General features: G+C 40.7%; 1 protein-coding gene and 1 long non-coding RNA gene across 9 annotated transcripts; one reads left to right on the top strand and one right to left on the bottom strand.

The window, feature by feature from the left end:
* Positions 1–19,311: 19,311 nt before the first annotated feature.
* LOC144312140 (uncharacterized) lies at positions 19,312–47,372 on the bottom strand. Of its 3 annotated transcripts, none has more exons than XR_013377581.1 (4): positions 47,254–47,372; positions 45,941–46,108; positions 41,951–42,028; positions 19,312–19,583 (listed from the first exon to the last, which is right to left on the bottom strand). It is a non-coding gene; the product is annotated as an uncharacterized LOC144312140 (long non-coding RNA). The 3 variants fall into 3 exon arrangements; XR_013377582.1 differs by lacking the exon at positions 19,312–19,583 and adding an exon at positions 35,598–37,084; XR_013377583.1 differs by lacking the exon at positions 19,312–19,583 and adding an exon at positions 39,580–41,009.
* Positions 47,373–47,423: 51 nt separating this feature from the next.
* LOC144312139 (uncharacterized) lies at positions 47,424–84,017 on the top strand. 6 transcript variants are annotated; one of them, XR_013377578.1, is made up of 5 exons: positions 47,448–47,560; positions 51,643–51,872; positions 53,488–53,757; positions 71,611–71,678; positions 82,827–84,017. XR_013377578.1 is itself a non-coding variant. In XM_077894491.1 (4 exons), exons 1-4 carry the CDS (start codon positions 47,453–47,455, stop codon positions 82,899–82,901), a joined length of 372 nt encoding a protein of 123 aa, XP_077750617.1. In that variant the 5' UTR covers positions 47,426–47,452; the 3' UTR covers positions 82,902–84,017. The 6 variants fall into 6 exon arrangements, 1 of the variants encoding a protein (XP_077750617.1); XR_013377577.1 differs by lacking the exon at positions 51,643–51,872 and having other exon boundaries at positions 47,424–47,560; positions 53,488–53,713; XR_013377576.1 differs by lacking the exon at positions 51,643–51,872 and having other exon boundaries at positions 47,424–47,560.
* Positions 84,018–109,082: the final 25,065 nt, after the last annotated feature.

The raw sequence follows: 109,082 nt of genomic DNA, 5'->3' as shown, positions 1-109,082 counted from the left end.
AGGGGTCCCTGAGTGAGATGAAGAGCCTTCAAGTGAGCAGCAAGAAGTTTCCAGAAACAAAAACTAAAAGAAATGAGTAGGAGTCAAGTCAGTTTTACCAATCAAGGAAAAAAGAAAAAAAATATTTAGATTTTATTGTCACCTATTTAATATTCTAAAGGTTGGCAAAACTCCATATCCATATGACTAATTTGGGTATTTCCTCCAATTCTCGAGACATTTCTGGTATATATTTCCCAAATTCCTCTCTTCCCAGCTTCTGTCTGAATTCCAGTTCCACACAGGCCACCATCTCAAGCTGGATGGCCTCCCACTGCTCCCCCACCAATCCTATCCCCACCCCCTTATTCGGTCCCCCTGTCACCTCTCCTATTAATGACTAAAGTTCAGTCAACTTTTACATTTCTCTCTCCTCCATCCACAAATTCTCTTCTCCTGTCATGAGCCACTTCTGCTTTTTTCCTTCTCTCTGTCACCAACCTGATTTCGTCCTACTAACTTTCTCTAGAAACAGGGCAATAAACTCTTACTGGCTTTTTTCATCTCCACTTTCTTGTCTTTCTAATCCATCCTGTATTCAGCTGGGATATTAGGAATGACTTTTATATGGTTTGATATAGTTTTGTAATTTCCTAGGAAGATTCTGTGGGCTATGTGTGTGGTTTCTCCGACAATATTGCCTGCCCTTTTGTAAATAAACACATCACTTACTCATCAATGGGTCTTGGACCAGGGCCTAAGGGTAGAACAGGGGGCTCAGCTTTAATATCTCAAAAACAGAGGATGCAGAGAGGCAGAGTAAATCTTACCAATGAAATAACTCCCCAACTTCCGAGAGTGTAGGCAAGGAAATTCTATTGTAGCTAACATGTACGGACAACATGATTGTTCACATAAAAGACTGAATGCCTGTGTGCCTTTCCTTTAAATCCTCTACTATCAAGTTAGTGGGGGGGGGGGTCTTGTTCAGATGTGTGTTTCCCAGCTGAAGTGTCCAATAACTTTTAAGTCTGCTCTTGTCTATGAGAACATGGAATCCCTTGTACCCCCTTTTTGCTCCAGACTCATCAATGTGAACAAGCTGGAGCAACTCAGCCTGATATACAACTTTACCAGATTAAGTCTGAGCACAGCTCTGGTCTTGTACTTCTCTGCTTCAAACCTGTAATGGCATCTCCATCTATGCTTCTCCTCCATGACGGGCGAAGGTCTGACCTTCCACACTCATCTCTCCCTGTTCTCCAGCTGTCTTCTAGTCTCCAGCATGGTGTATCCAAGCATTCCTGCCATCTACCTTTTGCTCTGGCTACTTCCTCTGTTTGAATCATGTTCTTCCTTCTTAACAAAATCCAGTTCAAAAAAAAAATGTGCAACGTCATTTACTTAAGTGATTTATAAGAGAATAAACAACTTCTTCCTCTGTATAGTATGGGTTTATCCCAATGTCTTGGACAAATTTGGTACTCAGTGAATATTTGTTGAAAAAAATAGATTGAAGATCTTTCATCTATCAGCTCTTTGACAGACAAGTTCTAATTTAGAAAACATTTTCAATTGATTGCCTGGTTAATTAATTGTCCCCTGTAGTTTGTGATGCTACCACCTGCCATTTTGTATATTAGTGTTTGTCCTGCATTGCAGTTTATAATGATCATGCTGACATAAACTACCTACTGACCCACATGGGCCATTCCTGTGTTAATTTCTCCACTCCCGCATGCATCTACACACGTGGATATATGTAGAGTAGATCTCTAAGACCTCTTCTAGTGCTTAACACCACAACAGAAGTTCAGTATGAGGGGAATTTTAAAAGGTAGGTTACATAGATGACCACAGTTCTGCTTGCTGCATACAGGATGCGAATCACTGGGCTCTTCTGAGTGCCAGTCTTGGCCCTGATCTGTTTGGTGACTGAAGCAGACTCACTAGCCAGTTACTAAGGTGGATGCACCCACGAAATTAAGTCGGCTTATTTCTCTCTGGTTTTCAGCTAGGCCAAGTGGAAGCTTAGGCTGATTTGTGGTTATTAGATATAGTAAATGCCAACATTCATTCTTTTCTGCAGTTTCTCTGCCTTATATCAGCAGCTAGCAGAAGACTCCAGTCTCTCTCTATTTCAAAGCATGACCTTCCATTTGAATATCTTTCAAAGTTCTTAAGGAATCCTCTATTTCTAAATTTGCTCGCAAACCCATGAGGTCCCCAGGCTCCATCCTGCCTCAGAACTGTGCTAACACTGCCTCACGTCGGGATGCCAGCACTGCCTTTATTCCTGTACTATCTTGGGTCCTCATAATTTGGGAAGGGCTTCCAAGCCCAGGGGAGTTAATCTTGGAACACAAAGGCCACAGGCTTCACATTAAAATGACGTAGCTATAGCTAACAAAAGACCATCCCTTGCACTCCACAAATATGGTGCTCCTCCCTCAACATCAGGATACAGAGCATGTGAAAACAGAAGACAGCATAAACATTTCTGAAAACAGTATCTAATGGTAGCCTCTTGGTTAACCTTTTTCTGCCTCTATTTCTTTTTTTTTTAATTTTTATTTATTTATGATAGTCACACACAGGGGGGGCGGGCTGGGAGAGAGGCAGAGACACAGGCAGAGGGAGAAGCAGGCTCCATGCACCGGGAGCCCGATGTGGGACTCGATCCTGGGTCTCCAGGATCATGCCCTGGGCCAAAGGCAGGTGCCAAACCGCTGGGCCACCCAGGGATCCCTCTATTTCTTTTCTGTAGCTAGAATATTCTGCAGCTGCTGCCCTGAGAGGAACGGCTGAAGATTACAAAATTGATTTTAATTGAATCATTGAATCCTTCACATTTAGTGTATATTAAATATTATTGGTACTAATCAGCTTTATAACATAGTCTTCATAAGAATTCTCTTTCCTTCATGAACGTATTTCCTGGTGCCATCCCCCTACCCCACCTTTCTTCCTATAGCTCAAGTTAATATAATTACCCTAACTCAGAAATTAAATGACATAATGTCAGAACTAACACTAGTGAAAAATCAAATAATGTTAACTTTAGAGAATTCCCAATTAATTTAAGAGTTAACATAGACATCGTTCATGCTTAGAAGACACATAAATATTTTATGTTTCCATTTTATGCCTGTTATGTTAGTATTCTTTTATTCCTTTTTTTTTAATTTTTATTTATTTATGATAGTCACAGAGAGAGAGAGAGAGAGAGAGAGAGAGAGAGAGAGAGGCAGAGACATAGGCAGAGGGAGAAGCAGGCTCCATGCACCGGGAGCCCGACGTGGGATTCGATCCTGGGCCTCCAGGATCGCGCCCTGGGCCAAAGGCAGGCGCTAAACCGCTGCGCCACCCAGGGATCTCCAGTATTCTTTTATTCCTAAGCCTATATCCTTTGATACCTCCGGCTCACTAGCACTTACTAGTGCCTAATGTCCAATAAAAACCGAGTCACAATTTGTTGAATGAAGGAAGGAGTGAATAAATAAAAGCAACAATGAAAATGTCTGTGTATAACTTTTGTCATATGAATTCTAACCTAGGTCTCATGAAGCTTAATTTTTAAGTTCCATTAAGTTCCATTTGCTAATAATTTGAGACAATGAAAATCAGCTGCCAAAGTTTACATAGCAACATAGGAGTTACGTCCAGTACCCAGAAATATTTTAAACTCAAAATCAGAAAACATAAGCACACTCTTAAAATTCGAATGCCCCTATGATGCTCTTTGCATTTTCCATTTGAAGAGACTGAGACCCAGGGAAATTACAAATTTACTCAGAGGCACACAGTCAGGCAAGGTCATGCACCCTAGGTCTTTTTACTCCCCTGGCAGCCTTTAACCTATAAAATTTCTCTCCACCCCCAGCCCATCTGCTGATTCTGGGCATGGCATCTGTATTAGATCCAGCTTCTCAGAGCATATCTACTGTGAGCCAATTGGATATAAGTACAAAGAGAACAGAAAACTCTCTTTTCCCAGGCAGCTGGAAAGTTTCACTTGCAATTTATTTTTAGCATCTTGTGTGTGCTCAGGAGGAACCATAGTAACAAAGGCACCTGGGAGAACCTGCTGGAGATATTCGCATGGACAAGTGAATAGCCTCAGAGGGAGACTGCTCCATCTTTAGGGGGAATCAAGGACAAGCTGGACATGTCCCTGGTACTAGGAAAGCCATCACTAGAGTAGACTAACCTCAGAATCAGCAGGCCTCGCCTCTATAGAGGCTGTTAATGACTAATGAGATCATCTATGTAAAACTGTCATCTCTTCCCTTCCTTCCCTTCCTCCCCCAGCACCAATGCAGTGTGTAAACACAGCCAAGCAAGTGACTTCTGACTTTGAGGTCTGATCATGTGTGATGTTTTGTTAAGGACTTCACGAAACTTCTAAACCGCATAGCTGCAGGAGAGGAAGTGAACCATTCAAGACATCAGGCTACCATTTGTTGAATGGCTTCCAAGATGTTCATCCATCTTCACCATCCCAGCAAGGACAATATCAGAATCTCTTTTCTTTCTTCCAGGAGCAGGATATGAGGCTATGCACAGGGTGCACCTGCCCAGGAGAAGCCATGTTGCTGGAAGAAACTGTAGCACCTGATGGGAGCTAGCTTCATACACGTCTATTTTCCCATGCCAAACTCTCGCATTTACCCATGGGACAGAACCCAGAGCCAATTCAGGAAATGCTTCAGTTCTGGAATTTCTCTGTCTAGTTCTTGAATGCTGACAGATTCAGTCTGGTGATTTACGCAAGGTCACGCTTTGTATGTATGGCCTTTTAAACTTCACACCAAAGATGTACCCCCTTGCTATTCCTTCTCCAACATTCGGTGAAATGCTGTTCTCTCCCTTACACTTGTTGGAGAAATACTCCACCAAATGAATCTAATGTACACAGTCTGCAAGATGGTTCACCCAATGAAGTGAGGTATACTTCAGCCCAGTCTTGTTCATTTAGCATTTCTCTGCCTGGGTGCCTTTTCACTATGACTTTGGAAAAGCTTGAATGTTTCTAATTACATTTGGTACCTTTCCAAAGGATATAAAGATACTTATTACATTGCATTTGTGCTTCAGTGTTATCTTGAAACGTGATAGTAACTGATAAAATGTTTTTCATGGGCTTATCTTCTATAATTTTAAACACATTTTAATAAAATCCAAAGTTTCATGATGATATCACTAACCTGAGGCCCATACGCAGTCCTGTTATTCAATCATGCTCAAGGCTGAGGACAGTGTTATTCACAAAGAGGTATTTAATAAATGATAGCACAGGAAACGAAAACCATCATTCTAGTCACATGGTTGGAAAGACCTGTATCGATCTTTACTTCCCCACAAAACCACATAAATATATGATGGTGTTATTGAACCAGCTTCCTCCCAGCAAATGAACTATGGCATTGCTCAAGTGGTATTCGTCTTATTAAGAAACAAAATCCTAAAAATAAAATAGGAAGACAGCTCACAGAAAAACATAAGTATCCAATAGAGATTCTATATCAGTAGGAATGATGCAAGATATAGTTTTAAGAGAGGAGCCTATTTTTAATTTAGAATATTCACAATATATGTATTAGAAAGGAAAGCTGTGGGTGGAAATTAACTCCCCTATGTATTGCAGATTGGGAAATGACCTCCGTACAATCTCTCCAAAAGTGTGATGAGACTATATTTGCAGTTGTTCTTCTCTCTCTGCCAAAACTGAAAACTTCCTCTTTAACTTATTTTTTCTCCAAAGTAGATAATAGCTTAGAATTCTACATAAAATACTTCTATTTATTTGCATTAATTTTATTAATCTAACATTTAAAACCTGTTAGAGTATCTTCAAATCAACTCTAAGTGAATGAATAGAACATGGTGACATTTTGCCCAACCATGTGATTTGCAGGCCAAACTTAGCATCTCTGTGCCACAAAGTAAGGCAAAATTTGGCTAACTAAATTTTAGACATGAAGAAAAACAAAGAAAAACAACAGCACCAACTGAGAAGGTGAAGACAACCCTCAGGAAAATGCAGGCACTATGTACCTTGCTCCTGGATTGTCTCCATAAATAGAGAATATGATTGGTCCAGGAAAAGATTGTGCTGAAGAACAAACAAGCAAATAGAAATGAATTAGAATATTCCCCCTGAAGTCCACATTCCACCTGCCACTTCCCCTAAATCAGAGGGCTATCCACTTGTTCTGCTGTCTCAAACCCTGCCTTAGAGAGAGAAGCCCATGGGAGCAGTGTCTCTCTTGACATACATCACAATTTATTTATTCTTTACAGGCACTTATAAAAAGGGAAAGAGACATATATATTTCCACATATTTTGGGCAACATGACACAGCTGCAAATGCGTGAGAACTGTAATCAGCAAACTTGGGTTCAAGGCCAGATAACAAACTTCAGCTATCTGAGACTCGTTATCCCCATCTGCCACCAGGAACTAATGATCCCTGCATAATAGAGACACCTTGAGAGTTAAAGGTCCTGAAGTCTATCCAAATACTGGTTTAGAAAGGGTCATGAGAAACCACCATAGGCAGTCTTATAGTTCTCACCAGAATCACCTCTCAGTTTGCAAGGACTGAATTAAGAAAAAAAGTTCAGAGAAGGATCTATAGTGGAAAGTCCTCGGTAACATTCTAAGTAGGTGCTATCCAAACCTTCACACAGCCTAAGTCTTTATTCCTTTCTTCTCACCTCAGTAGAGATGGAAAATGTACCCTATAATTAATTAATGCCTGTTGTTTTCAAGAGGTCTTTCTTTTGAAGATCGAATCCTGCCAAAACTTCAACCAGGTTTTAAAATCATGCCTGTAGATAGGTGCTACACTGCCTACAATCTCTACAGCTCATTTTCTCCTGGGCCCAGAGTTCTGCATGTTTGAATTCTGGTCTCATTCTGATGCAGTGTTTCTTAGTTCCCACTGTGAAATTTGCTCAGCCTTCTTACACCACCGATGGAGAATCCGTTCTTTGCAACTATAACCTCTTGGTCTTCTCTTGCCATTAATCCATGTAGATGTTTTGTCTTATAGTCATGCATTGCTCTCTCTGCTTGCTGTAATGCTCCTAGTTCAAGCTGCGGATTTACCAAACCCACATTAAATTCCTATATTCCCGTATTCCAAAGTCTCTGTCTCATCTAATTTAGGATTAACTGCTAAACTAATGACGGCTGCTCTTACTCCATCATCCTGACATTATGCTGTGCTGGATCCAGAACCAACACCCCGAAACAACAGTCATTATGCAATTTTCAGTTGGTGTTGCTATTTAGAAAATACCCCTTTTGTGCATCAATTTCTCATGGTGTAGTCATGTAGTAGCTATGCAACTTAGCTCTTATAGTCCTCGTTCTCTAGTATAGTGCATCATCTGAATGCAGCTATGATACCCATGGCTTTTTCTGTCTGGTTCTCCCCAGCTGATTTTTGTTAGAGAAGAGTTCTTGATTGGCCTGACCAAGTTTGTGCTTCCTAAAGCTGTGTCACTGGCCACTCAGGAGTTTGGTCCTCTTCGAGGCAATTTAGAAGTGAGTTCTGGGATATAAGTTAAATGGTTAATATTTACTGAACAGAACAGATTCAACACTGACTCTTAAGGACTAGGAGCACTGTGCTTTGAGCTGATCTTTTGCTCACTTTCAGAAAGTAGGAGAGTGACTTAGGCAGAAATAAACATTCCCTGAGAAGTGGTACCTTTGAGCAGTGGGCTGATAACTGTGCTCTCCTGTGATGAGAGCAGAAGAAATGCATCCTTTCTCCATTTCCTCCCCAAGCTCTAGCTACTACAATCTTGTTAACAGATGAAATCAACTTTGACTTATTAATTTAGTGAAAGCCACATGCTCTGAATGAAATGAAGAAAAATAGCTTTAGTTAACACAGGGGAAACATTTTGAATTGGCTCCTGGCTCAGTAAGTCAGCTTTCCGCAGTGGTAACTGATGCCTTTTACAGACTTCCAAATGGACTTGACCATAATAGCAGAGGTAACTGTATAGCTTATTTGGAAAGAACTCCTCCATGAGCTGAGATTTCCCACTCAGGCCTCAGTTCTTGACCTACACTTTGAAATACAGAAAAAATATTAAAATCCCCACACTGAAGTCACCATTCAAATTAAGATGCAGAAAAAAGATTTAAGGCCTGGAAAGGTTAGGTCTATAAAAGACCCACTTCACCAAATTTTGGTGACTCTATTATATCATTCACTTATTCTCTCCCTCAAAAAGCACCACCATCAAAAAAAGCTTCTTACAACCTACACTAAAGTCTTCAACACATCTAGAGAGGCACTTTCCCTTGTTATTACAATTTATTCCTCCAGACTGATCAACTGTTTTTCAAAATGAACACAAAAATCACATTTTCCCTTCATATTCAAGATTCATTCTAACCAGCAGAGCATTCTGTAGCATTTAGACAGAGCTTCTTACTGAAATGTACCAGGATTATATCTTTAATACAATGCATTACATGTATGAAGCAGCTCTCAGTAAAGAAGCAATTTCTATAAAGTGATCTCTCACTGTGTTCCTCACAGGTTCAATGAGATAAACGTTACTCAGGAGGCTGAAAAGAGCATTCTCTTTTGTGAGTGAATACATTGAGACATTGAATAGGGAATAGTAACTTGTCTCAAATTCAACCCATTCAATAACTAGTGAACATTTAATATGTACTCAGTAATATGGGAATTACAAAGGAGCTATGTGATACGTCCCCTTCTCTGCTGGGTTTGCATTTATGTTGAAGGTGGCAAGACAAGCATGCATAAATAACAAGAAAAAGAAGTGTCACAGAACCTAATTCAACAGCAGAGAATGAAAGCAATGTTAAACATAAGGAAAAGTTGGTTGTTGCATCCAACATCCAACAAATAAGGAGATTTAAATGATCTCTATGATTCTGTAATTCCATGAAAGGAACCAGTCACAATATGCCAGATCCTATGGGTAGAGTCTGAGACAGAGTTCAAGTATTCCTAGTTTTAGATATAATGGCCCTCTGTCTATTCCTAAATGCTTTCAGGACCTCTGATTCTATTCAGCCAAGGTCATACTTAGTAACTGGACTTTATGAAGGGAGTTGTGGGAAGGGAGTTGTGGGAATCACTTGTGTGATTCTCTGACACCTCAAGTGTCAGAGAAGCCAGACATGTGACCCGAGAGCCCAGGCTTGCCTGAAGGAGGTGGTGTCTTTTCTCCTTTAACTGAGGAAGACCATTCTGCCTAATGCTACCAGAATTCCCCATTTTTCAGGACAAGCTCTAAGGGAAAACTTTATGTGAAATCTTATGATTTTAAGTATGTATTACTTTTGTGATTTTGTGACTTGTGCTTTGAGTAGTTCCAGTATTTTATGGTGACATATGTTAGCCTGAGATCTCAGGCAGTGAACATATGTGGTTTAGCAATGAATGATATATCAGGCTGTAAACCATTATCCTTTGGACCATTACATTGATATGAACTTATGAGTAAGTGATTATAAAGGGATTGTCTACCTGACTCAGCTGCCCTTGAGTATCCTAAGGGGTTTCTGTGGTGCAGAAACTATTGAGTTTAACAATATTCTACATAACCAAACTGCTGCTTGGCCAACAGCTATAATTTGCTATAATGGACAGAACCATCTAATATATGAATGATCTCAGGTTAGAGATATTTACCTTCCTAAACTCAGGCACAAGTCAAGTCACATTACATTAATAATCATAGAGGAGTGGTTTCTTTTCCCCCTAGAGTATAAGATACTCAGAAGAGAAAACTGAGCTTTGAAATAGTCTATGTGGAATTAGCAAGCCACTTGGAGAATGGCTATCACTGGGCTGCAGCACCAAACATAATTGACTGGAATTTTCGGTAAGGAATAATCCATTTGTGTGTGCTATTGCCCTAGTGCTTGGTGAGATAATCAAGAACTATCAGTGGAGCCACCTTTCCAACACATGCATTGAACAAAAGCACATCTGACATGAGGCTGGTGGACACAGCAAGCTGCTAAATGACTGCCAGAGCTCTGCTCTAAGTGACAGTCTAGGAATCAGCTCTTTTGCTGCTTGCTCTCATTTAAATATGAAGTTGACCTCCTATAGCTAATTAGAAATGCATATAGCATATGATTTATGTTAGGGGGAGAGAGTTTGGGAGAAAGGTCCATTAAAGAAAAGAATAATGGAACCCAAGTGCCTTAGGATTGGAGGAGATGTCAATTATCTCATTTAGTTCCTTTCTTCTGGAAGGGCCTATTACTACCATGTAATTTATGGGCCTGGGGAGAGCAGTAAAACCATGGAGAAGAGGAAACAGATGAATCCAGACTATTAACAACATGATGTAGGACTTATAGATTTTTACCTTCATTTTTGAAGGAGCTCACTAAAGTCCAAATATAGGGTACAAGAGAACAATGATGGTTAATTTTAAAGATTGTTCTATCTCCTCCATATGATTTTTTACTTATAAAAAATATACGCCTCCATCACCCAAGCCTTTTTTCTTTCACTGAACTTTTTGTACTCAATGTTTTTATATCTTTGATGATTAAATTATAACAGCCTAACATATGTGCTTTTTGATAGCAGGGCCCAGAAATAGAATGTTAATTTCATAGACCTGAAAAAAAAAATAAGCGAAAGATGAACCAGTGTTCATTTTCCCATATCCGAGCTAGAGATTTATTAAAAGTCTTTTGCATGCACATATCTCCACCTTCCAACCCATATTCCCATGACCCATATATGGATGGGAGGGAAAGCAGGCATGTATCTGTAGTTGGAGCCACAGTGCACGGAGCCAGGAAACAAGGACCAAATCATGTTCAAGAAAAAATACCAAGAATCAGTGCTGGAGCACTGCCTGCAAATGAGACTCAAAGAAGCAAGAGCCTGGACTGGTTTTGGGAAGGCTAGAATATAGGGTCAAGTGGCTGGAGATACATAGAGAGCCAAGAGCCGAGACAAGGACCTGGAGATAAAACACAGGAGAATGGAGGAAACAGTTGAGATTGCTCATTATTGCTCTTAGCAGCAAGTCCTCCATGGAACCGAGTCTCGGAAAGGCAGGCAGTAAGATGGAAGAAACACTCTATTTGGAAATCTCTCCTTCTTCTACTCGGTCTAGAGCATGCTTCTCTCCTAGAAAGGCATTCTCTCTAGGAGTGTTTTTCTCACCAGCTCCCTTCCATTTAGCCCAATTCAATGTTTATCTGAGCAAGCATGAGTTAGCTACTGATATTCTTAGCACAAATACTCTAGCTTTTTCCATATTGTCTTACCTTTATCCAAAGATAAGCTGTTGTAAAAACTATTACTCTCAATAAAAGTATAGTAAAATGAAAAGTAAATAAAAGCATTTTTTTTCATTTCTAAAAAGTGTTTCATTTCATTCTCTGGTTTTACTTATTTCATGCTTTTAAAAATTATTATTGTTTTTCCAAGTATCAGACTTTTTCATGTAAACTAAGCACTGGATTTCTTCCCTTTTTTCTTCCACAGTTCAGTGAATATTCATTCTGCTTTAGTCTGCAAATTTGCTGTGTGGGTCTATATGAACATATATGATGACTTTTCTTCAGAAGTCATTAAAGTGGGGGTACTGGGTGACTCAGTCAGTTAAACATCTGCCTTCCCCTCAGATCATGATCCCAGGGTCCTGGGATTGAGCCCCAGGAACCCCCACATTGCATCAGGCTCCCTGCTCAGTGGGCTTCCCCCTCTCCCTCCGCCCCTCCCCCTCTGCTTGTACACACACACACACACACACACTCTCTCTCTCTCTCTCTCAAATAAATAAAATCTCTAAACAAACAAAAAGGCATTAAAGTGTAGTTGGTCCTTTTTTTTTTTTTTTTTTTTTTTAGTGTAGTTGGTCCTTAAGAATGATTCTGAGAAGCATGAAGTTACCTTTAGACAACAAATATAAATAAAGAAAAAAGCAAATATATACCTCTCTACTAGATTATAAACTCCCCAAGAACAATTAAACACAATTTGCACATTTTGTATTGACAAAATTTAGTATACTAAGATTCTAATCACAAGTATGAATTATTTAGTAAATGAGTGAATATTTATTGATGAGAATGCACTGAATATAAAACCTTGTTCTTCCATGTGGGTGCATATCTCCATGTTTTGTTTCTCTTCCCTCTTCTGAATTCCCTATACTCCAGTCAAATGGGAGTACTCATTTTCATCTATATAATCTCATCCCTTCACTATTTTATTTATTGGTTCATTCATTCAATATTTCTTTTATTCAATCAGTTGTTTACTCAAGAAAATAATTGTATTTTCAAAGTGCTAAGAAAAAATATCCAGTGAAAAGGGCTCAAAAATTAAGGTAATAATATACTTCCAGATAAATAAAAAAGTGAGGGAATTCATCACCAAATAAAAGAAATCCATAAAATAAACTCAAATTTATCCATAATAAAGTAAATACAGAAGGAAGCAATCCTGGGGTGATGGAAATGATTTCATGTGGCAGCTCAGAGACTCAGGAAGTAACAAAAAGCAATAAAAATGGTAAATATGTACATAAACTAAATGACTATTGATAGCAAAAATCAACAATTATAATGTTTTATGGTTTAAAATATATGGAGAATTTGAAAACAGTAGGATATAAGATGAAATGGGGTAAGAGATGTTAAAGAATCCTAAAACACTTGTCCAGGAAGTGGGAAATGTGCTGGCTTTGCTTTAGTCAAGGAGGGAAGTTTTGTTTTTGTTTCTGTTTTTTAAAGATTTTATTTATTTATTCATGAGAGACAGAGAGAGGCAGAGGGAGAAGCAGGCTCCATGCAGGGAGCCCGACGTAGGACTTGATCCCGGGACTCCAGGATCAGCCCTGGGTGGGCCGAAAGCAGGTGCTAAACCGCTGAGCCACCCATGAATCCCGGGAAGTTCTAATCTCTAGATAACCACCACATAAGGAGTAGAACAGTGAGGTGGTAGGGAATAGATATATTAAAAAGAATCAATCCAAAAGTACGTGAGAAAGAAGAAAATAAAAACAGAGAAAGGTGGGATAAAACAAACAAACAAACCTAGTAATTACATTAAGTGTAAATGGACTACCTGCTTCAATTAAAAGACAGAACTATTCAGGTGGGATAAACAAAAATTATATTCTACTTACAAGTGATCCATCTCAAGTATAAGGACCTGAGAGGTTGAAGGTAAAAGGACAGAGGAAGATAAACTAAAAACTCCAGGGATCCCTGGGTGGCTCAGCAGTTGAGCGCCTGCCTACAGCCCAGGGTGTGATCCTGGAGTCCGGGGATGGAGTCCCACACCGGGCTCCCTGCATGGAGCCTGCTTCTCTCACTGCTTATATCTCTGCATCTCTTTCTCTGTGTTTCTCATGAATAAATAAATAAAATCTAAAAAAACCCTACAAACTCCAAGCAAGAAAAAATTAGAGTAACTACTTTATTAACAGATGTAATGAGCTCTGGGGCAAGAATTCTTACTAAAGGTAAAGATGAGGCAGCCCAGGTGGCTCAGCGGTTTAGCGCCGCCTTCAGCCCACGTTGTGATCCTGGAGACCCGGGATCAAATCCCACGTCAGGCTCCCTGCATGGAGCCTGCTTCTCCCTCTGCCTGTGTCTCTGCCTCTCTCTCTCTCTCTGTACGTCTCTTGTGAACAAATAAATAAAATAAAAGAGTTGGCCAGGCTTTAAAAACAAAAAGATAAAGATGGGTGCAATAGATATAAAATTTTACATTTGTATCTACCTATAACAATATATATTACTGTATAAAATATATTTAATATCTAAATTTAATATAGTTAAATATAAATAATAACAATATTAATATATCTAATACATAAAGCAAGAATTGATGGAACTAAAAATGGAAATAGAAAAATTGGAAAATTTTCAAATTTGAAGTAGTGGGAGATTTTAAAAACTTTTAACACTTCTTTCTCAGTTAACGATAGAATATACATATAAAAGGCTCTAAGGTATAGAAAATCTGTACAATGTGATTAACAGACTTGACCTCACAGCATGTCTATAGCACTGATCCTGGTGACTGAAAAATACACTTCCTTCTTAAGTTTATGTGGAGGATTTACCAAAATTGACTATTTCTTGAGACATAAAGCAATCTCAATAAATTATTATGTATTGTCATACAAATTACATTTTCTGACCACCGTAAAATAACAATAACAAATTAGAAAATCTCTATATACTTGAAAGCTATGCAATAACCTCTAAGCAGTGCATTGATAAACTAAGGAATCAAATTAGAAATTAGAAAATATTTTAAACCAAATGATAAATGATTATTACATGACAACACTTGTAGCATGCAACTAGTACATGCTTAAAGGGAAATCTCTGGCTTAATATTAGAAAAGAAGAAAGGCTAGAAGCAGTTTAGTCATTGATCTCCAGAAGTTAGAGAAACTCAAAATAAAAAAGATAAGGGGATATTTTAAAAAGAAAAGAAAAAAAACAAAATAGAATCAGCAAGTCAAAGTTTGGTTCTTTGGAACGAAGAGCAAAATATAACAAATCCCAATCGAAGTATAGATAAAAGAATAAAGAAGACACAAATAACCAATATCAAGACAAAACTACCTATTCTATAGATAACAAAACCATCATAAAAGGATAAAATGAACAACTGTATGCTGATGTGTTTGACAATTTAGTTGGACATATCTTTAGAAGAATACAACCTATCAAAACTGACACAAAAAGGAAAACAAATTGTTAAGAAAAACCTTCTCAAAACAAAAACTTCCCACCCAGACAACTTCACTAGTGAAATCTTCCAACATCCACAGAAAAGTGATCCCTCTTACATATGACTCCCCCTCAAGAATAGAAAGAGGAGTATTTCTACATTTTTTTTAAAGAGACCAGTCTACACCAAGACATATAACCATGATGCCAATAACATATAAAAAAGTCCTGGAGCGAACATCTTACTTAAAATAATAAAAGCTTTTCCCCAGAAATCAAGAAAGAGGCAAGGATGTCCACTATTAGCACTTCTATTCAATCTGTTCCTAAAGATTCTAGCCAGAGAACTAAGACAAGGAAGAGAAAAGGTATAAGAACTGAAAAAGAAAAAAAAAAAAACAAAAAAGTTATTTTCAACAAGGTATCAAGACTGCTATGTAGAAAGTCCAAGAGGATCTACAGATAAAGTATTGGAATCAATAATGAATTTATCAAAGGTCTTAATTAAATTCACTATTACAAACTGTTTTTCATAGATCAACAATAAGTAGAAAATTAAATTTGTAAAATGATATCATTTTTAGCATTAAAAACCAACATTTAGTAATATTTATGAAGAAATGTGCAAGGCCTTTTCACAGAAACCATAAAACTTTATTGAGAAAAATTAAATAAGAACTGAACAAATGCAGAAATATACCATCTGCATAAGGGGATAGCGTCTTTTTTTTTTTTTTAATATTCTATTTATTTAAGAGAGAGGGAACATGAGTGGGAGGAAGGGGCAGAGGCAAAGGGAGAGGGAGAAGCAGACACTCCCCACTGAGGTGGGAATCCTAGGTGGGGCTTAATTCCAGGGCCCTGGGATGATGACCTGAGTCAAATGCAGATGCTTCACCTACTGAGTCACCCAGGCACCCCAGCATGGGGTCTTCTGAGGGGCTGGTAATATTCTGCTTCTTGACCTGGATGGTAGATACTCAAGTGTATGAAATTATGGTAATCCAAGCTACAAATATATGATTTTTTAGGCTTTTCTACTTGTTTGCTATAACTAACAAGGTTTACCAAAAAGTACATAGATGAATAAAAGTTCTTTGTTCTACATTATTAACATATAGTTGTAAAATTATATATTTACATTTTCTCTTCTTGACTCTTTGTAATCAAGTTTGGTGTATTTGTGCTATTAAATGTGTTTCAAAGAACAGAACTACAATGATAACATTGCACATATAGGAAATGAGTTTTGGCTTGGATCCATCAACCAGAAATCACTTACCTTGAACTTGATAGGAATGGTCACACATATTTTGATCAATTTGCACTTTTAGACTGTATTGGAGGGGCATGACGTATGATTTAGTCTACACCTCCATACTACCAATTCAGCTACCATATTGTCTGAGTGGTCTGGGCTATATGATGAAGGATTTAACGTCACCATAGAACATAGGCCTAGACTGTCATTACAACATGGCTTCTGAAGGATTTGATTTTCAGTCCAAGAGGAGTGAGAAGCATTTATGGTTCCTTTAGAATGGCATTTTACCAACATATCAATGAAGTTTATCATGAAACTGCCGGGCTAAGCTGGGAGGGAAACTTAAATGGTGGAGAGGGTCTGACAAATGGTATTGAAGATTTTGGATCTAAATTCTTAACTTAATTTGATCCCCATGGTGCAATGTTTGAGTCTATTCGGGCCATTTCCCTGATACAGATCTGGTATTTGCCTCTGGCCATGTCAAGCTTCTTTATGGTTGTGATACTGATAAGGTAAAGATTGTCAAGTGACTTTTTACTTCTCTAGGAATTTCTTCAAATATTAGGCACATTATTTTTGATTGAGCCAGGATGCAATAGAGAAACGAGGAGCAGATGTTGATTGTTGATTACCAGTTGGTTCCATTTTCCATCAGCTGGTAACCTTCACGCACTTTCACTCAGGCTATATTTACCCATAAAACCAACACATTCAGTATTTAAAAAAAAAAAAAAAGGTAATACAAATTATATCAAAACATCTGGATATTTAGTGAGTTGGCCAGATGTTTTGGTGGTTAATAAATAAAGGCCGAAAAGAAAAAAAAAAAGAGTAAAAGAATGGACAAGGACTTAAATTAGCTACCCACTCCCATCCTCCACCTCCTCAGAGCAGTGGTGATGAAACAGTATGAATCACATTGAGAAGGTAAAATCAAAGGGATAATACATTTTGAAATTTAGCCCTGAACAAATAGAGGTGACCTTTGTCGTTTTGAGGAGAAATGGAAAGTTGCCTAAGCCTTTTTTGTATCTAGAAATTATTTCTCAATTGCTCATAATTTTTGAATTACATTTATATGGTTTCTCAGATCCAAGCCAAGATATGAATCCTCTAAGAGAGTTAGATGCTTTGCCAAATTGAAAATAGATTTGTTTTCCATGTTGGAATTACTGATGAAAACTGCAGGCACAAGTCCCCGCCCCCCCCTTCTTTCTCAAAGGTGAAACACATCTTGTTTTGTTCTATTTATTTCTTTCTCAACACAATATGCGTCATTGAATAATTCTCAGTTTCAGGAAGAGCTCCAGTTGGGAAATAAGTTTGTGCTCAAATTCATACTTTTTGCTTTTTGGCTTTATAACTTTGGGCCACTTAACTTTTTTGGATCTTCAGTTTCTACCTTTACAGGATGGAAATAATAATGACCTCGTAAAGTTACTTTCAGGAAAAAGAAAATAGTTTAAATGTAAAAGCCCTAGCACCTTTCCAAGTAGAACCTCTCCTCTACCGTTTGTGATTTGGAAGTGGGCAAGTCAGCTGGGGGAAACTCCCTCTTAGCTGGACACCTGAACACAAAGTTTTTTAAAAGGCTGGTTGTCATAGATTTCAGCAAAGAGAAGTGAGATCAGAGTGGAAAAGTATCTGGTATTTCTATATGCAAATTGACGTGACACCCTGAAATGGGAAATGCTCCATGTGTATTTTTATTTATTCCTTGAGCAAATATTCGCTGAGTACCTATGATAGCCAGGAATGATTCTAGATGTCGAGAACACAGACCTTAATCCCTATTCTCATAGAACATACATTCTGGTGGAGAGAGTGATAAAAACAGCAAAATGGATAAACTCTATGGAAGCTAAAAGGTGATCAGCCTATAAAATAGCACAGTTAAGGGATGTCTGGGTGGCTCAGCAGTTGAGCGTCTGCCTTCAGCTCAGGGCATGATCCATGGTCCCAGGATCAAGTCCTGCATCGGGCTCCCTGCATGGAGCCTGCTTCTCCCTCTGTCTCTGCCTCTCTCACTGTGTGTCTCTCATGAATAAATAAATGAAATATTAAACAAAAATAGCATAGTTAAGACTTTGGGAGGCCGAATGAATGAGTTTTAAATATCTTGGTCACTGGCAGATATTTCTGAGCTTTTTGAAAGATGTTGCCTCCATTGGATAATATTAATAAGAATAATAAAGTCTCTGTGAAAACTTGCCAGGGTGGCCCAGGGTAGATTGGGATTTTTACTTAGTTGCACATATTAAACCATAGTGGATGAGTTTCCATTTGGGCTAAGATATTATGCTTCTGCAGAGAAGAAACAGAAACCATTGCAATTTGAGAGCAAAATTTTCAGAAGGATCCCTACCCAGAGCTATACGTCAAACAGAATATTCTTTCCCAGGGTAACTAGCATCGCAAGGGGCTTGCCTCAGCAGGCTTGTACTTCCAGACATCATGTTCTGATTCTGAGTTCGATGTGTTCTGAAACGATTGCCCTATAAAATGCTATAGAAAGAAAATCTATTTCTGATAATGGTTAAATCTTTGCAGAAATATTTCAAGTTTCCAAAGTTTTTCTTTGATATAAAGAAATAATTAGTTGGAAAAGAAATTAATACCACAATGAAAGGGTCTATCAAAATACCAGAATAGGTTGCTTGAGAGTAGCAGTTAGTAAAGGACTTTGAAGTGTCTGCAGGGAAGGAACTATATAAATCAAAGCAAGCTTTTTATGACTAGGCAAGAATTTCAATATTTGTCCTGAGCGAATGACCCCCTCTCCCACTTCATACAGAAGATAAAGAAAGAGCAAGGACATGGAATACTTCAGTTCCTACCTCCAAGTCCCTTCCTCCAAAATGTAAGCATGTTTCTGAGAACATAGCCACATCCACCACTCACCCCCATTATTATTTTTTGCCCTCCATAGACACTTTGCCTTTCTTTCCCAAGTGAATCTATTCCCTGGGGCTCTGGATCCCGTGCCGTTCAAACCCTCAGGAATATTCTCTAATCTTTTGTCCTTCTCTGTCTCCTCTTCTTTTTCCTTTCTTCTTCCTCCAACTTTTCAGTCTGTACTACTGACTCCTTTTCTTGTGTATATACTGACGCCTTTCCCACCTTAAAAACAAACCAAACCCACCACCACCGCCACCACCATGACCACCACCTCTCACAACTCAATGTCTGCCTACAGGAACTACTTGCCCTCTTATCAACCATTCTTCCCACACTCTTTATAGGGGGCTTCGGAGCTCTCTCCACTACTTTGCCTCTCTGTTCAATCTCAGCACAATCTGTTCCTCTTTTGTTAATGAAACTTTTTTTTTTTTTTAATCAAGTCAATGATGACCTCTTGGCTATAGAATGCCAAGAATGCTTTTGAATCCTTCTATTCCCTGGCCTTTGATAACAGTAGACAGGTGACTACCCATGCAGCTTGTGGATACATGTTATCTGCCAGCATACTTGAAGATCAAGGACATATAAGAAGGTTCACATTGGGGCGCCTGGGGGGCTCGGTCGGTTAAGCGTCCAACTCTTGATCTCAGTTCAGGTGTTGAAGATCTCAGGGTCTTGACTCTGTGGTGGTGGTGGAGCCCACTTTAAAAAAAAAGAAAAAGAAGGTTCAGGTGATTTCTGTTTAACAGTTGTCTCCTCTAGGCTTCTATTTGCCCCTGGCTCTTTTTCTACCTCCCTGCTTTTCCTATCCCAATGTTTGCTGACTTCTCTTTTACCCTCTGTGTAAAGGTTGGTTTTCCCTGAAATTCCATAATTAACACTTGTTTTCACTCCCTCCTCCTCCTGTAGGCAGTCTATGGCACATGACCTGTGCAGTTGCAAAAGTCAGGTGTTCCAAAGGCCTCTGCTGTTGGATCAATGCTCTGCTGTCACCATCTTGAAATTCCTCGTTTTTGAACAGAAACCTCTGTCTTCTCGTTTTGCACTGGTTCCCACAAATTAAGTAACCTGTCCTACTCCAGGTGATCTCATCCACAACCAAGAATGCCAGCACCACCCATTACTGATGAACTTCCTAGGTGTTTATACCTAGTATGGAATACTACTAACTTCCTGCTCTGAGAAATGCATCATCAAATTCTAACTTCTTTTAACTTCTTATTAGCCATGGTGTGTGTGATGTATTCTAGCCTTCTGGTTTTCTGCCCCAAATGCTTTTACTCTTTCTTCCTGCAGGTAAAGCCACAGTTTTCCTCAGGAAGCAGTCTTGGGTCTGTTTCAGCAAATGAATAAGAGCTTGATTGTGTCCCTGAAATGCTACAGCAAAGAGTAAGGCTTGGGTGACACTGGCTTGGAAAATGTTCAAATAGGTTGTACTAATCTGTCCCCTCTGGAACTGTGGGAAAATCTTTACAATGCCTCTGTGAAATGTCTGCTGAGCAAAATCCATCAGCATGGATTAGTCGCAAAATGTGGCGCCAAGTAACTGAACAGGTAACAATGACAGGAAGTTACTTTGTTTCTGTTTTTTTAAAAAAGATTTTATTTATTTATTCATGAGACACACAAAGAGAGAGGCAGAGACATAGGCAGAGACATAGGCAGAGGGAGAAGCAGGCTCCATGTAGGAAGCACTATGTGGGACTTGATCCCAGGACCTGGGGATCATAACCTGAGCCGAAGACAGATGACAACCACTGAGCCACCCAGGTGCCCCAGCATGAAGTTATTTGATTAAAACTAATAGGATACTCAAAAATCTCTCCTGAATAATGATCTTTAAAAAGGATGGTTAGGTTGAGGCCATCTTGATGACAAAGTCACTTATAGAATCAAATGTCTTTTGAGATTGCTTTTGGTCAACTTGAGCATATAGGAGGACATTGCTTTGATGTTTCTATGGCAGTGAGTATAGGTCTCGCTCATCAGAGGGTGATTTCATATTATTAAAAAGGAAGTAAACTAGAAGGGAGTGGAACATAGCCTTGTCATATGCCATTGCTGATTGTTACCTGGAACCAAAAGTCTGTTCTTGCCAACTCTGGCTTTTGCAATGGCATTAAAATTCAGGATCTGTATTAGCATGAAAAAAATGACACCCACCCCTTTCCTGGTATCAGAGCCAACGGGTGAGGAAAAGTCATTAAAGACTGCATTACCTTGTATTGTTCTTTTCACATTTCTCTACAAGTTGATAGAAAGCTTAATGATGACCAATGGTAAAATAGTTATTCTTAAAAGATTCTTGTTCCTCAAATACAATGTGATAAGCCCAAACCTAAAGGATTTGTTGTTGTTGTTGTTTGTTTGTTTTGTGTTGTTTTTTGAGAAGCAAGTTAGCATAATAATTTGAAGAAAAGTAAGGGCTATTAGGGTTAAGGAATCCCAGTAACCGCTCTTTTCTCCTTGCCCCTGGAATGTTATCCCAGAAAACAGCCTCTTCATCTCTATCCCAAATGCTCCTTTTTGTTATAAGCAGTCTGGAATTGTGATGGTACCAAAGAAAGACAAAAAACAAACAGACAAAACAACAACAACAAACCAACAAAACCCTCCGGTTCTCTTCTTCAAAGTCCTTGCCTGTGTCTCCCACATATCCTGTCACTTTCCCACACCAACCCTGACTCCAAAGGCCTGTACTGGTCCCAATCTCCTTTCTGTTTGGTGGTCCTGATCTCTGTTATCTTGGCAATAACTTAAGGGAGACTAAAAGAATCTTAATTTTTATTTTCTTGCAGGACTGGATCATAATGAAAGAGCAGACACTTCAACAGCTCTCAGCCCACATGAAGAATGGAAACTGACACAGATTTTACGGGTGGCATCCTCGCCCAGCTTAGAATCGTATCTGCGATTCTCTCCTATTGCATATTCTTCCTCAATGGCACGTCTCATATCCAGTTAGAGAATTGGTGCCACTATCAGGAGGCAAAAGATGAGGACTTAGATATTTATTTTCCGGGCTCCCCACAGGCATTCTCACCGTCTTCTCTCTTCTCTCGGGCTATTGGCATCTAGAGATCCAGAACACCACCTGTTGGAACCAAAGGCACTGATACTGCCAGGCACTCCAGACACCTCGGAGCTGAATATGCTCTCCAAGTTCATGCCTATCCTTCCCTGATGCCTGGAATCCATATAACAAAATAAAAAGGGTATGTCAGGTCACCTAAACCTTCTACAACGCATGTAGAAGAGGAGCCACCATCTCATTGTGCCCTAATCACATACCAAAGCAACTCCAGCTCCATCAGATAGAGGAGTCCATTTAGATAAGGAAAACTCAGGATGTGAGAGACATTTTTTTCCATCACGAAAGCTTTTTATGACATCTTCATGAGTAAACGTTACATAGAAAAGGTGTTCTCTATCATCAAGGCTTATTCTCAGAGACCATGGGAGGAGAGGAGGCTCCAGCCAAGGCTGGCTTTAAAAGCATCTGCACCACAAGCGGCATGCCTCGTGAAGCAAACTGTCACCATGGTTTTGTCCCAGGCCTTGACCATACTTGAAAGGAAGAAAGAGGGGAAGAAAGGATGTCAGGAAAAGTGAACAAAGGGAGGGATGCCTGGGTGGCTCAGTGGTTGAGCGTCTGCCTTTGGCTCAGGTTGTGATCCCAGGGTCCTGGGATCGAGTCCTGCATCAGGCTCCCCATAGGGAGTCTGCTTCTCCCTCTGCCTATGTCTCTGCCTCTCTCTGTGTGTGTCTCTCATAAATAAATAAATAAACTTTTTAAAAAAAAATGTGAATGAAGGGAGCAGAAAGGGAGGAAGGGCTTGGGAAGCACTCAGACTTGCAGTCTCTGAACAGGTTTAATTCTGAGATCCAGCACCAGAGATGCCCACAATCTCACCCCCAGTGAGCAGCCAGTGGGGGCTGCTCGTGTGCACACGACCAGCAAATCTGTCTCCTTCGCGCATGCTTCACTGAGATAAGCAATCACCATCCCCACTTCAGCGGCTGTACTTACTTTCTCTACAAAAATATAACCCCTCATTAAGATCACAACATAATTTTAACGAAATGTTAATTGCTACTTTTGTTTAACTAACAACCCTTAAAGAAATAGACAATTTAGAGTTAGTTTGGATCAAGGTAAATATTGTTTTGATTCCCAAGGTAGCCAAAGGGCGGAGCATTTAGACCATCACTTTTATGGCTCCAGCGCCACCCAGCTCTGCACACAGGCCCCCAGGCTTCTGCACCCCAGCCCTCTCCATTCCTCACCGGTTCTGACCAGGGCATCGCAAGTGCACTGAGCCCCTGAACCTGGGGCACATGTATTTCATCTAACTTGCATCTTTCTTCACATTTCTGACTTCTCGACCGCATGTGCCTGGTTTCTGATCCGTAACCCTAGTCCTGCTGAATGCTGCAACCTGTCTGGTTGAGGCTCTGCTAGTTTGCCTGGCTCTAGCTAGTCTCCCTTCTAAGGAGGCTTAATTCTGTTCCCTGAACCCACAGCCACTGGCCGAGGTCCTCCCTCAGAACCCTAAGAACATTACCTGACTGAGAGGGAGCACCATCCTTCTCCAGCTGACGTTGCTTTGATCCATCTGCTGGATTGAATGGCCTGAAATTCCAGTCCCAACTCCCCACGCCCCGCTAGGTACTGCAGGTCAGACTGGCCACCCCAGGGGCCAGTCCCATCACTGACTTGACCTTGCGATCATTGTGGTACCTGGTCTTTTCTTCCTCAGTCTTCCTGCCTCAAGGGCCTTAGAGGTGTTATCCTGAAGCACAGCCAGGCTTGCCCAAGCTATGAAAATATCTCAGAAAATGACACAATGTGTTATTAGGCAGATGGTTTGTCAACATTCATAAAATACTGCATTCTTATCCTAGCACTGTCCTCCCACCAGTTCAGAAATAAGATCCAAAACAATAAGGAACCGGGAAGGTCTCTCTTTACTTGGTTAAAAAATGAAATAGAATAAAATTGAATGAGAATGTATGCAGAATGCTGTCAAGAGCTAGAGACAATCATTAAGAACTTAGTCAAATATTAGGTTATTCATGATCTCCTCTCATTATGTATATATCACATATATCTCACATATACATCACACACATATACATATATACACACGTACATAATACATGTATGGTCTGTTTCTCACTCTCTTTTTTTAAGATTTTATTTATTTATTCATGAGACACACACACACACACAGAGGCAGAGACACAGGCAGAGGGAGAAGCAGGCTCCATGCAGGGAGCCCGATGCGGGACTCCATCCAGGACCCCGGGAATCCCTGAGCCCAAGGCAGATGCTCAACCACTGAGCCACCCAGGCGTCCCTGTACAGTCTGTTCCTCATCATGATTAGCATTACAAAATATGAAGTATATTAAAAATCAGTTTCTAGGGGCACCTGTGTGGCTTCCTTGGTTAAGTGTCTGCCTTCAGCTCGGGTCATGATCCCAGGATCCTGGGATGGAGCCCGAGTTGGGCTCCTTGCTCAGCGGGGAGTCTGCTTCTCCCTCTCCCTCTGCGTTTGCTCTCTCTCTCTCTCTCTCAAGTAAATAAAATCGTTTTAAAAATCAGTTTCTATAGGCCTAGTAGTACTGTGAGTGAAGTTACAAATGCCTGCAAGTGGCCAGGTGCCAGCTAGGATCTAAATCCACCCCACCCACCGGGCACTCTTACTCTGCCCTCTGTCCAGAGTAGAGTAGAAGAGCTCTCTCCTTCTTCCTGGACAGCCTCATAATGGGGGCAGGGGGTGTACTGCACTGGCTCCCCCAAGACTGACGCATCTCAGCTGGAATGCAGTGACAAGGGGTAAGCCCGGAAGCCTCCTCTCTTCCCCTGCTTTATCAGTCCTCCCTGCACACTGTAAAGCCCAAGGGGACTGGACGGTCCAGGTCTCTGTTCACACAAGGTTGTGTTAAGAGGACCAGCCCTTTCCTCCCAACACTGCTGAACACATTTAGACAAACAGAACAATTTTTAAACAAAGTTAGAGCAAGGTCTCCTCGCACCTTGGAAAAGCTGTTTGGCCTTTGGGTGAGTCATTCCACCCACTGTGAAGTGGGCGGTTATAATAAACAGCACCTGCCTCCAGAGGCCCCTGCTAGGCTTTGCTGGCTGTTACGTTGTTTCTGTTGCCTCAGCATGTGTGTATCTTGTGCTTTGCTAAAGAGCAGATCTGCACATCTGAGTCACCAGTATGCGGGTGAGAAAAATATATGCAAACCATGTCTTCCTAGCTTGGCAATTAACTAATTAATTGAGAGCCAGGGTAAACAGTTGAGTCTAACATCTAAACTGCATTAATTACTGTTTATAGAACTCCAGGAAAAGCCTATGGGGAAAGGTACAGTCTAAGTGGAGGGCGGTGTGATTACAGTTGTGGCTGTCGGTGTGGGGAGGGAGGCCTGCGGTAGCTCTGCCAGGGCGCCCAGCTTCCTTGGGTCCCTGGCTCTGCCAGCCACTCATTTCGGTATTTTAAAGGAAGCTGCTTCATTTATAAATTGAATTCAATAAGCAAAATCATTGAAATACTTAAGATTCTTTGAAAGAGGCTTGGGATAACGAGAAGCTAGAAATGCATTAATTAGCACTCATGGTATATGGATGAGGATGGTTTAAACAAATGTCACATGTTAATGTTCGGTCAAGGGGTATCCTTTAAAGTAGTCACTCTGGATGGCTTTGCGGTTATTCAGTTCAATGCAATAAATATTTATTGAACACCAACTGGGCTAGACACTTAAGGGAATAAAAAAGATGAAAAAAATTACTCATTTGCAAGGAAGCTGCAATCTGTGGAGCTGACACATGAATGCAAACAACTAAGACCCTGAGATAAGTGCTAGAAAGTGCTAGAATCAAAGGTTCAGAAAAGATACTAAGATTGCCAAGCAGAAAGGTTAGTAACGAGTTTGGCTGGGACATCAGGGAGGGTTTGGGGAAAGACTTGTCCTTTGATAAAAGCTTAGAAAGCTGGTAATGTTTTGGGAGGAGGAGTTGGGGGGAGGAGTAGGATGTAAAATGCATTCAAAGTAGAGGCAACAGTAGATACCTGGAAGGCCCATCAGGGTACCCTAGTTTTCCTCCCTTCTCCCCTTCCCTTCTCATTTAAATCTTTCCCACCTTGAAATGATGATTGACATCCCACAGCTTCCTTTGTTTAGAGACTGTATGTTTACCTAGGGTGTGGACTGCAATATACAAACAATTTGCAATCTACAAGGCAAGGCAAGTGGTTGGAGGTAGAACCCGAAGTACTAATATGTAGGTGGGTTAGACAGAAGCTGCAAGTATAGCCAGGCAAAGGATCAAGTCTATATAACTAACTCATCCCCTTAGGTTTTCATTCAACACACATGTGTTTGGTGTCTACTATGTTCTTAGCATTATACTAGCCCTTGGGAGGTATAAAGAAAAGTAACAAATGGTCTCTGCCCTCAAGAACCTGTAGACAAGCAAAAGGGAGCCTCTAGAGAGGCAAAAGTGGGCAAACATATACATGAGCAGGACAGCAGATGAGGTAGGAATGACTAGATCATAGCAGGGACACACTGGTGGGAGGGGAGACATTTATGGACAGACAGGTACACAGGATTTAAGTAAGTGACAGATGGCATGGAATGACACAGTTGAGCTCTGCAGCCCTATCAGAAGTGGTGTTTCCAAGTGAATGTGTGATCAGTCATGGCCCACAGCTGTGGTTAATGGGATGTGGGCATGCTGAGACTCTGGTCAGGACAGATTTTAAGCCTGATATTCTTAAAGTTTATGTTCAGCATTCATTCATGAGAGACAGGAAGAAGTTTATTTTGCCTCAGTAAGGATTTTTTATATAGAAATACGTTAATTTACTAACCAATACACTTTGAGTGACTAAAACAGAATCAACAATCTCAATACAGTTGGCAAGACTTTCCCCACTTTCCTACAAATGGATTCTTAGATTTATTTTGTCTTTTAAAAAAATATTTTATTTATTTGAGATAGAGAGAACATGAGCAGGAAAGAGGAGTAGAGGGAGAGGGAGAAGCAGACCCCCCCCCCCCCACCAAGCAAGGAGGCTCGATGCAGGGCTTGATTCCAGGATCCTGAGTTCGTGACCTGAGCCAAAGGCAGACACCCAACCTACTGAGCCACCCAGGCATCCCTCTTAGACTTATTTTGATCTGAGTTCTTCTTGGGAGGCTCATTGAATAGTTGAACATATACGTATGATTCCCATCAGCGGTACAAAGGACCAACTTATATTTCAGCACGTAGGTAAGAAGCCATGTATGAAAACCTTAATTAATAAGCATCATCATCTAAATTTATCTCTATGGTAGTCTCTTCCTGGTGCAGATCTGCCTCTGAGGAGTGGTCCAGCTGGCCCTGCCTGAGAACAATTCCTATCCCCGAAGAAAGCAGAAACATATGTGCAAGTTATCTGCCCTGTCACCCCGTGAGGACAGTTTAGCATTCTGAGCACCCAAAGTAGATAAGTCTTCAGAGTACGTGGCCAGTTCACACCTTACCTTTGGAGCAGGTTTGACAGGAGAAATTGGAGAAGGTGTGAACACCCTCTGGTCCCACAGGGAGTGCTGATGGGACAGAACAGCACAGGCCAGAACGAAAAGATAGCCTGGGTCTCCCTCATTCTTTCAGTTGGATGGAGCCTAAACATAGGACCTTAGGTATCAGGACCTCTTTATTTTCAGACAAACACACCAAAAACCTCTCTATCCAGATCAATGCTGGGTCTTAAAAAAGAGTCACCTTCAGAAGTTCTCTAGTTAATTTCAAAATATATATATATATATAATTTGAAACTCTCCACGTGGAATAGACATTAAAACCTATGTCACCTTCTTTTGACCATTCTCAGTGAAGTTAGACTCTGACATTAAGTTAAAGAAGTGCAAAGTAGTGGGGGTGCTTACTAGGGGCCCTGATGTTTACCTGACATGGGGCACCCGAGTTACAGCAGGAGGAGCTAAGACACTGGCCAGTGCCAGAATGTGCTATAATACAAGGTTAAAAAGATGGCATAGGAGGAAATTGGCAATTCCTTCTGGCCAGAGTCATCAGAGATTTTTATGAAAGACTTTCTCTTTGAAAAACGCTTTGAATACTGGCAATGATTTCTTCCTCTTTTTCTTCGAGGGAGTGGGTCTTGAAAAGCAAAAATGAGATTCTTGGCCACATGGAGAAGGGAAGAAAATATCTGGGGAGAAAATCAAGGAGGGCAAGTTTTTTTTTTTTCCTTTACTTTCTGTGGTGGGAATAACTTTAGCAAAACAGAGCAAGTGGCTGCCTCAGGACTGTGATGAAAATCATTACTATGGTGCTAGGGACGTGTATCAATGCCAAAGGCACCTAGAGAATTGAGCCTCAGTGTGGGTAGGAGGCTACTCTCATAGTGGAGATCAGTTCAACCAAAATTGTATAAATCAATTTAATTCATTACTGAAGTTTCTCATCAAATATTAGAGGATGTTCCATGTATTTTACTTAGGAAAACACCTAACAATCTGTAGTCCCATAGAGACCAGCCCTCCTCCCCTAGAACCTTCTTTCCTTCTGTTTTCTTCCTACCTTCAAGCTCTACCCTTGAATAACTGACCTCAGGTCTATGTTTGGGGGTCAGTGGCTGGGCTGAGAAGAGTTGCCCTTTCGCCTGCTATGGCAAGTCACACATTGTTTTTGGTCAGTGCCCTGACAGCCCAGACACAGCCACAAGGGTCCCTCCCCACTGTGGGTCTAATATGGGCATCAGTGACCTCTGCTTTGTTTACCATTTCCTATGGAAGACTCCAGCTAGCCTGGAAGGTCTTGGCATCTGTGTGTTGCCTGGAAGTGGCATTTGGAGAACATACAACTGATATACCCTGCTTTTGCAAAGAAAAACAGAAAACTCATTATTTTCTATTTCTTTTAAACTAAGGTATAGGTGTGAGACCCAGGCTTCACCAATCAGACCCACTTGCCCAAGATTTTATTTGGGCATGAGAGTAGGGATATGCTATAGATCCATTTCCCTAGTTTATGCAGAGGCAGAGCCATCAAGCTTTTGAAGGTGGGATTGTTGATGAGATCGTGACCCTTAGGCAGAAGTAGGATCAGTGAATCAAATGAGTTCATTACTGAAGTTTCTCACCAAATATTGAAGGACATTTAATTCATTTTACTCAGAAAAGCACCTGATAATCTCCTTCTGCCATTTCTCTTTCTCTATCTCACATAGATGGCAATGCCAACTTAACGCATTCCTGTCTCAACGTTCTGCCCCAAATTCTCTCTCCATTCATCCAAGTAGCACCGACTTCACTTCTTACGCCCACCACACGCCATTTGGCTCTATTCCATCTTCCTCCACCATAACCCCTTGCCATTTTCAGTGTGAGCCCAGTCAAGCCAGTCTAGATTCCTTTCGGTTCTCTTCTTATAGAATCCTATTCTATAATTAAAATGCCCAGGAAAAGCATCCTATGTGATTTTGCAGAAGCCAAATGAAAAAAGTTTTATCCAATCCAACCAAAGGCCACAGAGATCAGTACTTTGTGCAAATTTATAAGATGGTCATAGACTAGACTGGAATTCAGGGTTTTGGGTGGTTAGTCCCGAGCACCCTGTGCCATGTCATACCTCTCTGCAGTGGCCCTGGAGGCTGGTGTGCCTTGGAGTTCTCCACACAACCATGGACCAGACCAAGGTGTCCTCAGCTTCCAGAGACAGATTGGGTTGAAAACTCTCAGAGTAGTATGGCCATGCACAATTGTGTGTAATCTAAAGAATTCTATAGAATAATGTAGTTTGGTGGATATAGGGAGTGCTGAGTGCTGAGCACTGTCCATAGAGGAACCAGGATGAACTTTTCTCTGGTGGAGTCCTCAGTATGACCTGAAAATACTTGCACAGGAAAAGTCCCCAAAAGTCCCAATAGAATCATCCAGGAGTCTCTGGCACCTGCGCGTTCCCTTCAGTCTCCACATTTTAGGTATTCATTGCCTCACCCTGGACTGTTGGCGTGTCTCCCTGACATGTCTATTGCTTTCCGGTTTCCCCCCCCCCATTATACACACAGCCACCAGAGTAATCTTTGTAAAGTTGGATCACTGATCACTTAGAAATCTTTTAGCCCACCAAAGGACACCTACGGTTTTGAAGCCCCTTGTATATTTGTCCCAACCTAGATGACCTGACATCTCTGCCCCTTCTCCAAATTATACATTCTATGAAATTGCTAAAGTGCCAGTTTTCAAACTTTACATTCTGAACTCACAACTACTTTATAAAGAATAATGTGACTTCTGGGTATTTATCTTAAGCATGTAAAAGTACTCAGAAAGAGCAGAAAATAAGTTCCATGTTTTTCTCATTGACATAGTCCACGTTTCTAAAACAGGACTGGGAACATAGGCGATGTTTAATAAATATTTATTATAGAATGAAATATGGGCAGTACTGGTTGTGTAAAAGGTATTATTGAATGGCTGTAGCAACTGGAGGCTGTATGGAAGCATACACATAAAGTGTTCGGTTTTGCGTGCATATGTCTGGTTGGTAATACAACTTTATTTCAGAAGCTCAAGAAGTCAGAAGGCAGTATATTTATTTATGCATTCATCCACTCATTCATGAATTCAATCAATTTATTCAGCATTGACTATAGAAATGGTCCTAAATTTTATACATCTCCATTTGAAAAAAATCAGATTAAGCTTTATATTGATCCAGAGAAAGCCACTTAAAAAACTTTAAAATAATTGGTAAAAGTAGTTCTTCTGGGATATACATAACTCTTTACACTACATGCCAAACTTAGTGGCTTCAGTGAAAGGAACTAAAAACCCAGGAGTTAATGTCTATACTCTAGATGTTCAGTGAGAACCAACATCAGATATGGACAATTTTTTAAAAGATTTTATTTATTTATTCATGAGAGACACAGAGACAGAGGCAGAGACACAGGCAGAGGGAGAAGCAGTCTCCTGCCCAATGCGGGACTCGATCCCAGGAACCCAGGATCATGACCAGAGATGAAAGCAGACACTCAACCACTGAGCCAGCCAGGTGCCCCAGATATGGACAAATTAATCACATCCATGATTTTCAAAGTTCCGAAAGTTCTATCCTATTTGCCATTAAGAGATTAAAAATTCACAGGAAAATGTATTGGCTTACCTGTTCATTGAGGAATAGTCATCAAATGTCTGCTATGGGCTGGCAAAAAGATGACTAAGACACAATCCTCATCCTCAAGAGGCTCCCTGTGATAGGGACAGCACATGAACAGATCTTCGGACAGTGTGAAAACCATGAGGGAGACAGAGTGCTCTCAGAATCAGAGCTGGGACACAATTTGTTTCCACTAATTATAAGATTTGCTTCCAATTGGGAAAACTGGATAACCACCTGCAAAAGAACGAGACTGGACTTTTTCTTTACACCATACACAGATATCATCAACTCAATATTGATTAAAAACTTAAGTGTAAAGACCTGCAACTGAAAGAGAAAATAGGGAAAAATCTTCATGACACTGGTCTTGGCAATGATTTCACGGACATGATGCCAAAACCACAGGCAACAAAAACAAAAATAAACAAGTGGGACTACATCAATCCAAAAAGCTTCTGCGCAGCCAAGGAAACAATCATAGAGTGAAAAGACAACCTAAGGACTAGGAGAAAATATTTGCAAACTGTTTACCTGTTAAGGAGTTAATATCCAAAATACAAAAGGAGGTCCTACAACTCAATACTAAAAACTCTAATAGGCTGATTAAAAATGAGCTAAGGGCTTGAAAAGATGTTTCTCCAACAAAGACATACAAATGGCCAACAAGGATATGAAAAAAATAAATGCTTGGGACACCTGAGTGGCTCAGTGGTTGAGCATCTGCCTTTGGTTCAGGTCATGATCCTGGAGTCCTGGGATCGAGTCCTGTATCAGGCTCCCTGTGGGGAGCCTGTTTCTCCCTCTGCCTGTGTCTCTGCCTCTCTCTGTCTCTCATGAATAAAAATAAATAAAATCTTTAAAAAAATAAATAAATGCTCAACATCACTAATCATTAGGGAAATGGACATCAAAATCAAAACCACAGTGAGGTATTACCTCACACTTGTCAGGGTGGCTATTATCGACAGAAGAAAAGACACTTAGGTACTGTGAGGATGTGAGGAAATTGGAACCCTCATGCACTGCTAGTGGGAAAGCGAAATGGTGCAGCCACTGTGGAAAACAATACTGAAATTCCTCAAAATATTAGAAACAGAACTACCATATGATCCAGCAATGTCTTCTCTGTATGTTTATCCAAAAGAATGGAAATCAGGATCTCAAAGAGATAGCACTCCAGTGTTCATTGCAGCTCTACTCACAGGAGCCAAGATATGGAAACCACCTGAATTTTCACTGACTGATGAATGGATAGAGAAAATGTGGTGAGCACGCATGTGGGAATATCGTTCAGCTATAACAGAGAAGGAAACTCTGCCACATGTGACAACGTGGAAGAAGCTTGAGGAAGTGATGCTAGGTGAAATAAGCCAGTCTTAGAAAGACCGATACTGCATGATTCTGCTTATATGATGCATTTAGATGGTCAAATTCATAGAATCAAAGAGTGGAATAGTGATTGTCAGGAGCTGGAAGGATGGGGAAATGAGGAGAAAAAGTTTCAGTTTATAAGATGAATAAGCTCTAGAGGCTGCTCTAAAACATGATGGCTACAGCCAATACTGATATACGCTTAAAATTCGCTAGGAGGATGGAACTCATGCTCCGTGCTCTCATCACAATAAAAATTTTAGAAATTAATTTTTTAAAACCCCGTTTTAAAAAATTCTTTTTTTTTAAAAAAAGCTCCTCTTTCTTACTTTTCTCTTGGCTGCCAGGAAGTTCAGTCAAGGTCTATGCCAGTTGCCTCCTCTTTGCTCTAGGTTTCTGGGATTCCCATTCTCCCCACTCCATTCATTACTCAGAGCTGAAACCACACATGTCACGTAAACCCTTTTATTGTACTTGTGCTTTTAACATTTGGGGAAATGGACAGGGCATAAATGGAAAATAAATGAATTCTTCCCAGAAGCATAACAGTGAGGAAGGCATTAGAGCCCAGGCTCCCTGTTTATCAAATTTGTGGCTCAGAGAGAAGCGCTCTTGCAGGAAACTGAATTGGTCAGAACTCTGAAAATCCAGAGCTTCTTCTGGAGACTTCCAGTGATATTTGCTTTATGAGTTGGAAGTGGGAGTGGAGTCAGGTGGGTGGGATATGCAAGGAACATCTTTATTGTGCTGGTGCAGTTGAGGGGGGTGCGAAGACAGGAATCGCAGAAAGTACCTTGCTTCCTTTGGAAACCTGCCTGCCTCTCCTCTATGCTGTTGGACTCTGTTGGCCTCCCAGCACCCTGTAAGTGTTTTAGGGGCTGGGATCATGCCTTTTTTTTTTTAAGATTATTTATTTATTTGAGAGAGATTGAGAGATTAAGAGAGAGAGCGCGAGAGAGAGAGCAGGCAGTGGGGCAGGGGGAGAAGGAGAGAGAGAAACTGAAGCAGATTTTGTGCTGAGTCCAGAGCCCAATGTGGGGCTCCATCCCAGCACCCTGAGATCATAACCTGAGCCAAAATCAAGAGTCAGATGCTTATGTGACTGAGCCACCCAGGCGCCCCCAGGACCATGCCTTTTGCCCTTGTGATCCCAGCACCCAGCACAATGCCCGATTTAAGGGGCACATATAATAAATGAACAGACATGAAACATTTCTTGTGAGCTTTGGCTTCAAGTCACTGAAGGAATGGCAATGGTGTTATTTAAAAATGGAGAAGCTTGGGGAAGAACAGGTGCACAGGTCAAGGGACGATGGAGAGTTTAGTTCACAGTGTTGAGCGTGAGGGGCAGGCGGTCCAGGTAGAAATGTCTACCAGCACATAGAAACTCCCTACAGACTCTATGTGTCTCAGTGTTCTCATCCGTACAATGATATCCTAATACAACCTCTCTCATGGGGTTATCGAGAAGGTCAGAAAAGATGATGTTAAGTAAAGTGTTTGTCACAGTGCTTGGTTCATCGAAAGCACTAAGCGTTAGCTAAGAAACATGCTACAGGGCTAATGTCGATCTCTTTCTCCACATATTTCATTTCATACTTGCTTAGTAAGTCTTGCTAATTTTCCCATAATCTATATAGCTGTGTCTGTTTCTCCCTTTCTACTTGTCTCTCACTTATTCAGACCCTCTTCCAATTTCAGAAAATGTATCTCAGTCTCCCCAGCTCTGTCAGACTTAGTGCCGCCAGATGTCCATCCTAGAGCATTCCCAGACGCCTCCTCTCCACTGGCACTCGTGACCTGCAGCAGCTCCCGCTGGGCACTGTAAAAAGTCAAAGTCAACTTGGTGCCCTAGGCCTGGCTTTACCCACTTTTCCAACCTGATATGCAAAGCCCATGATTTCTAGCCTTACCCAGACTAGGCTCTGCTGGCAGCAGCTACAGAGGACATCCTCTTCACTCACCCCAACTTAGTCACTCATTTATGCATGCTACTGAAACTGCCCTGAGCTCGGGAGCCTCGTGGGCTCTGCTAGCTTCTAGCTGCAGACTCCATGCAGGGTACCCAGCCCCTCCAATGTCAGCTTGCTTATCTTTCAAGATGAGGGAAGTAATGCCCTATGAGTATTTCGGTGTGACTGCAAATAAGCTAAGTGAAAGGGTCTGGCACACAGGAGGAGCTATAAACAAATCTTTTCTAAATAGCTTGCTGTTCACGTGTCTCAGGCCTGCTGGGAACCCACAAGCCTTCCCCCTCCCTCTTGCATTAAGGAGAGGGCAGCAAGCATCACATCCAAACAGCAGAGATGACATGACATTCAGGTCTCATGTTCAGCATTGCTCCGGGGGCTGGCGTTTCTCCTGAGGGAGTGACAAAGACCTGCCTTGGCAACTGCCTCCCCAAGGAGCACAGGTAGGTGTGAGGTTGGGAGGTCTAAAGTTGATGACCTAGTCCAGTCTTTTCTCATTTTGAGAAAGCAAAAGGCTGGGTCCTGGAACATGGAGTTTATCCTGGTCATGGAGTGAACAAGAACCATATTTCTCATGTTCCGAACCCAGCCCTCATCTGCATCACCAAACTTTCTCAGGGCAACTGGGTGGTTCAGTGGTTGAGCATCTGCCTTCAGCTCAGGGCATGATCCTGGGGTCCTAGGATTGGAGTCCCACACTGGGCTCCCTGTGTGGAGCCTGCTTCTCCCTCTGCCTGGGTCTCTGCCTCTCTCTCTGTGTCTCTCATGAATAAATAAATAAAATCTTTAAAAAAATGCTTTCTCATTATACAGGGTTTGTTCCCCTTTTAAAGTATTCAGTTAAAGATGTTTTAAGAGAGACTGTTCTATTTATCTTTGAGGCCCTAGCACTGGGTGCTAGGTACTTGTTAAATGTGTGATGAGTGAAGGAAGGAAGGAAATGGACTTCTGTCCCAGTGGACTGGGCCCTCCAGGGCTTCCCAGGGCCCCCTCAGAGGGATTCCCTGTTGTGCTGATGCAATGACAGGGTGTTCCAAAGCCTCTTCCCCTCTATGAACTGGGATGCACAAGAGGCACCAGAGCTTCTCATCAGACCTCCATACGAGGTCGTCAGAGCACCACAGAAGGCTCCAATGGGAACACCAGCCCAATGCTCCCCCAAATTAGACACTATTCTTTTTTTAAAAAAAAAAGATTTTATTTACTCATGAGAGACACACAGAGAGAGGCAGAGACATAGGCAGAGGGAGAAGCAGGCTCCCTGTGGGGAGCCCGATGAGAGACTCCATCCTGGGACCCCGGAATCATGACTTGGGCCAAGGGCAGGCTCAACCACTAAGCCACCCAGGTGCCCCAGACACTATTCTTATGATGCCTGTGAGCAGCTTACTTGGGGGAACAGCTCTTGACAAGAGATGTTCAAGAAGGGAAAGCTGCTCCTTGGCAGAGACCCGATCCTAATTGCAGGGAAGGGCTTGTCACCATTGGCTGCCTTTTCCAGGACTCCATAGTGGCAACCAGATGTCCCAGCCATATGCTGATTTTTCTGACTTCTGAAAATAAAAGATTGTCCCACCTCAAAGAAACCAAGTGTCCAGGTGGCCTAGTTGCAAGACTTCTTGATGCTAATCGTCTCTTGCTTGGGACATCACTGCAATGCATTTCTAAATAGGATACAAACCCTTAGGAAAAGCTGACCCCAGAAATAAAGAACATTTATTTTGGCTGGCAAGTGGAGTGCTGGCTCTGGGGACCCATGTTCTCCTCTGATCCTGACTTCCTTCCTTAGGAAGCCTGATGTTGCCATTTGATAACCTGTCCCAGAGAGCGTCATTAGAACCTGGGCTTACTGATGATGTTCCATTCTCCCTGAACACATACTCCGTCAAAGTCACCTCCACTAATGCAGAACAAAGAGGAAATGGCAGCTGTGCTGTCCCAGGCTTCCCTGGGGGCCACTGTCCCTGAGTCACTGCTGGCGACCAGGTCTGCTCTGATGCCGGTCCTTGTCAGCCCTATGCTTCTTTCAGGGCTGTGACTCAGCTCGGTGGCAGCAACAGTGGCTGGAAGGCAGCATTTGCTAAGCCCTGCTTCCCACCAACGTCGCCTGCCTCTGAGCCCAGGTGCAGACCTGTGCACAGCCCCGGGGCCCCGAAGCTGGCCGTGCGCTTGTGGCGTCTTTTGAGGAGCAATAGGAAGGTCTTGGTCCCTGTCAGATGTCATTTGCCCAAATTCCCTTTTGACAACTCACTCTTTCAATACTCCCCTGCCCTCTTGCCAGACTAAATGTCAACCGGAGGTTATCCAATAGAGTGACTAGTATTTCAGGTTGTTCCGATCTTTTCTATACAGCTGTCTGGGTGCTTCCTCCAGGCCTCTCACACACAAGGAGGAACCTACTTAATTTCCCTCAGGACCAGCCCTTCGTATCCTTAAAAATAGCATTCAATTTTTTAAATGACTCAGAATCCATGTGCGAAGGTCATTCACTGCACAGTGAAGGCAGCTTCTTCTGGCGGAAGGCTCACTTGGGAGACGGCATCTGGGCTCACCCAGCTCGTCGGTGGAGAGATCTGACCTCTGAGAGGATCATCCCCTCAGCAGAGACTGGGTTCTGCTTTCTGCTCTGTCACTTCACTATTTTTTCTCAGATGCACATCCAGATTGTTCCTGGAGCAGAAGGGGACAGAGCAGTGTGTTACTCATCGACCCCTAAACACACAGGCCATCTGCAGGCTGTGGCACTGTCCCATCTCTGCACCTCTGCTCACTCTGCTTTTGTCCTGTCACTTCCTCGTGGCACCTTTTTTAAAAAAAGACTTATTTATTTATTTGAGAGAGAGAGAGAGAGAGTCAGCACAAGCAGGGGGAGGGGCAGAGGGAGAAGGAGAAGCAGACTTCCTGCTGAGCAGGGAGACCGACATGGGGCTCAATCCCAGGACCCTGGGATCATGACCTGAGCTGAAATCAAGAGTCAGATGCTCAACTGACTGAACCAGCCAGGTGTCCCTTCCCTGTGGTGCCTTTAGAGGCAGGGAGGAACGTGGCCAGATCCTTCAGATTATCACCAAACCAGGAACCCCAAACAATCCAACAGAATTATGCCAGGTTGCCTTCTCTCCTTGTCCACTCGTCTTTTCCATGTGCTCAGATCCTGCATCTCATTGGTTCTGAGCAGTTTGGAGTTTGGGATTCAGTTCTGTGACTTCAAGGTTGCTCCCTCCCTCATTAGCTCTCCATCTAGATGCCTAGGGATTGACCCTGGAGCCCCCTTTGTCTGCCAGGCTGGTTTTGTCAGTCACAAGTGATGTTCTGCTGCTCACCCCAGGGGACACCACTTCCTTTCTGACCTACTCTGCCTTCTGGGAAGCTGATAAAGCAAGAACTCTCCTCCTTCATATCTTAAAATTCTACCCAACTTTCAAAGAAAAACTCTGCTTCCATGTGTGAACAAATCACTCCACATATCAGTAACTCATTTATATTTCTGTCCTGTTATTTACCCACCCCCCAAATAGTATAAGTTCTAGTTTTAGATGTGGATCTCTCTGAGCACAAACTTTTATTTGCTTTTTTCCCCCCTCCAGCAGCCTTTACTCTGCAGGAGAGCTAGAGGTGACCCAGTAAAGTAACCATTGAGTTGGAACAAGGTAGTCCACCGAGCAGGAAATTAAAAAAAACATACTCTGATTTCCTCACTTTAAATAAGTTTCTAACTTTTGGTGATATGACTATATGTGAAAAACCTCTACTTTCAGAGGGATGAGAATCAGAAGTATTAAGCTTATCATCCCAACCTTGTTTTTCCAATGGCAAGCATATTTAGGTTTCACTTTTCTCAACATTTTTTAAAAGGTTATTTAAGGGAGAGAGCTGAGGGTGAGGGGCAGAGGGAGAGGGACAAGCAGACTCGCCGCTGAGCAGGGAGCCCACGAAAGACTTGATCTCAGGACCCTGAGATTATGACCCGAGCCAAAGGCAGACACTTAACCAACTGAGCCACCAGGCACCCCTACTCTTCTCATCTTTTTTCTTATTTTTAAAGATTTTATTTGTTTATTCATGAGAGACACACAGAGAGAGGCAGAGACATAGGCAGAGGGAGAAGCAGGCTCCCTCCAGGGACCCTGTTGCGGGACTTAATCCTGGGGCCCTAGGATCACGACCTGAGCCAAAGGCAGATGCTCAACCACTGAGCCACCCAGGTGCTTCTACTTTTCTCATCCTGAACACAGCCTACACTGGTGTGTGTGCAAGTGTGTTATCTGTGCTCAGTGCTTCACAAGATATACTGGTGATCTCAGGGTCTTTAAATCTTTGGGCAGCACTCTAATCCCCATCACCTTGAAGGCTTACAGAACTCACTCCTGCTTTCAGTCAGGAATCTGTATCACATTGCATTTCTCCTTTTGGATGGAAATGAATGTTAATCAATGTAAAGGAAATTATAACCTTTTGAATTTCAGGCTATCACATGACTCTCTAGGCTGAAATCTCCTACAAAGGAAAATTATTGCTCAGGTGACAATTGCCAGGCCTACTCACTCCATTCACAGACCATTACAAAAAAAGTTGTTTTTACCTGTATTCATATATCTTCTATGCAGCAATCATGCAGGTTTTATGTGCCATTAGCTCCAAGAAGTGATGTTTAATTTTGTTAAAAGTAGTGATGGGTTTTGCCGCCCAAAGAATTGAAGGCAAAAGATTAGAGAATGCTAGCAAATGTATTATTATTTTAAGCAGCCGACTATGCATCAACCATCAGTAGGCTGATTAAGAACTTTTGTGCTACATCTCCCAACTTGTGAAAAGACTCTGTGGTCAAAGAAGCTTAGGAAATGCTAAATATTGATGTCTTACCCTTGGAACATTGCAGTGAAGTTTTAAATATGTATGCTAAGTTTATATAAAAGATGGAAAATCCCGCAGGTGAAGACACTGAGTTAATTTCATTTAATCGGGTATTTTCCCAAGCTTGGTTAGTCCAGGTAATGCATTATGATCTCAGGGAAGGCAGTCCTCTTAGTATATGTTGGGATTTGTTGCCCGGTGAATAGCCTCTTGGTGAATTAGAGAACCCCATACCTCTCTCTTCAGTAGGCAAGGCGTGTTTATTACTCCAGTAGAAGATAATAGCTCATGACAGATAAGCCTCCTAAGAGCAGACAAATTGATTGGTTCGTATTTAGGCTTTTTCTCAACTTCAAAAGGCCCAAGCCATAAGCAGCAGCACTTACTCAATCTGCTTCCAATTTGCACATTCTAAACACAATCTGGCTTTCAGGTAAAGGGATGATAAAAATTTTTTTTCCATAGAACTCTGCCTTTTATAAATGTCTTCAATTTTCTGGCTCCAGATAAATCAGAAATATCCCAAGAATAACTGTCTTGTGAGAAGTTTGGGTTTTTCATTATCGTCTCTGAGAAAACATCCTACGACTTGACTCCCAAGTTGACAGAGATTCAAGTTGGTTTAATTCCATCTATTCAGTCCTAATTCCAACATGGGAAAAGAGAATTAGGGAGAATGGAAGTGTTCTGAATAACATCTGGGTAGCAGAGAAAGAAGGAAGGGATCAGATTTAACTGTGCTATCGAGGAATTGATGCAGGAGACCTCGCGAGAGTAAATCATGCCTTTTGGTCACGTCTGCTCATGGTGAAATGGAAGAGGACTGGGGAATCACCCAAGGCTGGTCCCTTCCAGGCTCTGAGCACCAGGGTGGAGTAGGAGGAGCCTATTTTCTTCTGACCACTGTTTGCATCTGGTAACTTGAAATTCCTCCCACGATATCAGCCCCATCCAACTGCCCTCATCCTCTCTCACTTCGCATGGCCCTTTCTTAATCAAAACCAGCTTGTGGAAAAAGTGCTTTCAAACTACGGTTTGCATGCCTGATAAAGTTGAGGACTTTATCCTTTCTAGGAGTCTTCGTGAATAAATAGAAAGCATCTCCTAAGATTTCCCAGCTGGCCCAGCCATGGCCCAGTCTCAGCTGTTTACAGTGAGCACCCAGGCATTTTCATTCAGGCCTCTCCTTTAGTAATAACTTTTAATAAGATTGATCCTGTATTACTGTTTCTCTAGGTGGTAGGCACTGTGCTGAGTGTTTTCTGTTACTTAATTCTCTCAGTAACCTATGAAGTTGAGTAGTCACTCCATTTTAAAAATGAGAGTACAGTCTGAGAGTGGTTAATTCCTAACTGATGAGTGCCAGAGCTGGGATCCACACTGAGTAAGGTTCTGTCACTCTCCAAAGTGTGTGCTTTTGATGATGATTCCACATACACTCTGCAGGAGCCCAGCCCGCCTAGGTGTTGGTGGTTCTCACCTAGTAGCTGGAACAGATGGTGAGTGAATACAGAGGCTCACTGACCCCCTCAAGTCACCCACATGGGTCAGCCTCTTGGGCTCTCTCCATCCAGAGTCTTCTCAGTACACAAGATTGCTGTCAACCCCTGCCATCGAATCTCTGAAATCTGGGGTGACAGATCACAGCTTTCCCTTCCACTCTGGAATCTCTTCCTTCCTGGTCTCCTCTCCCAGGATGGTACCCTTGCTTCTGAGCACCTGCTTCCTGACACTTCTTCTTCTTTAAAAATTTTTATTTATTTGAGAGAGAGAGAGAGAGAGAACAGGGGGTGAAGCAGAGGGAGTGGGAGAAAGAGAGAATCTCTAGTAGACTCTGTGCTGAGCACAGAGCCCAACTTGGGGTTTGATCCCAGGAGCCTGAGATCATGACCTGAACCAAAACCAAGAGTTGGACACTTAACCAACTGAGCCACCCAGGTGCCCCTATCTGCCCTTCTTTTCCTCATGAGAACCATTCCTCACATTCATCTTTGGCTAGAGGAACGTAATAGGAAAAAATACTTTTAATAGAGGTTGTCTCAGTATTTCCTCAAATCACATTATACATGTGTATATGTGTGAATGTATATACATATACATATACATACTTACATGATACACACATATAAATCTCTCTTTGTGACTGCACATATATATGTGCACATTCACTCACACACACACACACACACTATATATATATACATATATATATATATCACTCAACGGTGGATGAATAGAACTTTCCTTGCCATTCAATTACCCCGAACAGTGTTCCAGTGATATTTCCTAGAGAATGAGGAGACGTTGGCTGATATTCATACTGTGACAGTCACATTATTCTGCTTCACCCACAGTATGCAACAGACTTCTGAATAGTTAAGTAACTGGCTGAAAACTCTTACTGCCCCACTGCAGTCTGCATAAAGAAGTCAGTTCAACCAACGGCAGCACTCAAAAAATTCAGCATCCAATAAATATTTCTAGAACACCTAGCAGGTAACAGGCATTGGGAAGGATCTTCCCAGGGAAGGCAAAGTTGAAAATACGTGGTTCCTTGCCTCAGTGAGCTTATCTCTGTAAGATGGCAGAGGAGCAAAGCATTACAATGTAATCAGAACTTGGCTCCCCAGTGTCTGAGGGTCTGTATAAGGGCAGTGGTCACAGAAAAGACTATTCACTTACTTATGAGTTGAAATTGGTTTTCTCTTTTGTCTTTTTAAAGTTCACAAACGCTTGGTTTCCCAAACTGGATATGAAGCCCTGGAGGAGAAAAGAATTCAGGTTTTTGAGCTCCCGTGCTCTCTGTTAGCTTTTAGCTCAGTCACCTACCCACAGCCAAGTGCTAAGTCCTAAGGCAGGCTACCTCTGTGTTGCATAAGGAACAATATTGAGACGCCTCCCAGAGGTGCTCTAAGGACAAGCTAATAGAAATGAGGCCAAAGTATTTTGTCAGTAAAAGTTTAAGAGACCTGCAGAAATCCTTTGCCACAAACTAATGGAGGAAAAATGGGCCAGGCTTCTAGAACAGCTTTCAGATCACCATGAAACTCTTTGGTTTGAGAAAGTATGAAAACCCATCAGAAGACACTGGCCACATCAATCAGTGACCAAGGAACCACAAAGTGAATACTGGAGAAACCAGAACTGCAGAAGGACACACTGCCTTTGGCTAGAGGAGACTGGCTACAGGCTGGTTCTCACTGCCGGTGTTTGAGAACTAATCAAAGGGTCAGGATGCTTGGACGGAACTTTGCTTATAGCACCCTTAGGTGGAGAGGTGAGCTCTTTGTCTAGCCAACACTCACTTGGCTCCCCAAAAGCAAACATAGACTCAAAAGACCAAGGTCTCTTGGGATGTATGGTCAGCTCCACTTGGCAACAATTGGGGGCAGTCTTCCCCAAATTAAGATTCCACTTCTACTAATCTCCACATAAGCCAACAGCACGTTGTTACAGAACCCTGACTAAAGACACCTTCGTTGACTGGGATCCTTGACAAAGTTGAATAAAAGGGAGCCGATGTCACTGGTATGAAGCCGACCACAGCTCTGAACCTCAGAAACCTATTCTGGCATCTACTTTAAAGAACCATTTAATTGTTTTCATGAAAATCTTAATAAATACATAAGTAATAATCCATGGAAGGAGAGACCTATAAATCATGTTTGTGAAAGGATATCATTTAACCTCATGGATTCTATGGACGTTCTATGCACCCTGCCTCAGAATTCTTTAAATGATACAAAAGGGTTGTATCATTTCCTATGAGTCAAAATTCCTGTCCTTTCTTTGCCCATAATTTGCTTTTAACCTCGCTATGTTGTAATTTTCTATTCACCTGCATTTATCTTCCACAAGATTGAATTTCTGGAGGGCAGAAAATGTGTCTTGTTCAGCACCTGCTTCCCAGCTTGGCACACACAAGATGGTGCTCCAGCTTTGATTGGATGAATGAATAAGCGGTAGTATGTTTAGATGATAAAGGTACGGTCTTGAGATTGTCATAAGGTTCTCAGGTAAGCCAAGACAGCTTTTGATTGTAATTATCTTTCCCATGAGGGAGTTCTTATGCTCCTAAATTGTGTTTATAGGGATCCCTGGGTGGCACAGCGGTTGGGCGCCTGCCTTTGGCCCAGGGCGCGATCCTGGAGACCCGGGATCGAACCCACATCGGGCTCCCGGTGCATGGAGCCTGCTCCTCCCTCTGCCTGTGTCTCTGCCTCTCTCTCTCTCTCTTTGTGACTATCATAAATTTAAAAAAAAATTGCGTTTATAGTCAACGAGCTATGGATGTTCTCACCATCAGAAATGCTCACTATGCATGGGCTTCTCTTTATATTCTGGACAATGAATTTACAACCTGATGTAAATTCCAGTCTTCTTATCTCATTTCAAAAGAAAAAGGGAAACTTTAGTCCTGTTTTGCAGAAAATTAGGCTATTTCCCCTTCACCTTGTGCCATCAACTTTGGATTGAGTCAAGTGCCACCTAGCTGGGTCCCAAGCTTCAGACCTCTTCTTCCTTTGGAAACTCAGCTGAGGAGGCTTGAGCCTCACATAAAGCTTCTAAGAATCTTGCACATGTGCTAAATTATTTGCAGTTAGGTCCTGGATCTCCAAGCTGGCACGTGAACAAACAGGGCTCCTGCTCATTATGGCATAAGAACACTTTGGAGAGTAGGAAGCCAGGCATGTAGTGAAGAGCTTCGCATAAAGTTGAACATAAACTATTTTGTGCATGCATTTCTGGTTTTCCAAAGTTTCCCCTTCCGTCTCCCCTGACTAGATAGAATCCCAAAGATCTCCTTCTGTTCACATTGTCACCTTTGGTTAGTGTCTAGCTTGCACTTTCAAATTAGAAAGAGAATCAACTCACACAGGAATGGATTTCCTCTAACCTGAAAAAATAAAGCAAATCACTTTTCATCCTCAGAATGTCTCTGTCAAGTGAGAATGACATGGATATGGCATGAATGAGATCAAGAGTTGTGGTTTCAGATGTAAATACTTGCTAATAACTATATTACCTTGGAGGATCACAAGGTCAAAATTGTCAGCTTTAAAGGCTTGTTGCATCATTAAATCTGGGCTGGGAAACAAACAAAAGAACTAGTCTCATTAGAATTGTGCCCAACAGGGTTTTCTCAGATGTGTTTCGGTTGTTTGTGGTGTGATTAGGGAAGAAGTTTGGAGATACAGGAAGAAGGGAACAAAGCCTTCATGATTTAGTGAATTTTTCATATTTGTTACTTGGAACCTGTATTAGTCAAGATAGGGTTGTGCACAGTACTGTAATGGATAATCCCCAAATCTCAGGGGTCTAAAGCCACAGAAGTCTATTTCTGTTTCTACCACATGTCCATCACTGACTAGCAGGGACCTTTTCTCTTCATAATTGTAAGGGACCCAGGCTGATGCAGGCTTTATCATTTCATGACCACCAGCTTCACAGAGTTTCTATGTTGCCTGGGGCAAGGTCACTGCTGCTCCTATGCTGTTAGCCATAGTGAATCACTCAGCCATATTCAGTCTCAAGGGAGGTGGAGATATGTACCCAGATGTGAGCTCGGGGTGGGATTTAATCCCCAAATCCTGTCTCAGGCAGCCTTTCCTATCCTGAGCCAAGTTTATTTATTTTTTTTTTTAGATTTTTTTTTTAATTTTCATTTATTTATGATAGTCACAGAGAGAGAGAGAGAGGCAGAGACACAGGCAGAGGGAGAAGCAGGCTCCATGCACCGGGAGCCCGATGTGGGATTCGATCCCGAGTCTCCAGGATCGCGCCCTGGGCCAAAGGCAGGCGCCAAACCGCTGCGCCACCCAGGGATCCCCTGAGCCAAGTTTAAAATACTCATGTGGCACAGGAAGAAACAAAAAGAAATGCAACCTTTTTTTTAATCTGATCTGGACTTGAATAACCATATTTACAATAGAGAGTTAAAAATGCCTCTACAAAGGACTCAAGTCTAAGGTCTGTGGAAGAATATGTTTGACAAGAATTTATTAACATGGTGCCTCCAAAGAGTCAAGAATATACTCTATGAGAAAGCATGTTGGTGATAGCTCACCCTAAGGTGTTGGTAAATGTTCAGACTTTATCTCAATAAAATGTGTGTGTAAGATTTATAATGCAGAGTTTCTGAGTGTTTTAGTGTGAAAAACTTGCATTAGGTTTAAAGTGTAGTTAGTTTGTAAGGTTGCTACTTGAACACATGTTGGTCACTTTCAGGCCTTCAGTGAACCCCTTTAAAATGTCATGCTGCTGTCTGGAGAGCCTTGTGGGCTCAATCAGTTGGGCATCTGACTTGATTTCAGCTCAGGTCATGATCTCAGGGTCCTGGGATTGAGCCCACAAGGCTCAATTCTCGCTCTCTCCCTCTACCCACCATTCCCACTCCCAATCTCTTTTTCTAAAATAAGTAAAAAATCTTTTTAAAACCTAAATATAAAGGGGCACCTGGGTGACTCAGTTGGTTTTGCGTCTGCCTTTGGCTCAGGTCATGATCTCAGAGTCCTGGGATTGAGCGCCATGTCCAGGACCCTGCTTAGTGGGGAGTCTGCTTTTCCTTCTCCCTCTGCCTGCTGCTCCCCCTCCTTGTGCTCTCTCTCTCATAGATAAATAAAATATTTTAAAAATTTAAATACAAATTAAATATCACAGTGCTGTACTCACTTGGGCTGAAGTAATCATTGAAAATGATACAGAGAAAATTGCCCGGAGCAAGGATGACATGCAAACTCCTGAAGCAGTGCTTTTACCAGGTAGGAGGAGATGAAAAATATTCTGTGGCTGGACGGTGGTAATGGTCACACAACAATGGGAATATACTTGATGCCACTGCTTTAATGGTTAAAATGGTAAATTTTATGTTACATATATTTTACCACAATAAAGATATCATGTTAAACTGGTAATATTTTGGATGTATTCAGTTAAAGTATTATTAGCATTTTAGAAAGTTGTAGTGCTGGTTAAACACAGCTGGGACAGACATCTGCCCTATGAAAGACCAAAATCATAACACTTTATTTTGAGCATCCAATGAATGACAAGTACAGGTGTAATGATTACAGACGCAGTAGCTCACTTATGCCGTATAAGAACACTGATGGAGTTATTAATCTCCCCATTTTACAAATGAAGAAACAGAGCTCTAAGGAAGTAGACTGGTCCAAGGTTACATGGCTGATCGGGACAGGTCCAGGATCAAACCCAGGCAGGCTGACTCTCAAGCTCTTTGTTGTTGCCCAGTCCCCAGCAAGGCAAGTTGAGGCTCCCATTGGGAGCAGCAAGCAGCAGCCATGAATTCAGGACTAGCACATGGGCTGGTGACCTGCATGCCCCTGAGCTCTGCTTGGTTACCATGGCAGGCATCCCAGCCATATCTTTGGAAATGGAGGATGGACGAAAAGAACAGGGAAACACTCATGACCAAGCCAAAGATTTAGGGACTTTTTTCTGTTGTTTGCTTACTTCTTTACTGGAGGAATGCTACTGTCCACAGCTACACATCACTGAACACATGCAGTGATCTCTCAGGTGAGTTCCTGGGAAACCCATCTGTGGGGGCTTTGGGACTCACTCCTTGCAGACAGAGTTGGCAAGCAGCCTGTGGAGTAAGAGTCCCAGGCAGGGCAGCTCACCATGGGCTAGGGAGTGAGTCTAGCCAATGCACTCAGTTTGGTGATGATCACAGCTAAACCTTGACCTTTGGCTAACTGTGGTGGTGATAATAAAGTCATTGGTGAGCAACCGAAGTTCCATCAGGAGGGTTGGGGCTGAGAGAACACACATCTACCCTCACCCACCTCCTCCCCATACCAACCCACACCCCTTCATCACCCAGTCTCTCCTTCCTTATTCGCACCTACACCCCCTTCCTTGGCTATTCCCTCCCCATGCCCACCTGCACTCCCCAAGTCCCTGATTTTGGAGTTCTAAGCCAGCTCTGCTGGGCAGTTGGGTGTCATCTGATGAACACTCACCCTCCCCTGGACAGCCTCCTCTGCTGCTGCTTCTGCTTCCACCTGCCTGTGTGCAGACTCTGCCCATGTATTTCTTCATTTCATCCTCACAGAATCGTGGAGGTGCAGTAACTATGACACACCTATGCAAGTGTGAATATGAGGTCACAAACCTTTAGACTCTAGATTGTAGCAATAATGGAAGAGATAGAAGACATTTATGTACAAATACGATTCCTTTTCCCAGCACCAATATACTTCTTTCTATCACAGCTTCCGTTTAAAAGCATTCAAGGAGTTTCTGAAGCCTACAGCTTGTGAAGAAGAGGTAGGTTGGGTTTATTTTCCTGTGGAAATTGTTTGTCCTCCTGTCTGCTTAGCTGACTGTGAGCTCTGTGAGGACCAAAGAAGTGGTTTTTACCTTTCATTTTCTTTTCCTTAAAAAGATTGTATTTATTTATTCATGAGAGACATAGAGAGAGGCAGAGACATAGGCAGAGTGAGAAGCAGGCTTCTCACAGGGAGCCTGATGCAAGACTCGATCCCAGGACCCTGGGATCATGACCTGAGCCGAAGGCAGATGCTCAACCACTGAGCCACTCAGGCCTCCCTTATCTTTTATTTTCATTGTCTGTTCCTTTAGTTACCCAGGCTTGCTCTTCTGTGAGCAGATCCCCAGGTCACACTGGTTCACCCCTCACTACTTTGAGAATTGCTGTGCCTTCCCTAACCTAATCACTTCCAGGTAGGAGGAGATGAAAAATATTCTGTGGCTGGATGGTGGTAATGGTCACACAACAATGGGAATAATTTTCCTTCCCTAACCACTGAGACCATATTTCCTCCCTACTCCCAACTTGCATCACTATCTCTGTCATTCCTGCTCTTTTTTTCTGACACACATTGTAATCATGTATTTGTTTCTTGTCCTCTTTTTTTTTTCCCTAGAACATTAGCTCCATGAGGGCACAGGTTTTTGTCTGTTTTGTTCACTACTATAACCCCAGTGTCTAGAACAGGGATTGTTGAATGAATGAATGAATGAATGAATGATTACATGCATTGTCAAGGCCTAAACAATCCATGTACTGAAACATTTACATTCCCAATTTCTCCCCTGAACTGCAAACAGTAGATTCACCTGCCAACCTGATAGCCTCGCTTGGCTAAGAACGGCCAGATAACATGGCCCCCAGAAACTGACTGCCATTGGCATTTCTCTCCCCACAGATCTAACTCAGTAAAAGGTACCATTATGCACCCAGATACTTAACCCAAAGTCTGGGCATTATCCTTAATTCCTTTCCCTCCCCTACACTCACATCCAATCCATTGGCACAACCTGTTAGCTTTACCTCCAAGATGAATCTCCTCTGTTAACTTCTCTCCATCTCTCTGTACCATTGTAGTCTAAGCCAAACTACTAAAATTTCTCACTTAGAATAGACACAGGCTTCTAACTATTCTCTCTGCCCTCATGTCCTTCTGTAATCCCTACCCTCTAAAGCAGTCAGAATGATCTTTATAACATACAGATCAAGTCATGTCACTTCCCTGCAGAAAATCTGTCCATTGGATGGTCAACCGTAGAACGTAGGCCTAGATTCAGACTCTTTACCATGGCTACCCAGACCCCACTCTGCAGGCTCTGGTTCTCACCTTACCTGTGATCACATTCCTGTTGAATACCTTCCTGTATCTACACTCCAACCATGCCTCCTTAAAGCAACTTGTTCCTACCCATAGACCCTCGCTCTTCCCTCTGCCTCCACTTCTTCTCAAAGCTGGCTTCCTTCCCACGGTGTCGCACTGAGTGTTGCCTCCTGGATGGGACTTGCTCTGACCTCTTCCCTCCCCACTATCTAAACTGTACCATCTAAACTCCCACTGCAGTCACTCTCTCTTAAATCATCCTATTCTACATTTCTTTGTTTCCTAACAGTAATCACTATCTGAAATTACCTCCATGTATATTTGTTTGCTTGCTTATTTTCCCATACCACACGTCTCACCCTTCATAAGGTATATTCATTTCCATGCCAGCACAAATCTTGTCCGTATACTTTATACTTTACCACCATATCCCTAGTGCCTTGAACAGTGCCAGGCTCAGAACAGATGCCCAAGAATATGAATATGCAGACAACAGTGGCAAAGAGAACTGGAATTCATAGGAAGGGAACCCAGGAGCTGGGACACCCTGGTGACAGGCAGAGGCAGGGTCTGTCTTGGAAAGACTGAAGTAGACATCAGGAGACCCTATCATTAGGGACGTGGAGTTTAGGCAGGAGTCCAGTCACGTACCAGGCTAGAGCATCAGAGACCTAGTGATCAGCAGGGAAACCAGATATTGAAGGAGTGGGAAATCCAGGGACTGGCCAGAAATCTTACTAATTGCCATCAAAGCCCCATCCCAGGGAATCGTTATATACAATCTGACCTAGGTCCGTGGCTGCAGATGGGGCAAAAGGTGGGCATCAAGGAAAGTGACCACCAGTGTCAGAAGAATGAAAAAGTGAAGATTCACACTCCCACAAGACTGGCTAACACCTTGTGCCTCCTCACCTGGCTCCATGTTTCTCATTTTCTTCCCCTGAATTGAAAGGCATCCTGTTCTTATCCTATCAGGCCATTTGTCCTCCCCAACCCCATGTCTCCCATTGCCAACCACGTTTTGGCATGACACACAGCAGAGTCACCATGTTAGAGTACTAACATAACCCTATGAGCAGAAAGTTTGTTTCTTGAGGGGCTGAATGAAATCAGAATGAAACAGTACCATCCATTGACTTGGTGCATGGGTGTGACTACTTAATCTCATGTGAGGACCAAATAGAGACAGAAAAAGAAAGAGAGAGAGAGAGAGATCAATTTAAAGGAGACTTGTTTGATCTGCCAATGGTGAGCAACCACTTATGGGGTGTAAACATTCTTGTTGCTGGGTTCAGGTCTCCAAAATAGTCAGCAGGCAGAAGGTCTTGTCTGTTTAATAACAGTCCTAGATCTGTCAGTTTGGCTGCCAACCCTCATTTGTAAGTTCTCTTCTATAAAGATTGCACAATTGTACTTGTTTTCTGATGACTGTGGGCTGGCTAATGGTTGCTAATGGATCAGCTGCCCAGTGACTCAGCATCGCTTCAACAGAGCAGATTCGTTCCTGCCTGAATCTGTTGGAGGAAAATTTTGCTTTCTTTGTAAGTTTGTTCCTTTTGGCCCCTGCTGAGAACTTACAACATAATGCATTGTGTAAAGCATCCCATCTTCAAAGAACCCACTCCTACCTTTTGAAACAACTTGGTTCAACCTTGAGGGCATTATGTTGAGTAAAATAAGCCAGAGAAAGACACATACTGTATGATCTCACTTGTGCAGGGATTCTAGAAAAGTCAAACACATAGAAATATGGAGTAGAATGGTGGCAGCCGGGGGTCTGGGGTGTGTGGGCCATGGGGCAATGTTGGTCCAAGGGTACAAACTTCTCACTAGAAGAGAATTAATGTGCAACACAGTGGCTATAATTAATAACACTGTATATGTACTTGAAAATTGTCAAGAGAATAGATCTCAAATGTTCTTACCACATATATAAAATGATAATTTTGTAAAAGGATGGAGGTGTTAATTAACATTATTGTGGTAATCATTTTGCAGTATATACATGTTTCAAAATCATCACATTGTCCACTTTAAACATGTATATATGTCTATATATATTATGTCAATAATATCACAATTCATCTACGGGGGAAAAAACCTACACAAAGCCTCTTCTACTTTGTCAACAATTATGAGATCAAGAGGAATAGTAGACATTTTTTTGTTTTGTTTTGTTTTCTTCACTTCAGAATGTTCACACTCGGATTTTGGCTGCTGAACTTGAAAGTCCCATCTTTCTCCTATGTAAAATGTGCTATTATATCTCATATTCCACAGGCAAGGGACAGAGAAGCTGGCCAGGCTTAGATGAGTCAGGGTTGGGGGTTTGCCACAGGTGCAGAGTACGCCCTAGCAGTGAAGAAAAAATCAGGAACATTAAACAATCCACTAGCACAGTGGAACCCTCATAATGTAATGGGCACTTGGCAATGCACATGGGTTCCTCTCAGAGAAAACTCAATATTCATGTACATTGGCAAAAGGTTACTTATAATGGTCTTCCTATCACTCATGAGATGCTTCACCTAATAAAAGGTCCCTTGAGGGTCACCTGTGTGGCTCAGTCAATTAAGCATCTGCCTTTGGTCCAGGTCATGATCTCAGGGTCCTGCTATTGGGTCCCTCTGCCCCTATCCCTTGCTCCTGCTCTCTCTCTCACTCTCAAATAAATTAAAAAAAAAAACTAAAAAAAAAAATCCCTTGAAACAACATCAAACATCATTTGAAGGGTGATTCACATCATACATTTCTCAGGATCTATGGGGAATTGGACATGGAAACAGGAAAACCGGGAACAGAAGACCTGAGGCAGGGACCAAAGTTAACCTGCAGAATCGAAGAGCAAGAGAAGCTGTAAACCCAATGAGTCTCGAGTGCATGAGCATTGGAATCCCAGACCTGGAGTTGGACAAACCAAATGTGGAATCAAAGGTGAACATCTGCCAGCCAAGTCAGAGGTCTGGAGAGAGGCTGCCTTGGAACCAGTAAGGGCTTCCTGCTCCTTCCTCCTCCTACATGGCCCTTGTTTTATGTACTCCAATATTCTGAATACAGGTCACAGATTTATTCTCCAAGGGCAAGTGTGTGTCTTTAGATTTTCTGCCTTCTTAGGAATAGGCCAGACCTAGTTGTATTAATACTTTTTGGTATGAAGAACTTTGAAATATAGAACCATAGCTCTAGGTTCTAGGATAAAAGTATAACCATCCCCCTACTTTGGGACAACACTATTGATGGTGTTATTGGGGTGACCACTTCTCATGAAGGTACGCACTCCCGCTTACCCCACTACTCATCAGAATCTCATTCCTTTTCCTTCCACTCAAGAAATACTGGAACAGGGCAGCCCGGGTGGCTCAGTGGTTTAGCGCCACCTTCAGCCCAGGGCCTGATCCTGAAGACTCGGGATTGAGTCCTGTGTCGGGCTCCCTGCATGGAGCCTGCTTCTCCCTCTGCCTATGTCTCTGCCTCTCTCTCTCTCTCTCTCTCTCTCTCTCTCTCTCGTGTGTGTGTGTGTGTGTGTGTCTCTCATAAGTGAATAAATACTTTAAAAAAATATTGGGACAAAAAAGTGATTCCTAATGAAATAAAAGGATTTCAAACCTCCATACTATCCCAATTGTAACAAATTCCTTGTTCCACATTCTGACACATTGTTAGGCCAATGCTGAGAACTGTCCTTCTAGAAGAAACAAATGAAGCTCAGAGATGTTTTGTGGATTTGCAGAGCTACCGCAGAAACCTGGGCACGCTCACTCTGATTCTGGCAGCCTGTCTCTGAGCCCCCTGGATTGTACATGTGACACATTGTGCAAATGGGCATGTGTTGCTGGGTGAGAGCCGACAGCCTGTGCGTTCACTTGTATGAGGACCACAGAATCTGAAAAGTCTTTTCCCATCTTGTATTTCACTTTCCTGTCTTCCTTCCTCCTGAATGCTCTTTCCCTACTCTCGTGTTTGCAACTTGGCTCATCACCTTCCCTACCCCCAAAGGCTCTCTTCACTCTTCTTCATTAACTCCAAGGCTTATGTGAACTGCTTTCCAAACCCTTCCCCTGCCCCAGAGCATCTCCCACACCTCAACCCTTGTCACCTGCCATCTCTCCCACTTATTCAGGGCTTTAAGAGTGTCCCTGATATTGTTAGATGCCTTCAAGGTATTGCTATGTTCTCCCATCATGATACACACCACTTTTTACAGGCAGGGTTTGTGTCTTATCCCATTAATTAATTCATTGTATTGATTTTATTAATTATTTCCTAAATCACTTATTAGTCCCAATATACAAGAGATTTGAGATTGCTCACAGAAATGAAGATAATCAAAGAAGATAAAATTAGCAGTTGAAGTAGTTCAAGTGAAGGAGTAAACCACAGAAGGAGGCCCATTTTTCCATCCCTAAAATCCCATACAGTGGCCAACCCTGAGCACTCACAAATACTTTGCTGCTGCAAGGGATCCATGAAAAACAAGGCATTGTAAAAATACTGGCCCATGCTATCTGCATATCACTTTATAATTTCTAAAGGTATTTTCAAATATTACATCATTGGGGTTAATGCATTCTCAGGAATATATTTTTGATCTTGATTTTCCAGACAAGGAAATCAAGACTCAGAGATGTGAAATGACTTGGCCGGGTTCACTAGCTGGCAAGTGGCAAGCTGGCACCTAAAACCAAATTTTCCTGATTCAAAATTCAGTGCCTCATCTGCTGGAAGAACACACTTTACATAAAAGAGGATGAGATTTGGAGAATGAGAACATTACTGGAGCCTGACGTGGGGGAAACCAACAAGCCAGGAAGGACGAAATCAGTTGAGGGTAAGGAACGAATGCAGATACTTCACATCCTCCCAGAATCAAAGGTAATGGGCCTCAGGGGAGAAGGATTTCTGAAATAGAATCGCAGAGAAACTGTCTCAGTGTCAGGCTTAGGGAACCGCTTGGTCTACCTGGGGAGCTCTGGAACGAATTACAGCTTAGGACCTTCACAGATTCAGGACATTTATTATCACCAGCCTTGTACCAATTGTCACTCTTGGTACAATCAGAATGTGATCTGACAGTTCTAGAGCATAAGAAAGCCATGAAAATCTGTTGACTCAATTCCTCCCACATCTGTTCTGAATGATGAGAGTGGAAAGTAGAAAAAGAGAATTGGATTGATGATCCATCAACATGCTGTCCTGTTGAAGGGATTAGTAGTAGTACCATAAAGGAGGTAAGTTCGTTTCCTTGGGTATCTGAAAGGAAATAAAACTGCCGATATTGAAGACAAGGCTTTTCATGGTTCACTTGAAACTTTTATCTTCTTCTGGGCCTTGTCTCTCCCAGCATCCTATCAGGTGAAGGGAGGTTTCTGTACTAGGGCTCCTGGTGCCTGTATTCTGAGAACCAGTTACGCCACTGGTGATCATGTACCTAGTATTCCAGACCAGTGCTGAGTGTTCCAACATTTTCAAGTCTTATCTACCCAGAGAAAAATGGATCTTGCTGCTTTCCATGAGACCACAGTGATCTTTCTCAAATGCAGCTTCTCAAAAAGCCCCGGAGCATCCGAGCAATAGGATAAGCATTAAAAAAAATTATTTGAAATTAGAGTAATAATGAAATTTACTTAGAATAGTAATTAGAATATTCTTAACAAATCAATATGAAAACATTAACTGTGCACATTTTTGCTCAGTATTGAGCAAGGTCCTACAGTGTGTGTGGAAGCCTAGCACCATGCCAGAGGGAGGGGGTTCCTTGCCCTTGGAGGGATTAGAGCTAGAGCTCGAACAGCACTGATTCCCAGCCTGCTCCTTCTTTTGAGTTTGGATTAGCTACTACTGTAGAATGGACAAGTGCATCTTACCTAGGTTCTGTTGGGTCCTTGGCTCTGCCCTCACTGCCCTCCCTGTGGGAAGAATGAATTAACCGAAGTAAAACAAGAGAAGAAAGCCAAAGATGGCAGAGCAATGAAAGCTGAATTGGGTGGCATGGGACACAGGTGCTCTGGTGATTTGGAAAGCTGAGGGCTGATGCAGATGAACATCCCTGGAAAAGAGGGCTGGGAGGGGTAGGGGTGAAGCCAGCATGGCAGGCCCAGTTCCCTACCCTCTGCGTGACCTTGGAAATGTTGTTTGACCTTTTATGATAGTCTCTTCAGTAAACATAGATCAAGGCCTAATGGCAGCTCTGAAGAGATGGCAACGGGCAGCATATATTTAGAACATGTTACTGGGCAGCAACTTAACATGTGGGAATTCACTGCTAGGGACAGCTCTGTGCTGGGGAAGCATTTATTTTTAGACATTCTAAACCTTTATAGTTCACTTCGGAGGATTCAGGGAGAGTATGAATTTTCCCGGTGGGATGAAGTGAGCTCCAAAGCGTGAGTCATCACTTGACCTGTGCGATCTACTTGAGCTGCTTGTTCGGTTAAATGTTCCACAGGGCATTTCCTTACTTCCTGACCACATTCACAGTTGGAGGGGTGAGGGAAACACTGGGGACCTCTTCTGGGAAGACTGTTGAGTAACTATGACCAGGTGCATCCCAGGCAACAGAGGCCCCGGGTGGGACAGATGTACCCTGCTTTAGCATTGCTGCGCTGCAGGAAGGGGCAGGGGCTCCCAGACAGGCAGGGCTGGGGCTGGGGTGGGGTATGGGAGGCAGTAGAGGGAGCCTCCCCAGAAACAGAGCAAGGAGCACATTGGCAAACTGAGATATGAGTTCTCTATGCTCAGTTCATTGGAAATGGTTATTCCAGGCTCTTCATGGAGACTTCTGTTCCCTCAGCCGAACTATGGGCCTGATTTCTGGGGGGGGCTCTGTAGCTGAAATGGAAACTGCTGGTGCAGCCTAATAGCCCATCCCAGCTCACTCAACTGCTGCAGCAGAGGAGCCCAGAGAACCCAACAGATGCTCATTAACCCATCAGGGCTTTAAATGTAGTAATAAAATGGTGGTTTAGGCCAGATTAATAGCAGCCTGATGCAATTTGTAAAAGGGACTTAGTCCCTATTAGTACAATATGAATTTTTTATTCACTCAAATGACCATATATTTCTGTTCCTAGAATCTGTATACCACAGAGAAAAGCCAAAGCATTACAACAGAAAAACAAAACAGAGTAACACAAACCACATTCCCAATAGGGTTTTTCTCACTTAGACCATTGAGGCTTTATTTGTACTTACTGAAATGCTTACTATTTTTCCAATTTCTCTCTCTCTCTCTCTCTTTCTCTCTCCACACACACATACACACACACACACACTCCCTCTATTATTTCTTTTTTTCTTTCTTTCTTTCTTTCTTTCTTTCTTTCTTTCTTTCTTTCTTTCTTTCTTTCTTTCTTTCTTTCTTTCTTTTTGAGAGAGAGAGAGAAAAGTGAGCAAGTAGGGGAGAGAGGGGCAGAGAAAGAGGGAGAGAATCTGAAGCAGGCTCCATGCTCAGCATGGAACCCAGCTCTGGGCTCCATCTCACAACCCTGAGATCATGACCTGAGCTGAAATCAATAGAGGCTTAACTGATTGAGCCACCCAGGTGCCCCTACATTCTATTTTTTTAAATAGAAGTATAGTTGACACACACTGTTATGTGAGTTTCAGGTGTATGACATAGTGATTGGATAAGTCTAAATATTATGCTAAGCTCGCCACAAGTGTAGCTGCCAGCTGTCACCATACAACACTCTCACAAACTATTGACTGTATTCCCCATGCTGTTCCTCTTATTCCTATGCCTTAACCATTCCATAGGTGGAAGCCTGTATTTTCCACACCCCTTAAGGCACTTTGCGCATTCCTCCACCCCTCCCCTCTGGCAACCATCAGTTTGTTCTCTATTTATAGATCTGATTCTGCTGTTTGTTTGTTCATTTATTTTCTCTTTTAGATTCCATATGTAAATGGGATCATATGCTATTGTCTTTCTCTGTCTGGCTTATTACGCTGAGAATAATACCCTCTAGGTCCATACATGTTGTCACAAATGGCAATATCTCACCTTTTTTTACAGTTGCATAATATTCCATTGTGTATATACATCACATCGTCTTTACTATCTGTCCATTAATGGAAAGTTGGGATGTTTGCACATATTATCTATTATAAATAATGCTGCAATAAACACAGGGGTGTATGTATCTTTTGAATATCTAATTTTCTTTTCTTTGGGTGAATATTCATAGTGGATTTTGAGGAAACTCCATATATTTTCCGTGGTGGCTACACCAATTCACCGTCCTACCAACAGTGCACGAAGGTTACCTTTTCTCTGTATCCTCACCGGAGCTTGTTATTTCTTATCTTTCTGATTCTACCCATTTCTAATTCATTCCTTAATTGCCACCTTTCTATAAACTGATGGCTACTGTGGCCTTGACTTTCAATAATAACTCTTTAATTCTAACTATCCTTAAGAGGCCTGGGTACAGTACTGCTTAGATTTTTTGAAATTACCTGCATTCTTTACTTGAAGTTTTCATGTAGGCTGCTTTCATTATTTGCTGTTCAATAGAGTCTTTAGCTGAGGAACTGTCAGATACCTTTTTCTAATCTAGTATCTACCTGTGATGTGTCCTGGTACTTTCAGCAAATCTGACGTCCCTGGAGCCATCCTCTGCCACCTTCCTTTGCGTCCTTCTGTTCTTTCACCTGCACACTGGAGCAGCTCTTGGGTAAACAAACATTTTCCCAGGTTCCCAGGGCCTTCCAAGACTCCTTCCTCTCCACCTTGTTGTGTGGATACATTTTCTTCCTTTTTAAAATTTGTCATCTTGACTTACCAATTATTAATCTTTTCCTTTTTTTATCTTCAGTTTTTGCCGTTTTAATGGTCTTCTCTGCTTCACTAAAGCCACATTTAACTAGTATTTTTATTTAAGTAAAAGCCAGTGAAAATATTTTTTCCAAATACAACTCAAATATTAATTAAAACCTAGATAAAACATTCTATTGTAACAAATTCCCCGAAGTAACATTGAAATGGCAAGCATCACTTACACCTTTTCTTTTAAGGAAAAAGTCAGTACATAAAGATTTTAAGGTATGAGTGTCAGTTGTCCATTGGGGAGGGACTTGGTTGGGTCACATCTCTTGGTGACACTTAGTGGGAGTGATCAACAAGCTCAAGCATGGCAGCAAAACCCTCCCTTCATCTCTTTCCTAGAACTGGTTCTGTGAGTTGTAATCCTTGGTTTAGCAGCCTTAGGCCCCAGTATTACTTACTCTTGCTCAAATTCTCTTTCTCAACTCCTCTTCCTCTTTTGTTCTTAGGCTTTGGCTTTCTCTCTCCTTTGTTCAATGCAAAGGCAGTTCTGAAAAAGACCAGTTGATTTCACAGAATATACCTTCATTGTTTCTCATTCTCTTCCCCTTGAAATCTACAACCCAGTTAGGAATCTAAAAATGCATTGCTGTGTGGATATCCTCCTTACTCAAAAGGTATGAGAGTATCTGTCAAACTAAATTGCTCATAAGACCCTTCCTAAGTGATGTATGGATTGTGACATCTTCTTATTTAATTTTCATGTGCTCATATCTTCCCTAGGAGATTGCTCAGTTTTTTGAGCCTGCAACCTATTCTTTTTTATAAGCACCTCCCCACCCAGAGTCTGGCACATGCTTTCTACTTAGATGCTCATTATGTCTTTATTGAATGAATAAGTATCCCATTTAGCTACAACAATTTTCTTCAAATCCAAGTGGAAAATTTCCAGTTTTAGACCTCTATTTTATATCCTCTTTAGTCCATAAACTTTGCCAATTATCTCCTTATAAAATAGTGATAAATCAATGTTTTTCTGCCAATGTTTCCTTGGAAAACAGGATGTTCACAATGGCTGGTTAGCACCTCATGTGGGTGTGGAACACTGTAGCATTGCTTGGCTGTTCTTATTTAAAACTCACTTTATCATTCTCCCAGAATATATCCCATATTACTTCACTGCTCAGGCTTCTTTTATTTTCTTCATTCTAGATGTTGGAATCATTTTGGCTAGATTTAGGATTGCAACTATGATTCATTAGCAGCAATCCCATGATTTCATCTCATTGTAATTAAATTTTATTTTTTTTTATCAAAGTAACCCAGAAGCAGTCAAACAATGCTCTAAAGCTTATAATAAAACAGTCCCCACATCATGCTTCTCTTTCCTAATTTCCACTCCCCAGGTGGAATGACTTTTAACTCTCTCAGCTATTTTGTCTGGTTTATAACTTGCTATTTTAAAATAGCATCCCTTAAAAAATTTATTCATTTTTCAAATTTAGACATTGGCTATTATCTTTCTATTATAAAAGATGGAATTTTGTTGTCCTTCATGCCCCTATACCCTTAATATGCTCACATACACACCCCCTCTGCTGTCCCTGCATCCAATTACATTGTTACTTTGTTCAGATCAATATTGAAGGTTTACATCTGATTATATCATTACTATGTACAGCTGAATTATGTAAAGCAATGTTATTCCATTTGTTTTCTTTAGATGAATGAAATCATCTAAATTATTGTCTTTTGGTGTTTTTTGATTATTTTTTATATTATATGACACCCTGAGACTCTCCCTAACAACCATCCTGTGATTCTTCTCACCCCTCTCCTGTGCTGGATCCTTGATTCCTAAATGAAAAATCTTAATTTTTCTTTGGTTTACTCCCTCAGTTTGGTGGAACTAATTTTTAGCTTCTTGAGCAATGATGGGAACAAATGGAGATAACTTTTCTGAGAGCTTGAATGTTGGAAAATACTTTTCTTCTATTCACTTGATTGATAGTTTGGTTGGCTATAGGATTATTGAATAGGAAGTACTTTCCCTTAGAATTTTGGAGAGTTTATTTAATTGTCTTCAAGTTTCCTATATTCTCTTTAAGTAATCCATACCATTTGATTCTCAATAATTTATATGTGGCCTGAGTTTGATGTTTTCTTTTGTTTTGGGAAGATTCTAGGATATCTTTCATCCCTAAATTCTACACTTGTGAATCATGGAATGGTCCTTTTAAATTCTACTCATTTCCTGTATAATTACCTTTATACAGAATATAATAAAAACTTACATGCTTCTATTTGAAAACCTGAATTATTTCTATACTTCTTCACTTTCCACGTTTTCTTATTTTGGAATGTCTACTAGTCAGGTATTACATCTCCTGGACGAAGCCTCTATTTTACTTTTCCTCTTACTGATCTGTATATTTCACAGAGGAATTTAAAAAGCAAACTCTATGTGCATAGAGAGGATCTGTTGACAAGTGAGTTTTACTCTCAGGTGGTAAAGCAGAAAGCCAAAGTTTTGATCGTAGACAGTCCATGTGCGTTGATTGTTCATTGACTAATCTTTCTTTGTTTCCTTTCATTCTTTCTTGCCTTCTTTTGGATTAATGGAGTATATATTATCATTGCCCATTATCCATTATGATTGCTCCACTATTGGTTCATTAAATGTAACTTTTATCTTACTTTCTTAAAGTTGCTTTAGGTTTTGCAATATCATCTTTATTATAGTCTATCCTCAAATGATCTAAACTTCTTCCTAAGTGGAAACAGAATTGAATTCTGTTCTGTCCTTTATCTTTAATATTTTTTTCATTTCCATGTTCTTGTATTCCTTTTTGAAACTCTTGAAATGAAAGTTGGGTTCACTTGCTTTTATTATTTCATTTTTTCTGATGAGCATATTAAATGATAAAACTCTCACTAGTTATTTTTATTATGCCCCCTTAGTTTAGACAAGTAAATAACTCGTCATTCAGTTTGTAGGCATTATAATAGCATTTATGATTATCTTTATCTCAAGGGTTTTTGGTAGTACTCTGTTTAGTTTTGCTTCCATAATTTAGCGGAGGAACTTATGGTAAAGTCAGTTTTATTTATTTAGTTCCTTTTCATTCAGTTAAGTTTGTTAGTACAGTGTAATTACTTATGAATTGGTTACTAATTTGCTTTTTATTTCATTCAGGCGTTTTAGTTATTTAGATAAGCTATTTAAATATTTAGTCTTCATTTCATGTAATTTTTAGTATGTTATATTTTTAGACATTATATTTGTTAATAATTATTACATTATTTATTTATTATTTTTAGAAAACATTATCTTATGATATTTTCTTTATAAGTTATTCTATTGGATATAAGCCATTCATTATGGCTTAATGTAAAGTCGATTTTTGTGGCTATTCCATTTTCATTCAAAAGAGCCTGCATTCTATATCTATTGGGTATAGATATGTACACATAGCAAGCTATATACACGGTGCTTCAATCTTATTGGTTGTATTATTCAGATTCTTTTGCTATTTTTTTCAATGAATATTTGGTACCTATTACTTGCTAGACACAGTTCTATGCATGAAATACAGTAATAAACAAAACAAAATAAAATTTCTGCCTTTTGTGGAGCTTACATTCTGGTGGGGCTGAAAATAAATAAGTAAACCATAACGTATTGCATGTTACACACACAAACATACAGTAGTGGTAAATACTTTGGAGAAAAATAAAGTAGAATAGGGTGATAGAGAATTCAGGGCATATGTGATGAGAATTAATTCTTAAAAGATGGGTCAGGAAGACCTCTCTGAGAAAATGATAAACATATCTTTATATATTTGTTTATTTTTCTTCATTTGATCTATTAGTTTGAAATAGGTATGTTAAAAATCATCAAAAATTTGTTTTTATTTTCATTATTATTTGATGTATGTTTTCGGCAATATATATTTTTTTTGTCTAGAATTTTGTTTTGTCAGATACTAGCATTTGAACACCTGCTTTCTTTCAATTCATATTTGTGTATCTTTATCAATTTTGGTTCTACCACCTGAGCTCAAATCCCAGCTGTGACATTTACTAGCTGTTTGATCTTAAGATTATTTAGCCGCTATGCTTAAATTTTCTCATCCATTAAATGGGATTACCTATGGTAACTACCCCATAATGTTGTGATAAGGATTAAATGAGTTAATTTTGAAGTGCTTAGAATAGTGCCTGGCACATGGTCAGTCATCCAGGTACAAGAAGCTATAGAAAAAAAAAAGAAAATCTTTGTTTCAAATATTTCTTTTGCTTTTATTTCAAATTTGTCTGTTGCTAGCACCATATTAGCATTTATAATAACTTATTTTTTAAAATCCAAAGTCAGTCTTTATGGGTGTTTTAAATTCATTTACATTCACTCTAAGTATTGAATCATATTAGGACATATTTCTGCCACCTTATTTAACGTTTTTCATTTGCTGTACCATTTAAATTTCTCCATTTCTTACTTTACATGGAATATATGGCATTTTCTCCCCAGTAAGAACATCAACAATTAATTGCACCTGCCTTTTTAAGAAAGCATGCCCTTCCCTTCCCCAATATTCTCATTTGTTCTCTTTTATACATATTTTGTTATTGCTTATGGGTGGTTATGTACATTTTGACTTCCAATACACAGCACCTCTTTTTTCATCTTCCTATATCACCTATCTTCTCTAAATGATGTTTTTATGCATTCATGGCTTCCACCACCCTCTGTATGCTAATGACTTCCACATCTGTATCTCTGGTTCTAATCTCTGTCCTAATAGCAAACCTGTGCTTTCAACTGACCCAGACTTGTCATTTGCATGCTCTTCAGGCATTTCAAACTCCATGTATCCAAAACTGAACACATTTCTTTGTGTTCCTTTCCACCAGAAATGGTACCACCATCGTCACAGTTGCCTGAGCCATTAATCTGACATCCTGTCTCCTTCTTTGACCACTTCCATATGTCTTATTCCTAAATGTGACTTGGATGTCAATGCTGTTTTCTTTCCATCAACTCATGCCTAGATTGTTGTATGATATTTCTATATCCGGGTTCCTCCTCCCCTCCTCACTGCAACACACTCTTCTACCCTAAGACACGAGAGGTCTTCACAAAGCAAAAATCTGGTGATATCACTATTTAAAGGCCTCTTTGACAGCATCTTATTGCACTTTGGATTAAATGTTAATCCCTTAAAATGGTTTATGAGTCCATGGGTAATCTGATTTCTCTTAACTCTTAGCTTCTCTCCTCCCAAACACATGGGAGGACTTTATTCTAGCTCCTCAAACACATCAGACTTTCTCCTACCTTCATAGTTTTTTCACAAGTTGTGTCTTTGACCTAGAACACATTTTACTTCCTCTTGGCCTGGAGAAATTTTACTCAACATTCCGACCTCTAGATCGGATGACATTTCTCTAAGGAGCCTCTTTGTTCAGGATACTCAAACTCACAGCTCCTGGTAGTGCTTAATCCAGTGCTTTATGGATGTTTGATTTCAATATGTTCAGCAAAGATAGGGCTCTCCTTGTATCCTGTGTCTAGGACATGCCTGATATGTAGTAAGTCCTCAGTGAAATGTCTTGACTTAAAATGCATATCCAAGCCATACATCAGGTTCCTGGGATTCTTTTAACTCTATAAATTTCTTTCAAATTCCTCATTCATTGACTTCTTAGAGACAACCTAAGTATTCCCAACTTTTTACACTTTTTTACTGGCATCTTATGTGAAAATAATGCTATATTGGTTATAGAATAATATTCCATGAACTATCTCATTCAACTCTCTCAATGTTCCTAGGATGGAAGTAGAAATAAATTAGTCTTCCCATTATACAACAAGACAATTACATTTAAAAGAAATTAGTGATATGCAGAATAAGACCAGAGTCAGAGTATCTACTTAGGTCTTTTGATCCAATTTTTCATCTTAAACATTTTTAAGTGTACAGTTCAGTTGTGTTAAGTACATTCGCATTGTTGGGCAACCAACCTCCAGAACTCTATTCACCTTGCAAAGCTGAAACTCTACCAATTAAACTACTTCTCACTGTGTGACAACCATCACTCTGCTTTCTATCTCTATGAATTCAGGTACTCTAAGTACCTCATATGAGTGGACTCATTAAGTATATTCTTTTCTGTCATTGGCTTATTTCACTTAGCAGCACCATATGCTGCTTATCCATTCATCTATCAATGGATACTTAGGTTGCTTCCATCTTTTGACTTATGTGAATAATGCTGCTATGAACCTGGATGTACAACTATCTTTTTGAGTCCTTGCTTTCAATTCTTGTGGGTATATACCCAGAAGTGGAATTGCTGGATCATATGATAGTTCTATTTTTATTTACTGCTTTTCCATAGCAATCATACCACTTTACATTCCTACCAATAGTGCACAAGGGTTCTAATTTCTCCATGTCCTCACCAAAACCTGTTACTGTCTTTTTTTGATAGTAGCTATCCTAATTGGTGTGAGATGGTATCTCATTATGGCTTTGATTTACATATACCTAATAATTAATAATATTGAGCATCTTTTCATGCATTTGTTGGCCATTGTATATCTTCCTTAAAAAAATGTTTATCCAAGTTTTTTTCCCCACTTTTTAATTGAGATGTTTGCTTTTTGGATGTTGTGTTATGTTTATATTTCCTGGATATTAGCCCCTTATAAGATATATGATTTCCAAATATTTTTCTCCCATTCCATAGGTTGTCTTTTCATTTTATTCATTGTGTCCTATGATCCAATCAGGTACTTTTGACATTACTTTACATAATCTGTAAAGGGTTATTTATAGAAGTGGTAAAAGGCACAAATGGAGTTATGATAATAGTGCTGGGGCCCAGATATCAGAAAAGGCACAGGATCAAAGGACCATATTGAGAGGATAGATGCTGAGCTCCACAGTTTGGGAATATTGTGGGAATGGAGGTACTCACTTTTGTCCCGACTAGAATAAAGATATGTCATAGATACTGGGGTAGGCCTCTGCCGATTGATGAGGGCCAAATAACCCTTGCAGCAGCTAAAAACAAAATGGATGCTAAGACTGGAAATTATTTAAGCCCCTTCCCTTTTTTTACTGATTCAAATATAAAAAGGTTAGAGGTTAATTTCATTTCTTCTATAGAAGATTTGAACCGCTACTCAAGTGTGCAGAGTACCAGGGAGAGCCCCAACAGGTCCTTGAGGAGGCATCTAAGAACAACCCAAGCAAATGCAAATCCTGGAAGAGCAGGTGGCTAGTTAAGCTTATTCTCTGCTGGGTGTTTTTTTTTTTTTTTTTTTGGATTTATTTAAAATTTGAGAGAGTGCATACAAGCAGGGGGAGAGGCAGAGGGAGAGAGAAAATCTCAAGCAGACTCCATGCTGAGCACAGACCCCAACACAGGGGTCAATCTCACAACCCCGTGATCACAACCTGATCAGAAACCAAGTGCCAGCCACTCAACCAAATGAGCCACCCAGGAGCCCCAAGTTTATTCTCTTTCAATGAAATTCTAGCCTTGTAGTAAAAGGAATACCTGACCTCAGGCAATATATTGTCAGCTTGATTGAGGTTAGGACTTATAATTTGTGCACAAGAAGGAAGCTAAGAATTCTATGTATCAATGTCAGTTTATTAATAGAGGATTGGCACCTGTCAGATAAAGGCTAAACTATAAACTCACCTGAACCAAGTTAGAAATAAAACGCAGGTTAACAATGGGCCAGGACTGGCAGGTAAAAGAGGGTTTAAAGGAGATGTTAGGGGTGGATTGCTTTGCTATCTGAAGTGCATAGTTGCCATTTTCCCGCCTTTTTGTATTTCAAAGGCTCTATATTCCAGAGGGACCAGACAGCTGTATGTAGCATTACCTATATATTCCCTTTAGGTATATAGATTAAAATAGAATCGTCTCTTTTTTTCAAAAAAGATTTTTAAAAATTTATTTATCCATGAGAGACAGAGACATGGGCTCCCTGTGGGTAGCCCGATGCGGGACTCGATCCTAGGACCCTGGGATGATGCCCTGAGCCAAAGGCAGATGTTCAACTGCTGAGCCACCCAGGTGCCCCAGAATCATTCCTCTTTACATCCCTCTTTTGTCTTGACTAGAATAAAGACATGTCAACAATACATTTCTAGAGACTAGGAAACTTTCTTCTGGAACAAATTATTTCAGGTCCTACTGCCACCAAGAGATGACATTGGTTGGTGGTCTGCATACTCATTTCATTTTATTCTATTTTTGGTTTGCTTAAAAATGTCCTTTTGTTGAAGTACAATTGCCATAGAGTACCCTATTTGTCTCAGGTGTCCCTCAAAGTCATTCTGGCTGCTCAGCCATTACAGTCTCCTTTGGTCTGTGTTTGTTGTCGAGCTGCTGAAGAACAACATTAAACCCGTAACATTTGAAAAGTCTCACAGAGAAAATATTGAAAGTGTTCATACCAGAGACGGACAATGACCAGGAAGAGAGAAGTGACTTTTACAAGCTGAAAGCTGTAAGGAAATTGCATATGCAGCACATGCCCCTGAGATGAATCATTTGACAGTAGGAATTATCCTTTTGGATAAAATAGGAGCCAGCGATGAATGAGAAGGTCCAGGTCTACGCCATCTTCAAGAACAGGCAAGATGAGGAAGAGAAATTTATGTGGTTAAAAGATCAATATCAGTATCAGGTGTTATTAGTCTGCTCTGTAGACTCTTTGGGCCTCAGTTTTTGAGACTAAGCAATCTAGAGCCAAGAGTTTGAGAACCTGAAGGGAAAGCCAGGGACGTTACTGCCAAGGAAACTGCTGTCACGAGCCGTGAATGGTTGAGGGCATTGACTGTCATTTGAATTTGCACAAGATCAAGGTAGACATGGCAGGTGTATGTGCAGTTTAGTGGCATCCAAGGAGTTAACAGAAACACTTTCACCCTGAGGGGCTGGGATAGGAATAAACTGCCTCCACAAACTTCAGATGCCAACACAACAAGTATCAGCTAGGAAAAACATATGTCATTTTAATGTTTCAAGGTCATGACCATGCCCATTTTGGTGAGAATGTATCCAGGGATTTTAAACTTAAAACAGCCTCCCTACTTTCGATTTATGAGCAAATGGCTTTCAGGATGCCCTTTAGAACTGAATTGGTACATAGGAAGAGGAACTATAAATCTATTGAATTTGTTTTCCATTTTGTTCCATATCAGCTGCAGACTTGATCTAAATGCTTTCTCTGTCTTCACAGATATCATTTTTACAATATTTTAGACATGACCAAGGACAATGCCTAAGGACATGCAACTAGAAGAGCATTTCCCAGAGTATGCTCCAGGGCTTCTGTAGGAAAAAACAAAAAAAGTAAAAACCAAAGTTTCCATGATCTAATAGGTTTGGAAAAAAGAACACTCAGTTAATAAAAGCTGAATGTTGTTCTTTTTGAAGGAGATGCATGAAAATGATTGTCATTGGAATATACCTAGCTGACCTCCAACTAGAGGGAGCAAAATTGATGGAGAGCCTCAGCTGATGTCCTCCAAGACCCACCAAAGCGTGTGTGGTAAGACCAGGTTTCCCACAGGACGTTCCCAGGCAAAGGCTGAGAGAACAGGGGACCCAGGTAGTCCAGTTATTGAAGACACAGGACTCCTCTGACAGACAACTTTGGCTCAAGGGTTTCCTGAACTTTTCATTAGACTTAGGGTAGCCTAGACCACTTCAACTCAACTTTGCCTCACTCTCGTCTTCACTCAGGGTCTGATGTCTTGTCTAGCCCTCCTAGATTCCTCCCCATTCTCTCTCACAGGCCACTCCTCTGATACAACACATTCATATTTCATCCTAACTGGGTGCCTGCTTCTCAGAAAACCCAGACAAACAGAGCAACTCATAAACCCCTGTGCACACACAAAAAAGAGCTGCTAAGTACATGAAGCAAAACCTATTAGAAACAGAGGAATTACTTAACAAGGTAATATTAGTGAGAGATTTTAATACAACCCTTTCAGAATCAGTCATCTGTAACACGAAAATTGAAAACATAAAGGAATTTATGAATGCATAATCTCTCATGTAGATAATAAAAAATTATTTTCTAAGTTGATGGAACAAAGAAAGGAGAGATTCTAAGGTCTATTCTATTGTCATCCAATAGAGTTAGATAAATCATAGAAAGCGATAAAATTAAGACTCAGAAATGATGAAATACAACCTCAGACAAACTTGGGAACAAAGAGATGATCTGAATCATCTGAATCTCTGAAAGTGTAAATCGTACTCAGAGGAAAAGCTAGAAACTTAAATGTTTACATCTAAAAAGAAATATGAAAAATAATGAAACTTAGTCTGATCATAGAAAATTAGAGAAACAATAATAAAATAAACCAAAAGAAAGTATGAAGAGGCAATTATCAAAGATGAAATTGATAAGAAAGAAACAGTAACAAACATAGGAGAAAAGGTAAATACATCCAAAGACTAGTTTTATGAAGATACCATTATACTATACAAATCCTTATGAGTTTAATTATGATTCAAAAAACATTAAAAGTTGAAATAAAATTACTGAAAAATACATATGATTGGGAATAGGTCAAGAGACATAACCATAGATACAGAAGATCACAGAAATGAAATTTGAAAAAACTACCTTTTATAACCCCTTGGTAATAAAGGTGAAGCTCTAGAGGAAATGCATAACATTCTAACAAAACATAAATTGACAAAACTGACCAAAGACAAAGTCGAGAACGTACACAGATTAATTATCACAGAAGGCTTGGAAAGGTATGTAAAGAGCTATTAATATAAGTTTCCATGTCCAGATGGTGTCACAGCTGAGCTTCATCTAATCTTTAAGGTCCAGAATTCATTGTTCTTTAAACTGTCAACTCTCGGCCATATGAAAAGATGGAAAGTCCCCCATGACTAAGGTTATGAAACTAGCATCATTTTAATACCAAATTCTGGTCAAAATGATTATTTTTTAAAACATCTATCAATATTTTAAAAATTGCAACCAATATTATGTGTAGCTAATGATTATGTTTTACAACATCAACCAATACTCTTAAGATCTCAACGATATTATGTGTGGCTAAAAATTATAAACTAAAATATAACAAATATAACTCAATAGTTTTGATGTTTCCAGAGATTAACATACTGTGGCCAACTTGGATTTATTCGTGTATTTCAAAGATGCTTCAATACTACAGAATCTATCAATGTAATTCCTAACATCAATAAATCAAGAGGAAAAATGTGAAATGTGGGGGTCCTCAATCAAGAAAATTTTAAAAATTCATATTGAAGGAGGTAAAATAAATGCTGAGCAATGAGAAGACATAAACATTTTAGATTAGAAAATTTAATTTCCTAAAATGTGTATCTTTCCAATTTTGTTCTATACACAGTTAATGTAATTCCAACTAGAATCCTGTGGTAGAGAATGTTCTATCATCCAATGCCCTTTCTCTCTTTCTTCGTAGGAATGTTGCTAATGGTAATTAAATTGTAGTTGCCCATCTATTAGAAAAACCTCTGGTGGTCCTTCTGTGTCTTTTCCTTTTTCTTTCACACAGAACACTTCACTTCCGGTCACCAAATGTGTGGGTTTTTTTTTTCCCCACACCAGGCAATTCTGTGCCACAAGTTAGGTGTTTTACAATTTAACTCAATTCTGACATTATCCACCTTCAGATGCCAGTTGCAAGTAGCAGGTACCTGAGTTACCCACAACTTCTGTCCAGCTTGGCTACATATTGGAGATCCCCTTGATCTCCTTCCCCTTGGATTCAATTATTTGCTAGAACAGCTCACAGAATTCAGGGAAAGACTGACTTACACTCACCAGCATATTAAAGGATATGATAAAGGATGCAGATGAGGAGATATATAAGGGAAGTCTGGAAGGGTCCTGAATGTAGGAGCATCTGTCCCCCTGGAGTTGAGGGTACATCACCCTTTCACTAAGTGGATGTATTCACTAACCCGGAAGCTCTCCAAACCCCATCCTATTGGGATTAATGGAGGTTTCCTCACATAGGCATGAATAATCACTACTTCCATTTCCAGACCTCCTTTTCTCTGGAGAAGTGGGGTGAAGTGGAAAATTCCAAGCTTCTCATTACGGCTTGGTCTTTTTGGTGACCAGCCCCACTTAGGAGGCAACCAGGAGCCCACCCAGAATGACTTTAATAGCATAAAAGATGCTTCTGGTGCTCTTTATTTTGTTAAGGATTATTTATTTATTTGACAGAGAGAGAGAGAGAGCGCGCAAGCACAAGCAGGAAGAATGCCAGAGGCAGAGGGAGAAGCAGGCTCCCCATTGAGCAGGGAGCTCAATTTGGGGCTCAATTGCAGGACCCTGGGTCATGACCTGGGCCAAGGAAGATGCTTAACCCACTAAGCCACCCAGGTGCCCTGGTGCTCTTACCACTTAGGAATTTATCAGGAGTTTAGGAGCCTATGTTAGGAACTAGGGACAAATACCTAAGAAATACATATTTCTTATAAACTATGACATCACGGGCAGCTTCCTTATGTCCCTTGGAACTGGGTGCTGTCATGTGATCAAGCTCAGGCCAATGAGATGCAAAGTATATGTGCAACTTCCCCTCTTTAATTATATGGGGGGCAGGTTTGACCTTTTCTTGTTAATTGTCCCTTTTTTACTGCAATGCAGATGGGCAGCACACCATCTCAGCCGATGGCTAAACAAAAGATGGAAAGAACCTGGCTTTGTTACCATGAAACTGACACATCAGTCCCAGACTGCTTATATTTGGCATTTTTGGTAGAAAAACACAAACAAAATCAAAACCCCTATCTGTTTAAATCACTATCACTTTGGCTCTTTATTACAGCATCTGAAACTACATCCTAAGCAATGCAAATCCTAGGAGTGTTTTTAAAAATTACTACCTTAAGTCACATAAATGTTTAAATGGGAAAATAAATGCCAATGGACAGGTAGAAAAGTTTTTTGTTGTTTTGCTTTGTTTTTAAAGAGGAGAAAGAATTGCAGAACTATATAAACTGATTAAATAAATATGGCAATGCTTTCAGGATAGAAAAATAGATCGGTGAAACATAGTTAAGTTAGAAAGACACCGAAGGGTGTATAAGAATGGAAGGTACAACAAGTGTGATTTTTTTAATTCTGTGGGAAAACAATGGTTCATCAATGTTTGGTTTGGTTCATCAATGTACTATCATGAATGCTTGACTTGAAGGAAAGCAAAAGTGTGCCCTGTTTCAAAATCATATGAAAATCTGGGATCCCTGGGTGGTGCAGCGGTTTGGCGCCTGCCTTTGGCCCAGGGCGTGATCCTGGAGACCCGGGATCGAATCCCACGTCGGGCTCCCGGTACATGGAGCCTGCTTCTCCCTTTGCCTATGTCTCTGCCTCTCTCTCTCTCTCTCTCTCTGTGACTATCATAAAATAAAAAAATAAAAATAAAAAAAAATCATATGAAAATCTAAATCCCAAATAGACCAAAGACTGAAATGTAAACATATAACCATAAAAACCTTCGGGGAAAAAATCCAAAAGATCACATGCAAAGTTGAGAATAGCTTCTTAACCAAAGCAGGAAATCCAGAGCCTGTTAAGGAAAAAATAGATATATTTACATAAAAGCTTTAAGTTTTATGTAGGAAAAGACAGAATATAGGTAAACAGAAATTATATTTGAAATCTGATTTGAAATTTGGCAAAATAAAGATTATATCATACAAAGAATTTGTAAGATACAAATTGATGAGAAAAAGACCTACAACTCAAAAGAAAAGTAGATCAGGCTATAAACAGGAAATTCACAGGAAAGCAACTCCAAATGTCTGATATATATATGAAAGGACATTCAAGTTCAGTAGTAATGGGAAAATAGGAAGTTAAATTAACAGTGATATATGACTTACATCCATAATGCCAGGTTTAAGGAAGAGCCTTCTGCTGGCAGGCAAGAGAGAAGAGCGTGTTGTCCCATTTGCTGGTGGAAATGTGAGTATTTATAGCCTTTGGGGGAAAGCAATCTGGCAATGTCTACTAAAAAGTAAAATAAATTGCAATTCCACTCATGGGAATATTTACCATAGAAATAAAAGTTATCAACATCATAAGCCCAGCTGTATAAAATGTTTATCTAAGATGTTGTTTTTGTTTGTAGAGTTAAAAATTGTAAACATGGTATAACTATGAATAGAGAAATCGTTGAATAATTTATGACACAGCCACTCCATGGAATTTTAGAAAGCCATCACAAAGAGTGAATTAGTGCTTTTACTGAGCAAGAAAAAAAGATGCAAACAAATTGCCATAATACAATCTCATTTTTGTAAAACAGTGCCAAAAGACTCTGTGTGTGTGTGTGTGCTGTGATATATTTTATGAACCTGGAGGAAAGTAAGGAAGAATTCATATCACGTTGGTAAGAAAGCTAAATTTGGAACTAGTTGCTGGGTCAGCAATTTGACAAGGAGAAGAGAAGGAGAAAAGAAAATAGTAAGCTGAAGAAGACCCTAAACATGTGGGATTTTGTCTGTTACATGTAAAATTATATGTAAGTATAATTGCAAATAGAAATAAGATGACCAAAAAAAAAAAGAAAGAAAGAAAAAAGGAAGGAGGGAAGAAAGAAAAAGAAAGAAGAAATGACTATGAAGCTATATGGGACTTTTTATTTGTTTGGTTTTTGTTTTGTTTATGGGGGGTTTTTTGGAAGTTTTTATAATATGTTCTATTGTAACATCGAGTAAAAAACAAATGGTTACAAAGTCAAACATAACCTATGGTTGTCGCTGAATAAAACATTTAGAGATGCAGACAAAGATGGGCATGTGCTAATTTGAAAATTGTAGAGCATGTTAGGTGGGATTGCGGATTATTTCCTATTTTATTTTCCAAATGTATCTGCTATTACTATATTATTTTTGAAAATATTTAGCAAAGTAAATAAAAATAATGATTAGAGATCAGAGACCACATGTCATGTGTTTCTTGGAATTTGTACAGACCCTATAACGGCTTCAAAATATTGTCTGAACTCAACAAGCATCAGTGAGGTAAAGGGAGTTGATTCTGGGATTCTCCATTTTTTCTCATTTTATGGTCACTTTCCAATTCTTTACCTTGGGCCACTGGGCAAAAATGAGATCATAAGATGACATCCTGATCTGCAAAATAAGCTTTTTAAAGAATGCATAAAATAAATGTATGCCTTCACTGAGATCCTCATAAGAAATCAAAGAGAACTTTGGAGGATTTCTGAAGAAATTAGCGATTCTGTAGCTTGTACCCCTCCCCTTTCTCCCACCCAGCTGGCCCTGTTTGCAGCTGACTGGGTCTGACAAGGACTCAGAGAAATCAGGTCTTGGGAGAGGGCCCCAGGGCCCCAGGGACAGTGTCCAGTAAAGGAAGAAAGACCCGGGAATGGAGTGGAGGGAAGCCTAATTACATGACTATCTAGGCAGTGAAACGGGAAGGCAGCCCAAATAACCAAGCGCACCCTGGGGCCTGCAAGATTCCCATCATGTGGATTCCCCTATGGTCATCCAGTCCTTTGAAGCAGATTATCAAAGTACTAGTGATGGGGGTGCTTTGCTCTCCTGAGTGGAAACTGCCCACCTGCATAGCTCAGGATGGCTCTCGGTAGAACTGGTACCAGCCTCCCTCTGCCCTCCAGCGATCGGTTTCTCAAATTTCACAATGCAGTGCTATAAGAAGGGTACGGGGTGGGAGAGAAGAGAGCCCTATCAAAGCACAGTTTGACTAAGGCCACAAGACTCCTCATGGGAGCCACTCCCGTTGCCTCATTCGGCCGTGTACCACCCTGCACCTGGCACAATGCCTAGTAGTACATGGGGGACTCTCCATGTTGCTCTGTCCAATGCATGCATCAAACAGAGAGCTTTGCACAAGCCTCCAGGAAGAACTAATGACAACAGGTACTGTCTGGAAAGACTTAGAAAATTGTCTATTTTCTCTCCCTTGCTGAGAGCACAGCAATTCTACGGAATGGTTGCAAGGTCTGACTGTGCTTGACTTCCTGGGCTGCAGAAAGGCACTCACCAGCATTCAAAGGTGCAGGCAAGAATGTTTCCAGAGCAGCAGGTGACCGGGTGGTGGTCTCTCATGCTCCCATGTTCAATTGGTCTCATCTTTTAATGCCTCTAGTCCTTAAGGTGAATCATAAATACCCTGTGGCCCAATTCCTAGGTGGGGGCCATCTTCCTCAAAGTGAGGCAATGCTCTACTCAGAGGCATTCCTGGGAAGGAGACACTTGAGGACTGATGTCCCTGCCTGTCTTATTGCACATCACCTGCAGAAGCCATCACCTTGCAATTTGCAGGTGTGTGTTTCATAATTGTCCCCCAGGCAGTTCTAAATGACAAAGGCTGAGTGCTGGCAGTACCCTTCCACTTCCCACCAGCCCCTCAGGGGTAAACACATTTTGCTGCGGTGCTCACAGGAACTATCCCCTTCAAGAGTTACAGACCTGGCTTGTGTTCTGAGCAAGGGGTCTCAATAGAGCAGTGAAATAAAACGATGCTTGGTTTTTCCAGAGGAAACCTTTTCTTTCCCCATTGTTAGCAACCCCAGGCAATCGCTTTCACCTGTATTCCATCCTGTTCTCTTTCCTGTCTCCAAAGTCCTAGGTGGGCTCCTCATGTAAGGTCTTCCTAAACTCCCTGAACCAAAAGGGGGAAGGACTGTTTTTAGAATGTATTTAACCTAAAGGACTTGGCATAAGAAAGAAGCTCCAGATTCATTTCACTAATAATACAGAGTTGAAGAAGATCTCCCTGCATCAGTTTGACTCATGGAGGGGGCAGGCTTGTGTGATAGTGACCTGCCCCCTCCCATAGACACCAAACCAAATCCTACTTCGAGCTGCCTAAGGAAGTTACATTTAGAATGCCATTTTCACTTGGGCCTGAGTTTCCCTTTTCTAATTTATTAAAGGCAATAGGAACTATTCTTAAAAATTAACTAGCTCTCTTGAAGTTCAATAGAAATGATCCCATTCTGCAGTGTATGCCTAAGTGGTCTCTCCCAAGGAAAAGTGAGCACATCTATGTTACTTTGTGGAAATCCATGAAATGGGTGCTGCACTTCTTCTGTATGGTCCTCAAAGGATGGAGAAACTCTACAGAGAATATGCACAATATTTGGAAACACCTTGAGACTTTCTAGAATTTACCTTTCCCTGGGGATGCATAGGAAAAGTCGTGAACAGATTTACCTGGTATGTCAATCAGGGAGTTTGGAATGGCCCAACCACCAAAGGCCATCCTTACTTCATTGGCACTGTTAGTGAAAGGCTTTCAGAACTAATCCCTAGAAAGAACTCACTTTCCTGTCTTTGGCATAAGATCACAGGTTTCCTGGCATGTCTTAGTGAAAAGGAAATAAAAATCTGGTCCTCAGTCTGATAAAGTAGGCTTGCAGCTTTCCATGGCTTCCTCCTGAAGTATCTCAATGAAAGCCTCCTCTGCTCTGCATTGCACCCTCTTTCACCTGGACTTGTTCTTTGTATCTTGGTTCATCTCCGGGAGCTCAGGACTATCCTTCCGATTGCTGAGTCCAGCACATGATGGTTGGCAAGAAATCACTAAGTCCCTTCAGCTTCACTTTGGCCTTTGCCAGCAGTATTTCCTTCATTCCTGCTGCCTCTGTGCCATGGAGTCCTGGCAAGTACATCACTTAGGACAAATTGTTGTCAGATTGAGAGAGGTCCTATTGGGAGTAAGATAATTCACTCAAAGCCAAAGCCAGAACCCCAGCCAAATGGATGTCCACCTTCTACACGACTGATGCCCAGGTCCTCTGTAAGCACATCAATACCAGGGAGTACACCTACTCTTCACGCTCTTCCCTCCTGCTCCTCAGGACCTTAAGGTTTTTAGTGTTAAAAAAAAAAAAGAAAAGAAGGAAAAAAAAAGAAGAAGAAGAAAAGAAAAAGAAGAAAAGATGAATGTTCTTCTTTCCAAGATGTCTTCAACTGGGATACCCATGATGATTATCCTCTCCTGATGATCTTTGAGGTCTTGGAATAGCTCCATGTGAACAGATCTTCTTGTGATCTAGTCCATGTCCAGAATATGCTAGAAGGTGATGCATGGAAGATGCTGTTTATCATCAGACTGCCTTATTTGTCTTCCAGTGTTCATTAAGGTATATTTTATCTCACCTCCCAGACCCAAGTGTCCTGGTCGGAAATCCATCCACCCACAAATGGATACATGAATAGCAGGAATTCTTCAAACTCCTTAAAATTGTATGTGAATTGTTCCATATGTAATTTTTATTCTCCAGAGGTGAGATTCCAGCGTCCATCATATACTCAAAGAGTTCTGCAATGCTAAAAAGATTAAAAACAGGTGTTTACTTACAAGTACTACTAGAAAAGTACTACTTTTCTCATTCTGACATTCTGTAAGACTCTGATCATGTTTGCAGCTTTACCACCAAACCCAAACCTAAAAGATATGGCTTGAGGGTGTAACAGTATCATAGCAGAATTTATGGGCTACATCTGTGCATGCTGAAGAAAGTGCTGGCAGTTCAAATCTTTGACAATCCACAAGACCTCTCCCACTTTGCTGTGATTATGATTTCCAGCAATTTTTGAGGCTTAATGGATGATACCATAGATATGGTATGGTATCACTTTTCACAATAACTGTCTTGATGAGAGTCCTCCTCATGAAAGACAGATCTGCTTGGTTCCTGGAGACTATCCAAAGACCTCACTAAACTCTGGCCCAATCCTGGTCTTCCCCTGGCTCAGCCTTGTCTTGAAAGATCGGGACCTCCAGGATGGCAGAAGGATGACTCTATTCTAGGAAAGCTTCCTCAGAAAGCTGACAAGACCTTCTCTGTGCAGGGGGTGGGAGAAGACATCCAGACAGGTGGTCTGTACTCTAGTGTGAACGGGAGTTGCTCTCAGTTGGCCACAACCTAAGATCCTCAGTATGGTGCATCTTCTCAATTCAGTGGGTTTCTAACTCTAGTTGGCTCTCCCCCTATGATTCCACCCAGCCTTTCAATACTTCCTGTTCTGATCAACATTAGAATACATTACCTTTCATTCTATGCAAATGACTGATAATGGTATTTTTTTTACTCCTGACCCATAACTTAACTTCTATACAGTAGCTCCTTGTGGATGTCACTTGGATATCTAATCAGCAGCTCAAACTTAGTATGTGCGCAATCTGACTCTTGGTCTCCGGCCTCTTTTCTTCTGTTCTTCATCTAGTTATGTGCACATCCCTCCTTCTGGTTGGTCATGCCACATAGTCTGGGCATATTCCTTGAAATCTTTCTCCCTGATCTTTCATAACCTATACAGCAACATGCCCTGTCAGTTCCATCTCCAAAATATATCTTGTATCTGCCTGCTTCTCTTCATTGCCACAACCTGTATCTAGTGAGAATATTACACTCCTATCATGATTCCCGTGCTGGCCCCAGGTTTTACTCAATGTAATCATGGTGAATTTTTAATAATGCAAGTGTGGTCATTACGCTCGGCAGCCTACAACCCCTGCAATGGCTTCTCGTATGTGGGATCAAGTCCAAACCTCTCACTTGCAGGCCATGGTTTCCATGATTCCTGCCTCCTACCCCAGTCTCTTCTCCTACCCCTCCTGGTTTTTTGCTCTGTGCTCTAGGTCTTGTAAGACCTTCAAAGCAGTCAGCTCATCTCTTTAATAAGTGATGGACCTTCATCCTCTCTCTCTCTACTCACATTAATGTAGTGGGAAGACTACCTATGAGATCACTCTATGCTGTGAGGGGAGAAAGATAAGAGCATCTTTCAAGTTGGGGAAGACCTGAACATCCTCTCGCCTCTAGCACACAATGGAAGTCACTGATTGGGCACTTGCTATAGAATGCTCTAATACTCCTTCTGATCCCAGCTAAGGATTGCTCTTTTGCCATTTTGTGTCCACCAAGTGCGATCCTCAAAGTGGGGGATTTAAGGTGCTACTTGCTTAAAGAATTATGTTTGCCAATTAAAGCCAGCACCAATCTATCTTTTCCTTTATTTTCTCATTTGTGTCTTAACAAGGGTCACTGAGACATCAATCCTATTGTTTAATCATTAAAAAGGCCAGAGAGATGTTATCAAATTTTTCTTGATAATATTTGGAATTTATAAAATGATCCTAGACAATGGGGCAGAAATATGCACAGAATAATGTGCATATTCTTTTAACTTCTGCTAATATAGAAATGAAATTTAAAGAAAAGTTAATTAGGTAATGTTGGGTCTTAGAGCTTTTAAATTTTTATCTCTGTTATGAAATAATGAAACTCACATAAAATTAGGGAATAGTATAATAAACCTTTATGTATCTATCACTTAGCTTTTATTACTATTAACTCGTGACCGATCTTGTTGCATAAATACCTCTTCAATTCCTCCTTCCTAAACTACACTATTTTCAAGAAAACCTTTGACAATATATCATTTCATCTGTACATAGTTTACCAGGCATTTTTAAAAGTTAAGGACTCTTTTAAAACCTAATCACAACATAAATATCACATGTGAAAAATTAGTAATAATTCCTTAACATCATAAAGTAACCATTATTCAAATTTTTAAGAACATCTCAAAATGTCTTTATGATTAGTTACTATGTCTTTATGGTTGATCAGTAGGCACACATTGCATTTGGTCGATTTAACTCTTAAGTCTCTTTTAACCTATGGATTTCCCCTATGTTTTTCTTGGCACTGTATTTATTGAAGAGATTAAAGAAACCAGGTCCTTCCCCACTAAATTTTTGTTAATTGCCCACCTCCCTTTCCACCACCCCTTGTTCATTTCCCAGAGTTAGGAGTCTCTCATGTTCTATCACCCTCACTGATATTTCCCACTCACTTTCTCTCCTTTCCCCTTTATTCCCTTTCACTATTTTTTATATTCACTGAATGAATGAGACCATGTAATGTTTGTCTTTCTCCTATTGACTTACTTCACTCAGCATAATACCCTCCAGCTCCATCCAGGTTGAAGCAAATGGAGGGTATTCATGGTTTTAATGGCTGAGTAATATTCCATTGTATACATAGACCACATCTCCTTTTCCATTCATCTGTTGATGGACACTGAGGCTCCTTCCACAGTTTGGCTATTATGGACATTCCTGCTATAAATATTGGGGTGCAGGTGTTCCAGAGTTTCACTGCATCTGTATCTTTGGGGTAAATCCCTAGCAGTGCAACTGCTGGGTCATAGGGCAGTTCTATTTTTAACTCTTTGGGGAACCTCCACACAGTTTTCCAGAGTGGCTGCACCAGTTCACATTCCCACCAACAGTAGAGGGTTCCCCTTTCTCCACATCCTCTCCAACATTTGTTGTTTCCTGTGTTGCTAATTTTCCCCATTCTCACTGGTGTGAGGTGGTATCTCATTGTGGTTTTGATTTGTATTTCCCTGATGGCCAGTGATGCGGAGCATTTTCTCATGTGTTTGTTGGCCATGTGTAGGTAGGTCTTCTTTGGTGAAATTTCTGTTTATGTCTTTTGCCCATTTCATGATTGGATTGTTTGTTTCTTTGCTGTTGAGTTTAATAAGTTCTTTATAGATCTTGGAAACTAGCCCTTTATCTGATAGGTCATTTGCAAATATCTTCTCCCATTCTGTAGGTTGTCTTTTAGTTTTGTTGACTGTTTCTTTTGCGGTGCAGAAGCTTCTTATCTTGATGAAGTCCCAATAGTTCATTTTTGTTTTTGTTTCCCTTGTCTTCATAGATGTATCTTGCAAGAAGTTGCTGTGGCCAAGTTCAAAAAGGGTGTTGCCTGTGTTCAAATCTAGGATTTTGATGGAGTCTTGTCTCACTTTTAGATCTTTCATCCATTTTGAGTTTATCTTTGTGTATGGTGTAAGAGAGTGGTCTAGTTTCATTCTTCTGCACGTGGCTGCTCAATTTCCCCAGCACCATATATTGAAAGACTGTCCTTTTTCCAGTGGATAGTCTTTCCTGCTTTGTCGAATATTAGTTGACCATAGAGTTGAAGACCCATTTCTGGATTCTCTATTCTGTTCCATTGATCTATGTGTCAGTTTTTGTGCCAGTACCACACTGTCTTGATGATCACAGCTTTGTAGCACAACCTGAAATCCGGCATTGTGATGCCCCCAGCTCTGGTTTTCTTTTTCAATATTTCCCTGGCTATTGGAGTCTTTTCTGATTCCACACAAATCTTAAGATGATTTGTTCCAACTCTCTGAAGAAAGTCCATGGTATTTTGATAGGGATTGCATTAAACGTGTAAATTGCCCTGGGTAGCATTGACATTTTCACAATATTAATTCTTCCAATCCATGAGCATGGAATATTTTTCCATCTCTTTGTGTCTTCCTCAATTTCTTTCAGAAGTGTTCCGTAGTTTTTAGGGTATAGATCCTTTACCTCTTTGGTTAGGTTTATTCCCAGGTATCTTATGGTTTTGGGTGCAATTGTAAATGGGATTGATTCCTTAATTTCTCTTTCTTCAGTCTCATTGTTAGTGTATAGAAATGCCACTGATTTCTGGGCATTGATTTTGGTCTTTTCACTATTTTTCTCTTTTTTCCTCAGCTTCCTTCCTTGCCATCAACTTGTCTTCTATGTCACTCACTCTTTCTTCTACGTCATTAACCCTTGTCATTAGGACCTCCAGTTTGGATTGCATCTCATTTAATTGATTTTTAATTTCAGCCTGATTAGATCTAAATTCTGCAGTCATGAAGTCTCTTGAATCCTTTATGCTTTTTGCCAGAGCCACCAGTAGCTTTATAATTGTACTTCTGAATTGGCTTTCTGACATCAAATTGTAATCTAAATTCTGTAACTCTATGGCAGAGAGTACGGTTTCTGATTCTTTCTTTTGTGGGGAGTTCTTCTTTCTAGTCATTTTGCTCAGTGCAGAGTGGCTAAAAACGAGTTGTACTTGTTAGAAGTGCAAACTCTTCTCTCTGTAGCATTCCAGCTCTTCTTTCTTTAAATCTCAGGTCGGATTTGTAGGTTTTTAGGATGATTTGAAAGTTATCTAGGTAAGTTGGTTGGGACAGGTGACTCGGGGACCCTACTCCTCCGCCATCTTGCCTCTATGATGTAAACATTGATTACTAGGTCAGGTCTTATCAGTCTTTCCATTGTTTTATAGTTTTCTATCAGTTTTCTATCTAATTGTTTACCAGTCATTGATGACCATTGCTTTCATCATTATTTTACTAGGGGCTGAGAAGTGATATTATTACATTAATCTTTCTCCATTTATTAGCTGGAGTACTGTAAGGAAAGATTTTCCTTCATGAGCCCTCGTTCACAATTTATACAAGAAAATCAGGATAAATGTTAGACTCTTTCCCAGTTTTTAGACTAGCGAGGTAATCCCCCAGCATCTGTCAACAGTGACCCATGGTGGGTTTTATTTTCAGTATCATTTTGAACTCATGAATAATAAGATATTTGAAGACCTTAAATTCTTTGAAGTTAGTTATTATTCTTTCTGAAAATGAAACTGTCCCATATTTGGAAGGTGGATCCAAAGCTTTGGGTTGGATCCTCAGCCTTTTGACACAATCTCAATGGCCTTAAATAAATTTTCTAATTTTCTGGCATGGTAACATGTGCCAGGATCATTTTATCTATTTCCTGGGCCAGATCTGAAGCAGTTATTGCTCCAAAGAGCCTTGTAACAGGAAATATACTTAGAGATCACAATATGAAAATAAGTGATGCTCATTGCCCTTGGCATATTTCTGTGGCTATTTTAGTTGACAGAACTAGAAAGAAAAGCATTTTTTAAAAGAAAAAAATACCCTGTGATCATAATGATGTAGCCAATGAAATAGAAGTTACAGAGTTTTTACTTCTTGATTTTATATTTCTGACTCTAATATCAATGATGAAAATCTTGGTCATAGTAATATTAATAAAATTACTTATTTATCTGATGTGCATTTGTTTCAGAAAAACAATACCAAAATGGTTAGTAACAATTTAAGTACCCAATGTAGTTAACAGTTTATTTGGGGTTTCTTTTTGCCATTAGGATATATTCTACTAGGAATAATCAGTCAAATCATTGTATTTTAAAATCACTTGAAATCATTTATACCTTTATATGGTTAAGTAGCTATGTATTTTAACACTCAGGGAAGCATTATTTTTGCTTACACTCCTTTTGGAATCATCCTTATAGTTAAACAGAGAGCATGCCACCCAAACAGCATGCCACAGTGTCCTTGGACCTGTGTTTTCTAAGAGATGGCAATGGTGATTCACTGTTTACATAAGTATTGCCAAAATACCGCTTATGTAGCCTTTCACAAAAATGTTTCTCAATGATTCCGGGGTCCTGGGATGGCGGCAAATAAATGTGGAAAGGCATTTGGATATTAAACATTAAAAATGAATATATATATTCATATACACATATATATTATTTTGTATATATAAGTGTATACATATGTATATATGAATTTTGTGTATGTATATATGAATATTCTTTTTAAGTACAGAGGCATCATGAAGCTGGTCTTGGGGCCTGGAGGAAGCCTAGTTATCTGCTGAGTTCTAGGCCCTATGAGAGCTGCAGCCTGACCAAAGTCCTGGAATTCAATGATCAAAGTCATGGAAACTATGGGGCTGTGAAGGCTAATCTAGCTCTCCTGTTAAGTTACTGGGTTGTTTGGGGTAAGACCTTTAACCTCACCATGCCTAATGGACCAGGACCATTAAAATATATGCCCCCCCACCCCACCCCTCCCCTCAGTGCCTGGGTGGCTCGTTTGGTTAAGCATCTGCCTTTGGCTCAAATCATGATTCCGGGGTCCTGGGATGGAGCCCCACTTGGAGAATCCCAGTTCAGCAGGGAGTCTGCTTTTCCCTCTCCCTCAGCCCTTCCCCCCCACCTCATGTGCTCTCTCTCTCAAATAAAATCTTAAAAAAAAATACACTGCCCCCTGTGTAGCCTCTAGGATACTTAATACTATGAGAAAATGTCCATAGCACCCTGCAGGGACACCGTCAAGGATTCTCAAGGAGAAAGGCTCATATTCCTAGTTAAACATGCAAAGTATGTTCCCTGGGTTTATACTGGCTTTGCATTTGCAACTCATTTATTTTTTCTCTTTCCCTTAGATTCATGAGCCACGTGAAGGTTCTGTTCATGAATCTATTTCTGATGCTGTGGTCTGGAGTGCCACTACCAGCTGAGGTTCTTTTTCTCCCTTCGAGCAGCACAGACGTGGAGTGACTTATCTCACCGACAAAGGCCATTCCGCGTCCCGGGTTCTGTTCCACGCCCTGCCCATCTTTGCTGTGCTGTTAGGGGCGTCGCTTCCACGTGGGCAGGCAGGATCTCTCAAGGCCTGTTGTGGGCTTCTGTTGTTCACTTTATGTTCCTTGTGGACTAAATACGGTGCGGATGAATTTGTTCCATTCATCCTTTTTTTCCCCGGCAGTATGTCATGTTTGGATGACCCCCAGCCCTCACTTCAGTCAGCAAGGCCGAGTAGCTAGACATGTTAGGTGTAGTAATTGTGGATTTACTAAAATCCCACACACATCAAAGGCTCCCTGAGAAGCTCTAATATGTGCGAAGGCCACGTTATACGCTGGTATGATTTCTGCCATTCTGTTTCTATAATAATTTAAAAAACGAGAAAGCAAAGAATTGCAGAATGTTATTTTTGACAAAAGACAATGTAATTTTCTTTTCTTTTATTAGCAGCCCAAACAAGATATTGGGTAACAATATTGCCCACCATCCTTTCTGCCATTTGCAAGGGCAAATGGAGCTTTTAATGCATTTTTAAATCATAAAAGTAAGAATATCATATATAAATATAACTACATAATATAAAATTATATGCATTTAATACAAGTTAAATTACATATAAATATAAATATTCTGCTTTATATGAAAGAAAGCTTTATCTCCAATTCATTGCCAAGTACTGTTTCCTTTAAAGAATGATGGGGATTTTTATGTTAAGTATCTTAATTTGTTTTAATCTGTAACTGTTTCAAATCCTCTGGGAGACAACCACATCGCAAGTACCAGTTTAATTTTTATTGCAGGCCATGAAGTCCAGGAACCCTCCAGAGCGGTTGTGGTATAAATACCGCTCTAACAGCCTCTTGTCTTACTTCCTGATTAGGGCAGTAGATTTTACCTGGGTGCAACCTTTCTTTCTCTCTCTTTTAAATTTTTTTTAAGGTTTTCAGCTCTAAATTCTCTATTTCTTCATAACAATGTCTAGTGCCATTGTTTCAATTCCTTCTCAAAATAGTGATGAAAACTAGGTAGAATAAGTGATTTAAAACACACAAAAAGGGATCCCTGGGTGGCGCAGCGGTTTGGCGCCTGCCTTTGGCCCAGGGCGCGATCCTGGAGACCCAGGATCGAATCCCACATCGGGCTCCAGGTGCATGGAGCCTGCTTCCCCCTCTGCCTGTGTCTCTGCACCTCTCTCTCTCTCTGTGACTATCATAAATAAATAAAAATAAAAAAAAAATAAATAAAACACACAAAAAAACCTTTTTGTCTAAAATCCAGATGTCCAAATTGTCCTAGATCCAATGTGTCCTGATTTTCTTTTTTCTTTTTTTTTTTTAAGATTTTATTTATTTATTCATGAGAGACAGAGAGAGAGGCAGAGGGAGAAGCAGGCTCCCTGCAGGGAACCCGATGTGGGAATCGATCTTGGGTCTCCAGGATCACGCCCGGAGCCGAGGGCAGCGGCTCAACCACTGAGCCCCCCGGGCTGCCCTGTGTGCTGATTTTCTTGACTTCAGGTCATTTGACCAATGCATTGAATCATTAAACTATAATGGATTTTAATATTTTGCCTTTGTGTTTAGGATCTTTCTCACTTTACCCCAGCTTCACATCCCATGTTAAGGATGAAGTGGTCCAGTATTTGATAGCCTATGTTTCCAGACTTGGCCATAGAGTGACGTCTGCTGCTCCCACCAACCTAGAGGGAGAGTCCCTAATAATGCCAGTCTTTGTCTTCTGCTACTCAGATCTATTCCCTACTCTGCCCCTGCAATTTACCTTTTGGCAGCTCCCATATCAACTGGCTCTAACTTGGGTTCAGAAAGTGAGAGTCGCTGGCATGACCCTGGAGGATGCTCTCCCCTGCCTGCCCCCCAGCTGCTACCTGCTGCAGCAAGGTCTGCATCACTTTTGAGATCACAGATGCACCAGATAGAGATGCTTGCTCTGTGGTCCTCACCTCAACGGGGGCAGACTCATAATCCACCTTCCCCAGGTGGCTCTGCACTAGCTCTCTGAGTACACCCTTTGTACATATCTCTTAAAGCTTGGCTAAGAAACACTACCACAAATTGAGTGGCCAAAAACAACTGCAAGGCACTCTTTCACAGTTCTAAAGGTTAGAAGTCCGAGATCAAAGTGTTTGACACTGGAGCCATACACCCTTTGAGATTCTAGGTAGCAAGTTCCCACTCAACTATTTGCAGTTCCTCCAAATATTTCATATTCTCCCCTGATTCTTGCTTTTTCATCAGTTGTTCCCTTGCTTGACCTCCTGTCTGTTGCCCTTGCCAATTTCTGTGGTTTTTCTGAATTAAGCTTTGATGGTATCTGCTAATTTCTGTGGTCCTTCTGAATTAAACTTGGATGGTATCTTTTCTGGGATTCTACTGAGTCTCCAAGGCTCTTTCTGTGTACCCTCCTGGCATTTGATTGGCTGCTTGTCCACACTGTAATTGCCTCCTCCCTTATCTGCTGCTCCCAGTGGATGTTTCAGTTTCTTAAAGGAAGACACTAGGTCTTACTCACAATGATATCTTCAGGAGTGACCGGGTGGCTGTCAGTTAAGCATATGCCTTCAGCTCGGGTCATGATCTCAAGGTCCTAGATCAAGCCCAATGTCAGGTTCCTTGCTCAGCAGAGAGTCCGCTTCTCCCTCTCTCCCTGCCTCTCCACTTCCCACCCTGGCTTATGCTTTCTCTAAAATGAATAAATGAAATCTTTATAAAAAAAACAACCAATGGTATCTCCAGCATGTAGCTCAAGGCCTGGTCATTGTAGGTGTTTCCTATATAGTCATTCAGTAAATGCACACATAATGCTGAAAATTCAGAGCACAGTAGGCTTATGAGAAAAGAGTTACAGAAAAGGAAGTTCCTGGTGTCCATACCATTTGTTATATATGATGGGTGTCTGGTCTGCTACTACTTAACAGTGGGAGACACTCATGCTGTACGTATCGGCTCATCTTCAAGGGTGCTAAGAGGACCTAAGAAATCATAAGTCACTCATTTGTGTAACTTTTGTATGGTGGTCTAGATAAAACTAGGCAGGTAGGAATGGTGTAGTTCTCCTGCCTGCTGTATAAAAATCAGTCCCCCCTCCCTTTTTTTAGTATAATTTATTTTTTTAAGAGCAGTTTTAGGTTCACAGAAAAATTGATCAGAAGGCACAGAGAGTTCTCATATACTCCCTGCCCAACACATGCACAGCTTCCCCCATTATCAGTACTTCCCACCAGAGTGCTACATTTGTCACAATTGACGACCCTATATTGATTGACACACCATTGTCACCCAGTTTATTTAGACCTTAACCATATTAAGGTTCAGTCTTGGTGTTGTACTTTCTATTGGTTTGGACAATTTTATGACAGATATCCACTATTGTAGTATCAGGCTTTTTAATTTTGGTTCATTCTATGCAAAGGTAACAATGGGTACATAATCACACCTGGGGAGAGAAAGGGAAAAATGAGAAATGAAAGGTGTTAAATTCTATTCCCTCTCCCTCCAGAAGGACTAGGTCAGGCTCACCAGATAGACAGGGACCATAAACAGAACTGAAGGAACTAGTAGGGCGGCATTCACAGGACACTTGTTGAGACACACTGTGTCAGCAAAGGGATTTCAGGGACCAGGTAGGAGCATGACCAGAGTTTAGGCACAGGCCACTGTACAGCTTTCACCCCCAGAGGCATCAGAGTGACTTGTCAGGTAACTCCAGCCCTGGTAGAGACTGAGTCCTTCTCTCAGACAGCTGGTAGACCAGGACCTTGATGGGAGTCAATTAGAAAGTGCCTATGGCACAGAACAGCTGAGAGATCATGAACTGAGGCTGTGGTGGGGACTCAGGGGGAACACAGATTCACACATAAAGGAGGCACATAGTGAGGGGAGAGTCCATAAGTGTAGTAGTCACATGTCAGGAATGGAGGCCATACAAGGGCCCAATAGCATGGACTCCAACTTATGAAGTCTGATCAACATGCTTTCAGTGTCGAAAATCTGAGATGTGTGGTGAGCCTGAGTTACATGTTTCGTGTCAGTGATGCCATCAGCTAGGAAAATCCTCACCCACTTGGGCCCTACTACTGGTGGTGAGCTTCCACAGACATTGCCCTATTCACAGCCAATTTGGGGGCTGTACTGGCCCTTGTGCATCTTATTATGATAGGAAGACACATCTCAGCAACACCTCAGGGAACTTTGAAAAAACAAGGTGTATTATTCAGGAGTTCTAAAGGGTACACGGCAAGCCTGGGGCCTCACAGTGGGTTTGTGGGTAGAGATAAAAACCAAGAGAGAGAGTGAGAGGCACATGGGTGGCTCAGCAGGTTGAGCATCCAACACTTGATTTTGGCCCAGGTCATGATTTTAGGGTCCTGAGGTTGAGCCCCGTGTCAGGCTCCACTCTCAGCAGGGAGTTTGCTTGAGATTCTTTCCCTCTGCCCCTCCCCCTACACGTGTGTGCATGCCCTCTATTTTTCTCTCTCTCTTGTGCACCTCTGCTCTCTTTCTCTGTCTCTCTCGAATAAATAAATAAATCTTTAAAAAGAGACAGAAAGAGAGACAGAGAGAGGACCTAGGGTTTTTCCTTTATTGAAGTCGAGGGTGTGGGGCCTAGGATTTCATGAGTTCACTATTAGTGAATTGAAAACTTAAAAGCAGGGATTAAAGCACAGGAAGAGAGAAGAAGGGTCACTCCAGTGCTCAGTCATCTAAGTCATCCAGGGCTTTGTATAAGGGGAACTTTCTGGGGGACCCATCTGCCTATTTATCTAGTTGTATAGTTGGAGCTGTGTTCATTCCAGATGTTTTTGAAATGAATGAATTGGTAATCAAAAGCTTAATGTAAGACACTTATATTATAATCCAAAAAGCTATTTGTCAGTCACTTACACTACAGTAGAGCGCTGTTCCTCATGGGGTCTAACCAGTAGGGCCAAATTAACTCTAAGGGATGCCTTGCACGATGAGGGGGACGATATATGTCTTTACTCTCATATGTATCCCAGGAATGGGTTTGCTCTCCCGACTTACACTACTTCTTCCAGTACCATTAACCAAGGGTTTATAAAGTCATTTCCCAACATGGGAAATGGCATCACCTTGGATCAAAGTCCCACTTAACATGGAAGGAGGTTTGACAATGGGCATATCACTATGGAATCTGTTGGCCCTGTCAAAAACTATATTACTCCAGAAATTATAAGCCTGATACAATACCAGGATGGCAACGCACCAGCAGAGGATGACACTATCCCCAGCAAGGCACCATCAGAGGACGATATCCATGGAATCAGGGTAACCTCCCCAAGATGTGATGTACTTTAAACCAACAGCAACTCTGTGGTGCAGTGTCCCCAGTTGTAAGAATACACTATTCAGAAATTGAGGAGTAGAAGTGGAATTGACCCCTAACATCACTGTCAGGAACTCACTTCAGATTTTTACATAGGTTCCCACAGCATTAACATCTATTATATTAGAAGTTGTGGGGACGCCTGGGTGGCTCAGTGATTGAGCATCTGCCTTTAGCTCAGGGCATGATCCCAGGGTCCTGGGATCTAGTTCCACATCAAACTCCCTGCAGGGAGCCTGCTTCTCCCTCTGCCTGTATCTCTGCCTCTGTCTCTGTGTCTCTCATAGAATAAATAAATAAAATCTTAAAAAAAAAAAAGAAGTCGTGGCCTCCCAAGGATGGAATGCTTCCACCAGGGGAAACAGTAAGATTCCACTCAACCCAAAGTTACAACGATGGGCTGGTTAGTTTGGACTTTTATGCTGATAAACTGGCAACAAGGAAAACCTTTGCTCTGACCTTGGTTATCATGAAAAGTTAGAGGTGCTGATATATACAGGGACAGGAAGGAATGTGTCCAGTCAAGAGACACACTGAGATACCTCTTGGTATTCCCATATTTGCTATTAACAACCTGACACTGGGGCATGGTAACCATGGCTCAGACCCCAGGGATGAGGGACTGGGTCCCATTGGACAAGCCAGCTTAGACAAGCAGGAACATCAGCGAGATGAGAAGAATCCAGTTGTTGGGTGGAAGAAGAGGGAGTTGACAAATATTAACTACAGCTTCAGGCCCAATTGCTGCTTCAGGATATTGGCTTATTCCACTGACATTTTGTCTTAAGTTTTTTGGGATTGCAAATGGCCACCAGTTTGAAGAATCAGGAACAGAACAGAATGGGATCATTATGGGGGACAGTAGATCTCAGTGATGCTTGGATGGACTGTAACAGAGGCTACTCACACCCCTACCATGTTATTTTCTATTCTAATGGCTAAAGACATATTCCAGCCACAGAGTCTATCCTGCCCACATATAAAGCAGGCCTGGGATGGTGGAGAATTGACTCTCAGTGATGAGAGTCACTGAGGAATGACTCTCAGCCAAGAAAGAATAAACATGGGATAAATACTCCAGTTATCTTTCTGCACAGTGGGAATATTCTGAAGCATGATCCACAGAACCTCTCAAAAGGTCCCTAGCAAGATGAGCCCTGAAGGTCCCTGGCACAGCCACTTTCTGATACATCATTTGTTGGCTCACCCCTCTTCTCACTGCTTCCCACCCCCTTTCAGTGACTCCTGCTATCATGTCTCAAATACTTGCACTTGTAGCTTTGTCTCAGGGCCAGCTTGGGGGGAAACCTGCAGTATCAGTTTCCAGTGGCTGCTGTAACAGAACCCACAACCTGGTGGCTGAAAACAACAGAAATCTATCCTCTCACAGTCCTGGCAAGTTGGTAGTTAGTACCAGTGGACTAAAATAGAGACATTGGCAAGGCCATGCTGTCTCTGGATCCTTTGGTTAGGATCTGTCCCTGCCTCTTCCAGCTCATGGGGGTTTCAGGCATTCCCTGGCTTGTAGCTGCACCTCTCCCACCCCTGCTTCTGTCCTTACATCTGTCCCTTCTACTCTGTGTCTGTGTGTCATCTCCCTCTGTCTCTGTCTTATATGGACACCTGCTATGCCATGTAAGCCCATTCTAATATAAGGGTAATCTCATTTAAAAATCCCTAATGTAATTACATCTATGAAGGCCCTTTGTCCTCATAAAGTCAGATCTTCCAATGATCAGATCTGATATCTTTGGAGGACATTATTCTGCCTACCACACAAATGAGGACAGACAGACGTGGCTGTAATAGAAGAGTTATACACGAGGGACTTGGCAGTAGTGTTTTAGTGTAGGAGGGTACTAGATACATTGGTGCCAGACTGAATAGGCCTTGAATATCAGGCCAAGAATTTTTCTTTTAAAGATTTTATTTATTTATTCATGAGAGACATGAAGAGAGAGGCAGAGCCATAGGCAGAGGGAGAAGTGGGCTCCCTGTGGGGGAGCCTGATTTGGGACTCGATCCAGGACCTAGGGATCATGACCTGAGCAGATGCTCAACTGCTGAGCCACCCAGGTGCCCCTCAGGCCAAGAATTTCTCACCTATTCTTTGGACAAAAGACTACAGACTGCAGTTACCATAGTGTGTTATATTCTCTGAAATTTGTACTTGACAAAAGAGGTTAAGAGAGGACAAGTCACTTGCAAAATTTATCAAATTCACATATTGTAGTGTCAGAGTCCAAATCAAATTCTGTTTGGTTCCAAAGCAATGCTTCATTAATTTTACCCCACTGCCTATTGTGGCGAGTTAGAAGGAAATGGACACTGAAAATACTACTTTATTAAATATGAATCTGGTTCTAGCAAACAGAAATCATCAGAAGAGAAAAATTGCAAGGAGGAGCCATATTCAACTGGACTCTTGCTGGGCATCACCACCACCTGTCAAGCTGCCTTCATTAAGCAGCTCTGAATGCACATGCAAACTACTATGGTCGTTATACATTATTCTTATATGGGTTCTGTTGAAGGTAGTTAATCTGCAGAAAGAAATAAAGACACTGTTAGGAGCACCTTCAGAATTTTTATTAGCATTATGCCCTGTGCTATATGTTTAATGTTCCAGTTACCCATTCACATTTTATGAGTAAGTAGAGACTTAAATAGAGATTTATACTCATATGTAGAAAATAATTTTTTTCTCTGCAGGAGGTTGCTTCCACAAGAACCAAGTTTTTTTGTGAAGTATATATCATGTTTATATATATATTTGCGTATGTATATATTATTTATATATTTGCAGATATATTTTATAGATATATCTATATATTTTTATTTAAATATTCATACATTCATTTATATATAAGTATACAAAATATTTATATATTGATATATAAAATACATTTTATTTTTATATATGATTTATAATATATCTTATCTATTTGTAGTAAAACACATTAATATGTAATAAATATATAAGAACATAATATTTTTCCTATTTTACACAATATTTTATGTATTAATATGATGTATTATTTTTATATACACACATATAATATAGTGATAATTTGGGGAACCACGGGGGCTCAGTGGTTGAGCGTCTGCCTTTGGCTTAGGTCATGATTCAGGAGTTCTGGGATCAAGTCTTGCATCGGACTCCCCACAGGGAGCTTGCTTCTCCCTCTGCTTATGTCTCTGCCTCTCTCTCTTGTGTCTCTCTTGAGTAAATAAATAAAATCTGAAAAAAATAGTAATGTAGTGATAATTTTTAAAATATAATGACAAGACTATTAGCACAGAAACATCCCTGTTGGTCAGTCAGGTTTCCAGTTAAACGCTTATCTACTTGGAGAAAAATCCCAGGCCAGAAGTAAGCACAAAGTGCCTGCATGCCTGAAAGGTTTACAAAAAGCCACTTTGCCAAAGCGCATTCTCTTTCCCTCAGCCTTCATGTCCATTATCTACAGCATCACTTTTATAACATGCTTAGCTGTGTGGTTGCCGGCTCCACAGAAGACTAGAAGTGGAAAGTCGAGAGAGAATAAAGGATGGTGTCAGACATCGTAAAACCGAGAGCAGAAAACCCCTTGATGTGGCCAAAGGAACAGAAGGACCAAGAACCATGCGCAACCAGTTACCCGCCAGGAAGTAGAGCACGCTGTGACCGTGGTCCTGCATAAACACCAGGCTCATTATGTTGAGTTAGGTGTTCTCCATTTAAGAAACCAGAGAGGTGAATATATATTTGAATGCTATTTACACCAATGTAGTTAAATTTTCAAGGCAGCTATTTTCAAATAGACAAGGCTTAATTAGTTATAAAATTTGCTAGGGGGAAATGACCTACTTCTGAAAACTGAAAATAAAAGAGATGACTACACAAAATGTTTTTTATCTGCAGTGCTAAGTGGAGTGGAGGAAGGACGTGCACTGAACACACATGTCTACCACCCACACCTCCCCACCTACCCCCACAACCCTTTTAAGTGACAGGAAAAGAAATCTCTTAAAGACTAAATTTGTGACAGCACTGAGGGAATAGGGGGTGGGTGACATTGAGGGGTCCTGAAATTGTGAGGAATTTCTGGAAGATAGAAAGCAGATGGGATCAAATTGACAAGACTCGAGGAAACGACAGCCCAACATATGCACAGAAAAAACCTACCAGGAAGATAAGAGCAGATGTAGAGAATCCCCAGCTCAGCGTCAGCAGTTAAAGAGCAGAAGTGGCCTTGGGCAACCATGAGGGTAATTACAGAACTGCATGCGGAACAGCCAGTCCGTCACCAGCAACTCCCTCTGGACAGAAGAGCAGACACATAGCAGCCACCTGAATGATTAATCTAGTTCCTCCTTACGTGTAAATGCAGAAGTCCGAATACCAGACATTCAAACTAAAAAGAAGAGACAGAACAATGACCTCAGAGAAAATTCATGAAAGAGAAAAAAATTTTCCAAGCTTTTTAATCAACTTCAGAGAGATTCATGATATTGCACCATAAACCAATACGCTGCTATGAAAAAGAAGCAAACCACTAGTAAGGGCCCTCAGGATTCTTAAATTAAGAAAATAGAACATTTAACAGAAGGAAAGAATAGAAGAGTGGACACAGTCATGGAGAAATTAGTGACCTAAAAACAGAGGGTGGCAAACTTTTCCTCTGAAAGGTCAGACTGAAAAGTGAGTTAAAAGACACAAAAACTCATTCCATGAGTTCCAAAACAGAGAAAAATCGAATTGAGGAACATATAAAGGAAAATAAATGGGAGCTTATCATAGCTGAAGAAAGACACACATTTTTACAAAGAAAGGGCCACCAGGACCAAATGGGAGAAATGTAAATTGACAAGGTGTATCTTTATGAAGTCTCACAGTTATAGAGGAAATAGAGATTTCTAGAAGCTCCCAGAGAAAAAGTAGATTATTACCTCCTAACATGACTTAGGGTCATGTTATCATTGAAATTCTCATCAGCAAAACAGAATGTTATAGGAAATCCTGAGATATTCTGAAGAGAGATTATTTCAAACTAAGAATTCTATACTGAGCGAGAGAACATTCAAATGTAAGGACGATGGTATGAAAATGTTTGTGGATACGCAAGAACTCAGAAACAAACCTTCTCTAGAATTAAGATTTGTTCAAGGATGATATAGAACAAAATAGAAATTCAACCCAAGAATGAATTTGTGTAAAATACACTAAATAAGCAAAGAACTCAGTAAAACCTACAGATGGGTTGAAATATATAGTAGTTAAGGAAGTTGAATATCTAAAACTAAATTCTCAAATGATTATGGCCAGAAAGTAATGAGAGAAAAGAGGGGAATGATGGTGGGCTAAGATTTTACCCTATTGGTAAGGAAGGATGTAGAAATTACTTTTAGAAGTTCAGAGATTAATATATGTTTCAATGAACATGCTAAAAATGTAAGAATAACCACTTAAGCAATAAGAAATAGAGGAAGTAACTTTTAAACCCACTTGAGAAAACAAATGGACAAAAAAGAATTGATCCATCTAATAAAGGGAGGAAAGGGGAAAATAAATAAGAAACATGGTACATAGACTAATATGAAATAAGATGGTATATTAGCTTATCAAAAACTGCAATAAATGTAAATGAGTTAAATGTCAAACATTTTCAAATTGAATATGTGTGTAAAAGCATTGAAAAGCTCTGAAAACTGGGTTATTTTGTAGTAATTACCATAGGTCGGAGGGCAGAGGAATGAAAAGATAAAGTTAACAGGGATTTTGTGTTGTTTAATTTTCACACATGGAGAACATATTCATGTATTTTATGATTTTTCTCATGTTAGGTCACAAAATTACCCCCATGTACCCAAAAGTTAAATATTGAGGAATTTTGGCATAGATACATTGTGAGTTTTTTAAACATTAATTAATTAATTAATTAATTAATTAATTAATTAATTTTTTATTGGAGTTCAATTTGCCAACATATAGCAAAGCACCCAGTGCTCATCCCATCAAGTGCCCCCCTCAGTGCCCGTCACCCAGACACCCCCATGCCCCTCCCACCTCCCTTTCCACCACCCCTTGTTCGTTTCCCAGAGTTAGGAGTCTCTCATGTTCTGTCTCCCTCTCTGATATTTCCCACTCATTTTCTCTCCTTTCTCCTTTATTCCCTTTAACTATTTTTTATAGTCCCCAAATGAATGAGACCATGTAATGTTTGTCCTTCTCTGATTGACTTATTTCACTCAGCATAACACCCTCCAATTCCATCCACGTCGAAGCAAATGGTGGGTATTTGTCGTTTCTAATGGCTGAGGAATATTTCATTGTATAAATAGACCACATCTTCATTAACCATTCATCTTTTGATGGACCCCGAGGCTCCTTCCACAGTTTGGCTATTGTGGACATTGCTGCTAGAAACATCGGGGTGCAGGTGTCCCGGCATTTCACTGCAGCTGTATCTTTGGGGTAAACCCCCAGCAGTGCAATTGCTGAGTCATAGGGCAGATCTATTTTTAACTCTTTGAGGAACCTCCACACAGTTTTCCAGAGTGGCTGCACCAGTTCACATTCCCACGAACAGTGCAAGAGGGTCCCCTTTTCTCCACATCCTCTCCAACATTTGTGGTTTCCTACTGTGTTAATTTTCCCCATTCTCACTGGTGTGAGGTGGGATCTCATTGTGGTTTTGATTTGTATTTCCCTGCTGGCCAGTGTATTGGAAGAATTAATAATTGTGAAAATGTCAATGCTACCCAGGGCAATTTACACATTTAATGCAATCCCTATCAAAATACCATGGACTTTCTTCAGAGAGTTGGAACAAATCATCTTAAGATTTGTGTGGAATCAGAAAAGTCCTCGAATAGCCAGGGGAATATTAAAAAAGAAAACCATAGCTGGGGGCATCAGAATGCCAGACTTCAGGCTGTACTACAAAGCTGTGGTCATCAAGACAGTGTGGTACTGGCACAAAAACAGACACATAGATCAATGGAACAGAATAGAGAATCCAGAAGTGGACCCTCAACTTTATGGTCAACTAATATACAACAAAGCAGAAGAGACTATCCACTGGAAAAAAGACAGTCTCTTCAATAAATGGTGCTGGGAAAATTGGACATCCACATGTGGAAGAATGAAACTGGACCATTTTCTTAAACCATACACAAAGATAAACTCAAAATAGATAAAAGATCTAAATGTGAGACAAGATTCCATCAAAATCCTAGAGGAGAACACAGGCAACACCCTTTTTGAACTTGGCCACAGTAACTTCTTGCAAGATACATCCATGAAGGCAAGAGAAACAAAAACAAAAATGAATTATTGGGACTTCATCAAGATAAGAAGCTTCTGCACCGCAAAAGAAACAGTCAACAAAACTAAAAGACAACCTACAGAATGGGAAACGATATTTGCAAATGACCTATCAGATAAAGGGCTAGTATCCAAGATCTATAAAGAACTTATTAAACTCAACAGCAAAGAAACAAACAATCCAATCATGAAGTGGGCAAAAGACATGAACAGAAATCTCACCGAGGAAGACATAGACATGGCCAACAAGCACTTGTGAGGAGTTCATAAACAGCTTCTCTCTGCACTCCCCCACTCTACCCCTCCATGTCCAGCACGGGAAGGAGATTCCCACTGTGGAGGCAAATGGAGTCCTTTTTGCTTCATCTCTAGTTAATTACCATTTTCACCCATAACTTGAAGTTAGTATATTAACTGGTTGAAGCATGTTTTAAGCATAACTTTAAAAATTGATTTCTTATTACAAAATACCCACATTAATTACTAAAGTAATTAATGAAATGAAATATATGTTTTAAATATATTAAAATGAAAAATATGTTTTAAAAGGGGAAAAATTCCTCTACAATTTCTCCACTGAGGAATAATTGAGATGGGGCACCTGGTTGACTCAGTTGGTTAAAGCATCCAACTCTTGATCTCAGCTTAGGTCTTGAGTTTAAGCTCCACATTGGAGTATGCTGGGCATGGAACCTACTTAATAAAAAAAGAAAAAGAAAAAGAAAAAAGAAAGAATCAAAGTCAAAATAGAAAATTCTTAAAATGGCATTCAAGAAAAAAAGGAAACAGTTACAGTTCTACCTAAAGAAATCTCCATGGGAACCTAATAGATTATCCCTTTCCCCCTACTATAGATAAATACACACTATGTAAACCGATGGAAATTCTCAGATCTGTGACTAATCCAATTCTGGATTATAGAGAAGTGAAATTTCAAAAAATTAATCTGGCAACTTGCATTGGATTGTACATTGTTATACCCAAAATAACATGAGAGTAAAAAACAAAACAAACAAACAAAAAAACACAAAACCCCTCTCATCTATTACCATTATCCATTTATAAGAAAAGAATATTTTAATATAGAAGATATTTATATATTTATAAAGGACAGTTCTTTAACTTGAATATATTTAAATTAATTAAAAATGTGCAAAAATATCCTTATTCATATTTTGTGATGGTGCTGATGGGACTTCATTAGAAGCAGGTCTCTGTTTATAGATGGAATTTGGGGCCACTGGCCATGTTAGCTTATGTCACAATCTACATGTCTACTTATGTCCATTTACCCTATTCCACTTACCACCTGTCAGTCCCTAAAAGAATTTTGCAGAAATTCAAGAGCTCCTCTTTACATTACCCTCTATGAATTGAATTCAGTTAATGGTCAAGGAGTGTCGCTGTATACAGTGGTTAGAAAGAAAACCAATGATTATCAAAAGGAATTAACTTTCTAGTTTGTTGACTATGAAAACCATTCTCTTTCTGTTACTACTCTTACAACATTCACAAGTTTTCAGATTAATGAAAAGAGAGAAAAGAGAAATACATAGCATCAATCATTAAGAAAGGGACAAACAGAACTTTAAGAAGAAATAAGCTGATGAGGGTAAAAGATGGAGATGATTACACAGGATTTTCCTGGTTCCAATCTCCTTGCTCCATTGCCCTCTACCTGTGCATCCAGTGGCACTCACTGATTCAGGCAGAGGCAAATACAGCAGAGAACGAAGCAATCATGGAAATATCTAAATGGATGCCATTCCCAACAGCAACAGATAAAATCCCTAAAAATAATCTTCAGAAATGTGCAGGATCTGTGTGAAGAAAGCAGCAGAACTTCACTAAGGTACAGGATGGAGGAACCAAGTCAGGCTCGTCCTCTCCCAGAGTCTTCCATTTCAGAAGCAAATAGCTCCCAAGTCTGGAACCAAACCAGAGTATCTTGCTGGCAGAGATGCTACTCAAAAGCTCAATCATTATCTCTCTGCATAACAAATCTATTCTCACATGTGCCTCTGAAACTTTTCCTTGAGCCAGAGGGTGGGCTCAAAACCAATCCTCAACCTGAAAACATAGTTCCCGGATGACTTTCTCCTTCCCCTCCTCTACAAACATTAGTACCTCTTCTTATATCGCCAGCAAACTGACAAGATGTGTCTAGAGGAAAAACATTTCTTTTCTCTCCACCAGTTTTATTGCAATATAACTGACATCCATCACTGTATAAGTTTTAGTTTGCATCCACCCTCTCATTTAGACATGATAAAAAGAGAAAGCAAAGAAAGGAAAAAAGAACCAACTTTTTTCTTTGCAATGAACTCCTATTACATAGCAGGATTAATGAAACTCATGGTTACACATTCCCGTCCTAGGACTTATGTATCTTGTACCATTTTTTTTTTTTTAAGATTTTACTTATCTATTCCTGAGAGAAACACAGAGAGAGGCAGAGCCATAGACAGAGGGAGAAGCAGGCTCCCTGCAGAGAGCCTGTTGCGGGACTCTATCCCAGGACCCTGGGATGACGACTGAGCTGACAGCAGACACTCAACCACTGAGCCACCCAGGTTCCCCTGTATCTTAACCTTTGGATCAATTTCCTCCAACCTTCCCTTCCCCTGCCTCACTGGTAACCACAAATGTGACTCTTTTTGCTGTGAGTTTGGGGCTTGTTTATTTGTTTGTTTTGTGGTGGTGGTTGTTAAGAAAGTTTTCTTAAAAAGGCATCTGCTCAACTGCCCAAGCAAGGGATGCCTCAACCACTATCTCCTGATGTAAAGTGGTTCTCCTCATTGCACAAGGCCTGGTGTATCTTTTTTACCCTGCTTGTTCCTTCAGAAATCCTTAACTGATCCGGAAATCCCAAGCTAGAACCGCTGCTCCCAAATCAAACATCAAAGCAGGTGAGTGAGTTGCAACTTAAGAAAGGAGAATTTGGGGCAAGGAACTGTTTCCTGTCTTGGGGAATTTGCCTGCTTATTTCTATCACACTGTCTTTATTTAAAAAAAAAAAAGATTTTATTTATTTGAGAGAGAAAGAGTGCAAGAGAGAGCATGAGTCGGGGGAGAGGCAGATGGAGATGAGAGGCAGACTTCCCACTGAGCAGGAAGCCCGATGTGGGTGGGGCTCAATCCCAGGACCCCAGGATCATGACCTGAGCTGAAGGCAGATGCTTAACTGGCAGAGCCACCCAAGGGCCCTACCACACTGTCTTTATTTTATTTATTTACTTTTTTCTTTTTCTTTCTTTTTCTTTTTTCTTTCTTTCTTTCTTTTTTTCTTTCTTTCTTTCTTTCTTTCTTTCTTTCTTTCTTTCTTTTTCTTTCTTTCTTTCTTTCTTTCTTTCTTTCTTTCTTTCTTTCTTCTTTCTTTCTTTCTCTTTCTTTCTGTCTTCTTTCTTTCTTTTTTTCTTTCTCTCTTTTTTTTTTCCACAGTGACTTTAAAGGGGAAATTTACAAATTAAGAACTAGAGAAATTTACGAGTTAAGAACTAGAAAAGATTTGGGGTTATTTCATCTAATCCCTTCAGGGGGTTTTAAATGGAAAAACAGGTTCAGATTGGTTACATGACATCAATAGACGTGGAGCCAGTGAATGGAGAAGCTGGGTCCGCAGAACCGCAGGCCTGACTTCCATGCCGTGCTCCTGCATGTGTATTTTTTTGGTCTAGGAAATTGGAAAACAGAAAGTTCAAGAACAAGGAGAGAACCACTGACTCCAAAAGGCTTTACATTGTTGCATAATTTAAGATAAATATTCTGAAATTACATTGTCACTTAATCTGCTGATCTCTTCCCTTACTGTAAATGTCTTGTGACCTTGTCCACCCTGTGAATATAGATTTGCAACCCCAGATTTTTCCCTCGTGTTTTAGCTAATAAAGTATTTCACAATTATCCAGACTGTTCCTTGGTAGGCTGATTATTAAACACATGTTGCCAACTTGCCAAATACTATCTTTGTATGTTTTTGCAACCGTGTCAACCAAAACCAGGTGAAAAGTGCCTTTGTGAAAAGCATGGTTTACAGTTGCCAATCTTAGTTAAAGTCTTGGAAAAAATTCTGGGAACAATTGCCAATTTGGGATTGGAACTCAGTAAGACTAAGTGTGTTTAGGCTCCCCTTTGGCAGTCTCATCTATTTTCCTTTGAGGTTTATTTTTGCTTTTAAATTCTTTGAACAAAGGTAATTGGACTTTGACTTTGGGACTTAGTATGGCAGGATTTGGGTGCATAGTTCCTTGTCCAACTTCTATTTTATTAATTGTGAGTTTTCAGCCTTCTCTGCAATCTGCTTTATAGCACCTTGAGTAGTTGTAAGCAGTGGGACCCGGCTACTAGGATTGAAGCTGTAGGGACGAAATCTCTCTCTTCTTCTCTTCTAGGTTCTTTGGCTGACATAATAATTCAATTGACATAAGACAGATTAACAGGGGAAAAACAAATTTAATTTCATACATATAGGAGCTCATAAAATAGGAGCCAAAGCTGCCAAAGCAGGCAGCTTTTTATACCTTTTAGACAAAGAAACAATACATTTGTGTAGAATTGGCAAACAATGAAGTTTGGGTTTAGGGCAGCAAGTTAATGAAGTGACCAGGTCTGCTTATACAACCTTTTCGGTTCTATATTTCTTATCGCTGGCCATACAGATGCCTTCTATCCTCCTGGTACAAGGAAAGTAGTCTTCAGGTGGGAAATTTATTTTCTGCTTTCAGGACACAATGGAAAGTCAGAATGTCCTTCCACTGTTACTTAAGCAACTTTAATTCAAAATAATCGATATGCCTAAAATGGCATATTTTGGGGTGGCATATTCTGATCCTCCTCAGAACTTTTCTTAGAAACCTATAAGGCATGAACTGTGAGCATTTTTAATTTTTTTCCAGTGGTGGGTTGTTCTTCAGTGCTACTAGCGCAGTTACATAACTGGGAACATGCTGCTACAGTTAAGGTTAATGATCTAATAACGACAGAAGGCACTTTTACAGACAAACGGGTTATCATAATTGTTGCAGCAATAACATATTGCAAATTGGTGTTCACTCCGCCTTAGCATCGCCCAGCCTCAGCATCCTCCACAGTGCGTTTCTGGGAGAAGCAACGCTTTGCTCTCAGTTGGCTCCAGTAGCATCACTGTTAACCCCCGAGGGCTGGTAGCCCCTGGTGCAGAGACACGAAGCCCACAGCATTCCCAGTTTTTCCAAGATTGGGAGCTCTGTTTGGCTCAGTTTATCCAGTGTGCAATTTACACCCTGGGGAACAAGTTGATCTTTTTGGAAGCGGCCCCTGCTTTTTCAGGTCACTTCAATGGGCATCAATTAACTAATAATTTTACTGTTAACCCCTAGCGAATTGACTAATGCAAACGTACATTTAGACTTCAGCAATGGTGCACTGTTTGCAATTTAAGTAACACATTGACTTAATGTCCCTTGCGAATAACTACAGCAACCTTCAGCTGTCAGGGTAAGCACTCAGACAATCTTACGCTGAAATTGAACTTTCTAGAGGAATTTCTCTCCCAACAAAACTGAATGAAAAGGATTTTCTCCAGAGTGCATTTCCTATTTTGGCAGATGATCAGGTTGCCAGGATGCCATTAAGTACTCTTAAGTAATTCGCTAGCAGGCACCCTGAGGCCTGAAAGAGTTCACGTCCCTTTCACACTGAGCTAGAAGCCAGCCTCTTACCTCTGTCGTTGGTAAGTGGCAGATTTTACTCTCCCACTTCCTAGATGGGGAACTCCCCTCCCAGGATAGGAAGTGGTCAGATCCATGCCATGAATCACATGAAATAAAAAAAGAACCTTGTTCTCCAAAAACATCCAGAAGTGGGGGGATGGGGCCAGAGCAGTGAGTCTAAGGTGCAAGTAGGTATCCAGCTCTTTCTTTGTTTCTTAACTTTCTCCCTTTCCTTCCTATAAAGACCTGTTCTGTTCTCACCTATGCCAAGTTCCTTTATATCTGATGTGAAGTGACGTGAATGCCAAGGGCGTGTTGGATGGAGCACACAGGGAGAAGGACACTGAGTGTTCTGGGAGGTTAATTACTCACCAGTTGGGATTCTGATGTACAACACTATGCCCCTCTGGCTAGTGTTTCCATTTGGGGTCCTGTAATGTTATTTGAGCCAAATCTACCCTCTCTAGTGTGGCTGGACCGGTGATCACAACCTTTGGGGGCACATCGCCCCCACATCAGGCAGGTGGCAGGTGTCTTGCACCCAGCTGTGTCATCCCTCCTGCTCACCCTCCCTCCGTCTCCCGTCCTCCTCACCAGCTCTCAGCAGTAAGCCAGCATGTCTCTGAGCTGCTGCTCCAGTAGCTTTGTACGTGATCGGCCCAAGCAAGGAAACATACCCTGATCCTTAAGCTAAGGTCGATCTTTCTAAACAAAACATCCTCTTGGCAAGTAGGAGATGCTTTTGTTTTGCTTTGTTTTGCTTTTCCCCAGTAGTTTACTTTAAGGACTTCCACAGATAGGATAGCCCAGTTACATTAATTTTTGTAACAAATATTTCCCTGTGGACCGGAAAGCTGCGAAGTTATAAAATAAATCAAATGTCATCCAAACCAGAGCCTTGAGGAGCAACTTGTCTACAAGGGGAGTTACAAACAGTAACTCTAAAGCAAGACAGAAAGTTCCAGAAAGAAAGCAATTAGAACTCAAAAGAACAAGTCATGATTTGTTTGGGGAGCGGTGGAGAGAGGTAGCTTCTTGGTGGGGTCTGGAAGGCCAGTCAGATTTGTGTGTGTCCAAGTGAACAAGATGTCAAAGGATCCAGACAGTGGAGTAAGAGGGGAACAGGAAAAAAAGATCCAACTTCACATCCGTGCAGAGAGTTTTCATTTTAAGACTTAACTATAATTACTCATTATTCCCCTTACTTCAGATTTTGGGACGTTCTACCCAAACTCTCGCCTGTCCCAAAGTCTGATGCATACTTCTTATGACTTAGGATTTTCTTAAGTCTTCTCAGACTTAGGACTTCAGGGCATGTCTGAGATACTAGCGCAGAGTCCTTACTTCCTGTTAGTGGCAAGTTTTCCCCGCAGATCTACCCTTACCGAGAAGCAGATCACTAAGTGCACTTCTTGCTCTGCGGCTGAGCCAATGGCTCTGTGTCATCTGCCCATGGCTGCTCAGAGAATGCTCTGGAAATTATTGTTGTGGCCTGGCCATATGCTGGCAGTTTACAACAGTATGCTAAATTGAGCAAATAATAAGTTATCAAAAAAAAACAAAAAAAAAAAAAACAACTTCAGTGTCACTAAAACTCTTCACAGACACAGGTATGGGAACTTTTCAAAAGCTTTTATTAAATGTTTCGGGGAAAAAAGAAAAGATGATGCCTATATACTGCAGACAATGAGCCATGATTATTATTTTGTCTTTTAATACCCATGTTACTCATTGAGGAAATTAAAACTCTCCGCACAGATGTAAAGTTGGATCTTCTTCAGTTAAAAATGTATACCCCGGTTAGCAACTTTGTTGAAAGCACTGTACGTTTAACTGAAGTGCACTCCCACAAGCATTGCTGGTGCCATGTTTTCAAGGTGGGTCCACAGCCATGAAGAGGTGCCATCTTCATAGAGGACTGGTTTCTTAGGAACATTTGCTTTTTCACATTCCTCTAGTCTAGGAGAGCCTGTAACATGCTGCCGGTTATCCAGCTCCATCGGCACTTGGTCCTGCACTTTCTCCCACAATCCTTTTCTCTTGAGTTTGACTGGCTGTACTTTTTTCTTTTTTCTTTTTTTTGTTTTTAAATTTTATTTATTTATTTGAGAGACAGCAAGAGAGAGCACAAGGACGGGGAGGGGCAGGGGGAGAGGGAGAAGCAGACTCCCTGCTGAGCAGGGAGTAGGACTTGGGGCTCTATCCCAGGAGCCTGGGATCATTACCTGAGCCCAAGACCAACACCTAACTGGCTGAGCCCCCAGGCCCCCCTTAGCTGTACTTTCTCTGCAAAATCAGCCACAGATAAAGAGGCTCTGTATCAAGAACTGCTGTTTGTTAAGTGAACTTTGTCCCAAGGTGCACTTATTCTGCCTGAAAAGATCACAGCAGCGAAACTAGAAAGCCATCCTCAGAATCATTTCTTCCATTCTCCCACCTGATGGATAATTGTGTACTCCCTGAGAAATCTCACCATCTGATTTGGAGTCACATTTTGCTATTGTTACAGCAAGAATTTCTTCTGAAGGCTTACGCTAATTTTCTCTGCTGTGGTGAATCCTGTCAATCCTTATCCTATACTTAGAGAATGTAGACTCACTCTCGCATCATTAACATCCTATCTGTAAATCTGGAGTCCAGCATCTGGAAGAACCAGTGCATCTCTCCCTGTTTTAGAATCAGAGACCTTACCCCTTAGCTACCATTTGATGGTATACAGACAGTCACAAGGGGTCCAACTTGAGAGCATGTGGATGAACTTGTGCAAATAACCAACTCTACTGTGTGCAGTAAACCAACTCTAATCAAACATCAAGTTAATGATGAAAACTGCAGATTCTGTTGTTCATAATATCATATGTTTGTGGAAATCATTATATATGTATTTTTAATATTTTCTTGTCTAGATTAAATCAGCCTTTCTGCTCAGAATCCACTTTTATTTCTTTTTTTTTTAAAGATTATTTATTTATTCATGAGACACACAAAGAGAAGCAGAGACATAGGCAGAGGGAAAAGCAGGGTCCCTGCAGCACCCTGGGATCATGAGCCAAAGGCAGACACTCAACCACTGAGCCACCTAGGTGCCCCAACTTTTAATTTCTTTAGTCAGTTTTGCTTTTTATCTGGTCTACCGTTAAGCAGTTTACTAAGACCCTAAGGTTCAATTCCTCAGACTTTTAGAGGACTATCCAACGCTGAGTATGGTGTCAAGACATTTTCTTGGTCTCCCATTATGCTGACCATATTTTTTTGAATCTCGAATCAGGGAAAAAGGTTGAATGAGATTTTATGTGTAATATCTGAAAATAACATACAGCTTGCAGTATATATATGTATATATATATATATATATATATGCTGTTATATTATAATTTCCGTCATTATAGGAATTTGTGAGGCTACAATACCCAATACTATAATTAAAAATAGGACTGGCCTGGGAATTCTGAGACACATAGTTCCCCTACTGTTATTGCTAATGTTATTGCTACATTTTTTCTTGCTTTGTTTTGTTTTAGAGTTTACTGCCTAAGAAAGAGGATTTTTTTAATGTATAGTTAAGTAAGACATTGCAAAATCATACCGATATTGTTTAATTCAACAAACACTTAGAAGCAAAGTGAATTTTCTAAGTAGATTCCATTTTTCTCTAATTCTTTCCTTAGTGGATGAAAAGAGTCTTAAGATTTAGGACTCCAGTTCCCCAGACACACAAGGGATTTACTGAACCTGAATACCACCCAGAAGCTATAATGGGAGTTCCCAAACTTGGCACCCCACGTATCAATTGGCAAACAGATCTCTTTCAGGGACTAAGGCACAACTACCTGCTGTTTTCAATTACTTCCTGCTTGAGAAATGCAGCGGACACTACTTGTGTAGTTTCTGTAAACTCCATGAAATGCAGGAATAAATTTTCAGAAGTCTTCCCACTGTGGGGAGACTTTCAAAGGCATCTGTCATGACTGTAGGGGAGGGACCTTGGAGGATTTTTAGTGTTAATAAAGATGTCTTACAAGGAGACTTGCACTTAGGGCTTCTGAGTGTCTTCAAAGTGATTTCTATTTTTGGTTTTCCTCTCCTCTTTGTTAGAATCAAGAAGACACATCAATGATCTCTAACGGTAGATTCATGTTTCCTAAGGCTTCTGCATCCTTCAAGGAAGATAGTTTAGTGGCTTGATAGGAGTATTTATAAGAGGTTGTTTGTTGTTTGTTTTCTGTTTGTAAGTTTTGACTCTTGTTTCTTAAATGGCATGATAAAAGACTTCTATTTCCTCTTCTGAAAATGGCCTGCCAAGTGGATTAAAAATAAAAGAAAACCTGAATTAACTCACAAAGATTTGATATTCTCCTGTATAATCCATCTTTCTTTGTTAGATTCTGGAAACTTCTATAAGGTTTAACATTCAACTCTGGTTATATGGTAATAAGCTTTACTTGTATTTATAGCATGTACATTATATATGTGTATACACAGACACATCGGAAAGGCAATCTATTAGTAAGCCTGAGGTCCCTCCTCTTTTCTCCCAGACCCTGACGTCATTGTCCTCTCAAGCAGGAATGACACTGACCAGCCCCTCCACAAACCCAGATGGAGCAGCGCCTGACTCAGCATACCCCAGTTTGCCTCATGTGTCCATAAACAACAAATACAGAATGAATTTCCCCCTTTAGAATCAGAGAACCTCAGAGTTGGAAAGGTATTTCGAGATCACATACAGTAGCCCTCTTGTTTTTCTTATGAATCAGGACCTGGGGGAGCCCGGGTGGCTCAGTGGTTGAGCATCTGCTTTTGGCCTAGTTGTCATCCAGGGGTCCTGGGATCAAGTCTTGCATCGGGCACCCCGTGGGGAGCCTGCTTCTCCCTCTGCCTGTGTCTCTGCCTCTCTCTCTGTGTCTCTCATGAACAATTAAGTAAAATCTTTAAAAACAAACAAACAAACAAAAACAACAACAACAACAAAAAAACATTGGGGCCTGGGCCCAGGGAAATGAAGTCATTGGTCCAGGGGTTATTATTATTATTAGCTGAGTTAAAACTAGAGGTAAAAGTTTCTTACCCTCTAGACAGACACCATCCACTCACTGCAGAGTGTTGCTTGCTTGGTATTCAAGAGTAGCATTGGAACCAAAGTCCTGGTTTGGTCTTAGAGAGAAATAGTATAAAAGACATATGGCAATAATGCCATCAGCTGCCATCCCCACTGCCAAAATGATCTCTACGGTCTAGGACTTTCCGAGCTACTAGAGTAACTAGGCAGTGGTATCAATCATTGTTTAGATAACCTACTTTGAAAAGATTTCTTATCTCCTTTCATCCTGAATCAAGATTGCTATATGGAGAGAAGTAGAACTGTTACAGAAATACGGCAATAATAATTGTAATCCTACCGATGGATACAACCAGTTTTGGGTACTTAAATGGACCAGTCACGTGCTTTATCTAATTTAACTTTCATGATGGCTCCATGAAATGAATACCTTATATTATTCCATTTTCAAATGAAGAGCATGGAGATGAACTTGCCAAAGCTTACACAGCTAGATGGTGGCAACATAGGGATTTGGACAGAGACCACCTAACCCCTACACTGGCATCGTTTTAATTCTTACACTTATGAGACAGATGGACAGGGGAAGGCGGGTGAAAATTTCCAGGTGGAAGAAGCAGTGCATGCAGGGTGGATGAGCCAATTCTGTTTGAGGAACTTTTTCCCATAAGCCAGCAGCTCTGGTTGTGCAGGCCACAAGGCAGGGAGGAAGGATGAGTCAAATCATAAGGACTTGAGTGGACAGCATGCTTGGGAGCTAGATAGGATCTGGGCAGGAGCATAAGGGGTGAAAAAAGGAAAAGGACCAAGTCAAATATTTGGGAAATAAGATAGACAGGACATAGTGATTTTCTATCCTTCTACCTAAATTGCCTTCCCAAGTGACATGATAAAGTTAATCTATCCCATGTCTCCAGATAGCTCTTGAATATCTTTCTTTTCAAAGATACCACAATAAAAATATCAATAAAGGGGGCACCTGGGTGGCTCAGCGGTAGAGCATCTGCCTTTGGCCCAGGGTGTGATCCTGGGGTCCTGGGATCAAGTCTCACATCGGGCTCCCTGCATGAAGCTTGCTTCTCTCTCTCTCTCTGCCTATGTCTTTGCCTCTCTTTCTCTGTGTCTCTCATGAATAAATACACAAAATCTTTAAAATTATATCAATAAAGATATGTGACTAACTATACAAACTATCTAGAAATAATTTCTGTTTCTTTTTTAAGTTTCAATCTTTGTCATACTATTCTACTTCAAGTTTAACAAATCTTATTAGAACAGAAGTACTGTTCAATTAAAGTCGTGTTTCATTTTAACATTGATTATATTATGGGGGAAGGATTGTCTAAATAGAAAAACCAATGAGGCAGATATAGTTAATAAGCTTCTAAACCTTAGAGCAGAGATATTGTACTATTCAAGAGATGTTTTATTCCAGCAGGGAGATGGCAGTTTCCATATTTTTCTTGATTATTTTCTTTGTAAGATTAACGCAAGCAATTGACAGGGAAGTTGGAAGGAGCATATTGAGGACTGTTTATTATTTATGAGATGGAAATCAAACTCCTATATAACCGAACTCATTAAGACTCACATAAAGCTTTTCCCATTTTCTTCTATAGGCACAATTCCTGTAACAAGTAAATTACACATTCCCCAAGCTCATTCAACTCTGAAATCCAAGTTCATTATCCAAGAGTATATGACATTATCCTGACCCAAGATTTCCCTTCTCCCAGCAGTAACATCCCCAGACCTGCCTCCAGAAAGCCACGTTTGGGAAACAGTGCTTGCAAGGTCATCTGGAGCTGGCCCCTGCTTACTGCAAACTGTTTTCTCTGCATAGGCTACTGAGCCCCATCAGCTCCCACCTGCTCCCAGGCCCCTGTCTCTCCTGTTCTACACCCTTCCCACTGCCACCCTCCCTGATGATAATTGCTCCCTTGGCAGCCTTGGAGGGTCAAAACCCAACAACCTACATCCTGCCCTCCTCCCTGGGTGCTATTCTTCTCTGCCTCTGCAAATTGGCAGGAGGGTTGAACCAGCATCCCTGCACATCAGTATGAGTTCCAGTGAGTTCCAATCTTAACCATCCACTGAAGGGTCCACTCCACACCAGCAGGGATTTAGGTTGATTTTGGTGACATTTGTGGCCTCAGTATCTAGAACAGGGTTTGGAAGATAGTCAATGCACAGTAAGTATTTGTTAAATGAAAAAAGTGGAGGCACTGCTGTGTTAGGTTCTTAACAAGTAAAAATTTTACATTTAAAAATAATCAAATCTATTCATCTTTTCCCTTATGGTGCCAGTTTTCGGTGTTATTATAAGAAATTCATTAATACTTCCAAATATTTGAAAATACTTTCATAAATTCATACATCTACTTATAAATATTTACATAATATATATAACATATATATGTGTGTATATATATATGTGTGTGTATATAGATAGATAGATAGATAGATAGATAGATACAAGTATGTATGTATAAAGAGAGAGAGAGAGGCAGAAAGCTGATTAATTTTGACCAAGTTCTATGTGCCAGACACTGTGTTAGATATTTTGTGTATTTTTTCATATGACCTTCATAAAATGCCTCATGGTGGATATTATTACCCTTATGTTTTTTATATAAAGGAACCAGGGCTGGAGATTTAGGTATCTGATATATATATATTTACTCAAAGAGTC

This window comes from Canis aureus, chromosome 4, assembly GCF_053574225.1.
Source record: "Canis aureus isolate CA01 chromosome 4, VMU_Caureus_v.1.0, whole genome shotgun sequence".
Classification (NCBI taxonomy): Eukaryota; Metazoa; Chordata; class Mammalia; order Carnivora; family Canidae; genus Canis; species Canis aureus.
This window is presented reverse-complemented; position numbering and strand designations above follow the sequence as displayed.

Bases quoted from the DNA above. Each gene is read 5' to 3' on its own strand.
- LOC144312139 (XM_077894491.1), top strand. From the start codon at position 47,453: ATGTACAAATACGATTCCTTTTCCCAGCACCAATATACTTCTTTCTAT. The intron at 47,561-53,592 runs GTAGGTTGGGTT...TTCAAAATTCAG, and splicing joins CTACAGCTTGTGAAGAAGAG to TGCCTCATCTGCTGGAAGAA. The intron at 53,714-71,610 runs GTAAGGAACGAA...CCATAATGCCAG, and splicing joins AAGGACGAAATCAGTTGAGG to GTTTAAGGAAGAGCCTTCTG.